Source organism: Loxodonta africana, chromosome 18 (assembly GCF_030014295.1).
Source record: "Loxodonta africana isolate mLoxAfr1 chromosome 18, mLoxAfr1.hap2, whole genome shotgun sequence".
In the NCBI taxonomy this organism is placed as follows: domain Eukaryota; kingdom Metazoa; phylum Chordata; class Mammalia; order Proboscidea; family Elephantidae; genus Loxodonta; species Loxodonta africana.
Genome location: NC_087359.1, coordinates 73,571,639 through 73,715,817, shown reverse-complemented (window position 1 = coordinate 73,715,817; position 144,179 = coordinate 73,571,639). Strand labels below are relative to the sequence as shown.

The following is a 144,179-nucleotide window of genomic DNA, read 5'->3' as shown; positions in this document are numbered from 1 at the left end:
ATGATAAATGGAGAAAAGATTAAAGTTGACAAGGATTTTATTTTACTTGTATCCACAATCAATACTCACGGAAGCAGCAGTCAAGAATCAAATGACGCATTGTATTGGGTAAATCTGCTGGAAGCAAGATGTCACTTGGAAGACTAACGTGCACCTGAAAGGGCCAAGTTATTCCTCTATTTCAGCCTAAGTCTCTGGATAAATACCCTTAGTTGTTGAATAATGTACAGTATAGTGAAGATGGCTTCGATGGTACATGGTGAAGAATTAGATGGTATCTGGCTGATGAAGACAAAAAAAAAAAGTCAAAGCCATGAGTTTAAATAAATATGCTGCCATCTAGGAAACAGAGTCCGTGCTGAAGATGACTTAAGTCAATATAGAAGAATGATGTTAAAACGATCCAAGGATGTTCCACTGAAATTCTTGGTCAATGGAGGGAATGATATGGAGACCCTAAAACTGTATGAGGTGCTTGGCCGGAGTAAGGAAGGCTAAGATGGGGTCAAGGTCTGAAACCCATTTTGTGTAGAAAACCTGTGGAATCAGAAAACTGAGCTGGTTAATAATTATAGAGTGTAAGGGCAGTTCTGCCTGTTATCTGGTATCTAAGGAAACATTTTTTTTTGTAACGAAGCCAAGAACAAATGTTGACAGGATGTTTCCAAAGAGCCTTCATGTAACCTCTACATTTCCAGAATGAACGTCTGACAAATGTCCTGTAAACCTTCTATAGTCACTCAGCGGGAACTAATCAACAAAGCACGTACTACTAAGTGGTAACTAGTCAACGAAACTCTTTAACCCCATCGTTGTAAAGATCCCACTTTTGTTATCCCACCCTTGACAATGAGGTCTCGATGAATAACCAATCAAAATATTGAAGCTCCCTTTTTTTGTTTGTCTGTTTCAGCCCTATAGAAACGTTCTTGTAATTACTGTGCCTTGGACTTCACGGTTCAGTTTTCGTGGGCTACGAAATTCCCCCGTTCGAATTGTCTTGAACTTTAATAAACCTCTTTATTTTAATTTGATTTAGACTATGAATTTTTTCATTCTACAAACAACCAATACCTGTGTGTTAGTCATGTTTTTGTTGCTGACTTCAGACCTTGGCTCCAGTAACAGGCTCAGAAACTCAGGGACATTAAGTCTCAACATACAGCAAGTGACAGGGCTGAGATTTGAACCCAGGTTTTCATTACTCCAAATCAACAGGTTATGACCCTTTAACTGATAGTGATCTTGAGTTCCAGGTAAGAATTAATAGGCGGAGGGTACCTGAAGAGGGTCTTATTCCTCCTTGACTAGGGAGCACAGACGCCTCAAGATAAGAAAAACAATAGTGTGCGATATAAATACACTGAAGCTCTTTCTTTGTACAACGTCGACCAAGGTGTCTATATATTCTTTATAGCACTGTCTGTGTCACTATATCTGTGGTGTACAGTAAATTTTCAGAGGAATTCTAGAGGGATCATAAGAGCATTTAAAGCAAGATGCCTGCCATGGATTGAATTACCTCTCCCAAAGCTATGTGTCAACTTGGCTAGGCCACGATTCCCACTATTGTGTAATTATCCTCAATTTTATGTGTTGTAAAACCTAACATCTGCTTGTGGTTATAATCTCATTTGTGAATGGGTTATGTTTGTTATATTAACGAGGCAGGATTAGGTTATGTTAATGAGGATTAGGTTGTTTGTTGTGTTAATGAGGCAGGATTCAGTGTCACCCTCTTTTAAGCAAGCAAGTAGAGATGGGAGAAGAGAGATGCCAAGCCATATGAAGACTGCCCAGGAGCAGAAGCTCAGAAGAGGCAAGGAGTTTCCTCCAGAGCCAACAGAGAGAAAAAGCCTTCCCCTAGAGCCAGCACTCTGAATTCGGACTTCTAGCCTCCTAAACTGTGAGAGAATAAATTTATGTTTGTGAAAGCCACCCACTTTTGGTATTTCTGTTAAAGCAGCACTAGATAACTAAGACATATACTAAGACGCTGTCTTTAATAAATGAAGCTCTGGTTTGCAATGGCGAAAGCATAAAAAGCAAGAGGGGCTTGCAAACTTCCCTGTTATCTAACACCAGGTTTCTTAACTTCAGCACAATTAACATTTCAGGTTGGATAATACTTTGTTGTAAAAGACTGCTCTGTGCTTTATAGAATACTTAGCAGCATCCTTGACCTCCATCCACTAGATGCCAGAAATAAAAAAAAAAAATTAAAACATTGCTGTCAAGTTGATTCTGACTCATAGCAACACAATAGGACAGAGTAGAACTGCCCTATAGGGTTTCCAAGGCTATAATCTTTATGAAAGCAGACTGGCACATCTTCCTTCCATGGAGCAGCTGGTGGGTTCTAACCACTGACTTTTTGGTTAGCAGCTGAGGGTGTAACCACTGTACCACCAGGGCTCCTTGCTGCCAGTAATACCTCCCCCCAACTGTGACAGCCCAAAATGTCTCTAGACATTACTTGATGCCCCGTGGAGGGCAAAATCACCCCCAGTTGAGAACCACTGAGTTAAATTTTATGTAAATCCTAGCCATTGCAATCAGACAAAAAAATGAACTAAACTTGCTTCACTTTCTGATACAATTTACCAAATTAAATTCCATATTGATTAAACAATTTAAGATTCTGAAATGATCAAAGTGTTAGAAGATATAGATGAATGTTCATCTGACTCTATGGCCTAAAAATGAAGACTTCTGTAAATCTGTAAAAAAAAAAATTAATTAATAAAAATCCTGACAGTCTTTTAACAACAATAGAAAAAACAATCCTCAACTTTATATGGAATAGGAAGAATCCCCAAATAGCTAAAACAATGTTGAAAGAGAATAACAAAGTAGGCAGACTCATAATTCCTGATCTTAAAACATACTACACAGCTACGGTAATCAGAACTGCCTGGTACTGGCAAAACAATAGACACATAGACCAATGGAATAAAATTGAGCGTCCAGAAATAAACCCACACATCTATGGTCAACTGATTTTTGACAAAAGTACTAAGTTCGTTTAATGGGGAAAAGAAGAGTCTCTTCAATAAATGGTGCTGGAAAAATTGGATTTCCACATGCAGAAAAATGAAACAGGATCCATGCCTCATATCATACACAAAAACCAATTCAAAATGGATTAAGGACCTAAATGTGCCACCTAAAACCATAATATACTTAGAAGTACAAGCAGGGGCAACGCTGTCAGGCATAGCTTTAAAACAATGGATTATCTAACATAATAACAAAAGCACAAACAGCAAAAGACAAAATAAATAAATGGGACCTCATAAAAATTAAAAATTTTTGTTCATCAAAAGACTTTACGATAAATTGAAAAGACAAGCTCTTGACTGGGAGAATATCTTTAGAAACCATATATCTGACAAGACTCTAATAACAAAAATACATAAAACTTCAACAATTTAATAACAAAATGACAAATAACCCAATCATAAAATGGGCAAAGGATTTGATTAGACATTTTACCAAAAAGAGCATTCAAATGGTCACCAAACACATGAAAAGATGCCCAGCATCATCGGCCATCAGAGAGATGCAAATCAAAATTACAACAAGATACTATTTCACTCTCACTGTTATGGTTAAGGAAACCCTGGTGGTGTAGTGGTTAAGAGCTACCGCTGCTGACCAAAAGGCTGGCAGTTCGATTCCACCAGGTGCTCCTTGGAAACTATATGGGCAGTGCTACTAAGTCCTATAGGGTTGCTATGAGTCAGAATTGACTCAATGGCAGTGAGTTTTATGATGGCTAAGGCAAAAAAAAAAAAAAATAACTAAAGGGGGTGAGGATGTGGGGAAATGGGAATTGTTAAAGTCATTGTGGAAAACAGTGTGGCAGTTCCTCAAAAAAAAAAAAAAATACCCTAATACATGGCATGAACAGAATATAAAACATAACTAAAAATATACAAATAACAGAAGAGAAACTAGGTAACTGGGAGCTCCTAAAAATCAAACACACTCATCAAAAGAGTAAAAAGATAGCCTACAGATGGCGAAAAAAAATTTTGGCTATGCATATCCAGTAAGGGCCTAATCTCTAAATCTACAAGATATTGCAACACCTCAACAACAAAAAGACCAATAACCCAATTAAAAAATGGGCAAAGGATATGAACACTTCACCAAAGAAAACATCCAGGCGGCTAACAAATAAGTGAGGAAATGCTCACAACCATTAGCCATTAGAGAAATGCAAATCAAAACTACAATAAGATACAATCTCACCCCAACAAGGCTAGCATTAACGCAAAAAAAACACAAAATAATAAATGTTGGAGAGGTTGTGGAGAGACTGGAACACTTATACACCACTGGTAGAAAAGTAAATTGGTACAACCACTTTGAAAATCAATTTGGTGCTTCCTTAAAAAGCTAAAAGTAGAAGTACCATACAATCCAGCAATCCCACTCCTTGGAATAATACATCTTAGAGAAATATGAGCCATCATGAAATGATAAAGAACAATGATGAATTCGAGAAACATCTCATAACATGGATGAATCTGGAAGGCATTATGCTAAGTGAAATTAGTTGCAAAAGGACAAATATTGTATAAGACCAGTGTTATAAGAACTCAAGAAAAGGTTTAAACACGGAAGAAAACATTCTTTGATGGTTACGAGGGTAGGGAGGGAGGGAGAGGGGAATTCACTAACTAGATAGTAGACAGGAATAATCTTAGGTGAAGGGAAGGACAACACACAATGCAGGGGAAGTCACCACAACTGGAGTAAACCAAAAGCTATGGAGTTTCCTAAACACAACCAAACACTTTGAGGGACAGAGTAGCTGGGGCTGGAGCCTGGGGACCATGGTTTCAGGGAACATCTAGGTCAATCAGTATAACCAAAAAAAGCAAACCCACTGCCATCGAGTCGATTCTGACTCATAGCAACCTTATAGGACAGAGTAGAACTGTCCTGTAGAGTTTCCAAGGAGCACCTGGTGGATTCGAACTGCCGACCTTTTGGTTCGCAGCCATAGCACTTAACCACTACACCACCAGATTTCCAGGTCAATCAGAATAGCAAAATTTATTAAGAAAATATTCTGCCTACCACTTTGGTGAGTGGCATCTGGGGCCTTAAAAGCTTGAAAGTGGCCATCTAAAATGCATCAGTTAGTTCCAACCCATCTGGAGCAAAGGAGAACGAAGGACACCAAAGACACAAGGAAGATATTAGCCCAAGTGACAAAAGGGTCACATAAAGCTGAGACTCCATCAGCCTGAGACCAGAAGAACTAGATGGTGCCCAGCTACCATCAATGACTGACCTGACAGGGAACACAACAGACAGTCCCTGATGGAGAGGGAGAAAAGTGCAGAGCAGAACTCAAATTCACGTTAAAAAAACAGACTTAATGGTCTGATGGAGAATGGAGGGACTCCCGAAGCCATGGCCCCCGGATGCTCTGTTAACCCAGAACTAAAACCATTCCCAAAGTCCACATTTCAGATAAAGATTAGACTGGACTATAAAACATAAACCAATACTCATGAAGAGTGTGCTTCTTAGTTGAATCAGATACACAAGACCAAATGGGTGGCTCCTGTCTGAGGCAGGATAAGAAGGCAGGAAGGGACAGGAACTGGTTGAGTAGACACGAGAAACCTGGGGTGGAAAGGGGGAGTGTGCTGTCACATTATAGGGATTGCAACTACTGTCACATAACAATATATGTATAAGTTTTTGTATGATAAATTAACTTGAGTTGTAAACTTCCACCTAAAGTACAATAAAAATAATAATAATGAAACTAAAAATAGAACTACCATATGACCCAGCAATTTCACTCCTAGGTTTATATACAAAAGACTTGAAATCAGAGATTCAAAAACAGACTTGTATATCAGTGTTTATGGCAGCCCTATTTACAGTAGCCAAAAGGTGGAAACAACCTAAATGTCCATCAACAGATGAATGGATAAACGAAATGTGGTACACAGATCCAACTGAATACTACTCAGCAGGAGAAATGAAGTCTTAATATATGCTACAGTATGAATGGAGCTTGAAAACAGTATGCTGAGTGAAATAAGCCAATCACCAAAGGACAAGATTTTATGACCTCACTTATATAAAAAGAAAAGAAAAGGCAAACGTACAGAGACTGAAGTTTATTAGTGGTTACCAGTGGCAGACAGGAGGGGCAAACAGGGGGTTACAGTAATGGAAAAGTCACATTAATGGTAGGTTTGCACAGCCAGTTACTGTAATTGCTGTCAATAAGATGTATGCCTGTAAAAAGTAGAACTGGCAAAAGTTGTGTGGTAGATATATTTACAACAATGATAAAAAATAGTAGCTGCTGAGACTGCTGGGTACAACCAAATACCTCATGGGATTTGGTTCCTTGGTTTGGAGGTTTAGGGTCACGGTTTCATGGGACATCCCACTTAATTGGCCTATTAATGTGTTTAGTGCTTCTGTTCCACCTCTTATTTCATTAAGTAGCACCTGGGGACTTAAAAGAAACCCTGGTGGTGTAGTGGTTAAGTGCTACGACTGCTAACCAAAAGGTCAGCAGTTCAAATCCACTAGGTGCTCCTTGGAAACTCTATGGGGCAGTTCTACTCTGTCCTATAGGGTCTGTATGAGTCAGAATTGACTCGACAGCAATGGGTTTGGTTTCTTTCTTTTTTTTTTTTTTGACTTGGGGTCTTAAAAGCTTGCAGAAACCTGTCCAAAGCATAACAATTAGTCTCTATTCACCTGGAGCAACAGAGGAAGAAGGAGAGTCAGGAATAGGAGGAGGATATGGAGTGTGTGGCTAATTGCCTCCATGAACAACTGCCTCTTTTGCCATGAGACCAGAAGAATGAGATGGTACCTGGCTATCATTACTGAACATTTTGATCAAAGATTCCATAGAAGAATCCTGATTAAAAGGGGAAATGTAGAATAGGATTTCAAATTCTCATACACTCTAGACTTTCTGGAGCCATGGAAGGTAGTTGAACTCCTGAAACTACTGACCTGAGAAAATCTTTAAACCTTAAACCAAAAATATACCCTGAAGTCATCTTAAAATCAGACAATAGGAGGCAGAAAGGGACAGGAACTGGTTGAGTGGACACGAGAAACCTGGGGTGGAAAGGGGGAGACGACAATAGGACAATAGGAGGCAGAACCAACATGGCGCTATAGACAGAAGAAACACCATGCTGTCCCTCTGGAGCAAAGACCAAAAAAACTAAGTAAAATGGGTACAAACATCAATCCTGGAACCCTAAGCTTCAAATGAAGAGATAAAGAACTTGATCAAGCACTGAATGGAATAAGAAACTGACAGAGAAAAGAGAACAAGGAGAGCTACGGAGTAGAGGTCTCCTACCAGCTTGTGTGGAATGGATTTGCCATCTTGGACTATAGCCACCGTGAACCCCAAACAGGGATAACAGGAAGGCAACTTCACAAAGCTCCCAACAGGAGACAGAGCACCTGGTAACCAGAAATATATGCTTTCCCACTCCCAACCCTTCCTCCCTCTATATGGCCTCCACCGCTTTCCAATGGGCCTTGGTCACTTGGCCGAAGAGACACCAGCTCACTGCTGCTCAGGTCTACTCCACCCCAAATGACCAGTACCCCAGGACCATATATATATATATATATTTTTTTTTTTACTTTGTTTCGTCTCTCTCTCCCTTCCTTTCTTTCCTTTCTCCTGTCCAGCTGGCTATGTGGCGTGTTCTATATATGCCTTGAGAATTATGATTTTTAACAACTATCTATAAGGAATCAAATTGACAATAGCAACTCAAAAGATTAGATAGGAACCTTAGGGGGCAGAGAGTTAATGTTAATGAGGGAGGAACAACTCAGAAAAGGAGGCTGAGAATGGTAGCACAACTCAAAGAATGTAATCAGTGTCACTAAATTTTACATGTAGAAAGTGTTGAATTGGTGTATGTTTTGCTGTGTATATTCTCAAAAACAATAACAAAATTAATAAAATTTAGAGAAAAAACAAACTGAGGAAAAAATATGACCAAATTAGACTACAAAATGAAGTAATTTATATAAACATTGAAAAAGAAGTTGCTGATATGAATATATATTTAGAAAAACATTCTGATTTAATAAAAAAATGACTGCTTATCACAGCAGGAGGCAGATTGTTATATTAACTATGTTATATAAAGGAAACCCTGGTGGTGTAGTAGTTAAGAGTTCAGCTGCTAACCAAAAGGTCGGCAGTTTGATACCACCAGCCACTCCTTGGAAACCCTACGCGGCAGTTCTACTCTGTCCTATAGAGTCACTATGAGTCAGAATCAACTCAACTACAATGGGTTTGGTTTGGGTTTTTATATACATAAAAGTGAATAACGTTGCAATCCTTTAAAAAGATATTTAGAACAGTGATTTTCAAACTGACCTTTTTTGAGTCCAAGGGGTTCCTTGGAGATGCTTCAGCAGTTGCATCTGGGGGCAGCTTGGAGATGGGAGGTTAGGAGCAGGTCAGACTTGAGGTTTCACACTCCCATTTCTATCAATCCAGCTCTACTTCCATTCATTTTACATATTAGGATTTGGAAAAAACTCACATAAAGAATGCATTTCATGCCCATCAACAGATAAAGGGATAAACAGATTATGCTACATACATGCAATGGAATACTACAAAATGATAAAGAACGATAATGAATCTGTAAAACATCTTACAACATGGACAAATCTGGAATGGTGAGTGAAATAAGTCAATCACAAAAGGGCAAATATTATATGAGCACACTATTATAAAAACCCAAGAAAAGATTTATACACAGAACAAAACAATCTTTGATGGTTACTTGGAAGGAGGGGGATGAGGAGGGAAAATCACTAACTAGATAATAGACAAGCGTCAACTTTGGTGAACGGGAAGACAGCACACAATACAGGGGAAGTCAATACAACTTGATCAAGTCAAAGCCATAAATCTTCCTAGACACATCCAAACACCTTGAGGGACCAAGTGGCTGGGGCTGCAAACTGGGAACCACAGTCTTGGGAGACATCTAGGTCAATTGGTATAACATAGTTCATAAAGAAAATGGTCTAGATCCTACTTTGGTGAGTAGTGTCTGGGGTCTTAAAACTTTGTAAGCAGCCATCTAACATGTATCTATTGGTCCCATTGTGTCCAGAGCAAAAGAGAATGAAGAAAACCAAAGACACAAGGAAAATTATAGCCCAAAGGACTAATGGATCACCTGAACCACAGCCTCCACCAGCCTGAGCCCAGAAGAACTAGACAGTGCCCGGCTACCATCACCAACCACTCTAACAAGGATCACAATAGAGGGTCCTGGACAGAGCAGGAGAAAAATGTAGAACAAAAATCAAATTCACAAAAAAAAAGACCAGAATTGCTGGTCTGACAGAATCTGGAGGGACCCTCGAGACTATGGCCACTGGACACCCTTCTAACTCAGAACTGAAAACAAAACAAAAAAAAAAACCCAGTGCCGTTAAGTCGATTCCGACTCATAGCAACCCTATAGGACAGGGTAGAACTTCCCTATAGAGTTTCCAAGGAGCACCTGGCGGATTTGAACTGCCGACCCTTTGGTTCGCAGCCATAGCATTAATCACTGTGCCACCAGGGTTTGAAGCCACCCCTAAAGTCCACTTTTCAGAAAAGCCAAAGATTAGACAGGCCAGAAAAACAAATGGTAACACACATGAAGAACGTGCTTCTTAGTTCAATCAAGTATACAAGACCAAATGGGCAACTCCTGCCCAAAAGCAAGACAAGAAGGCAGGGAGGGACAGGAAAACTAGATGAGTGAACATGGGGAAACCTGGGTGGGAAGAGGGAGAGTGCTGACACATTGTGTGGATTGCAACCAATGTCACAAAATAATTTTTGTATAAATTTTTGAATGACAAGCTAATTTGAGCCGTAAAATCTCACCTAAAGCACAAAGAAGCTTTAAAAAAAAAAAAAAAAAGAATGTATTTCAGAGCTAAAAGCATTTGCAAAACACTGTTATAGCATAGCATCATGACAGAAAGGGCATAGGTTTTGGGGTCAAACAGACCTGGTTTTAGTCCTGACTGTACCACTAAACTAGATGTGTGACTTTGGGCAAGATGCTTTGTCCCTCTGTGCCTTGGTCTCCTCATTTGTAAAATAGGGATAATAATGGTTCCTATGAAAACCCTATGAAGTACAGTTTTATGGGGTCACCACTAATAGGAGTCGGCTCAACACCAACTGGTTCTGGTTTGGCATTACCGTGGGAGTTGAGATAATGCCTGTGAAGTGCACAGAGCTTGGCATGTAATAAGCAGACAATGGGTGTTAGCTATTATTATTGTTTAATGAGATACAAAAATGTTCACAGATAAACACCGAACAAAGAAGATTATAACCTAATCGTAAGCATGATCATAATCCTAAGGATGTCAACGTATACATGGATCTCGTGTGAATGAGAATTTATAAGTTAGCACTAATTTTTTTCTGGGAGGTGGCATTACAGGTTGTTTAGAGTTTTAACTCTCTGCTTCCTCTGCTGGAAAGTGCAGTTATAGACCACTAAGACCATAGTCGTCTACCTGTAGGGAGCATGATCTGATATTGACTCACAGTCCTTTTGTAGCATTCCTGCAGTTTAGACAGAGCCAGACTTCACCTTTAGCCTATTTGATGGGTAGGATTTATGTCATGTTCAGCACTCATCTCGTCTACTGATGCTGGACATTTAGGAGATGATTTATATTGGTATTGAGAATCAGAGATCATTTAAATCCAACAGAGAATTTTCTCATGGGAGCTGACAGAAGGACGCTGTATATCACAAGATGCCAGCGTCTCATAAGCCCCGAGGACAATTATCTTTAAAATGGGACACGGATTAGAGTGCAAGCCACTTCTCCTGTCTCTTTTGATGGAAATGCTTCTGCTTATATTGTGAAATGCTTCCTTGATACTGTGATAGGCAAGGGTGGAACAGAAAAATATTTTAGAGAGTGAGAAAGGGCATGGCCTATATAACACTATCTCAGATTTATATCTTTAGAGCTAGACTTTAGACCACATTATCTGGCAGGCAACAAGAGGGTAAGGAAATGTCCTAAAACTCTCCAGATAAAACAGGCCCCAAGACATCACAGCTATTGATAGGAGTGTGTGTGTGTGTGTGTGTGTGTGTGTGTGTGTGTGTGTGTTACGGAAGATTTAAGGAGCTCTGGTTTCATAGGGGTTGAGCACCTTGCTGTTAATCAAAAGTTCAGTGATTCGAACCCACCAGCCACTTGGAAGGAGAAAGATGTGTCAGCCTGCTTCTGTAAAAATGTACAGCCTTGGAAACTCTATGGGGCAGTTCTCCTCTGTCCTATAGGGTTGCTAGGAGTTGCAATGCACTCGATGGGAATGGGTTTGGTTTTTTGGTTTTTTAAGGGCCAGGTTGGGTGTCCTGTGGGTGGTACAAATGGTTAACGCACTTGGCTGCTAACCAAAAGATTGGAGGTTCAGATCCACCTGGAGGTGTTTCAGAAGAAAGGCCTGGCAATCTAGTTCCAAAAAATCATCCATTGAAACCCTATGGAGCGCAGTTCTACTCTGACACACACAGTGTCACCGGGAGTCGAAGTCGACTGAGGACTGTCTTGTTGTTGCTAGGTTCCATCGGGTCAGTTCTGACTAGCGGCAACCCTACGTGCAACAGAACTGGATGGTAACTTTTACGGGCCAGGTCAGAGTATCCAGGTGTAGCACAGACCTGTCAGGTAGAACTCTGCAAGGATAGGTATGCTTTATATTTGCACTGTCCAAAACCACAGCCACTAGCCACACATGGCTATGAGCATTTCAAATGTGACTTAAGTGGATTTTAAGTTTTATTTAATTATAATTACTTTACATTTAAATAGTCATGTGTGGCTAGTGTCTGCCTTATGGGCTGACTCAGCAATAGTGGTTAAGAACACAGACGGGATCCAGATTGCCTGGGTTTCAGTTGCAGTTGCTCTTATACTTACTTTAGATGAGTTATTTAATCTCTCGGTGCCTTATTTTCCTTGGGCATAACAATAGCACTAAGCTTCTTCCAAGAAGTAAATGAGTTGATACATGCATTGTGCCCATAACAGCCCATAGGAAGTGCCACCTAAGCTCCTGTCTGGGTTTTCTTCTCCTGCCCACTCTTCTCTGTCTGCTCAGAGCTCTTGTAGGTCGGCCTTTATGAACTACATCAGTGGCTCCCTCTTCCTCTGGCTTCCGGTGGGTTTAGCCAATGAGAAACACTGTCAGGCAGCCGGAGGGCAAGAAGAAGAAGTCCAGGTATTCATTTCCTGGCTCCCTCTCTGATAGGCTGTCTATTGTGTCCTTCCACTGAAGAACACAGCTCCTGCCAGGTAGCCTCTCTTACAAGTTCCCTCTCCATTTTCTGGCAACAGCTTTATCTCTCTGCCCCTCCTGCCTAGTAGTGCAAAGCGTTGGTTCCTGCTATTGTTAGCCCTAGATGCTTCACCAACTCTCCTAACTTGATTCTCTTAATCCTACCCAGGCTTGGTGAACAGTCTCCTTAACAAATACTCTCAGTTACTCAATTACCCCTTTTGATCACTTATTCTCAATTACTCTCCTCAGTTACTCCCTCTGAGGTGCCTTCCCTTCTCTGCAGGATGCTGACAGACACAGCTATTATCATTGCCATCATTTCACCAACCCCCATCATTGCCATCACAATAAACAGTTTGCAAGTGCCCTATAGTCATTCACACAGGATGATTGGCTTTTTCTTTGTGATGGACGCTTAAGTCTTATTCACTGAAGTCTGCTGGTTGGCTTAGGACATTAGAAGTAGAAAGATGATATCAGTGAAAAGAAAATGTGTTTTCTCCACAAGAATCCCTTAGCCAGCCAAAGCCAGAGAACCTTCTAATTGTTGCTTTTCCACGTTTTGCATGAAGTATTGAAAGCCTAAATCCACTTTCCCTGTTCCGGTGGGAATAGTGCTCCCTCGCCCCACCAACCTCTTCTTGTTACACCCTTAACCACAGCCATCACTGTGGACTGATGGGGATTAAATATGTCTCCCTAAGGAAGAAAGCCAGGTCTCATCTCTACCAACATCAGGCGTCATCGCCTGAAAGGAGCGCCAAGGTCAAGAGTTACTAGGTGCTCGGGTGGGGGCAAGGCTGGAAGCACTTAACAGAGACTAAGAAGAAAGTTGGATGGCAGCTCTGAGTCTTGGAGTGACTAATCCACCATACCAACAAACATTCACTATTTGCAAGACCCTGACATGTATCAGTAAGCATCCCTACTTGCAAATGTCAAAAGAAGTGAACTCTGGCACATTTTAAGGGGAAAAGTCCTAGAATGGCCACAAACACTGGAAAGCCAGGCTCCAAAACTGGGCATCTAAAAGGCTAAGCTCCATAAACATGGCCTAATCATACCAAAGAGCCAGTCATGTGGCTCCTGCCACATGAATATAGGGTTCCCCAGCTCACTCCACTGCACTGTTGCCTCTGGTTGCCGGATCTTGCAGAAGCCACCACCAAAATGCACTCTCTCCCACTGTTGCTTCTCTGGGTCACTAACTCCTGATTCAAAGTAAGAAACCATTTTAATTCTCCTGGAATTCAGATTTCTGGGCTCATTGAGTTGGGGTGACAAGACCCAGGCCATTTGCCCTTGGGTGTCTTTTTGAACTTTGAGCCTTTAAAGAGATGGTTTTCCTGGATTCACCTTCAGGTCTGTCATAGAATAATCATCCATACTCTGATTAATGTAAAACTGAGAGATTTATTGAATGGAAAGAGACAGCTCCAGCTGGGAATAGAGTGAACTCCATGCTATGGAATCCAGTAATTCAAAATGGCAACTCACCAGGGCCGTTTTACAGAAGGGGAACAGTGGATATGAAACACAGTATTTGATTGGTATTTACCAACTTAGATCATTGAAAGACATTACTTGATTGGTAATTACTGGGTTATATCATCAAAAGACGTTACTCAATTGGTAGTAGATCATTTTAAAGCAGGGCTTCCAGTGGCGGGAACTTGTGAACATGGTTTCCTGTAGTGAAACCTGTAAGGAGGACTTCCCGTGCCAAGCTCAGTACGGCGATTGGCTAAACCAAAGGGTACACGTCTCTTTCTTAGGTTGGTTACAGTGTGGCAATTACACAGGAAAGTGACAGGGAGAGGTCGCAGTGTAGTTACGCCGTCTTTACCAGATATTCCTGTCTCAGTACAGAAGACGGCTGCATCTAGGCAGAAAATGGAACCAGCAAACAGCGAATCGCATCCAATCCCCAAACTTCATTTCAGATCATATCAAGTAGCTCAGTTTTTCTTTAATTATCTTACACAGGGTCAAACAATAGCCTAGTAAGCAGCTTAGCAAAGACCGTTTTGCCTTAGGCATTGGGCTCTTTGGGGGAATTATCTATGTGCAGTCAGTTTTGACAAGCAGGAACTCAGGGTCTGGCTGGCAGCTGTGTTTTAGAATATATGGCATGTCATTAACGACTCGTTTTACAACGGACTGACCCTGAAGCCCTACACGTGCTCTGACTATCTCCTGAGAAACTAACATGAAAGGAATTCACAATGGCCCTCAGGAAACTACCCTGCCCGACCTCTGCCTATATACCTGTTTTCACTACCCCCTTTTCAGAGTGCCTTTCTGATACTTTTGGTTTGATGCTGCTCAATTTGAATCATATCTACTCCCAACAAATATATTCTGTTACACTAATTTCTGGTGTTTCTCTGTGCATTTCGGTTTTTAACAAAAGTCTACTTGGCTGAGACTAGGTCATGTGCTCATGTCTCCTAAGCCAGGGGCCTGGGAAAGCAGCTTCTGTGGGTAGTGGGTTTTGTCTGCCATCAAGACAAAATGGCGGGGAAGTCCCCAAACATAGGAAAGGGTGAGATGCTGAGCAGCCGTTTCAAAAGGATATACATAGATGCCACCACCCTTCTGTAAGTTTGTTGTACTCTGGTGGCTTGGGTGTTGCTATGATGCTAGAAGCTATACCACCAGTATTCCAAATACCAGCAGGGTCAGCCATGGTGGACAGGTTTCAGCAGAGCTTCCAAAATAAGACAGACTAGGAGGAAAGGCCTGGCAACCTACTTCCAAAAATTAGACAACCAAAACCCTATGGATCACAATAGAGCATTGTCCAATATAATGCTGGCAGATGAGCTCCCTAGGTTGGAAGGCACTCAAAACCACCCGTGGCTGTAACAACCAACTCAAGCATACCAATGACCATGAAGATGGCTCAGGACTGGACAACGTTTCATTCCACAGTGCATGGGCTCGCCGTGTATAAGACCCGACTCAGTGGCAACTAACAGCAACAGTAAAATACGTAGTTGATTAGCACAACCTGAATTTTGGAGGAACTGACAGTCTCTAGACCAGCAGATTTCAGACATTAATGTGCATAAGAATCAACTGGGGTAGCTCAGCAAAACTGTAGGTTCTCCACACCGCCTCCAAGGGCTCTGACTCGATGGGCCTGTGCTGGGGTCTGGGGCTGTGAATGACCCTGAGGCTGTAGACACCTAAGCAGGGATCAGCACGGCACACAAGGGGCTCTGACCTAACCGAGGGCTTTGGGGAGAGCCAACCCAAGAGACAATGCCTGAGCTGAGTCTTGAAGAAAGAGGCGGGAAGGGGAGGTGAGGAAGGGGAGGAAGAAGATTCAGAGAGAGGGAATGGGCTGAGCAAAGGCACCACAGCGAGACCCAGCACGGGAACATAAAGGAACTAAAGGAGACAGAAACTTACAAGAACCTAAAGCGGTGGGACAAGTGGCAGGAGGTAAGACGTGGGGAGGTGACAGGAACTAGGTGAGGAGGAACCTTCTATGTCATCCCAAGGGAGTCAGACTGTATCCTTTAAGCAAGTGTTTTTCAGCCAGATCGTGACCCACTAAACCAGTTGTCATAGGAACCACTCACTGAGAACCCACTAAGCCCCGTACGTGTCAGAGCAGAACTGCGATCTGTAGGGTTTTCAATGGTAGATTTTTCAGTAATATATCACCAGGCCTTTCTTCTGAGGTACGTCTGGGTGGGCTCAAGCCTCCAAACTTTTGGGGAGCAGCTGAGCATATTAACCATGTGCATCACCCAGGGACTCCAAGCGGGTCATGAAATCAGTTTAACGGGTCCTGGCCAGCAGATTCGAAAAGTAATAGAAAATAGAAACTTGGATAAGTATTGATTATTAGAAATTTTGCTTCAGTTACCTAATAAAATGTGAAATCGGTTGCAGTGTAAAATAAATTTCTTACCAAGGTCACAAAAGTGTGAAAGTTATGGGCAAGGGCAGCAAGGCCCTGTTGGAAGCTTTTAAAGAGGGGAATGGTGTAGTCAGATCTGCAATATACAAAGACCCCTTGACTGCTGGTTGGATGGACATAGTGGACAGGACTGAAGTGAGGAGACCATTCAGGAGAAGGTTGCAATCTAGAGGAAAAATGACCAGGGCCTGAAAGTCAACAATGCTCACAGGAATGGAAGAAGAATTATAAGTCTCAAAGGTAAAATCAGCAGAAATCAGGGAGTGGTTGGCTGGAGACTGGGAAGAGGAGATGAGAAGGACAGACTCCTCCATTTCCAGCTGGGCGACTGGGCACACAGTGGGGCCATCACCTGAGCTCTGGATGACCCTTCCGTTTCCCACTAAATCTGTAAGCTCCCCTATGTCCTCCCTATCCTTGCCCTGTTTGATTAAATAGCCAAAGCCATTTTCTGTTGCTTACCACCGAAGAACCCTGACTGATATGTGACAGCTACTCTGTCTACATCACAGCCTGTGTGTGGATGAATGCGGTAAGGAGTCCAAGTGCTCTGAAAACTCTTAAGAGCTGCACAGACTTAACAAATGAGAGCTGGATAACAACTCAGTCCTCCTCGGGCACCTGGTGTCCATCAGTGTTAGATGTCACCCATCCATTCACTTATTTGTTCATTCATTCACTTATGAAACACTTGCTAAGAACCTCAGGTGCTAGGTTCAGCCCTAAAGAATACAAAAAGGAATGCAGCAAGGTCTTGGGATCACCCAAAATCAACCACCAACCACGATCATCCTTCATGAACGAGGGAGCATTTGTGATGGGCCGGAAAAGAGCCAGGTGGGATTTGGGTGGAGGTGGGCCAGGAGAAATGAGGAGGGTGACCCAGCAGAGGGCTGCGACTCTGTTGGCATATGCAGTCACTGCAAGCAGCCAGCACTCCTTGTGGTTCGTGCAAGAGAAGCAGGAGAGGTGCTGGGCCATCTCTGTGGGACCAGAGGACTCAGCTCAAGGGGAGAGAAAATAGCTGTGAACTGATGACTAGCCAGAGGCCATAAGTACGTGTCTGGTGGGGAGGTTAAAACTGCCCAGTGAGAAGGAGGACAGAGTAGATTCATGGCTCACCAGTAGGTATCAGTGTCTCTTCCTCACGGTCCATCGCCCCCTAGGCTTCCCCAGGGTAACCCTCCCTTCCTTAGTTGTCTCCCCCACGACGCGTTGGATCCATCAGGGCAAGAACATTTTGTTCACCGTGCCCTTAGTAGAGTGCCTAGCACTCAGCAGGTGCCCCACGAGCGCCAATTGAATACATGAATGAGTGGAGGGGGTCCTTCCTCCTCCATCTGGCCTCAAGGCCCTGCTCCCATTGAGGTATCCCACCTGAACGCTTTACCTGCTTCACCTTGGCTGTGGACCCTGGAATCTGTGGCCCTGGCTCCCTCCCCAGGGGCCATGTGCAGAGCTCTTGATGACCGCAGTGGATAAGCAGAACCCAGGTCTGGCCAAGGTCAGGTAAGCACAGCTCAGGCATGAACCAGGCAGCTGTGGAAAATCCCCAGCCTGGCCCCGGGCCTCACAGGCCTTCACGAAACTCCTGAGGGTGGGGGCCCCCTCCTCCCGTATTCAGCTCTAGCATGGAGGGCTTGCCAGGCATTCTCTGCCCCGAAGCCCAGTTTTGCCTCCCACCCTTTCCCTTTGCTATGCTGCAGCAGGGGTGGACACCCCTGTAAGCTCTAAACAGTGGTCTGCAAACATGCTCTGTAGAGGGCCAGATAGGAAATATTTGCGGCTTTGCAGACCACACAGCCTCTGTTGCAACTACTCAACTCTGCCCTGGTAGCAAGAGAGCAACCACACAGAGCGCATCAAAGAATGGGTGTGGCCATGTTCCACTAAGCCATTCTGTATAAAAACAGGTGGCAGGCTGGCTGGAATGTTGAAACTAGAGGAAGTGTACCCATGAGCCCCAGCAGAGCCTACCCCACCCCCCACCCCAGAACAAAGAGCTCTAAAGTACTTGACTACTAATCAAATGGTTGGCAGTTTGACCCCACCCAGCAGTGCTGTGAAAGAAAGGCCTGGTGATCTTCCGTAAGATTACAGCAAGAACACCTGATGGAGCTCAGTTCTACTCTGCAACACATGGTCTCACCATGAGTTAGAATCAACTCGACAGCAGCGGGTTTAGAGACTTTTTTGATTGTCACGACTGGCATAGGGTTACTATCGGCATCTACTGAGTAGAGGCCGGGGATGCTCTCAACATCTTACCATGCGCAGGACGGCACCCACGCGACAAAGAATGATCCAGCCCCAAATGTCAATTGTGCAAGGTTGAGAAACCCTGCTCCAAAGCAGTGGTTCTCAAAGTGGGGTCATCACCTCCAGGGGACTGGTGAGAAATGCGCATTTTCCGGCCCCACCCAGGCCTACTAAATGAGAAATTCTGGAGATGAGACCCAGCGATCTGTATTTTAACAGGCCCCCCAAGTGCTTCTGATGCACACTGAAGAGTGAGAGCCACTGCTAAGGAGAGATCAAGGAGGAGCTGGAGAAAAGGGTGGTTAGAACTGACTAGGCGGGAACTGACTGGAGTGCTGCCATATTCCAGGCTCTGAGCGAGAGGATGTCAGTGCCATAAAACAGAGATCATTATGATTCACAGAGATGAGGATTCCCAGGGGCAAGTGAGGGGTGAGGGGGGGTTGAGAGTGCCAATCCCAGAACAGAGTTCAGGGAAGGCTCCTGGGAAGACGTGGGGCTTAGCAGAGACCAGAAGGAGGAGTAAGAGTAAGCCAGACCGAGAAGTGTGCAGGTAGAGACAACAGGTGTACCAAGGCCAAGAGACACAAGACAGCATGGATCCTTTTGGAAACTGCAAGATTTTAGCTCATCCCAAAGGGGTGCGGGGAGTTGGGTGGGGGATTGAAGCTGGACGGGATGACAATGCCTAGCCAGGAAGGGCACTGTTGTTGGTTCTCAGTCTTGGCTCTACACTAGGATCATCTGGGGAGCTTGTAAAGCACCAACATGGTTGTTAGCTGCCAGTGAGGTGGCCCTCACCTCGTGGTGACCCCATACACAACAGAACAAAGTGCTGCCCGGCTTTGTGCCATCCTCCTGATCAGTTGGGGGTAGGACCATTGTGACTCATAGCGTTCTCACTGGCTGATTTCAGAAGTGGATCACCAGGCCTTTCTTCCTCGTCCATCTGAGTCTGGAAGCTCTGCTGAAACCTGCTCAGCATCAGAGCAACATGCAAGTCTCCACTGATGGGACAGCAGCTCTCAAGGTGCATTGGCCAGGAATCAAACCCAGGTCTTCCTCATGGAAGGCGAGAATTCCACCAGTGACTCACCACGGTCTCCTCCATCTTATTCAAGACCAGCTGAGCTCAAATGGGGTGGGAAGGCCCACAGAACATCACTGTGCTTTCATAGCTTCCAGGTGATTCTATGGACAGCCAGGGTTGAGAACATCTGTATTAGACTTGTAGCTGGAAGGACATGGGAAGATATTAAAGGAAGCTGTTCACACCCATCATTTCATTTGATTCCTCCTCTGACCCCTACGAGATAAATATTATTTTCCCTACCTTATGCATAGGAAAATCAAGGCTCAGAGAAACTGGGCAACTTGGGTAAAGTCACAGGGCTATAGGGCGATGAGACCCAGGTCTCAGAGGCTCACCAGACAAAGGCCCTGGGTGCTGGCAGAAAGAGGCTACCAGAGCTTCCGTATTCAGCTGCCAAGGGCATCTGATGAAATTTTAGCCTTGAACTGATAATGGAGGAAGGAGCAAGAGAATCTCAGCTTATATCCAATCCAGCAGTGAAGAGCCTGGGCTTGGGGCAGACTGGACTCGGGTGTTGTTGCTAGCTGCAGTCCAGTCGGCTCCGACTCGTGATGACCTTAGGTAGAACAGAACAAAGCATTGCCCAGACATCTTGTGTCATCTTCACAACCGTTGGTATGTTCAAGTTCCATTTTTGAGGCTATAGTGTCAATCCATCTCATGGAATAGCTCCCTCATTTTCACTGACCCTGTACCAAACATGATGTCCTCTACTTTACCAAACACGACATCCTTTTCCAGCAACTGGTCCTTCCTGGCTTCCAAAGCAAGCAAGCAAGCAAGCAAGCAGAAGTCTCACCATCCTCACTTTTAAGTAGCATTCCAGTTGTATTTCTTTTAAAACTGATTTGTTCTTTCTTCTGACAGTCCACAGTATACTCAATATTCTTTGCCAACACCATAATTTGAAGGCATCAATTTCTTCTTTGGTCTTCCCTTTTCATTGTCAGCTTTTGCATGCATATAAGGCAATTGAAAAGACCGTAGCTTGAGTGAGGCACATTTTAGTCATCAAAGTGACATCTTTGCTTTTTAGACCTTTTGCAGCAGTTCTGTGGACTCGGTTGAATGGCCAGAATCCTTGGCCATTCCAGACTCCTCTCCCAAACCGCACAAAAGTGGATGCCACGTCCCCTCCTCCCCACGCTTTGGCCTCTCTGTGCAGCCTGGACCTGGGCAAGCCCCGCTCCTTTGGTGAGGCTGGTTCTGTTTTGCTATGACAAATGCTGCCCTGGGTGATGACCCCTAAAGGGCATTGGGAACTCTTCACAGTTTGCAAAGCAATTTCACGCATACTCATTTCACTGGGTGTTAAGTGGACCTCCAACACCTCTGGCTTAAACAGATGTTCACCTTTCCAGTGTGAGAAATGGGATTGTAAGGAGATAACAAGGGCACTTTGAACCAAGGGTAGACTGGTTCATAACCAAAAGGCACAACAGATCGGAAAGCGAAGCAACCAGGTGTGTACCCCGCCTTCCAGAAAGCTGCTGGAAGGAGGAGCAACTTGAAAAAGGAAGAACAGAATTCCCAGACAGAAGAAGAGGAGAAAGAGGAAGAAGGGCAGTCTTGCTTACGACAGTTCTGAGAGGTAGGGTTGACTATCATCTCCATTTTATGGATGTAGAAACTGAGGCACAGAGAGGTTAGGTAACTTATCCAAGGTCACACAGCAAGGACATGGCCAAGCTGAGTCTCAGAGTCCTCAGGAGGGAGCCCATGCTCTTGGCTAGGGGCGTGGAAGTGACTAGAAAACAGCAGAGATTGTAGAGCCTGATTCTCACCACAGGGGCCTGCAAAAGAAAAGCTAACAGCCCTCAGTTTCTGGCAGCAATCAGCATATCTCCAGCCTCCCTCTTCATTTCCCTCCCACCCTTCCCTGTTCCTTAATTCCTTTAATTTCTCCGTTAGAGGAAGATCAGCCAGCTGAGACAAACAATTACTAGAAGTTTCAAATAAACATAACCCTGGGAGGCGAGAATTCTTTTCTTTGCAAGGGACTTAGCAGGGGGTCTGTGATAACCACTCCTGCTCCTCTCCCCTGCCCCTACTTGCCCCTGCTGATAATCTAAACTGCAAAACACTTCTATTCAGATATTCTCCCTGTGCAAATTTTCCTCCCTGGCATACTCTGCCAGATTTCAAAAGTGAACCAGAGATTTTTATCTTTGCAATTTAATTAAAACGTGTTTGCTCCCCAGTTGACAAAGTCCACCTTCGCCACTGTTTGCACCTCTTCAAATGCTCCTTTCCAGCCTTTTGAAGGAACCCCTGGCTGCATCAGCTGCCCAGCCCTAGGGGGTGGGGAGTCTGCATTGCCGGAAGAGCAGCTTCCAGGGCACCCCACTGCCTGAAAATGTCAGCCCAGCATTTCCCCATTTTCCTTGTTGGGGCTCAAATTAATAGGAAACGGGAATGAACTGAGTACAGGAGAAGAGAAAAAGACGGGTGCAAATGTCATTGGCTCTCTGGGTGGAAGGAAACTGCCTGAGAGGTGCATGGTTACCTAAGCAGGTGGCTTTGAGCTCCTGGGAGAAATAAGTGGAAAGAGTGAGCACCAAGTGACTTGCAGGCAGCCCTTGCTGGCTAGCTGCATGACAGAAGAACACAGACCCTTGGAAACAGTGAAGGAGAGACATTTGTGGCTACTTGGAACAAAGAGCACCAGAAAGGAGGTTGCCAGTTGGTGTCCAAAAAAATCAAACAGATCCTTCCTGGATTATTTTCTTTACCCAAGGTGGCTCTCACCCTCACCCAGCAGCACCCAGACACACCCAGCAAAGTCGTTTATGTGGTTCCTGGAGCTTAGGGTGTTGTGGAGATACTAACCAACCAACCAGGGCTCATGGTGACCCCACGCACAACACAATGAAATGCCGCCTGATCCTACACCACCCCCATGATCACCTGGGGATTGAACCGTTGGGGTCCACAGGGTTTTCACTGGCTGATTTTCTGAAGTAGATCGTCGGGCCTTTCCTCCTAGTCTATCTTAGTCTGAAAGTTCTGTTGAAACCTGGTGAGCATCATAGCAACATGGAAGCCTTCGTTGACAGATGGGTGATGGCTACCCATGGGGTGCACTGGCCGGGAATCACAGCTGGGTCTCCCCGCATGGAAGATGAGAATTCTACCACTGAGCCACCATTGCCTCACTGTGGAGATACATTAAGTGGCCTGAACAGTCAGGTCAATCCCAAGTTCAAGTACAGTACTCCCTTCAGACTTGCACTTAGAAGAGCAAGTTTTCTAGAAAAGTGGAGGTGAGGGTTCGAGGAGGTGCTAAGGGAAGTCCATGGATTTCAGAGGCCTCGGTCAGCAAACTGGGCTGTGATCAAAAAGGGGGGAAATTCTTAAACTTGACAAAGCCCTCTTTGCCTTTTGTAGTAGAAATATACATGGGCATGTTCTTCACTTCTCTGACCTCCAGTTTCTACTTCCACAAACGGGACCCTTACAGTTACTTCCTGGGGCTGTATGAGTGCTAAAGTTTCCCACACATGCCAGCTGCTGTCAAGCCGCCTGTGACTCATGGCAGCCCCTCGTGTGTCAGAGGAGAACTGTGCTCCACAGGGTTTTCAGTGGCAGATTTTTCAGAAGTAGATCCCCAGGCCTTTCTTCCCAGGCACCTCTGAATGGACTCCGACCTCCAACCTTTTGGTTAGCAGCTGAGTGCATTAACTATTTGCACTACCTAGGGACTCCTCCCACATATGAGCACTCAACAAATATTGGCCCCACAGTCCACCCGCCACCCCATCGCAGGCCGTGTGGTACTTTTTCTTATGTGCTTATTCTTTATGGGGTGTTTATATTGTTCTTCAGCTTTTCTGTGAATATATGGTTTTCCCACCCAGATCAAAAACACCAGGAGGCCAAGGTCCGTGTTTTAAACTCCCCAGTGTTGAATAGCCTATGGACCTGTGTCTCAACCAACTCGGTATTTCTAGAGACATACACGTATTAGTGGCTCCATAAATACACATAGTAAACAATCAAACAGTTGCCAAGTTGCCCTAGAGTCAATTCCAACTCGTGGTGTCCCCATGCGTGTCAGAATACAGCTGGCCTCCACAGAGTTTTCAATGGCTGATTTTTCTGAAGTAGATCTCCAGGACTTCTTCCAAGTCACCTCTGGGTGGGTTCAAACCACCAAGGTTTCAGTTAGTAGTTGAGTGTTTAGCAGTCTACACCACCCAGGGACTCCTATACAAACAGTTGTTGTTGTTAGGTGCTGCCGAGTGAATTTCAACTCATAGCCCCGCCACAGGACAGAGCAGAGCTGTCGCATAGGGTATTCAAGGCTGTAATCTTTAACGGAGCAGACTGCCAGGTGTTTCTCCCATGGAGCCGCTGGGTGGGTTCAAATTGCCAACCTTTTGGTTAGCAACCAAGCATTTAACCTTTGTGTCACCAGGGCCCCTTATACACAGAGCAGGGGGCACAAAACATATCTGTTAAATCAATGAGTGAATAAATGAATGAGTGAACACATGTAGCTCTTCCTGAGAGGTCTGTGAGGGCAGACCCCGGACCCCACCTCCTCAGGTCCTGTCTCGGGGCTCCGCTGAGTGGGCAGAGGCCGGGCTGTCATCCCCACCCCCCAGGGAGGAGGACCCGCAGTGGGGCCCAAGAACTCAGTGACAGCAAACACTTCCACAATGCCCCACGATGACACAGCAAGACCCTTTGTTTCTGCTGCTTTTTGTCCACACCCTGCGCACCCCCAGGGCTGCTGCAGGTCTGTGCCGTTGCTAGGCAACCAGCTCACTGAGCATCCAGGGAAAGGAGGACCCGTGGTCACCAGGGGGCTGGAGGCCGTGCCTGCTCCCAGCTGCTGAGAGCACATGAACATGAACCTGCAGAGATTTGTGGTGGGACCTGGACTGTCACCTCTACCAAGGAGTTTCTCCTGGGCATGGCCACTTTTACAGAGCCGGGAAAGTTAGGCACGTTGCTTCTCCTAGAAAGAAGCGCTTACTGCTGGTCACTCTTCTCTGGGGAGAGGGGACAGAGGGTCTTCTGTCTTGTCCGACAATGAAGGCGAGATGGTAGTGGTGACGGTGATGGTGATAGTGAGGCCACACTGCAGAGAAGCCAGGAGGTGTTGGGTGGTGCTTGTTCCTTAATGTGAGGAAGAGAAGTGGAAAAATACTTTCCCCTCTCTCTTTTCAGAACCCCTGAAATCCACTCAGTGGTCTCAACCAGGGGTAATTTTGTCCCCCACACCCCGGGGAAATTTAGCAATGTCTGGAGACATCTTCTGTTGCCACAATGAGGAGTGTTAGAGGGTAGAGACCGAGGGTGCTGCTAAATTTTCTACAATGTACATGGCAGTGCCCTACCCCCCAAGAATTAACTGTCCCAAAATGTCAATAGTGCTGAGATTGAGCAACTCTGAACTGAGTGAATGAATGAATGGGTGCATACAGCTAACATCCGAGTGTCTGTAAATGTGTGGGTGTCCGTATCTGCGTATCTACGTTTTATACTATTTTGTATCTCTATATCTACCTCTATAGACATACATGTTGTGGATTGAATTATGTCCCCCCAAAATACTAGTTGTAAATCCTAACCTCTACGCCTGTGGTAATAATCCCATTTGAGAATGAGTTGTCTTTGTTATGTTAATGAGGCAGGATTAGTGTAGGGTGTATTTTGAGTCAATCTCTTTTGAGATATAAAAAGAGATTAAATAAACGAGCAGAGGGAGAGAAGAGGTAGGACAGATGCCAAGGCACATGGCGATCTCCAAACAACCGGAAAGCAGAACCTGAAGAGACAAGGACCTTCCTCCAGAGCTGACAGACAGAAAGCCTTCTCCTCCAGGTGGCATTCTGAATTCGGACTTCTAGCCTCCTGAACTGTGAGAAGATAAATTTCTGTTTGTTAAAGCCATTCACTTGTAGTATTTCTGTTATAGCAGCACTGGACAACTCAGACAATACATATACATACACCTATCCCCACAACGGATATAGGGCTGGGATGGGGATGAGGTAGAGAGGGAAAGAGGACATCTATTAGCACCTGCTATGTGCCAGGAACTATGCTAGGGTGTCGTTGTTAGTTTCCAGCCAGTCAGCTCTGACTCGTGGTGACTCCGTGCACAACAGAACGTAACACTGCCCAGTCCTGTGCCATCTTCATAATTGTTGGTATGGTTGAATCCATTGTTGTGGTTATTGTGCCAGGTCATCTCATTGAGGGCTTCTCTTGTTTTTGCTGACCCCCTACTAGAAAAGACCAGTCCCTGGAGAAGAACATCATGTTTGGTAAAACAAAGGGTCAGCAAAAAAGAGGGAGAACCTCAGTGAGATGGATTGACACAGTGGCTGCAACATTAGGCTCAAACACAGCAACGATTGTGAGGACGGCGCAGGACCAGGCAGTGTTTGGCTCTGTTGTACATACGGTTGCTATGAGTCGGAGTCAACTTGATGGCACCTAACAACAACAACAACAACAACACCACCTACTTTACCAAACATGTCCTTTTCTAGCAATTGGTCTTCCCTGATGCCCTCAAAGTAAGCAAGCCAAAGTCTTGCCATTCTAACTCCCAAGGAGCATTTGGGTTGTATTTCTTCTGCAACTGATTTGTTCATTCTTCTGGCAATCTATGGTAGATTCAATATTCTTCACCAACATCACAATTCAAATGCATCAATTCTCCTTTGATCTCCATTTTTAATCTTCCAGCTTTCCCACGCACAGGAGGTGACTGAAAGGACCACAGCTTGAGTTAGGCCCACCTTAGTCATCAAAGTGACATCTTTGCTTCTTAAAACTTTAAAGAGGTCTTTTGCAATAGATTTTTCCCAATGTAGTATGTCATTTGATTTGTTGACTGCTGCTTCCATGGACGTTGATTGTTGATCCCAACCCCTTCTTCTTTTCTGTCCACATGGCACCTGAGCTTACTATCAAGAATATTAAAATTGTTGTTAAATAAATCACTGGGCTCTTGTTTTGTTACCACAGCTGAATAAGGTTTTTGCCCCTCACTGCTCAAGAATGAACAGGTAAGGCATGCAGAATTTTCCATATGAGCAAAGCTTTATTGAAGAGGCTTGCAAGTGGAGATGTGGAGGGCCTAAGCAACACATGCCCCCATCTCACGGAACAAAGGACTTGCCTGGGTTTTTGAAAGTTCTTGGGCTGGAAAAGATTCATGTTTATTCATAGACACAGGCGGGGATATGTTAACTACCGTGAGCGGCCCAGCAGCTTTCTGAGATGGCTCCTGTCCCAGAGGCCTCTGGGAATCGTAGCAGGACTTATTATGGGGTGTTATGCCTGCACAGTCTCTTGCTCCCCAAGTTCGATTCCCGGCTGCTGCTGCAGCCCCTCACTGCCCCTGGTGGAAGGTCACACAGTGGTCACAGGTAGATGTTCTGCGCATGTCTCTGTGGCTGGTTTTATCCAGCTGCTTCTGAAAGGCAAATTTAAAGACGTTTGTTGACTATTTTCTGATACCCTGCCCCATTGTTCTGAGGAATGGCTTTGCTTCTACACCCTGGCCCATTTCCTGTTACTTTGTTTGCAGATTTGGGGGGCCCTCTGTCCCCTGTCTTAGTTTGATGTTCATCTCCCATATTAGCATATGGGCTCCATGACAGTGGGGATCAGAGATGCCTTTTCACCGGTGTATCCCCAATAAAACCCAAACCCATTGCTGTCAAGTCTATTCTGAATCACAGCAACCCTATGGGACAGATAGAACTGCCCCACAAAGTTTCTGAAAGGAGACTGCCATATCTTTCTCTTACAGACCAACTGGGGGGTTTGAGCCACTGACGTTTTGATTAGCAGCCGAGCACTTAACCGCTGCACCACCAGGGCTCCTCATATCCCCAATACCCAGAATTAATAAATCAATAAAGAATACATCTGTATCGCACTGTTCTCCAATGCATTCATTTCTAGCACAGCTCTCCTAGCTTCTTAGACAAACGCCAAAGGCGCTCAATGAGACTTAGTAATTTGCTTGTATCCATCCCCCCGCCCCTCTCCTCCCCAGCACCTTGTCCAACATCAAGCACAGTGGACAATTCACAGCAGCTGGCTGACTGATGCCGGTTTACCGCCAGGGCCTCCAGAACGCCCCTGCCAGGAGAAGGAACGAGGCATTCTTGTGCTTCTGCAGAGACTGAAGGTCAGGGGGCAGAGGGAGCCCTGGATGGGGCCCCCAGGCAGCAGGGAGGGAATTAGCTCAAATCACATTAATGTGGCTCTCAGGAAACACTGCCGAATTAGAGGTTACAGCCACAGCAGCGGCCTCGTTTTAATAGGACATTACTGCTCATTCTGAGCAATTACTGTATTTGCAATGATTTCTTAATGTTCAGCTTCTGGAGCTCTGAGAGGAAAAGGCCTGGGTTTCCAGTAATCAGCTCTCCACTGGGAGGCAGAGGAATGAGCTGGGTGAAGATGCCCTTCTGCGGTCTCCAAAGGAAGCTGGGTCAGGAACCCAGCGTCTCATACAGCTGCGGAAGGGACTGGGGCTGGCGGCTCCTGTGCCTGGCTTCCCCAAGGGGCCCACACTCGCAGGGCCTTGCCACCACGTAGACCTGTACAGGCGAGGGCAGGAAGGTCTCTATGCACAGAGAACCTCACGGGGCCTCCTGCATTGCTCCCTGCACAATTACAGAGGTGTCGAAAGCAGGTCCCAGCTCAGTGCTCCTAACAGCATCCAGTCCCTCTCCCAGCATAGCGCTTACGAAGCTCAGCCCCTCTGATTATTACAGTAATTATGGTTTACTGGAAAAATTAAGCGAAGTACAGAAGAAGGAAACAGATCGCCACGCGCCCAGAGACCACAGCTCTCTGACTTTTCTGTCTATGTGTAGGCACACACAAGTACCCTTTGTTAACACTGTAGCTGATTAGACTTTCCATGCTGGTTTGTAACAACGAGAGGTCCACACTTGACTGCGTGCTTATGTAATTGTACTTCTTTCCCAGCCGGTAGCCTTGGTGTAGGCAGCACCCAGCCCCACCAGGGTCACTTGTTCACAGAGCACCTGGCACGTGCCAGTTACTCCGTAAATGTGAGTTGGCTGGATGGTATGTCAGCGGGCTTCTCTGGGTTGCAAGTGACCGGAGTCAGATTACCAATAATCAAGGTACACACGGGCTTACGTGTGCATACTTACTGTTTTTCACATGTGAAATTGTGCACTGCAGATTAGTAGATGAACATGATTAAGCCCATGTGTACCTTGCTTACTGGTTAATCTGCCCCTGCAAGTGACCCAATTAAAACCCAATTAAACTATCTAATTGAGTGCCCAATTAAAACCGGCTAAAGCAGAAAGGAACGTATTAGGTAAAAAATCTTTGATGTTCAGAACTGGTTTTAGCTTCAACTGAGACGTGATCTAATAATTGAAATCATGTCACTGAGAACCAAATCCATCTCTGTCTCTGTCACTCCTGTCTTGTGTTGAGACCAACCAGTTGCCACTGAGTTGACTCTGACTCATGGTGACCCCGTATGTGTCAGAGTAGAACTGCGCTCCATAGGGATTTCAACGCTGTGAACTTTTGAAAGCAGATTGCCAAGGCCTTTCTTCCGAGGCATCTCTGGGTGGGTTTGAACTGCCAACCTTTCAGTTAGTAGTTGAGTGCCTAACTAATTGTGCCACCCAGGGACTTCTGTGTTGAGACTGTTGTTGTTGTTATTGTTGTTGTAGGCCAGTGATTCATAGTGACCCTATATAACAGAGTAAAACTGTCCCACAGGGTTTCCTAGGCTGTAATCTTCACACGAGCAGATTGCCAGGTGTTTTCTCCCTTGCGCAGCTGTGAGTTGGGACTGCTGACCTTTTGGTTAGCAGCTGAGCTCTTAACCATTGTGCCACCAGGGTTCCTGGTGTTGTGACTAGGGAGTGGGTGAATACCTCCCAATCTTATCCAGCCTCTCTCTCCCTCTTTCTGTCCATCCTCCCCTCTTCTCAATCCAGCCGGTACGGCCGGGAGTTCTGACGTCACACCAGTGAGTCTAACCATGAGGAGAGAAGAGGGCTGCTCTTCTGGCTTTAGAGCTTGGGAAATATGGAATTTTTTGTTGGTTTTCAGCGGGAGTGAAAAATAAATTGGACCTCATGTCCAAGAGTCGATGAAGCGGAACACCTTATTCCAACAGCCTCTGACCTGCCTCCCTGCCCCCGCCCTTGACTCACAGTCTATTCTCCACACAGCAGCCCAACTGACTGACTCCTAAAGTGGAAGTCAGCTCATGTCAGTCCTTTGCCTAAGACCCTCCAGTGGCTTCTGTCTCACTCAGCGTCAAGCCAACCTCTTTGTGATGAAGCCTGGGCCCTCCCAATGGGGACCCACGTGGTACCCCTGACATCACCTCCCTCCACCCTCTCCCTTCCTCGCTGCTCTCCAGCCCCTCACCTTCCTTCTGTTCTAGAACACCAGGTGGGGCTCTGGCCACTGGGTTTTTCCCTAGAATGCTTTTCCCCTGGATACCTCATGGCTAGTTCCCTCCCATTCTTCAGGTCTTTACTCAAAATATTACCCATCAAAGAGATCTCAAAGACCCCTGGGTGGCACAGCGGTTAAGCACGTGGCTGCTAACTGAAAGGTCGGAGGTTCAAACCCACCAGCTGGTCCGCAGGAGAAAGATGCAGCAGTCTGTAAAGATTTACAGCCTTGTGATTGCAATCAGTGTCACAGAACAATATGTGTCCAAATTTTTTAATGAGAAATTAGCTTGGGCTGTAAACTTTCACCTAAAGCACACACACACACACACACACACACACACACAAATTTACGGCCTTGGAAACTCTGTAGAGCAGTCCTACTCTATCCTATTGGGGTGGCTCTGAGTCGGAATCGACTGGATGGCAATGGGATGGAATGGGAAGGAGGTCTCACTTCCCGTGTAAAATTGTATCCCCTCCTCACAATCACTCCCTCTGCCCCCTTACCTACTTATCTCATAGCATGCACCACCAACATACCATCTACTTTTCTTAATCATTTGGTTTATTGTCTGACGTCCCTATTAAACGTGGTCTTTTTCTCTGTCTTGCTCACTAGTCTCCCTCCAGTGCCTACAACAGTGCCTGACACATAGTGGATGTTCAAAACCATTTGTTGCTGTTTGTTGAATGCACCGGCTCCTGTCCTACCCTTCCTTTGGTGTGAGGGGCAGCTAGGGCACTCTGAAGGGCCCTGCAGCCTGAGGCTGGGGTTTCTAAGGAGGGAGCAGTAGGAGGCACAGAGACAGCAAGGAGCAAAGGCAAGAGAGGACTACAGAAGTTTAGCCATCAGCTCATTATTTTGTAGCCTGGTTATATGGAATCAGTTTCTGCAATTTTGTTTCCTTGGGGATCAGATAAACCTTAGAGCTCTAGGTCACTTGTTCCTGCCCTCTCTCTTTGGCCACACCATGCTAACTGAGGCATTCAGGGGTAAATGCTAAAACGATTGCCAGTGCCCTTGGGAACCATTTCCTAGGAGGCCTGCCTGGCATAACTGCTGTCCTTGTACAGCAGAGAAGAGGCTAGGGGCTCTGCCTCACTGTGCCATTCGGCATTTGGGTTGGCAAAGTTCATATTCAGGGCTGTTTGTTTTCTCCAGAGCACTTGGCTTGAAATGAAGTGGTGAAGCTGCCAGATAAGTGGAGTGCCTTGCTTTCGGCCAGAGATTCAAACAGGAATGATGATGAACCTGGTCCAGAAGAAGACTGGCATCCCTGCCCCCTTCATTATCCTTAAGGGCAACGGTGTGGGAGGGTCACGTGGAGCCAATCCTTTGGCCATGGAGCTACCCTTCAGCAGGAAGGGCCGTGGGTGAGGCGCTCGCCCTCAGACAAAGCCACAAGCAAGGCAGGTGTGGAGACTGGCCATCCCCCATCACCACACACACACATACAAAAGTACTCCAACTCTGCCAGAGCCGACTGGACAAGGGGGGTCAGAGGGCTCAGGAGCAGCTAATGCTAGGCTGGTCAGCTGCCTGTGATGTGGTCTGATACGGCAAGAGGAGCTGGATCAATCCAATTTTCTCTCAGGAGTTTGCTCTGGGTGATAATACCATTAGCTATGGGAGCAAGTGGAAACGGCAGAGAGAGAGGTTGCGGAGCCCTGTGAGAGCCAGAGTGATGTGTAAGAGAAGAAACTCAGCGCGGGTGAGGAAGCCCATCAGAGGCACGAGCGTGAGTAGACACTGAGGCACGAGCGTGAGTAGACACTGAAGCAGCGGAGTGATGAAAACAAAGTAGCTTCACAGCAAAAATCCACCAGTTCCTGCTTCTGTGACCCGGAAGCAGATGGAGACCCCTGACCCACATCCCACCCCAGGCTCTATGCATGACACCAGCCTGTGTCCTGAGTTCAGGAACCCACCCTGGTCCTACTCTGGGATTTTTGTCTTCTCTTTCGACCCTGTTGTATTCTTGCAATACCCGCCCTCCCACCCCCGTGTTACTTCTTTCTTGAGCTATTTCCTTTTTTTTTTTTTTAAGGTAAAATCCAGATTCGTTTTTTTTTCCCACTTTTTTTAAAATAGTACTTTAAGATGAAAGTTTACAGAACTAATCATTTTCTCATCAAACAGTACACATATTGTTTTACCATACTGGTTAACAACCCCACAACATGTCAACAATATCCCCTCTCAACCTTGGGTTCCCTATAACCAGCTTTCCTCTTCCCTCCTGCCCTCTAGTCCCTGCCGCAGGGTCGTTGTGCCCTTTAGTCTCTTTTTGTTTTATGGGCCTGTCCAATCTTCAGCTGAAGGGTGAACTTCAGGAATGACTTCATTACGGAGCTGAAAGGGTGTCCGGGGGCCATACTCTCAGGGTTTCTCCAGTCTGTTTCAGGCCTTCAGCTATTTCTTGAGAATGTTTTTTCCTTCCTTCCAACTGAAGAGATTAACTAACTAAAAAGTCTGTATTAATTTGACCAAGCACCAATATTAAAGAATGAAGTTGTTGGCTCTATAGAGCTAGTTATTAAAGGAAATTTTGACTTCTCACTTTGTAGGCAATTAGCAATGGCTGCTTAATCTAACCTAGGTTCCGCACCTCTGAGCTAATAGTAAAAAAAAAAAAAAAATAGTAGCTACCATTTATTAACAAATCCCAGGGTGGTGAAAATTGTTAACGTGCTCAGGTGCTAAGGAAGAGGTTAGAAGTTCAAATCCACCCAGAGGTGCCACAGAAGAAAGGCCTGGCAATCTACTACCCAAAATATCAGCCACTGAAAACTCTGTGGAGCACTGCTCTACCCGGACACACGTGCAGTCGCCACGAGTCAGAGCGAGCTCTGCAACAGCTGGTTGGGTTAGCATTTAGTTGGAGCCTACCGTAGAGTGTGAACTTCCTAAATGCCCAGCATACGCTTACTCATCTATACCCTCGACTTTATGAGGCAGGTAGTACTGCATTCACATATCCATTTTACAGATAAAGAAACGAAAAGGGAACGAAGTACAGCTGCGACTGGACCCAGGTAGTCCAGCTGCGGAATCTGTGCTCTGAGCGACTGTGTTTTTTGGTCTCTCAGTATACAATAACCTTTCTAATATACCCTGAATGTATAGTAGTTTCAAACCTTTTTCTTCAATTGATATAGCACATGGATCCCCAAGACAGAAAACAAACCTGAGGGGAACCACTCTAAGATGGGGTGGGGTCCCTGGAGTCCAAGCCCCCGTTCCCTCCTGTGCCCCTCCCCAGCCCTGAGGAACTGCAAGTACCTCCCTCCCCCACAGGAAGTGTGGTTTGAAAATAGCTTGTGTGTGTGTGTGTCTGCGTGCACCTGTGTGTTTGTGTGTGTGCATCGCTGTGTGTTTGTGTGTCTGTGTATATCTGTGCATATATTTGTGTGTGTACGCATCTGTGTGTATCTGTGGATATGTCTGTATGTGCCTGTGTGTGTTTGTGTATATCTGTGTGCATCTGTGGTATACATATCTGTGTCTGTTTCTATCTGTGCATATGTCTGTGTGTGTGTATCTGTGTGTGTACTCATGTGTCCGTGTATATCTGTACATATGTCTGTGTGTGTGTGTACATGTGTACATGTGTGGGTATGTCTGTGTGTGTTTGTATATATCTGTGTGCATCTGTATGTGTACATGTGTGATATGTGTCTGTTTCTATCTGTGCATATATCTGTGTGTGTGTGTGTGCATGTGTACATCTGTGGGTATGTCTATGTATGTCTGTGTGTGTGCATCTGTGCGCGTTTGTGTATATCTGTGTGCATCTGTGTGTGTACATGTGTGTCTATTTCTGTCTATCCGTGCATATGTCTGTGTATCCATGTCTGTGTTTTTGTGTCCATGTATATGTGTGCATATGTCTGTGTGCCAGTGTATGCATCTGCGTGCCTGTATATATCGTGCATATGTCTGTGTACCTGTGTGTCAGTGACTATCTGTGCATGTCTGTGTTTGCATGTGTGCACATGAGTGCATACACAGGCACGCACATGTTTCAATCTCCCTCTCTCCCTGTTCTTTTCTATCAGGTATTTGGGTTTTGATTAAATACAGTCATTGTGTTATCCACCAAGTAGGCACTCAATATTTGTTCTATAATTGTATAATTTGCAATATCTCTTTTCTGATAAAGGAATCCTGCTTCTCTCCATTGACTATGATGTTTGAAAAACACATTTAAACAGGACGTAATTCACTTTTTAAAAGAGCTATAAAGCAGGTTTCCCCACAGAGATCAAAGGCTCCCTTCCTGTAGGTGGGACATGGGGCTGTATCTATTTGTCTACAGAGATAAGAAGGGCCAGTATCTGAGCTGAGCTAATTTCAGAGCACACCCAGTGGACTTCTGATATATGACTTTTAACCAACTCTGTTGAAACGTCTAATAGCACTGTCTTGCAGCCACTGGAAAGCCGTATGACCTGGGGTACAATCATTGGGTGGTGGTGTGTTTAGGATCATTTCAAGGAAGCGCTCCCCAGGCAGAAACAGGGATTGGGAACCAGGTGAAAAGGGTGCTTGTACAGGAGAACAAGTTATTTACAGGAAGTGGCAGCAATCATTTCCGGGTCATGTGACACCCTTGCTTCCAGGTCAGAAATGCAACCTCTGACTCGTACCCCTAATGAAGTTGCCTAAGGGATTCAGTTGTTTTCCATTCAGGTTCCAAGTTTGGTTCCTCTCATCAAATTCTGTCCCTTTTTCTCCATAAAGAAGCATTATTGCAATGTCGATCATTTTATGAATACTTTTTCTAAGCCCGGTGCAGAGCTGGGTATTCTTCATGCATTCATTCGTTCTCCAAATATTGATAAGCTACTGTGTGCCAGGCTCCATATTAGGTGTCAGGAATATAGCAATGAGCAAAATATAGACAGAAAATGAAAAATGAGCAAATAAATACATAATCTCAAGTGATGAGAGTGCTGAGAAGAAAAATAAAGGTAAGAGGAGACACCATCACCAATCTGTAAGTGTGTTCTACTGCAGTGGCTTGTGCGTTGCTATGACCCTATAAGCTATGTCACTGGTATTTAAAATGCCTGCAGAGTCCTCCATGTTGAAGGGGTTTCAGTGGAGTTTCCAGACTAAGACAGAGTAGGAAGAAAGGCCTAACATTCTACTTGCAAAAACCAGCCAATGAAAACCCAGGTCACAATACAATACTGCCTGACATAGCGCTAGAAGATAAGCCCTCTAGATTGGAAAGCACTATAATAGCCACAACAATGGACTCAAACGCATCAAGGATCGTGAAGAAGGTGTGAGGCTGGCAACATTTTATTCTGTTGTACATAGGGTCGCCATGAGTAGGCACTGACTCAACGGCAACGAACAACACCAACCATGGGGAGAAAGAGTGAGGGGGGTTCTGTTTTAGGTAGAATAGTCAGGGCCACCTCTCTCCTAAGGTGCATTGAGCAGAAACCTGCAAGAAGTGAGAGATTAAACCATGTAGATGTGGAGAGAAGAAGAGCCCCAGCAGAGGAATGGCATCGGGATGACCCTGAGGGGGCGTGCTTGGCACGTGGGAGAAGCAGCTGGCAAATCCGTGTGGTGGAGCAGAATGAACAAAGCAGAGATGCAGGAGATGAGATCGGGCACCGTGGGCATGACAAGGACAAGGAACTTTATTCTACAGCCAGTGGAGAGCTAAGAGGAAAGGGGAGTCATGATTTTTTTTTTAAGAATCTCTCTGGCTGCTGTGGGGAAAATAGAGTTTAGGGAGTGTCATGCGTTGAATTGTGTCCCCCCGAAAATATGTGTCAACTTGATTAGGCCACGATTCCCAGTATTGTGTGGTTATCCTCCATTTTGTGATTGTAATTTTATGTTGAGAGGATTAGGGGGGGATTGTAACACCACCATTACTCAGGTCACTTCCCTGATCCAAGGTAAATGGAGCTTCCATGGGGTGTGGCCTGCACCACCTTGTATGTCTCAAGAGATAAAAGGAAAGGAAAGCAAGCAAAGAGTTGGGCAGCTCATACCACCAAGAAAGCAGCACCAGGAACAGAGTGCGTCCTTTGGATATGGGGTCCTTAATGCCTGAGAAACTCCTCCACCTGGGGAAGATTGAGTTCAAGGACCTTCCTCCAGAGCCAATAGAGAGAGAAAGCCTTTCCCCTGGAGCCGATGCCCTGAATTTGGGCTTGAAACCTACTAGACTGTGAGAAAATAAATTTCACTTTGTTAAAGCTATCTACTTGTGGTGTTTCTGTTAGGGCAGCACTAGATGACTATGACAGGGGACAAGGAAGGAAGCCAAGAGACCAGTTACATGGCAAATGCAATAGTCCAGGAAAGATGTTAGTGGTTTAGATAGGGTGCTAACCATGAGGTGGGGAGGAGAGCTCACACTGCAGATATATTTCAAAAGTGGAAGCAACAGGATTTGTTGCTGGATTAAAAAGCAGAGTGGAAGAGAAAGAGAAGTCAAAGATGTTTCCAAGGATTGTGGGTGGCCTGAGCAACTGGGAGAATGGTGGTTATATTTACAAGCCTAGAAGCTCAGGGAGGAGTGGTTTGGGGAGGGATCAAGAATTTGTCTTTGGACAGTTGAAAATGAAATCACACAGGGGCTGGGTGCAGGCAGAGCTGAGAAGGGGCTGCAGGCTGAGCCTCTGAGGCACCCCAAGGTGTGACTGGAAAGAGGAGGGGGACCCAGCAAAGGAGTCAGAGAGAGTTGCCAGTGAGGTTGGGAGAGATGTGAGGTGTCCCGGTGGCCAATGGAAACAAGTATTTCAAGGAGGAAGGTGTAACTAGCTGTGTCAAATATGACGGTAAATGGGATAACAGAAGACTACCGCCCAGCCTTGGAGCTGACAAGGTGGAGGTGAGGATTAACCTTGATAAGGTCACAATCTGTTAACCTTATACCAACCCTGCAACTCATCTGACAGCTATAGAAACCGAGGCCAGGAGAGGTTCGGAGACATGCTCAGTAAGGGATGGAGTCAGGACCCCTGCGCCATTCTACCATGAAAGCCATCACCCCACAGCCCTCCACTCACCCCTCAGCCCCGTCACTCACATGGCCTTTAAGAGTGCAGGCTTGATTCCACTGCCAAGAGATAACATCTGCAGGCAGTCATTCTATAAAGTTGCCTGATCCAGTTCAAAACATAAGCTTGGCATTTCATTTCCATTGTTTTTACTCCTGAAACTTGCTAAGTGTTCTCTCAGTTTACCTCTTAAGAAATATTGCATGGTTTCTAACTGTACCATAGGGGAAATAAGTTTTGAGAGCCAGCTCCACTGCCCTAGAGCAGCTCAGTTCTTTCTTCTGTAACCTCTGTAGTGTGAAGAACATTCCACCAGCTCTCTCCTCTTCTAGATCCAGCCAAGATTTAGTCCCACCTGGTCGCCACTTTCTGGGCCCCTTCTCTGCTCCCTCCCTGCCTATTTAAACAGACGTGAAAACTACAATGAGTAATTTTCTATTCATGCATCTTCAGATTGTTTCATTGATCACAATGAACATGAGCTACTTTTGAAATCCATTTTTTTCAGTTTACAGTATTTTCTAATTTTTTCCATAATTATAAAAATTTCCATACATAGCACAAAGTTGAAGTATTATACAGTGAACATCATCTACCTACCACCTAGAGTCTATATTCAGGCTCCTGGGTGGTGCCAACGGTTAAGCACTCCACTACTAGCCAAAAGGTTGGTAGTTCGAACCCACCCCAAGGTGCCTCTAAAGACAGGCCTAACGATCTGCTCCTGAAAGCTCACATCTTTTGAAAACCCCATGGAGCAGTTCTACTCCACACACGTGGAGTCACCACGAGATGGACTCAATAAGACAGCAGCTAACAACAACAGAGCCTACGTTTAACATTTTGCTCTAGTTCTGCTATCACATATTTATCTATCTGCTCATTCCTCTGTCCTTTATCAATTCACCTTATTTTTTGATGCATTCCGAAGTTCACTGCAGACATCTGTACACTTCACTTCTAAACACGCCAGCATCGTGCATCATTAACCAGAGTTCAATATTTGTTTATGGGGTTTTTTTCAGATAAAATTTGCAAACAGTGAACTTGACAAATCTTAAGTGTACATATGCTCAGTCAGGACAAATACGGATACACACCTGGGTAACTGAAGCCTTCTTCAAGACATAGAAGATTGTCATCACCCCAGTAAGTTTCTTCATGCCCCTTCCAGCTCACTTCCCACCATCACACCAGAGCCAGCCATGGATGTTTCTCACCATGGACGATGTTGCCTGCTCTAGAGCTTCATATATGAAATCTCACACAGTTTGCACTTTTTGTGTTTTTGCAGTTCATCAATGTAATTGCGTGCTATCAGTAATATATTCCCTTTTTTGCTGAGTAGCATTCCATTATATTAATGTATCAGAGCTTGTTTACCCATTCTTCTATTGACTGCAATGATTATTTTAATAAAGAAATTATTCTTTAATGAATTTCTAGTTTAGATGCTTCCGACTTTCTGTTGGGTGGAGTTACAGGTGTTAAGAATCTAGCTTTGAAGTCAGAAAGTTCTGGATTGCTATTTCCGGTGCAGCTCTTACTGATGGGGAACTCAGGCCAGCTTCCTACTACGTACTCCTCATCTGTAAACTAGGAGTAAAATAGCTGAAGAATATAAGGTGCTTACTAGAAGTAACGTTTGTACTAGTGTCCTAGGGCTGCCATAACAAAATACCTCAAACCAGCTGGCTTACAGGAACAGAAATTTACTGTCTCACAATTCTGGAGGATGGAAGCCCAAATCAATGTGTCCGCCAGACCTCTGAAGTGAGGAAGGTCCTTTCCTGTCTCTTCCAGCCTCTGATAACCCTGGGGGCATCCTGGCTTGTAGATGCATCTTCACATGGGCCATCCTTTCCCTGTCTGTCTCTCTGCATCTCTTCTCTTTTATAAGGAGTCACTCAGATTGGATTAAGACCCAGCCTATCCCCGTATGACCTCATGTTACCTTACCTAATTACATCTACCAAGACTCTAACATCTACAAAGACTCTATTTCCAAACAAGGTCATGTTCACAGGTACAGGGATTAGGACTTCAACATATCTTTTTGAGGGACACAAGTCAATCCGTAACAGTTGTCCATTCATTCCTTTGCTCATTAATGTAACAATTACTAATGAGTCCCTGTCCTGTTCTAACTGTGTTAAGTGCTTGGAAAGCAACAGGAAGCAAAAACAGGCATAGACATTGTTTTCATGGGGCTTTCATTCTAGTAGGCTACGTAGACATTCAACAGCTAATTAATGGCTTAACTTTTTTTTTACTCAGTGCTGCAAGGAAGTGTGACAGCTTCTGAGAGCACGTAAGAGGGCTGCTCAAGGAGGCTAGGAGTAAAAGATGAGTAAGAGTTAAGTAAGCAAAGGGGGAGTCTTCCAGGCAGAAGTGACAGTGCTGCTCATTGCAGCATGGTTCACAACAGCAAAAAGATGGAAACAACCTAACTGCCCATCAACAGATAAATGGATAACAAACTATGGTACGTACACACAATGGAACACTGTGCTACGATAAAGATGAATCTGGGAAACATCTCACAACATGGATCAGTCTGGAGGGCATTATGCTGAGTGAAATGTTAATCACAAAAGGACAAATACTGTATGAGACCACTATTATAAAAAGCCAAGAAAAGGTTTACACACAGAAAAAAAGCAATCTTTGATGATTACGAGGGAGGGAAAGGGTAGGGAGGAAAAACTCTAACTAGATAGTAGATGAAGGAAGGACTGCTCCATAGGCTTTCCAAGGAGTGGCTGGTGGATTCAAACTGCTGACCTTTCGGTTAGCAGCTGAGCTCTTAATCACTGAGCTACCAGGCCTCCTACATAGTAAATAGGTGGTAACTTTGGTGAAGGGTAAGACGGCAAGCACACAGAAACCCTGGTGGTATAGTGGTTAAGAGCTACAGCTGCTAACCAAAAGGTCAGCAGTTCGAATGCACCAGGCACCCCCTGGAAACTCTATGGGGCAGTTCTGCTATGTTCTATAGGGTCATTATGAGTTGGAATGGACTCAATGGCAACGGGTTTGGTTAACAGGTTTTTAAGACAGTACGCAATACTGGGGAAGTCAGTACAACCTGACCAAGGCAAAGTAATAGAAGCTTCACAGACACATCCTAACTCCCTGAGGGACTGAGCCACCAGGCTGAGGGCTGGGGACCATGGTCTCAGGGAACCTCTAGCTCAATTGGCAGAACACATTTTATAAGGAAAATGTTCTATATCCGACCGTGGTGAGTAGTGTCTGGTATCTGAAAAGCCTGCAAGTGGCCATCTAAGCTACATCTACTGGTCCCATCCTGTCTGGAGCAAAGAAGAATGAAGAAAACCAAAGACACAAGGGAAAGATTAGTCCAAAGGACTAATGGGCCACAACTACCACAACTTCTGTCAGACTGAGCCCAGAACAACTAGATGGTGCCTAGCTACCACCACTGACTGCTGTGACAGGGATCACAATAGAGGGTCCCAGACAGAGCAGAAGAAAAATGTACAACAAAAATGCAAATTCACACACACAACACACACAAAAGACCAGACTTGCAGGTCTGACAAAGACTGGAGAAACCCCAAGAGTATGACCCCGTACACCCTTTTAACTCAGCACTGAAGTCACTCCTGAGGTTTCACCCTTCAGCCAAAGATCAGGCAGGTCTATAGGGCAAACAATAGCACACATGAGGGATCTGCTTTATAGTTCAATCGTGTATTGGAGACTAATGGGCACACCAGCACAAAAGCAAAGAGAAAAAGGCAGGAAGGGACAGGAAAACTGGATGAATGGAAACAGCAAACCCAGCCGGGGTAGAGAAGGGGAGAGTGTTGACATCGTGAGGTTGGCAACCAAGGTCGCAAAATGATCCGTGTATTAATTGTTTAATGAGAAACTAATTTGCTTTGTAAACTTTCATCTAAAGCACACACACACACACACAAAAAAAACCCTACAATAAGATGAATTAAAAAAAAAAGGCTCTCTGGAGGAAAGGAATGCTGCACAACAGAAGGACAGACAAATGCTGTGTAACTGAAGGGAGAAGGTATATAAGTGTTTGGGAAGTGGTAGAGAACAGTGGTGAGAAGGGAATCAGTGCAGGCTGACTAGGGCAGGCAGCAGGCCCCATGCAAGGCTTTGCAGGCCACATTGAAAATGTTGGTCTCTAACCCTCAGAGTCAAAGGCAGCCAAGGAGAGCTGCCTGTAAGCTTCACACTAGAAGGTCAGGCAGGAATTGTCTGCTTTGTTCACTGCTATATCCCTAGTGCTCCAAACAGTATCTGGCACCATTTGTGGAAGGGAAAAACGGAGAAAGGGAAGGAGGAAGGGTGGAGAGAAGGAAGGACTGATCTTAAGCAGAGAGTTGAGATTTGTATCTTAAAAAGGTCTTGCCTGTGGATGCCGGGTGGGAGGCAGCTCAATGTGCACACGGGGAAACGAGTTAGGAGGTTACTCCCCTCTAGGCGACAACTCATGATGGTTTGGGCTAGGTGTTGTCGGTGAAGATTGGGGGGCATTTAGCAGAAAAGTCTGTCAGAATCAGTGGTGGACTAGATGAGGAGGGAGTGAGACAGGGTTAACCGTGCTGGCGGAACAAAAGAGCTGTTAAGAGATTACCATCTAGAAGCTGAGTAAACAGGAACCACACCCTGTCAACAAGAAATAAGGTTAAAACAACTGGTGAATTACTTAGTGTTTTTCTAGTCTCTTCTGCCTTTACAGGCTCCACATGCGCAGAAGGACAAAGTGTAACCACTGTTTGGCCTTCCTTAGCCCATTGAAGAGGGCTGTGTAGTAAAGACCTTTGCACCTGTGCTATATTCTACAGTAAGTGATGCCAAGGGCTGCCGAGAGGACTCCATTTTGAATATCAGCAGATTCCATCTCGGATTCCAGGTGCACACGCAACCTAATTAACATGCACCGCCATTCTGAGAAGTACCCGCCCCTTGAAAAAAACCCACTAAATATTCATTACTGTATTGTCTCCACAGAACCCATATAAGCCCTAGCCTTGCTTCCCTTTTTGCATCAGTCTCTTGGAGAGGCATGAACGCCCACTGACTCCTTTTACTTGTCACAAGTAAAATAAACCTGTTATAGCTGAACCCAAAATTGTCTCCTGTGTGTCCTTTTACAAGAGAAAGACAAAGACCTATTGAGTGTGGAGGGCCTCCATGCCCTCGGTGATAACGGGAGGAGGAAGAAGTGTCAAGAAGAACTCCTAGGTTTCTAGAATGAGTACCATGTCCTAAATCCTGGAAACTGTCAATGTGACCTTATTTGGAAAAAAGGTCTTTGCAGATGGAATCAGGTTAAGGAATTCAAGATGAGATGACCCTGGATTATCTGGGTGGGCTCTAAATCCGATGACATGTGTCCTTATAAAAGACAGTAGGGAAGAAGACACAGGCCCACGAGAAGGCCTTGTGAAGAGGGAGGCAGAGGTGGGGTGATACAGCTGCAAGCCAAGGATCACCTGGAGCCACCAGGAGCTGGAAGAGGCAAGGAAAGATTCCCCTCTAGAGACTTCAGAGGGAGCGGAATGAACAAAGGGGAGAGAAACCTGCTGACATCTTGATTCTGACCTTCCACAACTGTGAGAGAATAAAGTTCTGTCAGCCACCAAGTTTGTGGCTTGTAATGCCAGCCTGAGGAAATGACTATGGTGACTCGCTGAATAGGTAACAGTGCCATTCCTGGAGGGATGCAATTCGTTCTCTTAAGCATATCTGATTTTCCCTGAATCCTGGGAAAGCAAACAGCTTTTAGTCACCAAAGCTTGACTCTTTCACTCACCGGACACAAATATTTCCTGGTACAAAGTTCCATTTGTACTTCTTTACCTCAGACTGATGCCAACTTCACACCCGCCCAGAAAGTCTACATACATCACGACCTTCCAGGAAGAGCCAAGGGAAGACCCCAGTTAAAACCAGTTGCCCTCAGAGTAAAACTGTGCTCCGTAGGGTTCTCAGTGGCTGATTTTTTGGAAGTAGATCACCAGACTTTTCTTCTGAGGTGCCTTTGGGCGGTCTTGGACCTCCAACCTTTTTGGGTTAGCAGCTGAGCACTTTAACTGTTTGCACCACCCAGAGAAGAAGGCACAAGCCCCCCTCTTCACACCTTCCTCTCTTCCTGTTACTTGGCGCCTCTGACTCCATTTGTAGCAGAAGTCCGCCACCTTGTGGACTCAATTTGAACAGCCCAGTTCTAAATGAGACCTTCAGAAGTAGAGAGAAAGAAGGTGGCTTCAAAGTTGCTTAACTTGTCTTCCTACTTCCAAACGCACCTTCATCTAACAGGCCCTAAGTTAAGGACCCAGGTAGAGGATCTTTCTGGTCTTTAAAGTAGCTATCCACTGCTGTCGAGTTGATTCAGACTCACTGCAACCCTACAGGACAGAGTAGAACTGCCCCCATAGGTTTTCCAAGGCTGTAAACCTTTATGGAAGCAGGCTGCCACATCTTTCCGATGGAGCAGCTGGTGGGTTCCAACCACTGACCTTTTGGTTGGCACCTGAGCACTTTAACCACTGCACCACCAGGGCTCCTTTAAAATAGCTAAGAGGTAGCCAAAAAAAGGGCAGGACCTGAAGGATTGCCCCTTCAGCTTTTGCAGATTATATACACTGGTCCACCGAAGACCCCTTATACCCTCTCCAGTTTATGGGAGGGGACCAGCCGTCGGTGAAATGCTTCAGTCTCATGGGATAGAGGGCTCTGGGCCCCTCCAGCTACTATTTCCCTAAACCTATGAAAGGGCTCTCCATGGGCTCAGAGAAGTCCAGTTTCTGACTCATGAGTCAGAGAGCTGGGCTCCTTGCTTATTTCTCATCAGTGTACTTAAAAACTACTTTATGTCTCTGTTTTTCCTTCCATAAAATGGGGATAGTAGTGTTTTTGTTGTGTGCCATCGATTCGATTCTGATTCATAGAGACCTTATATGACAGAATAGAACTGCCCCATAGGGTTTCCTAGGCTACAATCTTTACAGGAGCAGATCACCAGGTCTTTTCTCCTGCAGAGCAGCTGGTAGGTTTGAACTGCTGACCTTTCAATTAGCAGCCAAGTGCTTAACCGTGGTGCCACCAGGACTCCTTGGGGGTAATAATAGCACTGACCTAAGAGATCAGTTCTGGGCATGAAATGAGTTAATATATGCAAACTACTTGGAATATTGCCTAACTCAGTGGCTCAATAAATGTGGACTATTGCATTCTTCCCACCATTAAACCCAAGTTTGACAGCATTCCTACAACAGTTAAATGTATGCTCACTCACTGTTTGCCTTTGGTATCCAGGTATGCCAGGTACTTAGGGAGGGAAATAAAAATATAGTTCTTACTTTCTCCAACTTGTAAGATAGTCCAGGGGTGTGATGAAAAGCAACAAAAGCAACGCGTATGGAGAACGAGAAGAGAACTCTCACACCCACCTAAGGAGATTACAGAGTCCAGCTGAACCCAGGTAAATTATTAACAAGGCACTGCCATTCTGAGGCTACTGTGTGGAGCAAAGGCTATGTTGGGGAAGTCCCCAGATGTTGGCAGGTGCATTTCCTTGATGTGTCCACCCACCTCCAACATCTGGCCCTTGCCCACTTGGGCTTAAAAACTTTTGTCCACAGATAGAGAATGGATTCTTTTTTATTCCCCTTATCTAGTTATCTAGTGCTGCTATAACAGAAATACCGCAAGTGGATGGTTTCAACTGACAGGAAGTTTATTCTCTCACAGTTTAGTAGGCTAGAAGTCCAAATTCAGGGTGTCAGCAATAAGGGAAGGCTTTCCCTTCCTGTTGGATCTGGAGGAAGGTCCTTGTCATCAGTCTTCTGGCCTAGGAGCTTCTCTGCGCAGGACCCCCGGGTCTAAAGGACAGGCTCTGCTCCTGGTGCTGCTTTCTTTGTGGTAGGAGGTTCCCATGCCTCTCTTTTCTATATCTCAAAAGAGTGATTTAAGACACAACCTAATCTTATAGATTGAGCCCTGCCCTATTAACATAACTGCCTCTAATCCTGCTTCATTAACATCATAGAGGTAGAATTTATAATACACAGGAAAATCACATCAGGTGACAAAATGGTGGATGATCACACAATAGTGGGAATCATGGACCAGCCAAGTTGGCAGATACTTGGGGGGACACAACTCAATCCGTGACACCCTCATACAGCCCTGCTGATTTTATTCCCTAAATAATGTCGTTCATTCACACTTATGTCCCTCCATCACCACCACCACTCTCCTTGTCCCAGCCACCATCATCTCCTACCTGGTCTACAGCAAACACCTCATAACCAAGCCCCTGCTTCTCCTCTCGGCTCTCCCTGTCCATTCCCCATGCTGCAGCCCAAGAAAACAGCTGGCCTACCTCTCCCCTGCTCGGCATGCTCCAGGGACGTCTCCTGCACTCTGGGTAAAATCAAACTCCCTGCTGTATATCTTTCTCCACTCACACCCTTCACTCTCTGCCCCTAGACCTGGTGGCCTTCAGGATCCAGGGCCTTCTCCCATGCCCTTTTCTCTGCCTTAAGCTCTGGCCTACGTACCTTTCACCTGTCAATCATCTTCCAAGGCTCACCTGAAAAGTCACCTCCTCAGAGAAGTTTCAGAGAACCCTTGGAGAAGGTCAGGTTCCCTCTGTTCCACCCATGTCCACAGCAGCCCTCATACCCTGACAACACTAATCACAATTACCTGCTGTAATCACCTGCTTAATCCTATAATTACTATTCAGACTGTAAGCTCCACCAGGGCAAGGACAGTGTCTCTTCTGTCCATGTCACCACCTCCATTATTAGCATAGTGCCTGGCTCATACCAAGTCCTGATATTTACTGAATGAATGAAACGAATGATTCCATGAGTGTTTCATACAGATGTGATGGATGTAAGTACACGTGCAGGGTGCACTGAACCATAGTCTCCTGGTGGTGTAAAGGGACAGCAAGGGCTTCGAGGAAAGTATTTAAGCCAGGATCTTTCATTGTTGATCAATGTGAGTAAGCTTTCAAGCCTTCATAATATGGTCTAAGGTTTGCTAAGAGTAGAAGCCTGAGTCCTTCATAGACAACAGATGGATTTTGCAGGAGGAAATCAATTCTCGCCAGGGGTGGGTTAACCAGTAAGCAAGGTACGCACAGGCTTATTTTTGTGTATCCACTAATCTGTAGTGAACAATTTCACACGGGTTTCACCACATCTACGAGCTCTGCCAGCACCTGCCTCCCTGACTTGACTCCTGCTGGGCTCCCACCGACCACCAACCTCCCCTTTTCAGGTGTTCTTCTTTAGATACGCTAATACGTTCAATGGCTTTTTCTTATCCCTGTGGGCCCAGGAGGCAATCTGTGTCTTTATATGAAGTACCCTACATCTGCTCCAGGGGCAGTGGAGGTTCAGGGGTAGAATTCTAGCCTTCCAGTGTGGGAGACTGGGGTTTGGTTCCCGGCCAATGCATCTCATGTGCAGCCGCCATCTATCAGTGGAGGCTTGTGTGTTGCTACGACGCTGAAAAGGTTTCAGTGGAGCTTCCATACTAAGATGGACTAGGAAGAAAGGCCTGGTGATCTGTTTTCAAAAATCAGCCAGTGACAACCGTATGGATCACAACAGTACAATCTGCAATTCATGACCACTCTATGACAGCTAACAACAACTATGTAAAGAAGAAAGTTTGTTGGCTGGCTCACAAACTGACGGGTCTCGAGGTAGTTCAATTTCAGACATGGCTAGACCCAAAGCCTCAAGTGATGTCTCAGATTCCTGTCTTTCTCTACTGCTCAACTCTGTCTTCCTCTACACTGATTTCACCCTAAGGAAGGCCTTCTCCATGCACTGGCCCCAGCAGCTCCAGGCTTATATTCTACCAGCTCAACACACTCAGCAAAAAGAAAGCTTCTCTTTAAATAGTCCAGTTACAGTTTCCAGATTTAGCAAATACCTGGGACATATTTAAACTAAAAAATTACTTGTTTTTGATCTGGCATTATTTTATCTGGCAAACCCAAGTCCAGCACAAGTTGTAGGCCTGAATCTGGGCAGTTTGGATTGTATGCGCACCCAGACCCCACCACTGTGTTTAGGAGAAGGGGATACGCCAAGTACCTACCCCTGAAATGGGTGAGAAAAGCCAGCCCTACCTAGTCCACATGCCCTGACAGTGGGAGATGGGGTCCCCTATCCCTAGAAGAGGGAATGTATCCTGCGCAGGCAAAAACAATAGGCGGTCACTACAGTGACCTTCAGGGTCCCAAACAATGGTGAGAATTAAACAACTCCAGGATGGCCATGCAGCCTACACTAACTTACAAAGCATTCCACACCGTGCTTTCCTCTGTCACCCACAACCCTGTATGGTTGGCAGAGCAGGCATCACAATCATGGCCCCCACCACCACCACACACACACCTTTTCTTTCAGGTATGGAACATGACAGTGAGGGTAGCCTGGTTGTGACCAGCCCCCGATCCCAAGGCTGATTTAGTGGTAAGGCTCGGTTAAAGAGCCTTGGCAGACCCCACACCTGCCATACATTTATCTCCTTGTCACACCTGGCCCACTTCTATTCCCCTGTGTGGCCACTGCTTAAATGTGAGCTCCTTTCCTGGAGAGCACACAGCAAAACCCCGCTCAGGGTCTGGCACCGGCTGACGTTTAATGAGCATTTCCTGAACAGAGTGGAGCTGGGGGAAAAAAAACCTCAGAAAGTGTTTTTAAGAGATTCAGCTGAAAGGAAAGGCAGACAGGCACAGAAGCTCACGATTTGAAGTGATAAAGATTCCACAGAGCAGCAAAAGTGATGAGGCCTATGGATGTGTAAATGAGCCCAGGGAGGGACTAATCAGACGGTAAATTACCAAACAGAGGCTGGGAAACCAGCGAGGGGAGAACAGTGAGTATTTCAGGGTCTTTGGTTCATAAGAAATTCATGAGCAATGCTTGTGGAAATTTTGTTGGTTTTGGTGGTGGGAAAGAATTGTAAATATGTATAATATGTAAATACCTTGTATAATAAAAACCCATGAAGATAAATGCGCCTGTCTGTGGAAATGCTGCGAGCTGTATAACATGTTAATATAACGTCTTCGCTTTAGAAATTACCATAATGCTTACAGGGCTTTCAACGTTCCCGAGCCTTGGAAAGAAATGCATAAACACTAACCAGAAAGCATCACACACAAGCTTTCTTTTTCTAAAATATGAAGAAGGCAGCCTTAGTGAAAACAGGCTATGGAGTCGGACCTACAGGGGTTCGAACGACTTCCTCGCACTACTGAGGCCGTGCGACCCTAGGGAGTCACCCAGCCGCTCTGGGGCTCACGTCTAAAAAACCCAAAACCAAACCCGGTGCGGTCGCGTGATTCCGACTCATAGCGACCCTATCGGTCAGAGTAGAGCTGCTCCACAGGTTTTCCCAGGAGCAGCTGGTGGATTCGAACTGCCGAACTTTTGGGCACGTCTGGGGAGGCCTAAATGGGAGACGGCGGCAGGCGCTCCAGCGCGCTTCCCCGGCCCCTCGGAACCGCTGGCGGCTGAGGCCGGGGCGGCCCTCGGGGAAGGCCGGGGTGGCCCTCGGGGAAGGCGTTTCGCTCCGCGACCGAGGGGCCGGCGCCGGGAGGCCGGAATCGCTGCCGGGCGCCCGGGGCCGCCGTCCCCGCCCCGCCTCGGTCCCCGCCCGCCCGTCCGCCTGCGCGCGCTCCGCCCAGGCCGCCCGGCGACGCGATGGCGCCTGCGGCGAGGTCCTGGGCGCCGGCCCTCTGGAGGCTGTGCAACTTGCTCATGGCCGCCTTCTTCGCGCTGGCGGCCTTCGTGCAGGTCAGGCGGGCTGCGGCGGCGCCCCCAGTTCCCCTGGCTCCGGCCGGGCTGCGGGAGAGCGAGCTGCCGGCTCCGAGCGCCGCGCCTGCCCTGCCTGTGGTGTGGTCTGATGAGCCGGCAGGTCGCCGAGGGCTCTGTCTGTGGGAGGGAGTGGGGCTTGTACTTCCTCTCTCACTCACTCACACACACACACACTTACTCACACACACATTCTCTCACACCCATACACTCACACACACGCTCCCACACATACACTCACGACCATACGCTCTCACACACCCTCACGCCCATACACTCTCTCTCACACACTTACACACACTATCACATCCATATGCTCTCTCTCACACACATTCACACACTCTCACTCACACACAGACTCACACACACTCTCTCTCTCTCTCTCTCACACACACACGCACACACACCCCTCACCTGAAATCTTGACAGGCCTCTTTTCCTCACAAGTCCTGCTGTGCGACCAAGCTGGTTCAGCTCCTGTTTCTCTGAAAAGAACCTGAGCAGAAGCAGCCCTGGCACCTTTTTAAATATTCACCCTGTGGATGGAACTGAACAAAATTCAGGGCCTAGGAGGAGGAGGCAGAAACAAAACCCTTTATAGCATATTTACCCTCTCAAGGCTGCTTTGGGGCCTTCTTCATAATCGTTTTCCTCATTTCTTGATACTGGAGGACCAGTAAAATACCCTTATCTAGGTTTGGCACGTTCTCTTCAGAGTTCCCGTGCAGTTCTTTTTTAAAATGTGAAGCTGCGTTAAAGCCATCTGTTGTGTTCAGCCAGTAGCCCCTTCAGCTGCCATGATCTGCTAGACTATGCCTTATTCATGTTTCCCTCGGTGTCTGTTGGAGTTTCTGGCACTTCGCTTAACATGTGTTGGTTGAATAAAAGCGCACACTAAATGTAGGAATGGAACATGGTATGTATGCCTGCTAATACCTTAATGGTTTGGAATTTCAGGTGAATGATCCAGATGCAGAGTTGTGGATGGTGAGTAGGAGCTGCTGTGGGAACTCTCCTCCGCTGCGAAATGGCAGGAAGCACACGACTGGATCTGTTTGCTCCCTCCTCCCTGCTTTATTTACAAGCTTAGAAAGCAAGCCCTTTGTAGACTCTTTTCTCTAAAATCTTGGGGGGAGGGGTGTGTAAATTTGGAACTTTGTGGAGACATAGAAGCTTTTCATCAGTATTCCTTTTTCTCATGAGGACAAAGAGCAGACCTCTTGAGGTAAGCTGAACCATTCCTCGTGAGTTTCTGGCCAGAAACTCCAGCAAACATTCAACCAGGAAATGGCAGTCTCAGGGTCTGTAATTCTGCTAATTCAGTGAGTTATATTTATAGAAGGTAATTAAAGCCTATGAAACCATTAAAGACTAGAATTTGTTTAACTAATGCTGTAATTTGAGCCTTTTGGAGGAGGGGGAGATTGTCCCTTCCCTTTCTGAAATATCTGGATTTTGTCCAATGTCTTTTAAAACCGATACAGAGACTATAATATTAGCAACAAGAGGTTTCTTAGGTTTTAGGATAATGTTGACAATGTATAGATTAGCCATGAGTGAACATATTTGGAATTAGAATGTGAAATTCTGGTTTTTAGTACAGTAGAACCACATTCTGATATTGGGTAGGACCCTGAGCCATTTTGAAGAGCCAGTGTGATGATCCAGATTCAGTGTCCCTGGAGTTAAATCAAATTGCCTCTTCTTGAGCACTCTGGTCCATATTTTTGGTTCCAAGTATTATTTCTCTGCAGACAAGTCTCACATTTCCAGCTTAATATTGAATTTCCAACCAACTGCTGGACATATTCACCTGTATATCACACTGGCTCTTCAGAATTGCCCCAAATTGCCCCTTCAAAAAACCCACTCCTCCTCCTAACTTAGCCATTTCTCTTATCAGAAGATTCATTCTCCGAGTCATCCTGGCTTGAAACCTCAGTCATCTTTAACATCTCTGTCTTCTTTGCCACTGCCTTTGAGATCTATCCTCCAAAAACAAAACAATGAAACAAAAAATAATCTAGGTTTAATGGCTTATCTGCCCGTTAGCTGTATATTTTACCTCTCTCATAATGCTTCAAAAAAAAAAAAAAAACCCGTTGTGATCAGGTTGATTCTGACTCATAGTGACCCTATAAGACAGAGTAGAACTGCCCCATGGGGTTTCGAGCAAGCGGGTGGTGGATTTGAACTGTCAGCGTTTTGGTTAGCAGCCAGCCTCTTAACTGCCGTACTACCAGGGGTCCTCTTTATGCTTAGGTGACATAATATGAATATTAAACCTCATGCCCCCACATCCTCCCCCATCCCCAGTTCAGCCCTTCATTATTACCTCCCACATGTACCCTTGCAATAACTTCCTAACTCTAATGCCTGCCTCTAATCTCTTCTGCTGCTAGAATACTTACTGTACATCACTTCCTGCTTCAAAAACTTATGTCATTTCCCAAGATCTATAAGTTGAAGCTTCTCAACTTGATACTCAAAGCCCACCACAATATGGGCTCAACACACTAGCTTCCCAGCTTGGCCTTTGAAGCCCAGCCTACCTATAATAGTTACTGTGCCTTTCCCGTAGAATTCTTGTATGTCGTATTCTACCCAAGCTTCCAGGCCTGTCGCAAATGCTGTTTCATCTAAAAAAATCTGTCTTTTTCTGGTGAATTCTGACTGTTGTTCTTTTGAACATTTATTGTAGCATTAACACATTCTTCATGCATTAGAGTTGGCTCTGTACATGCCAGCAGGAATAGCACTTGGGAAGGCAGGGGCCAGCTCTTCCTTCATCATGGTCTTCAGGCAGCATAACATGGAGCCTTCCGTATGGCAGACCTTCCTGTGTTGACCCTTCAGTGAATGAAAGGATAAATGGATGCATGGATGAATGAATACGAGGTTACTGGGCCTTGAGGGCTGGTACCGTTCCCTGCTTTACCTTGCTCATGGAGGATACTTGTATCAGGATGCATATAGCAGCAAATAATGGAAAATCAAACTAGCAGCAGGTTATAAAAGTACAAAGAGTACCTCACTTAACAACAAGTCCGTAGGTGCTTAATGGCCAAGTGTCATGAAGGACCTGGGCTTGCTTTCTCTTCTGCCTCCCGCAGTGTTTTATCTCCTTTCATGCTTTATAGGATGGCTGCTGCAGCTCCAGGCATCTCATCCTTAGACAAGACAGGAGCAAAAACAAGCAAAACTGTGCTTTCCTTCCTTTTATCAGGGAGGAAAATGTTTCCAGTTTGTACATACCAAAACCCACTGCCATCAAGTGGATTCCAACTCATAGTGACCCTGTTGTCTGGGATCCATTCTGGTTGGTCAGCATCCATTCTTATTGGTTGTTAAATACTTTGAGTACCAGGCTTGTCTCTAGAAGACTTCCCTGTTTTTCTTGGAACATGACCACTCCTAGCTACAAGAGAGGCTGGGAGAATTAATTGGTACTTTCAGCTTTTATAATAGCAAGTGGACAAAGGAGAGAGGAATTAAGAGTAGCTGCCATGGTACTCAATGACCACCGCTGAACTCAACGGAGTACAGTAAATGAATACTATGATACCCTTAGTTAAAAAAATCCACAAACAAAAGATAAAAGACCATTTTAAGTGGGTTCTGCTGAATTCGCTGCGTGTTTATACTCTGCATTGTTTTAACTTGTGTACTAGAAAACAACTACTTTCAGTCTGTCTGCTCTCAAATTTTTTATTTCATTCAAGATAGAGAAAAGCATTTAAATAAGGATTATCATATCACAATTGCCATGGGAAACCATTACGTAGTTTAAAAAGTCATTTGTTCATGTTTACAATACACTGAAATAAGGTTTTAGACCCCTAATCTATTAATGATAGACATCTAATAGATGGAGCACACATTTGTTAAAAATCCCTGCCCAACATTTCTCATAGAGAGCACATTTATATATTGTCTGACGTGTATGACTTCTCTCCGTCCCTATAGATGTGTGTGTGCTTTATATAGACACACGTGTATGATTTATATGTACACGTATGTGTAGGATTTATCCACTAAGACTTCATTTTGTAAAATGAAGTCTTAGTGGATGAATCACGTGTAGTTTTTCTCTGGGGCAGTCTACCCCTCACTAAGTGTGGTTCTCCAGGCAACAGCAGCATCGCCTGGGAGCTTGTTCGGATGCAGAGTCTTAGTCCTTACCCGAGACCTGAATCAGTCTGCATTTTAACAAGGTGCCCAGATGATTCGTATGCACCTAAAAATTTGGGAATGTCTGATCTTCAGTACCATGACCATCCACCTTTGAGAGATCATGACTTGGAAATGTCGATATTGGCCAATATTCTAGTAATTATGAGGGATGGAGTAGGAAAGATGAACACAGAGTTTGTAATCCAAATATTCTTTCTCCCCAGAGTCAACACAGACATGGTTTTATTGTGAATCACTTAAATGTACAGTTCTGACAACTTTAAAGTAAACTATAGATTTCTGACGTAAGCATCACAATCGATGTGGTTAAGCAGCTACATTTCTTGAAAAGTCTCCAGCTACTTATAAACCTACCCTTGCCTACTTGCCCTCTTCTTGCTATGAGTGAGGCTCGGGAATAGGGCCTCTTTAGGGCCAGTCTGTTTCCAAAATAAAGAGCTTGATCTTATTGAGCATATCTGACTCATGCATATGCATTGTTATTAAACCTTCTGTGGTCTCCTTTGCTGAGATGGAATGTTGGGCTTGATGGTTTATTGGGTCAGACCCAGCAGGGCTGTACAGCTAATTATGGCCCTTCCTGCTAATTATGGCCCTTCCTTCAAAGAGAATTTTCTTTTATGCAACTGGGGAAAGGGAATTTTGGCATGGAAGTTGCTTGCGAGAGACTGGAAGATCAATGTGTCCTAAGACCCAAACTCTGTGCTCAGTGCTAGAGCTCAGAGATGAATGAGCCCTTTCTGGAATAGCCTACAGTCTAAGAGGAAGGCAGATATAACTGCAACTGTCAAGTGCCATCGAAGCATAGGTCACTTCCACTTCCTCAGTTGTTACTGAAACCTAGAGGTAAATCATGGAACATGAGGTCACTGATGTTGTTTTTCTTTGCTTCCTAGAGACCTCTGAACATTTTATATATTGGAAATCTTAACCCACATAATTTTCCCTCTTTTTGCTAACAGCTGGTGTACACAATACCTGCGGGATTGACCCTGCTTGTTGGACTTAACCCTCTTGTCACAGGTACGAGCCTTGGTTTCGGAATGGCGGTAGAGCAAACCAGGTTTCCTTACCTTCACTATAATAATGAGGGAGTCTGTTAATCCACATCCCAGGAGAAAAGGGGGCTCCCAAGGCTGCTCTTTTGATTTCCCAGAAGGTTGTTGTTGTTAGTTGCCCTTGAGCCGATTCCAGTTCTTGGTGACACCACGTATGCAGAGTAGAACTGCTCCACAGGGTTTTCATGCCTGTGGCCTTTTGGAAGCAGATCACCAGGCCTGTCTTCTGAGGCTCCTCTGGCTGTGTTCAAACTGCCAACCTTTCAGCTAGTAGTCAAGCATTTAGCTGTTTGTGACAGTCCGTCGGGCCAAATCCCAGGAGAAAACGGGGGCGCCCAAGGCCTTTCTTTTGATTTCTTCTAATCCAAACCCAAAAAACAGTGCCATGGGGCAGTTCTACTCTGTCCTTCCTCTAATAAGAAAGGCTAATTCTAATCTAGGTCATCCTCACCCATCTTCAGAAGAACTTTGCAAGGACTTGGCAGGTTAAGCCATTCTTTATCAATTTGGAACTCAGGACCCTTTACACAGCTTAAACCAGGAGAGAGAAGGGTTTGGGCCGCTGCATTGATTTCTCATAAGCCACCAAACCAAAAAAAACCCGTTGCCGTCGAGTTGATTCCGACTCATAGTGACCCTATAGGACAGAGTAGAACTGCCTCCATAGAGTTTCCAAGGAGCGCCTGGTGGATTTGAACTGCCGACCTTTAGTTTAGCAGCCGTAGCACTTAACCACGACGCCACCAGGGTTTCCATAAGCTGCCAAGCTAATGTAAAGTCAGCAGCAATCTAAGTGCCGACCTTTGTCCCCATACTCACTAACAGTCAATGTCTATTATAATATTTACTCTTTAAAACCCAGTGCAACTCACTTGCTTTACAAATCCTTCTTAGACCAATACCATTCCCGTTAATCCTTTCCTTATTGTAAGTTTATTCAACACCAACGTACAGAAACTGTTTATAATGTCTCTAACAAATATCTAGATTTTTCGTTAATATATGTTGCTCTCCCTAATCAGGCTGCCAGATTGCCTACAGCAAGTTATTGCATGATTTTACATATCTTTGCTCCCCTACTAGGCTGTAAGCCTCTTAAAAACAGGACCATCCATGCCTGCCTCTTCTTTGCACAAGCCCAGTCTACATATGGACAGGCATGTGGTAGGAACTTACTGCTTGTTGACAGAATGAATGACTGTAAAACAGAGACTTTAGGATACATTTATTTTGTAACCTGCTCCTTGGATTCCTTGTGTAACATGTAAAAAATTCACTTAGAATAACTGGTTTGTATTGCCCTCAGACTGCCTGCTCAATGTTGGGGAAAATGTAGCTGTTTTACCTCTTATGCCCTGAGAAATTCTCAACAAGCCTTAAGTTAGACATTTTTATATGTCTTCTAACAGAAAAAATAAATACACGTGACATTGTTTACGTCATTCTTATTAATGGGGACTATTATTCCCGACGGGTCATTCTTCACTTTCTTTTTTACCAGTGGGCTTGAAAGTGTTGAGGGGCCTTGGAATAAACTAATGATTTGGCGGGGGTAGGGAAAACTCTAGTTCCTTTGACATATGGGCTCCTGGTTTTGGCCCTTAGAACTCCGTCTACATCATTAAAGTGCATCGGTTAGGGCTCTGTTAGTTACAAGCAGCAGAAAACTTAGTTCAAACTGGGTGTAAGCTAAAAAGGAAACGTTTTGGTATACTTTACTGAAAAGATGCTGCCGGCTTCAGGCACTGGAGGACGCAGGGTGTAAACTTCATTCCACCCCTCAGTTCCACAGTGTGCTGCTGACTTTACAAACGCACATGGTATAAACCCACATGGTAGCCCCCTGCAACTCCAGGTTCACACCACAACAGTGAGTGCAACAGAATCTAGAGTCTCCTTCCCTGAGAGCTCCTCAGAACTCTGAGGAGTTGTTGGCCCTGATCGGGCATCTGGTCACCCTGAGCCAAGTCACTGTAGCTAAAATGCGATGATTGGCCTAGTTAAGGCGTAGTTCACGGGGACACGGACTGCAGTGTGGGAGCGGTGGATCCCCAAGGAAAATCAGGGCCGTTGTCATAGGAAGGGGAGATACTGGGCAATTAAAACAATGAATGTCCACTTAAGTTTATAATTAGTGCTTTAACCTCTAAGTTGTCCCTAAAAAAAAAAAAAGATATTTTCCTGTCTGAATACCTTTCCTGAAAGTAGCCTGTCCAATGCAGGTCCACAGAGAGTCCCAAGCTCATTTTTCATTGGGATGCGACTCCGTGATTCACAGTATCGGGATATCTGTTTTCAGGTAACTTTTTCTGGAAGAGCATCTCTGCAATACACGTATTATTTTGTATCGTGTGGGCTCTTGGCTTGGGATACTACCTCTTGCTTCACACACAGCAGAACATCTTACACGAGGAAGAAGGCAGGTGAGCAGCGACTCTTGCTCTTTTGGAGGGATGCAGACCTGAGAGCTTTCTATTCCTTTACAACACCGTCTTATCCCTGCACATTGATGATTAAACTCCCAGCAACACCATGAGGACAGGGCATGTATTTTCTCCTTTATAAGCTGAAGAAGCTGAGGAAATGATAGAGTCAGGACTCGAACCCGGAAGTGCCCATCATACTCCATTACTACTACTACAGGTAGTAACTTGTTGTTGCATATTGCATTATTTTACTATCATGTAGTTGGACTTTGGCCACCTTGTGACTAGCAAGGATGAGATAAAGTAATACCCAGTCCAATCTAATAAGATGATAACGCTGTCAGCATTCTGATTCAGTTCTTGGTCAAGCCAAAATCGTATCAGTGCGATCAGCCACTGCAGAGGTCAGTATTTCAAGTCAACCTCTGTCAGCCTTGCCCTGGAACATCTCATGTCATCTCCCTTTGTCATGAGCATTTGTTCCTATTTTATCACCTCTTCCCCCTACTGCCTCTTCCTTTGCATCCTCTCTGGCCTCACTAAGTCCCTTTTCTTTCCCTTCCTTTCTGTCCTATTGCTAACACCTGCCAATACCTAAGGTTCAGAGATCTAAAAGTTAAGCATCACTGAAGAGGTCCAAATCCTTATAAAACTGGAGAGCACATCAGGATGGTTGTGTAGATGGGAATGTAAGCCAGGTGGGTTGAATCACCTCAGGCCTGGAGCCCATGATTGTGGTGAACTCAGCGTGGGGCTTCCAGTGGTACTGTGGCTGAGTATGATTGTTTTTAACTGTATGTAAAAAAAAAAAAGATATGTACTTATGACACACATATATAAGAAATGTATACTCACCCCAAAACCACTAATCTCACTCATACTACAAATCATTTCTTCCCACTAAGAAGTGACCTAATCTCCTGCAGTAGGTGCCCAAATTATTTATTGATCTGACCTTATCCTAACACTGAACCATCTAAAAAATGGCAAAAATAATGACTGATCAAATTTAGAATTCTTTTCTTGGTTATACTATTTCTCCCAGTGACCTGAAGTGATTCATCTGTGTTTTTTCTTTTTCCTCACTTCTAAGCTGGGAAACAGTCATGTATCTCATATCTGTCTCATAAGATGAAATTTGTATTCATATAAGACTTGAAACTGTCTGACTAAAGTAATTTATGAATCATGGCCAGACTTGAAAATATTCTGTAGGTGATTTACATCTTAGAGGAAATCATCCAGACAATGGAATTAAATGGGCATGCGTAGGCTATGATGATGTGTGTCTCACTTGCAGCCACTTAAAAATATAAAATGTATGATATTTTTACAGGGAGCTGTTTGGTCTGGTGATTATAGCAGTATGGATGAGCCTATGCCATAGTTCGTCAAAGTAAGTTTTCAACTTATTAAAATTAAATGTCTTCAAGATTGGCAAAATCAGATTGCTAAGTGAAAATATTGACACACAAATGAAAACAAGAATCTTCTTAAATGAATCTTTTCTCCATCTATGGAAAGCTAAATAATAGTTGACTCTAATTTTCATAATCACTCATACTTTCATAAATGCCATAGTGTCCTTTGTGGCCCAATAGGGTCATAGGGAGTTGCCATTCAAGGAATGTTCTTCAGGGAGAAGGAAAATTACCTCAGAAGGAAGCTTAGCAATTCAGAAGAAAATGAAGATCAAAGAATGTATAAAACTGTGGGTAAATGTAAATGGATATTAGCTTATACTACAATAATAATGATGTGTCTTGAGGTTTAAACCTATATAGAATTAAAATACATGACAACGGTAGCATGTAAGTTAGAAGGGGATAAATGGACTTAAAGTGTTTCAAGGTCCTTGAATCATCTGGGGAAAGATAAAAGTACCAACTTGTATTAGACTTTGGTAAATCGAGGATTCATAATGTAATCCCTAGGGTAACTACTAAAACAATAGAAAATGAGTACAGAAGGCAGGAAGAGAAAGAAGAAAAGACATGGAACAGAAAGTAAATGTTACCATAGACATTTAAACACAAATATGTCAGTAATTAAGGAGACCTGGTAGTGTAGTAGTTAAATGTTCAGCTGCTAACCAAAAGTTTGGTGGGTTGGAACCAGCAGCTGCTCCCTGGCAGAAAGATGTGGCAGTCTGCTTCTGTAAAGATTAAAAAACAGGCTTGAAAACCTTGTGGGGTAGTTCTACTCTGTCATTATGAGTTAAAATTGACACAACAACAACAAATCAGTAATTACATTAAATGTAAATGGACCAAATATTCCAATTAAGAGATAAAGATTTTTTTAAAGTTGATGAAAATACTAAAAGCTCAACTGTATAAAAGACAACCCTTAAATATACATACACAAAAAGACTGAAAGTCAAAAGATAGAAAGACCATGGTATATAAGCACTAACCAAATGAAAGCCAGTATAGCTATTTTAATAACAAAATAGACTTTAAGGCAAGAATTAGAGAAAAAAGAAGATGTCGGGGCTGATCATTTTTAATTTTTTGTTTTGAAAACTTTCAAACATATACAAAAGAGACTAGTATAATGAGTCAGATGTGCCCACCACCTAGTTTCCACAATTATCAATGTACATCTAACCTTGTTTGACCTATACCACCATCCACTCCACATTCCCAGATTATTTTGAAATAAATCCCAGATATTATATAGTTTCATCTGTAAATATTTCAATATGTATCTCTAAAAGATAAGCACTTAAAAAATAACCACTCTACCATCATCACAAATAACTAAGAGAACAATAATTTTTCAGTATCACCAGCTTCCCAGTGAACATATTTCCCCAGTTGTCTCATAACACTTGTTCCTCTGTGCCCTGTGTTTCCTGTAAGTTGGTGGTTAGAGCTAGAAGCTTACTAAGGTCCTGGTATTGTTACTATCAAAAGAAAAAAAAAAAACAAAAACCCAAACCCATTGCCATCAAGTCAATTCTGACTCATAGTGACCCTATAGGACAGAGTAGAGCTGCCCCAGAGGGTTTCCAAGGAGCTCCTGGTAGATTTGAACTGCTGATATATTGGTTAACAGCTGAACTCTTAACCACTACACCACCAGGGTTTCCATTTAAAAAAAAAAAAAAAATTTTTTTTTTTTTTTGTTTCCATTTAGGCAAGACTAATTCATAGGTAGTGTCATATACTTCCATCAGAATGCATGTAACATCCTTTCTTTGTGATGTTGGCAGTCTTTGATGATCATTGCCTAAGTCCATTCATTCATTTCGGTTACAAAATGATATTTTAATTCCATCATTATTTCTTTATTAGCTGGAAAACTTCTATAAAGAGAAACTTCCCCTTAGCATTTTTTGGCTACTCAGATCATAAAAGGAAAACCCAAAACCCACTGCCGCCAAGTCAGTTTCTACTCATAGCAACCCTGTAGGCTAGCTGTCGAGTGCTTTAACCACTGCGCCACCAGGGCTTCTTGATCCAAGGAAACCAAAAACCAAACCCAGTGCCGTCGAGTTGATTCCAACTCATAGCGACCCTTATAGGACAGAGTAGAACTGCCCCATAGAGTTTCCAAGGAGCGCCTGGTGGATTTGAACCGCTGACCTCTATGGTTAGCAGCTATAGCACTTAACCACTATGCCACCAGGGTTTAAATTCTTGGTTATTTCCCTTTTTTTCAAAATAAGTAAGTTGTTTCTTGCCTCAGCATCCTCCAAAAGTGACTCAGGTTTGTCTGTTTTAGCACTTCCATCATCAAGTCATTGGTTTCGGTATAGCTGATGTGCTTCAGTCCATGGTAGTTATTGTCTTTCCTCATGTTCAGACTCTCCCACCTTTGAGCACTTATTTAGGTTGACTCCTGAGTTCTTTTGACATGACCCTAGAAACCTTTGATACCTTCCATGCTTTCTGGTATGATAAGATGTTCCAATTACACTATGTACATTTTATGCCCCAGATATTGAATCAACCATTTCTCAAAAAAGCCCAGGTTCCTTTTGGTAGGTAATGGTATTTAGAGGTCACAATCTGGGCATTAGAGGTGCTCACTGCTGCTGGGTTTGTTGTTGGTTCTAGGTCTTTTTAGCAGGCGGAGCTAGGAAATTCACACACATGCATATATGTGTGTGTGTGTCATAAATATATATATATGCATATATCAATATATCCCCCATATATATGTATGTATGTGTGTCTATGTGTGTGTGTGTATATATATATACACACACACACATATATTTAAAGATAAAATATCTCATTAGTTCATACAGATCCTAAAAATTCAAATTCAGGAATACTGGTTTTCATTTAACCTTATCAGAGATCTTACACTGATACCTTTTAATCATGCCAAAAATCTCAAGTCTCAGTGACTTCAGCATAACTCATTTTCCCACAATACAAACACAATACAATAGGATAACGACACAATCACCAAAAACAGGTTTTTTGTTGTTTGTTTTTGTGCTTAGTATATATCTCACTTGAGGTATATCTCAAATCACTTACAATAGTTACACTGTGTGCTTACACCACGAAGTGAATGCTTAGTTAAGTTCATTTATTTTACGTTCAATTTCTAGGGATAACTGGATTTTTTAAATGTTTATTTTTTTATAATTATATAAAATATCGACATGGTTCCAAAATCAAATATACGAAACGAGTTACATTTAAATAAATCTAGCTTTTCTGTCCTCCTCACTCTCCATCTTCTCTCTCTCTACAGGTTAAACTTTTTTTTCAGTTTTATGATTTATTCCTCTGTGGCTTTTTAACAGAAGTAAATATGTGCATTTATTTGTATTCGTCCTTATCTTAGATAAAGGGTAGCATATTATACACAACTGCATGCCCCTTTTGTTTTTGCTTACTACAAAAAAAAAAAAAAAAAAAAAAACTGTTGTAATCAAGTCAGTTCTGACTCATAGAAACAACCTTATAGGACAGAGTAGAACTGCCCCGTAGGGTTTCCAAGGAGCAGCTGGTAGATTTGAACTGCCGACCTTTTGATTTGCAGCCGAGCTCTTAACCACTGCACCACTGGGGCTCCTTTTGCTTACTGTATCCTGGAAATCATCCTGTAGTATATAAAGACGGCCCTTATTTCTCTGATAGCTCCGTAGTTTATTCAACCAGCCCTCTACTGTTTAGACTGTACCCAGTCTTTTGCTATTAAAAATCGTGCTGTAATTAATAGTCTTATACATCTATCTAACATATTTTTGCCAGTGTGTATTTGGGATAGATTCCTAGAAGTAGGATTGCTAGGTCAAAATGTAATTACATAGTTTTGCTATATACTCTCAAATTTCCCTCCATATACTTTTTGATGACAAAAGGTTCAGTTCATCAGGAAAATATAATTCTAAATTTTCATGTACCAAGTAACGTAGCCTCAAAAAGATAAAACAAAAATTGACAGAACTAAAAAGAAAAATTGAAAAATCCACAATCAGCTTAGGAGACTTTAACACAATTCTCTCAGTCACAAACAGAATAGACAGGCCAAAAAAAAAAAAAAATCAATAAAGATACAGACATTTCAAACTATACAATAAGAAAATTGACCTAATGGACACGTATAGAACACCTGAACCGAGAATGATAGACTCGACATTCTTTTCAAGTACACAGTGAATATTTACAAAAATACTGTATGTCAGGCTAGAAAATAAGTCACAACAAATTCCAGAGGACTCAGATCGTATACAGTATGTTCACTGACCACAGTGCAATTCAGTTAGAAATCATTAAGCAGGTAATTAGAAAATCACTGTATGTTTAGAAATCAAGAAATACACTTCCAAATAACATTTGGGTCAAAGAAGAAATTACAGTGGAAATTGGAAAATCCTTCGAACTGAATGATAAGAACATAACATATCCAAATGCGTGGGATGCAACTAAAAATCATGTATGGTTGGTTAGGTGCCATCGAGTCATTGTGACTCATAGCGACACTCAGTACAACAGAATGAAACACTGCCCAGTCCTCTGCCATCCTCACAATCATTGCTATTTTTGAGCCCATTGTTGCAGCCATGGTGTAGCTTTAAATACATATATTAAAAAAAAAAACAAGAAAGACTGGAAATCAATGAGCTAAGCTTCTGTCTCAAAAAGTTAGGAAAAGAACAGCATATTAAGCCCAAAGAAACAAGAAGGAAGAAAATAAACATAAAAGCAGAAACTAATGAAATGAAAAATCAACATAAAAGTAGAGAATTAACAAGGTCAAATTTTGATTCTCTAAAATGATTCATAATATTGATAAATCCTAAAAATACTAAAAAGAGGAAAAAAAAAAGTGAAAGCAAGCAAAAAGAGGCAGAGAATATCAGGAATGAAAAAGAGAACATAACTACGTATTTAACAAATATTACAAAAATCATGAGGATATTATGAACAACTTCATGTCAATAAATTTGAAACTGTAGATGAAATGGACACATTTCTAGAAAAATACCACCTACCGAAACTGACACAAGAAGAAATACATACTAAGAGGAGTCCTCTAATTATTAACCTCCACTCATCTGCTGGTTTGTCGTACTGTGGTGGCTTAGGTGTTACTGTGATGCTGGAAGCTATGCCGCAAGTATTTCAAGTATCAGCAAGGTCACCCGTGTTGGGCAGGTTTCAGCAGAGCTTCCAGACTCAGACAGACTAGGAAGAAAGGCCTGGCAATCTATTTCTAAAAATAATAATAATAAAAAAAGACCAGTGAAAACCTTATGAATAGCAGTGGCACATTGTCTGATACAGTGCCAGAAGGTGAGCCCCACAGGCTGGGAGGTATTCAAAATACAACTGGAGAAGAGCTGCCTCCTCAGAGTAAGGTTGACCTTAATGACTAGATGAAGTTTTCGGGACCTTCATTTGCGGACTTAGCACGACTCAAAATGAGAAGAAACAGCTACAGAGTATGAATCTAGGAAAATGGGAAGTTATCAAAAATGAAATGGAACGTATAAAGATGGATATCCTAAGCATTAATGAGCTGAAATAGACCGGTATTGGACAATCATATGGTCTACTATGCCTCGAATGACAAATTGAAGAGGAATGGCATCACGTTCATTGTCAAAAAGACCATTTCAAGATCTATCTTGAAGTGCAACGCTACCAGCAATAGTATAATGTTCATATGCCTAAAAGGAAGACCAGTTAATATGACTGTTATTCAAATTTACATAACAACCACTAAGGCCAAAGATGATGAAATTGAAGATTTTTACCAACTTCTGCGATCTGAAATTGATCAAACACGCAATCAAGATGCATTGATAATTACTAGTGATTGGAATGTGAAAGTTGGAAACAAAGAAGGATCGGCAGTTGAAAAATATGGCCTTGGTAATAGAAACTGGAGATCACGTGATAGAATTTTGCAAGACCAGCGACTTATTCATTGCAGATACCTTTTTTCACCAACATAAATGGCGACTATGCATGTGGACCTCACCAGATGGAACACATAGAAATCAAGTTAACCACATCTATGGAAAGAGATGATGGAGAAGCTCAGTATCATTAGTTAGAACAAGGCCAAGGGCCAACTGTGGAACAGATCATCAATTGCTCATATGCAAGCCAAAGCTGAACAAAATTAGAACAAGTCCATGAGAGCCAAAGTATGATCTTGAGTACATCCTGCCTGAATTTAGACACCATCTCAAGAATAGATTTGACACATTGAACACTAATGACTGAAGACCAGACGAGTTGCAGGATGACATCAAAGACATCCTTCCTGAAGTAATCAAAAGGTCATTAAAAAGATAGGAAAAAAAGAAAAGACCAAAATGGATGTCAGAAGAGAGTCCAAAACTTGCTCCTGAATGTAGAGTACCTAAAGTGAATGGACGAAATGATGTAAAAGAGCTGAACAGAAGATTTCAAAGGGTGGCTGGAGAAGACGCAGTAAAGTATTACAATGAAATGTGCAAAGACCTGGAGTTAGAAAACCAAAAGGGAAGAACATGCTCAGCATTTCTCAAACTGAAAGAACTGAAGAAAAAACTCAAGCCTTAAGTTGCAATGATTCCATGGGCAAAATATTGAACAACACAGGAAGCATCAAAAGAAGATGGAAGGAATACACAGAGTTACTATACCAAAACGAATTGGTCGATGTTCAACCATTTCAGGAGATAGTATATGATCAAGAGCCGATGGTATTGAAGGAAGAAGTCCAAGCTGCACTGAAGGCATTAGTGAAAAATAAAGCTCCAGGAATTGATGGAATACCAACTGAGATGTTTCAACAGGCGGATGCAGTGCTGGAAGCAGTCACTCATCTATGCCAAGAAATTTGGAAGAGAGCTACCTGGCCAACTGACTGGAAGAGATCCATGTTTGTGCCCATTCCAAAGAAAGGTGATTCAAGAGAATGCAGAAATTATCGAACAATATTGTTAAGAAAAATAGAAATACCATATGATCCAGCAATCCCACTCCTAGCAATATATCCTAGAGAAATAAGAGCTGTTACACGAATAGACATATGCACACCCATGATCATTGCAGTCAAATGATGTATTGTACTGGACAGATCAGCTGCAGAAGATCTCTTTAAAGTTAAAAAGCAAAGTTGTCACTTTGAGGACTAAGGTGAGCCTGACCTAAGCCATGGTATTTTCGGCTGCCTCATATGCATGCAAAAGCTGGACAATGAATAAGGAAGATCAAAGGAGAATTGATGCCTTTGAATTACGGTGTTGGCGAAGAATATTCAATATACCATGGACTGCCAAAAGAATGTACAAATCTGTCTCGGAGGAAGTACAGCCAGAATGCGCCTTAGAAATGAGGATATTGAGACTTTGCCTCCATGTTATCAGGAAGGCACAGTCCCTAGGTAAGGACATCATGCTTGGTAAGGTAGAGGGTCAGCGAAAAAGAGGAAGACCATTAATGAGATGGATTGACACAGTGGCTGCAACAATGGGTTCAAACATAGCAACGATTGTGAGGATGGTGCAGGACCAGGAATGTTTCATTCTGTTGTTCATAGGGTTGCCATGAGTTGGAACCAGCTCAACAGCACCTAACAACAACAACTAACTATTAAAGAAATTCCATCCGAAGTTCGAGTTTTCCCCAAGGGAGAACGCCAGACCTAGATGGCGTAACTGGAGAATTCTATCAAACATTTAAGAAAGAAATAACCCAACTGTCAACAAACAGAGTGTAGGAAAACAACAAACATTTTACAACTCATTTTAGGCAGTCAGAATAACCTAGATGCCAAAATTTGACAAGAACATTAAAAAAGAGAGAAAATTACAGAGCAGCCTCATTCGTGAGCACAGATGGAAAACTACTAAACAAAGCATTGGCAGATGTTCTGCTATAAAATATAATCCGACAACCAAGGTGAGTTTCCTCTAAGAACGCTAAATTAGTTTAACATTCAAAAACCAATCAATGTTTTTCCCCACATTAACAGAATAAAAGAGAATAAACTATATTGTCAATTGATTCAGAAAGATCATCTGATAAAATTAACATCCATTCATGATAAAAGCCCTTAAAAACTGGAAGTAGAAGGGAACTTAACCTGGTAAAGGGCATCTACCAGTGACCTACAGCAAACATGATACTTAATGGTGAATAGCTGAAAACTTTCCCTTTGAATTAGGAATCACATGAGGTTAGCCATTATTGCCACTTCTGTTCAGTAATGCCCTAGCTATTGTTCTAAAATCAAACCAAACCTGCTACTGCTGAGTTGATTCTAACTCATAGTGACCCTATAGGGCAGAGTGTAACTGCTCCATAGGGTTTCTAAGGCTGTAATCGTTAGGGAAGCAGACTGCCACATCTTGCTCTCATGGAAACCACTGGTGGTTTCGAACTGCCAACCTTTCAGTTAGCAGCCAAATGCTTTAATCACTATGCCACCAGGGCTCCTCAGCTATTGTCCTAGCCAGTATAATGAGGCAAGAAAAAGAAATAAAAGGCACAAAAATTAAAAAGGAACAAATAAAATTTATTAATGACATGATTACATATATAGAAAATCTAAAAGTAAATTATCAGAATTAGTGAGTTTAGCATGATTGCTGGATACTAGGTCATTATACAAATATCAGCTACATTCTGTCAGCAAGTAACAGTTACAATATGATAACAACAAAAAATACCATTTATAATAGCATCAAAAAACAACTTCCTAGAAATAAGTCTCTAGGTAAAATCTCTGCGCATAAAACTATAAAACATAGTGAGAGAACTTAGGATAAGCCTGTACTAGTAAAACGATAGACAAATTAATGGATCTGAGGAGTCTAGAAATAGATATATACATACGTAGACCCTTGACTTATGACAAAGCTGGCACTTCAGCGTAGCAAAGAAAGGCAGCCTTGCCAATAAATGGTGGTAGGCTAACTGAATATCCATACAGAAAGAGTGAAACAACTCTTACCCTCATGACTTTCATAAAAATCAGTTATAGGTGAATTACAGATCTGATGTGAAAGGCAAAATGATAAAACTTCTAGAGGGTAACTTAAATGAGTATCTTCAAGGCCTTAGAGGGAAAGTTTTCTTAAATGGGACACAGAAAACATTAGGAAAAGATCAGTTTCAACACTGTCTTATTTACCAATGACTTCTGTTCCTCAGACGACATCACTGAGTGGGAAAAGACATCATTAACTGAGTGGGAAAAGGTATTTGCAGCACATATAAACAACAAAGGATTTGTATTAAGAATATGTAAAGAATTCCTACAAATCAATAAGAGAAATAAGGATAATCCAATAGCAAAATGGGAAAGAGACTTGAATAGGCACTTGACAAAAGAAGCAATTCAGACAGCCAAGAAATATATGAAAAAGTGCTCAACAGTAGTCATCAGGGAACTGAACGTTAAAATCAGAATGATGTCTCTATATACCTCAACCAGAAAGGCTAAAATTAAAAACAACAACAAACAACAATACTGTATCAAGCAATGGGAAGGATATGGAACAATGCGAACTTTCATGTGCTGGTAGGAATGTAAACTGGGAAAGCCACTGTGTAAAATTGCCATTCTGTACTAAACTTGAACATACACACGTCCTCTATCCTAGTATTTCCATTCCTAAGTAAATACCAATAGAAATGTGCATATATATGTACCAAAGGACATGTAAAAGATGTTCATAGCACCATTATGGAAATAACCCAAATGTCCATCAATATACAGTAAATAAACTGTGGTATAATCATACAATGGTATACTATATATAAAAAAAATCAACAAAAAACGGTGCCACTGAGTCTATTCTGACTCATAGAGACCCTGTAGGACAGCGCAGGACTGCCTTATAGGGTTTCCAAGGAGCGACTGGTGGATTGAAACCACTGATCTCTTCTTGGTTAGCAGCCGAGCTCTCAAATTACTGTCAGCTACAACAGGGATGAACCTCATAAACATAATTTTAGGCAAAAGAATAGATACTATATTATTCCATTTATACAAAGTTCAGAACAGACAAAACTAAGCTGTAGTGTTAGACGTCAGAATAATGGTTATCTTCGGGGAGGAGAAAAGGGATAGATTGGGCAGACATACAAGGAGGACTCTTGGGGTGCCGACGATGTTTTCTTTCTTGACCTGCAGGTGATTACATGAGCGTTTGTTTTGTGATAAGTCACTGCAGTTGTATGTTTGTTTTATTAACTTTTTGAGTTGTATTTCAATGAAAAATTTAAGGAAAAAAGAGCATACTAAAATATAATTTATGTGTTTTACCCATTTCATCTTTATACTTGTTTCCAAAGCAGTCCCTAATTTTTATTGGTAGTTCTTAACTATAACAATTTTTTGTGTGTCTTTTTAGGAATCCAGTTGGTGGAAGAATTCATTTGGCTATTGCCGTTATAATCTCTCTTTTCCCATTCATCTCATGGGTCTACATATATATAAACAAAGAGATGCGGTCCTCTTGGCCAACTCACTGCAAGACAGTCATTTAATTCAATAGTCTGTTCTTAAATTGATGATTTTCAAATTAAAATCTTTTTTAAATATCCATTTATTATAAATATATTGGGGTAACAAGCCAGTTTCCTAGGAGTTTATTTCAGGTAATTTAAGCTAATACTTGAGATTATTTAAAGAAAAAATCCTAGTGACTTTTTAAGGCTGCCTATAACATGACATGATGCAGGATTTAATGGGACTGGCAACAGATGGGCTCTGACATTCTCTGGAAGTCTTTCCTGAAGGATAATGTGCCAAACTGTAGTGGAAAAGGCACTAGAATAGAAGTCAAGAAGTGATTTCTAGTTCGGTTTCATCACTGTGTGGCCTGGACAAATATATAAAGCTCCTGATGGATAGTTCTTATCTAGATTGACTAGATTTCCTATTGACTTCATACAGTTGGCGCAGTGGTTAGGAGCTCTGCTGCTGACAAATAGTCGGCAGTTCAAATCCACCAGCCACTCCTTGGAAACCCTATGGGGCAGTTCTACTCTGCCCTGTAGGGTCACTATGAGTTGGAATTGAGTCGATGGCAATGGGTTAGTATGAAAAAACATAAAAATACTCACAAAGTTACAAAGCGGTGCACGTGACTAAAGTAGAGGGAAGCAGGGTTTGAACAATGTAATAGAAATAAGAAGTTCAAGAGAGGGCTAAACCCCTGAATTAGTCTTGCTGTACTGAACTGGGAACTGCCACGAGCTAAATGAGGACCCCAGGTGACTCCAACAAGCAGGAATGTCTTGGGGAGAAAAAAAGGGAAGTTGGATAGAATAAAGGAATTTGGGACCAAATCAAGAAGGAAATATGGAATGTTAATTACATTCAAAATGAGAAATAAGACCAAAATCTATACGCGAGTTTGGTTTTTTTTTAAAAAATGTGAACAGCAACTCTGAGGGGAAGAACGTTTTAGACACCGTCCAGTACAGCAGCCACCAGCCTCACGTGGCCACTGAGCTCTTGAGATGTGGTCAGAGTGACTGAGGAAGTGAAGTTTCTGTTCTTTTCATTGTCATTTAAAAACTAATACTCAGTTCAGTTATTGTTTGGAATGTGGCTATGTGAATGTTTTGGACTACAAATTGTATGAAATCTAGGCACAGATCAAATACTGCCAATGAAAATTTAGTGTCCAGATAGAAGTGAACTGGATTTTGAAGACATAATACAAAAAAAGGAATGTAATTATTTTTTATATTGATCACATGTTGAAATGATATTTTAGATCTATTGGGTTAAGTAAAATACATTATAAAAATTAATTTTATGTTTCTGTTTTTTAAAATGTGACTACTAGAATATATAAAATATATGGCTCTTTTAGAGCTTCTTTATGGCAACTTTTTGCATATACTATTGTTAAATTCTGTAGTTAAGATACTGTTTCATGAGATTTTACATGTCAGTAGAGTAAAAATGGAAACCCTGGTGGCATAGTGGCTAAGAGTTATGGCTACTAACAAAAAGGTCAGGAGTTCAAATCCACCAGGTGCTCCTTGGAAACCCTACGGGGCAGTTCTACTTTGTCCTATAGGGTCGCTATGAGTCTGAATCGACTTAACGGCAATGGGTTTGGGTTTGAGAGTAAAAATGACTTTGGTAATTTATCTCCATTTTTATAGCTTTTAATAGTGAATATTCCACAAATATTTGTTAAAGGAGGTATGAAACGGCCTTTTTAGTCAAATTCTCTATTATGATTTGGATGAGGGAAAAGCAAAAAGCCTAGTTGATATTAAGGCAATTAATCTTAAGTGAAGTTTATCTTAAGGCTCAATAAAATACATGTAAAGGTTTTGAGTATTCCAGTGCACATTCAGCTTACATGATATGTATGGCTCTGTCTCAGTCATCTCGCGCTGCTATAACAGATACACCACAAGTGGGTCGCTTTAACAAACAAATTTATCCTCTCAGAGCCGAAGAGACTAGAAGCCCAAATTCAGGGTGCCAACTCCAGAGGAAGTCTTTCTCTGTCAGCCCTGGGGGAAGGCCCTTTATCAATATTCTCCTGGTCTAGAAGCCTCTCAGTGCAGAGATCCCAGGTCCAAAGGACATACTCCCCTCCTGGTTCTTCATTCTTGGTGACATGAGGTCCTCCTCCTCTCTGCTCTAAACCAAAAAAACCCAAACCCGTTGCTGTCGAGTTGATTCTGACTCATTAGCAACCCTATAAGACAGAGTAGAACTGCCCCATAGAGTTTCCAAGGAGCACCTGGTGGATTCAAACTGCCACCCTCTTGGTTAGCAGCTGTAGCACTTAACCACTATGCCACCAGGGCTTCCCTCTCTGTTCTGTTCTCTTTTAGATCTCAAAAGAGATTGACTCAAAATAGAACCTAATGATTGAGTTCTGCCTCATTACTTAACTGCCTCAAATCCTGTCTCATTAACATCATAGAGGTACAATTTACAACACAGGAAATCACATCGGATGGCAAAGGGGTGGACAACCACACAATACTGGGAATCTTGGCCTAGCCAAGTTGACACACATTTTTGCGGGGACACAATTCAATCCAAAAAGGCTCTTACACCTTTTTGAGTCTAACTATTAAAGTTACATGAAGGAACTGACTCGGCACTTCCATAAAGGACCTACCCATCTTCTAAATACTATTTGACTGTGTTGTGTTCAGTACTTTCACTGTATCTGCACCTCCCGTATCAGACTGTGAATTCTGTGACTATGTGCGGTCAGTCCCTTTTGTATCTCCAGAGCCAAGCACATAGAAGGCGAAGTATCATTTTTTGAAAAATCTTTATTGTTTTTAATTCTTTTTCAATTGAATTTAAGTATTATTAGCCAGTAAGTTTAATATTTCTAATATCAAAATCTCATCTCCCCGCCCCCATAATCTTTTTTCTTCCTGTTGTCGTCCTATGCAGCCTCATGATCTACTGTCTAGGCTGAAACACAAATCTAATCAGCTCAGATACCTTTGCCAACTCACCATCTGACAAGTTAAATTCTAACTCTTGGCTTACCATTCAAGGCTCTTCACAGCATAGCCCTGCCAATCCTTTTCCAGCTTTATTTCTTGCCATGTTCCCACGCACCCTTTGGAGAGTCCGCATAGCATTACTTGCCACTCCTAAACTCATCATATCCTTCAGTTCCTTTGCTTACGCCATTCTGCTTAGAAAGCCCTTCCCCACTTAAACTTTTTTTCTCCAAGTCATTCCTAATCCCTTCAAACAAAATTAATTTCTCCCTCTTGTGTTCCCATAGTCCTGTCTTTGTATCACAGTAGCCCCCCTTATCTGCGGGGGAAATGTTCTAAGACCTCCCGTGGATACCTGAAACCGCAGATGGTAACGAACCCTATATATACTATGTATTGTCCTATATATACACACCCATGATAAAGTTTAATTTATAAATTAGGCACAAACCAAAAAACTCGTGGAGTCAATTCCAACTCATAGCAACCCTATAGGACAGAGTAGAACTGCCCCAGAGTTTTCAGGGAGCAGCTGGTGGATTCAAACTGCTGACATTTTGGTTAGCGGCCGAGCTCTTAACCACTACACCACCAGGGCTCCAAATCAGGCCCAGTAAGAAATTAACGATAATAAAACAACTGTAACAAACTGTAATAAGTTATGTGGATGATGGATGTCTGTCCCTCGCTAACTGTGTGATCTGTGATTGCAGAAAGCACATCACATTACCTCTGTGGGAGGCTGAGTAATGGCCCCCAAAGACGTCCAGGTCCCAACCCCTGGAACCGGAATGTACTTTATATGGCAAAATGGACCTTGCAGATGTGATTAAGGATCTTGAGATGGGGAGATGATCCTGGATTATCCAGTGGGCCCTAAACGTAATCACAAGTGTTCGTATGAGGAGGCGGCAGTGGGAGATTTGACTACAGGGAAAGCAGAGGAGAAGGGGATATGACGATAAAGCAGAGAAAGATTAACAGATGCTATGCTGCTGGCTCTGAAGATGGAGGAAAGGCCCACGAGCCAAGGAATGCAGCTATAGACGCTGGAAAAGGCAAGCATCTTGGTCATCTAGTGCTGTCATAACAAATACCACAAGTGGATGGCTTTAACAAACACAAGTTTATTCTCTCACAGTCTAGTAGGCTACAAGTCCAAATTCAGGGAGTCAGCTCCAGGGGAAGGCTTTCTCTGTCAGCTCTGGAGGAAGGTCCTTGTCATCAGTCTTCCCCTGGACTAGGAGCTTCTCCACGCAGGAACCCCGGGTCCAAAGGACGCGCTCTGCTCCTGGTGCTGCTTTCTTGGTGGTATGAGGTTCCCTTTCATTTCTTGTAAGATAAAAGGTGGTGCAGGTCACATCCCAGGAAAACTCCCTTTACATTGAGTCAGGGATGTGACCTTGGTAAGGGCATTACGACTTCACCCTTATCCTCTTTAACATAAAATTACAATCAGAAAATGGAGGACAACCACACAATACTGGGAATCATGGCCTAACGAAGTTGACACACATTTTTGGGGGACACAATCCAACCTTTGACAGTAGGGAAGCAGATTCCCCTCTAGATCCTCCCCAGGGAGCACAGCCCTGCTGACACCTTTTTTTTCTCCGAGTGAAAGTGATTTTGGGCTTCTAATCTCCAAAACTGTAAGACAGCAAATGTATGTTGTTTCTAAGCCACTGGGTCTGTGGTAATTTGTTACAGCAGTCGTAGGAAACCAGGGCAGCCTCTGTATCTTCATAGTGTATCCGACAACACTGTACCATACGGTGCTGGAAGATAAGCACCCTAGGTTGGCAGGTTCTATACAACAGCCCTAGCAGTGGACTCAAGCGTACCAATGATCATGAAGATGGTGCAGGACCAGGCAACACTTCCAACATTCTGTCATCCATAAGACAGCCATGAGTCAGCGCTGACTTGATGGCAACAACAATAATGTTCATAGTGCCCAGGTGCTCACCATACACACTTGGGTTGACTGTTATTTCTTTTATTGTTTTTAAGGCCTGAATCAAACTTTCTTTACACTTGAACAGTTCCAATTTGCTACCTAGTAGGTGTTTTGTAAATAAGTCTTAGCATATATGGCAACTGAGCTGCTTAAACATGTCCGGCTTCTCCTAAAGGGAGTCAAGGGAAAGTTCATTAACCCCCTATGGTGGCCCACAGGCCAGTCCACAGGCGCCCTGCTGCCCTGGCTCTTGGGTCCTGCTTTGGTTGGAGTCACAAGAGGATCACATGGCCTCTCTGGAGGCCATGAGAGCTCTGCACACGCACCTGTGAACACGTGCTGACGATTCTTCTACTTAAAAAATAAGACGAGCCTATAAAACTCCAAGTATGACAGGTACTGGGGACAAAAAACGTCCAAGGCTTATTCACACAGCAGGGTGAACAGAAAAGTTTGCCTGAGCTTATTTTAGGTATTGTTCATGAATTTTTAAGTTAAATAGGTAAAACATGAATGCATTCCCCTTATAAGAAGTAAAAAAATTGAGGTAAGGCTAAATAGTCCTTTTTAAGAACAATACCCACCACCACCTCAGCCTCCTCCTCGGTTTGTTCTGTTTCTTTCAGCAATGGATGTATTATCCACTGATAACGTTTTAGAATACTTTATGAACTAATGCACACTGAGGCCAGAAATCCATTTTATTATGCAGGCACAACACTGAACGATGGGACTGAGGATTCACGTTTCTGTGGGGACCTTTGAGGGGAGGGGCAAACACACAAGCGAAGTCATTCTCTTTCTACGAAGGTCGACAAATCAGACTATAGATGGAAAGCTTCTTCTTACTTGTAATTCATAATTCTGTTGGGAACTCTGCCTCTCCCTTTCAACATCATTTTATCAGGATAGACATGGACTGTGCCAAAAGCCTGGCTATCTGGCGCTGTTTCAATGACCCCTTCTAGACTGACATGGTGCACACCAAAAGGATCCTCCGAGTACCCACCATCGTGGGTGTGACCAGCGAAGAAGCAAACCACACATTCATGAGACCAAATGACTGCAAGGGCGTCTCTGTAATTCCAGGCTAGGCTCACACTGTCAGAGGATCCCGGATAAATGGGAAGATGGCCTGTTAGTAAAAGAAAAAATAAAGAGTTATGAACCACTTAAGAAATAGTGCTTTCATCAAATAAATGGCTAAAAACCAGAAAAAAATGTATATTTCTACCTCATTATCCAAATGGATTGAGAGCAGAAAGGATCCAGATACATGAAGAACTATGTACTCCACAGTTTCTGGAGCACAGAAAGAAGGGTTAGACAGTTCGCATATAAGGCGGAAGAAGTCTGTAGAGGCAGAAGCCCTGAGATCTCTGTGCCCTACACAGTCTCATGATGTGTGAGCACCGAGGGAGATCAAGGGCTTCCTGTGTAGGCCAGTCTGCAAAGCTGGCCAGAAATCAGGCCGATGCTGCCCTGGAACCCAATCTCATTCATTTCCTTAAAAATGAATGTCTTATACATAGAAAGAAATAATCCTAAAGAAAGGAGCAGTTTAGGTAGGAAGCCATGGAGTACGTCACTTATACACGCAGTGCCTTAGTAGTAGTTCATGCCACCTTAAAGTTGTTTTTCTTCACAACCCCTCCACGAAGCAGAGGTAGCCACACCCACTCACAAGATGCGATAAGAAAACTGCATTGAAGCAGGGAATATTTACTCTAGGTCCCACAGTAAAGTGTGAAGTACAGTCGGGAAACTTTCAAATTCCTAACGCCCAAACATATATTAGGCCCAGTCTTCATTCTGAAGTACAAGTTCAGTAGCTCACTGGGCTTTGCTTCTTCCCATTAAATCCCTTTTCTTTTTTCTGTTATTGTTCATTTTTATTCCAAAATTTAAACACGCTTCTGCTCAATACCTATTAGTCTGTAATGTAAGCTTTAAAAATATTGTTAGTTAAACAGGCCACTAAAGCAAGAAAAGGAGTCAAAGAAACTTACTACGCACACACGTACCCACAACCACCCTCCACGCTGTAGTAAGGAAGGGAGGACTGAGTCCAAAGGGGCATGTGACTTCCTTCCCAGGGCCTAGAAGCCATACTGGACTCACCTAGCAAGACTCTGCAGCACTGGACACGAACAGTCGCTCCCTCCTCCTTGAAACACTTGGCTTCTAGGACACCACACTCTCCTAGTTTTCCTCCAACTTCAGTGGCCACTAATTCTCAATCTCCTTTGCTGGTTTCTCCTCATTTTCCTAGTGTCTTACCAGATGTGCCCAAACGCTTAGTCCTTGGACTTGTCCTCTCTCTCTACACCTAATGCGTTGGTGATCTCTAAGTGACTTACATGGCTTTAAAGATCATCTGTGTTCTTCAGTGTAGTGGTTAAGTGCTACGGTTGCTAACCAAAAGGTCAGTAGTTCAAATCCACCAGGCGCTCCTTGGAAGCTCTATGGGGCAGTTCTACTCTGTCCTATACGGTCATTATGAGTCGGAATTGACTCAATGGCAACAAGTTTTTTTTTTTTTTTGGCGGGGAGGATGTCCTTTCAGCTTCTACATTTATATATCTAGCCTAAACCTCGATACTCAATTTCAGATTCATATGACCAAACTGTCCACTCAACATTTCCACTAATATCTAACAGGCTTCTGATATCTAAGAGCCATCTGACACTTAATATATCCAAACGTGAACTCAGGAACCCTCCCTCCAAGCCTTCCTCCCCTGTAACATTCCCCATCTTAGCTCATGGCAATTCTATCCTTCCAAATGCAGAGCAAAAACTCAACAACTAGGCAAAATGACCTCTGAATAGCCAGAAGGAAAGCTAAAAAAGCAAACAAAAACAAACTAAAATTTCTATTAAACATTTTAAACTTTACTACAAGAAAATCTCGGACACTCAGTTGTTAAAGATTTGCTTATCTAGTTTCCTAGCTTACAGCAAAGTGGAAGAAGAATATAAAAGACACTAAACTAGAAGGGTCCACTGCCAGCAGTAAAAAAGAAACGGGAAGAATGAGGGCTAGAGTGGGAAGGGGGCTGGGATGTAAAACATGGACTCCCGTCTCAGTTCTGTCAGTAGCTATAGGATTTTAGCTATGTGATTCAACCTCTTTGGGCCTCCGTTTCCATACCTTTAAAACAAAGGGGTCTGGCTATATAATGTCTAAGTGTTTTTAGCTCTAGTATTCTCTAAAGTAACACTTACAGCCTGCCAGAAGAAAAGTAAAAAGCAGACATAAATCAAAAAGTACCCCAGTTTTTGAGATCCTTTAGTATAGAGCCAAAGATCGTCACATACAGCCAATAGTCTTGGAGGGCTCCAGTGGCACAGTGGTTAAGAGCTCAGGCTGCTAACAAAAAGGTCAGCAGTTTGAATCTACCAGCCGTTCCCTGGAAACGATATGGGGCAATTCTACTCTGTCCTGTAGGGTTGCTTGAGTCAGAACTGACTCAGCAGCAATGGGTTTATATTCTCCGAGCCTTGAATGAATATTCACTATCCCACAGCAGCAGAAACACTCCTATTCCATCCACATGGTTTCCATATCACTGAAAGATTACTAAGTAAAAATCACACTTACACACAGAAACGCATTCTCCAAGTGTTTTCATATTTATCATTTTATTTGATGCAATACTGAGAAAACCGCAGTACGTAGGTTAGATATTTGTCCAGGGTCCCACAGTTCATGTAAATAAGGGCCAGGACGGCTTCTAGTCCTTCTAAGTCTCAGTCCAATCTTCTCATCCATTTTGCCACATCAATTCTAGAACAAGGGCTGTGATCTCAGTCCCCAAACCATACATACCAGCCATACTGCAAATCCAAATCCAGCTTTTCCTATGTGTGTGTGTACATACGTGTGTGCATAAGTGTGTGTCTCAAGCAACTCCAGATTCCTATCATCTCCGACAGCAGTATGTCTGTCAAAAACCTATTCTAAGTAAAAATAACACAAATCCAAATTCCTCGTAACCCTGTGGCAGACAGTTATAGTACTGAAATGACTCACTACCAGCTAAGCCTGTAATACTTCTCTCCCGTGATGTCAGCTTTCCTTTCATTTAGGCAGCAGTTGCCTATTTGGTGGCCACTTACTTCACTGACAGGTAGGTCTCCTAAGGCTGAGATTGTGTGTAGGGCCTGAACCGAATTTCTCATTTAAAAATTACTAGATAAATTGATCCCACTTGGGGAAACTATACTTTGAATCCTAAAAGGCCAACTTATAAAATTTCTAACTTAGCTACAGGAGTCTTAGAATTTATTTAAATGGTTGATAATGTAACATTGTGTTCCTATATATAAATGTAATTTTTATTTATCAGTCTTCTACTGGACATGCTAGCAGGAGAGACCAGTCTTGGAGAAGGACATCATGCTTGGTAGAGACCCTCCGCAAGGTGGACTGACACAGTGGCTGCAACAATGGGCTCAGGCATAACAACGATCATAAGGATGGCGCAGGACAGGGCAGTGTTTTCGTTCTGTTGTACACAGACAGGGTCGCTATGAGTTGGAACTGACTCAATGACACCTAACAACAACAACAATCTTCTACTGATGTGGGAGAAAGTATGTAGATGGAATAGGGGCTTTCTAATATATATCAAGATGTTTTTTGTTATTTTACAATTCTTTCCTGACTCAACTTTAAATGATTCAGGTTGTTTCTCAATAAAAAATTTTAAACTAAGCATCCATTTTACAGGGAAGAAAAAACAAATCCATTGCCATCAAGTCAGCTCTAACTCACAGCGACCCTATAGGACAGAGCAGAACTGCCCCATAGGGTTTGTAAGGAGCAGCTGATGGATTTGAACTGCTGATCTTAGGCTATCACAATATGAATATTGCTAGTATTATTAAAACCTAACTTTTCCCATTCCCTAAAATGCTAATATAATCAGATAAACACTTAAAATACTTACTAACAATCACCACCTTTTCTTGGTTTGTGTCACAGAACGTAAGAACTTCATTTAACCAGTTCAGCTGTTCTTGGCTGAATCCTCCATTAAACTGGACAAACTGGGGCTCAGAAAGTCCTGAAATGAATTCAGAAAGTCACATCCACCAAATGTCATTTTTTACCCCCTCATTTGGGCATTCAAACTTAGTTAATACAGGGAGACTTGTACTTTTCTTTAGAAATATTTGACTGGCAGCCATCTTAAAGAGTAAATAACTTAAAATGAGAAATCACCAGAATTTAGAACAATGTATGAATCAGTCTATCTTAATCCTAGTTGGGACACTCTTTTGCTTATCTCACTGGCTTTCCATTACATTTTAAATGAAATACAAGCTCCTTCCTATACCAACAAGGCACTACATAGTCTAGCTACTGTTTACTTTCCACAATCACCTCATACCCTCTCCACCCCACCCCCACGCCACCACATTGGCCCTTTTCTGTGGTCTTCAAAAATGCCGAAGTCTTATTCTGCTTTGGGCCTTTACACTTGTTTTTCCCTGTTTGGAATACTCTGCCCCAATAAATCCAAAGCTTTTGAGTTGATTCTGACTCACAGCAACCCTACAGGACAGAATTGCCCCACAGGGTTTCCGAGATGTTTATCTTTAGAGAAGCAGACTGCCACATCTTTCTCCCACAGAGCAGCAGGTAGGTTTGAACTGCCAACCTTTTGGTTAGTAGCTGAGTGCTTAACCACTGCATCACCAGGGCTCCTTACTCTTCCCAAAGATGACTCCTTCTTGTCATTCAGGTTTCCATGTAAATGTTTATTTCCTGAGAAAGGCTTTCTCTGACCACCTATTCTGAATCAGTAATCTTCGTCCCTTCCTACACCATCATCCTGCTTTCTTTTCCTGATAGCACTTATCACTGTGACAAACAGCCTTGGTTTTATTCCATTTATTATCTGTCCTGCCCACCTACCTCTCTTGTTCCCCCCACTCCCTCCACAAAAGAGGGATATTGTATTTGTTATAGCTCTGAATAGCTCGCCCTAGAAAAACTGCCTGGCACAGAGGAAGCATTCAAGTATCTGCTAAATAGAGGAATGTTGAATCAACTGCCATCAATCCGTGTGACATCAGCTTGTGAGAAAATCCTGACCCTGAACAACAGCAACAATATACTTTTACCTTAATCGTGCATCTTCCTGCTGAATAAAAGGTAGCTGAAGAATTTAAAGACAAGGTATTAGATTCTCAGCTCAAAGGAATAATTCACCTTGAGGATTATTCAATTCCGCATTTGGATTATGCTCCTTCAGTATCTTCATACATTGCTGGTATTTTGGAGAAGACTGATCCACACCCAAGACACTCAAGTCATACGCGTCAAGTAAAATGAACCGGAATTTAGGGTATGGTACAAAATGATAAGCATAGTAGTTTTCTGAAGGTATGGTCTCAGGATGATGTACAATCTGGTCTTCCAGAAACTTGGTGTTAAGTTTGGAGTTTGTTAAATAGTCTCTACTGAAGTTATAAAATTCATGATTTCCCCATGTATGATGAACTGGGACTTTAAGCGTTTCAAATGTGTTCATAACAAGTTCTAGAGACTTTTCTGATGCTTGATACTGTGCATTGTATCCATCAATGATATCTCCAAGCTGAAGTACACAACAGGGTATATTGCCTTCGTTATTCCAGTCTTCGATAGCACCCTGTAGATGAAGAAGACTATGTCTGTAGTATCTCCTCCTGTTTCCTTGGAAATTATAGCCGTCTTCTAAGTCAGCATACTGAATATCTGCTATAACTCCAAAGGAGAAGAGAAGTTCTGAACTCTCCCTTAAGGTTCCCGGCTGATCATCCATAATCTCCAAACAGCCCTCCTGTAAACTACATAAAGTAAAAAAGACAACCAAGTTGTAAACACCATAATTTTCTAATTGGACTGCAGAAAACGCTAAAATGAATATTAAACTTAACAGTTTAATTCACTAAGCACCTTGGTACAGAGAAAAGTGCGTTTGAGTCTTGGATGGTCATAGGTCCAAGTTACCGTGTCTTTAAAATGCTTCAGTTTTCTCATCTGGAAAACAGATGATAACCTCTATCCCTCGGGAGAGTAACAGTTTACAAAATGGTGTTGTCATCCAATTAATGAATAGGCGTTCTAATATAAGTAGAGCCAAATTCAAATCTGGAATAATTTCTAAATTTTTAAGAAATACGAACTAGTGTTAAACACACATACATACACACACACACACACACACACACACACGCACCCCTTTCCCACAAACACCAAAATGGTTCTTTCAAAACGTCAAGGTTTTATTTGAAAGTTGTATATTACATGAATTCATTCTACCTTATGCATCAGATTCCCATTACGGGTTATTTTCCGTCAGGCTAGCTCTTTTCTCTTTGCTGGTGGGTAGGTGACCTGAAATAAGTTTCTCATATTTTATATCTGGAATAACAGGGGGAGGCAGTGAAGACGTGAAAAGAGAGGAAAAATATTTATCTTTTTACTTAAATAAGTATATGCATTTTGAGAGAAACCGCTTTAATCAAAAAAGAAAAAAACCTTGTATAAAAATTAACTTTGACATTGATGTGACTGTAATTTCTGTGAACAGTGGTTCTTGGTTCTTTAAATAGTTGGATTCTAATTCTGACTTTTTTTTTTTACCCTGAATATTAATCCCCTATTCCCACAACCAAACCAAACCATGAAATAGTGAATCTTTCCTTCTTACAAATTATTTCTGCACTGAATTGTGGCCAAGAAGAGCAAGGGTTTTAACACCCACTCCCCGGCCCAAAAAAAGTCTATTATTTTATTAGATGGCTTACAATCTAAATTTATAATCATTTCTGAAAAGAGCCAAGAACACTAAGGATTAAAACAAAACCGAAGGCCAAGTTCCTAAATTATCAACTATTTTTATTATGAAGACTGTAAGTAATAAACTGCTGCCCACCTACCTCTGGGTCTGAATGCATTATTAAAACTTAATTGCTTCTAAAAATTCATTTGGAACTTCTACAATTACTTTCAGATTCCTGGTTTCCAGTCATTTGCCCAATATACCTCCAGAGCCGCTATTTAATCCTCTATAACCAAAAACCCAAACCCACTGCCGTCGAGTCGATTCCGACTCACAGCGACCCTACAGCAACCCGACATATAGACACGTGAAATCCTAATTGTCAGCCCTCTTAACTGAGGTGGAGGCAACAACCCCACAGCCAGCGATAAAATCAGACTTCAGTTTACTGATTTGAGAATGAGGGGGCTCTCTTCATTCTAAAACTGTTGTCACTAGCGATACACTTTCTATCTGGTCCATCAATTACAAGCTTCAGCTACTTTCCTTTCTTCCTTAATGTGGTTGGATATAACTGGATATGTAAAATAGGCTAGCCCTAAAATAGCACCAGAAATAGAAATCCTGAAAAGTGGTTTGGGGTTCTCATGTTATTTTGTGTATCTGCTCCTTCTTCCTTCAGCCCTCGTCTGAAAGCCCCACTAGATACCCAGTCGGTAACTCTGTATGAGGAGTGTAGAAATGGGAATCTGATCTGAAAGGTAAAGAACTCAGATACAAGAAATGCAAAACTCACTGATCAGCTGAAAATCTCTAGTTCTTTATTAGGTTTTAAATTTTTGTGATTCCAAGTACAGACCAGAGGATCAAACCAAAAAATAATTTAGCAAGCACATGGAACGTTACCAGCAAAGCTTAAGGGAAAACTGTTTCTGGGAACACTTTTATCCGCTGCCAAATGAGCTGTTTTGTTTTTACCTTCAAACAAGGTTTAAAGGCTTTATTGCCATGGGACTACTCAGAGCCTTTGAGGAGATAATATGTACTATGGATCTTCTAGAGGGAATTTAGTTCCAATTAATTTGATCTTCTCTCCAGTAGACAGCTGTTATTTTCGCCTGCCCAGCATTCATTTTTCCTTCTTTTGGTAACAGCATCCTGATTTCCCTTTAGGCATCTACCCAATTCCTCACTCTCAGCCTTTGTAGTCTGACCTCCACATCCCGAATGGGTGAGGAGCAGAAACCTGGCCCAGGCCTGGCCTCTTATAAAAGCCCAGTTCCCCTCTGGCCAGTAGGTATAAAACCCAACTTGGGTCAATAAGCATCAGGCCTGGGAATTTTGCTAGAACTACTGACAAAACTACTATAGCTATCTCTGCTAAGCTGCTGGCTGTAACTGGGGCTGCTAGGGAGAAGTTACCTGAGAATAAACCCAACACAGAAGGAACCAAATCTGAGTGATGACAAGAAGGAGAGTCTGGGAAACAGTACCTGGATCTACCTGTCCCTACTAGAGCTACCCTTGGTCACTAACATCAGCCAATAAATCCCCCTTTTAGACTTAAAGCCAAATTGACTTGCTTTTCTGTCAGACACAATTTCCACTGGAATACAGTTCAGTTTATGGACACTCAAAGCTACACTAAGAGTTAGCAGCTTTTTTAAAAAAAAGCTAAACAATGTGAAGAGAACCATGAAGGCCCACACACTTCAAAACAGCAATGTGTTCTGAGGTAGAAAAGAGATCCAAAATGTTGAATACAAACAGCTTTTTTTAAAAAAAAGGGGGGGGAGGGGGATAGAGAACATACAATTTTACTAATTATTTTGAAAAACAGACATTTAAATTTACCCCGTGATCTGTTAAGATCAGAGACAAGAGGAGAGGACAGGGGCACACAGAGTGAAAGACAACCAGAGTCAGAAGTAAGTTGGAGCAAAAAGAACCAAGCGGGCAGGGAACTGACTCTCCCAACGAGTTTAATGGTTCAGGGAGATACCAGAGAGCTCAGAAAGACTGATCTCGGAGGACAAAAATCAAAGAATCAAAACCATCTCCAGTAGGGAAGCTTAGAATTAATAAGCATTCTAATGCTGTGGAACGTTTTCAAAATAGCCCCTGCCCCAAATACACACACAAAAGTGGGGAACTAGAGGGAAGATAGTAACTGTTAAGAGGTTTATTCTCCCTACTTCCAGGTGGGTCTTTAAGTGTCCATAATATGTAAACTTTTTTTTTTAATCTAAAAATCAGAGAACAGAAAGTACAGAAGAATCAGAGTTAAAAGTATGCTTTAGAAAAGAAAGGAAAATAGCAAGTTTTTGGTGAACTTCGTTCTGAAAGATTTGTCTGCACCATTTATTATGCTGTTTTCCAGGTTTTAGTTATGAGGTATTAGGATGAAAGTTTTGAAATTGAAGACCTGCAAATGAATTACAGTCTCAGTTTTTCCTCGTGCAAATAAGGAAAATCACCTTGTTGGGTTGTTGTAAGAGTCAACTGAGTTATAATGCTCAGCAAACTACTGTGTAAACCAGAAAGCACTACATGCATATGAAGAAAAACGATTTTTAAATCAGAGCTCTGAAAATACATCTGTCTGGTGAGCCTCAAGATAAATGAAACACCTCCAACTTTCTCTCGAACAGAAAAATGAAGATTTTACAAAATTTTCTCTCGAAACTCCTACAAAAAGTCATGGGGCAGGATAAATGGCCAGCATTTTGTGAAAACAACATTAGGCATAAGTCATTTTTATAAATAGGAAGAAATATCTAGGGATGCTTAATTGCTGGGAACTTGCTGTGAGATGATGCTAATAATAAAATTCTGTAATACTTAAGATTGGTAGATGGCTCAAGTTCCCTGTGGAAAATCCTCAAGTATCTGTGATGAACTTTTGAACAAGGACAGCCCTACACCAGGGCTTGTAATCAGTTCATTCCAACGCAAACCTCTGCTGCGAACTAAGTTCCCAGGCAACGCTAATGCTGCTGGTTAGGGGCCACGGCTGAGATCCACTAGTAGAGCAGCGGCTCTCAATATTTGTTGTACGTTTACATAAGAATCACCAGGAGATTTTGTTAAAATGTAGATTATGATTCAATATATTGGGGATGGAAATCAAATTCTCAGCAGGGGTTCAAACCAGAAAGAAAGGGTTGGAAGCCCTGGCCCACACTGAAAAGTATGCTTCCTTCACACTATATACTACCAAAGGAAAAAACTGCAAGTGTGGACATTAGTAAAGAGAGACTTTATTAAGGGGGACTATTGCAATGGGAGATGGAGTCCTGGTGGCACAGTGGTTAAGTGCTCAGCTGCTAACTGAAAGGTCGGCAGTCCGAACCCACCAGCCACTCTGAGAGAGAAAGATGTGAAACTGTCTGCTTCCATAAAGAATACAGCCTTGGAAACCCTATGGGACAGACCTACTGTGTCCTAAAGGGTCGCTGAGTCAGAATCGACTGGGTGGCAATGGGTATTGCAATGGAGGGAAGGGGAGTGGTGGCTCAGAAGAGGAATCTTGCCTTCCGTACAGGAGATCCAGGTTCGATTTCCAGCCATCTGGCTGTCAGTGGAGGCTTTCATGTTCCTATGATGCTGAAAAGGTTTCAGCAGTCCGTGAAATCTGGCTCAGAGGTGTTACTAGTAATTCATTCATCCAAAATATATTAGTTATTAACACCTACTTTGAGCAAGAAACTGTTTTGAAAGTTGGTATTTTATGTATCATACATTTAATATGAACAAGTTATACAAAATGCTTTGGTAAACAATACATTTAAATGAAAACTATTTAAAAAAATCACTTTGGCAAGTGAAATTTAACATACCAGCTGAAACAACAGATTTCAATTTTAATTTATATAACCCGCATTTGATCAGTTAACCTACAATTGAGCAATTAAAGAATTGAACAATAATTTTATATGTTCACTGCCTGAATAAGCAACATACTTTTGCCTTTTTGACAATTAGAGAAAAAACTTTTCCCTAGGCAAAAATACACACAGAAATAAAAGGGCAAAAGTCTTGCCCACACCCAGCTTCAGTATTAAAAAAACAAAAAAACTAGTTTTCATTAAAAATGATCTAAGTGCTAAGCAAACATTCAAGAAAATTTCTAACTTCGGGCAGAAATTCCAGCCCAACTTTGGGATCAAGATACACAGGTTAATAGTAGACTATAAGTTGACCAGTTAGGCCAAACCAAAAAACCAGCAACCGGTCATCATCCCGTAGATTCCAAATCATGGCGACCCCATGTGTTGCAGAGAACTGCACTCTATAGGGTTTTCATGGCGTGACTTTTCAGAAGTAGGTTGTTAGGCCTTTCTTCACACTGGGTGGGTTCAAACTGCCAACCTCTCCTTGGAGGGCTTAACTCTTTGAGCCACCAACTCACAGAAATCATGCCTCAGTCCCACAATCACTAGGGCAGGCATTTTTCTGCCTCAGTGGCAGCTTCCTGAAAAAAAAGCCACAAAGGAGTGAGATCTGTAGTTCAGGAAGAGAATGAGAGGGCAATTTTTCCCCCCCTTTTCCTGTGTTTTGCAAATCAACCACGGGTGTACCGTAAAACTGCAGCTATTGTGACAGAAACAAAAACAGGCGGAATGAATGCAAGTTAAAATGACTCTCCAAGGAGCGAAAAATAAACCTACACATTATCTTAACCTCATCAGTTAGGAGCTGAGAGCAAGATAAGCTGTCCCAGATCAGGGACCCATCAACAAATTTAAAATCAGGAAAATGAAGGGGACGGGAGTATCCGCGAAGGCATTTTACTGCAGAAACTAAGAGACCCAGGTAAGAGCGGGATACGTCGCAGAACCCATTTCTTTATGCAGCGCTGCGCTTCAGGACTGAGTAACGTAACGGGGGAACAACTGGGGGCACTTCGGCCATACTGACCAGTCCTTGCAGCCCTAACCGAATTATCATTATAAACAGACAAAAGTAAATAAAGGATTATCTCAAGCATAACGGGGTCGATTTCCACTTCGGGGACGCCCAGGCGTCAATAAGCCTGCGCTGCCACTCGGCCACCTGGGCACAGCGAGGGTCGCAGGTGGGGCGCAGTGGGGCGCCGCTAGCCCCCGGGCAGCGTTGTCTCCTCGCCGAGGCCGGGCGCGCCCGGCGGGGCGAGGAGCTGGCTGTGGTCCCCGAAGCCCCGAGCGTGCAGTCCAGGGGCCGCCCCCGCGCTCCTGGTCCACCGGCCCCGGCCGTGGCGCAGCCCCTGCCGGGAGCTCGGCGCCCCGCTCCAGCCCGTCCCCGGCCCGCCCAGGCCCGACCCGCCTCCAGCCGCAAGGAACCACCTACCGCCTCCCGGCCCTTCCGCGAACGGCTCCCGGAGCTCCAGCCACTCTCCGCCCAACCATCGAGCGGCGCGGGCGGAGAGAGCGGCTGTGTCCGACTTCCGGAGGAAGCGGAACCGGTGCCGGAAGCCGCGGGGCGGGGCAAAGGAGGCGTGGTCTCCCAAGTCATGGCGGGTGTCCTGCTAGGACCTGGCTGGATCATGCGGCCCCTCGGTGGTCCATGTTGGCGTTTCTTGCCTCGCGGACTCGGGCTTTGGAGCTCGCCTGCGGGGACCTTGAGAGTCGTGCTGAGGCCATTCTGCGTGCGGCGAGAGGGGGCGTGGCGGGCTTCAGGGCTCGGAGGTTGCTACCTGGGAAGCCGGCCCCTGAGCACTGCGATGCCGCCACCGCCTGGGTCGAAGGACCACAGAGACACAACGCGCCCCTCGAAGCCCGGGGTGAGTGCAGACCTGGAGCCCGTCCGTGGCTCGGCGCGACCGTCCTATCCCTCTTGGCCATAACCTCCGAAACCTCTCGGCCTGGGCTAAAATTGTCAACTCAGCAGCCTTAACGATATCTCATCCCCCGTTTTCCCGGGTTCACCCGTAGCCCTGTTCGCGGACCAGGTGGGTCCCTGCCGATGAGCTGTAAGGCCAAGAGACAAGACACACCGAGTTTTAAGGAAAGAAGAACCGGTTTATTGCAGAGCAGCAATGCTAGGAGCCAGGGAGCTAGCCATCATCTGACTCCCTGAGCAGGGGTTAGGTTACCGTCTTTATTGGGATTCTGATTTAGGAAGTAACACACATTAATTTTCTGGGAAATCTCATACATAGATAATTCGAGTACGGCTCGGCTGGACCTCGCGGGCTACGTCTGGTTCAAGCTTGTTCTTGTCTACCACTCTGGCTTTAGTCTCTTGAAACACCTGATATTTTTCTGCAAAATAAGCTGACAAAGCGGTTAAGCAAGGAGCATAGAGGAGGTCGAATGAGAAGCAGAAATACACCGGGGTGATTGCATAAGAAACAGAGACACTGGGGTGATTGAGGCGCGGGTCTCGCTTCAATTCAAGGTTAGATTGGAAAAAAAAAAAAAAAACAGAAATACACTGGGGCGATTGAGGCGCAGGCCTGGGCTGCAGCCCCAGCCCTAGAGAGAACTTGAGAACACACACCCTTTCCATGTGGTTAGATATTCAGGCTTGGATTTCCATCAGCCCTTGAGTCAAAATAATAAGTTTCAGGTTTCTCAGGGGTATCAACCGTAGGTTTACCAGGTCTGAGGAGTCAGAGCCCTTTTATAATTTCTGTCACCTGAATCCCCCTTTGTAAGGTCAGTGAATACCTTGAAATTGAAGCAAAATAGGTTTCGTTGAGTGCTGGTGTCTATTTCTTGGTAAAGGGTCCTTACCTTTTATTCAGTTCCAGTTATGACCCGGAAACCCTGGTGGTATAGTGGTTAAGAGGTGGGGCTGCTAACCAAAAGGTCGGCAGTTGGAATCCACCAGGCACTCCTTGGAAACTCTGTGGGGCAGTTTTACTCTGTCCTATAAGGTTGCTATGAGTCAGAATCGACTCAACGGCAATTGGTGATGGTTAGTTATGACCCAAAAAGAATTAAAAAGCCACTACCTTCTGGTGGTAGGGGAGAGAAGTGGGTTTTAGGAGCTGGCTGGAGGTTAATACTGTAGGTAGCCAACATCTTATTTTGGGATTTGAGAAGGAGTACTTAGCTCCATTTTCAGATGTCTTCCCCTTTGACTTTGTTACTTTGAAGGCCCAGTTGCTTTCAGGCTGACTCCGACTCATGGCAACCCCAAGTGTGTCTGTGTCAGAGAACTGAGCTCCACAGAGTTTTCAGTGGCTGAATTTTCAGAAGTAGATTGCCAGACCTTTCTATCTGAGGCGCCTCTGGGTGAACTTGAACCTTCAACCTTTCAGTTAATGGTGGAGCGCTTAACACTTTGCACCACCCTGGGACTTCTTTCTGAATTTTATTTGACTTATATTCTCAATGTTAGCACAAGTGTTTATTTAACTGGGTTTTAAACCAATGTTTGGGGCCAGTGGCATAGACAAGTAGCTTGGTATTCGGGCTTCTTTGGATTGTTTTTCACATGAAAAGAAATTGATTTAGGGAATTTACCCCTGTAGTTGAATGCCTTTGTAATCATCTGTTATGAGCCCAAATGTAATTGAATTCACAGACATGGGTCAGCATTTTCTCATCCAAAAGTAACTTGGAACATTCTGCACGGTTAACAAGATCAGGGCGTGTGTGTGTGTGTGTGTAGATTAAAAACTAATGAACTCAGTATGGTTAAGTTTTGCGTCTTGCCAGTGTTCTTATTTTGGAAATCTCTGCCCCAGTAGCCTGTTTCCTGGAAGTCTTTAGCATTCACATTCGCTCTTGGAGGAGCTTTATTGGCTGGAATGAAGTACTTCAAGAAAGAAAAGATGGAAAGTAAGTAGATAACATCTGACTACTTCTAAATAAAATCCTTCCTGGCTATAAACTAACATCTTTTTTTTTCCTTTAATTTTTTATTTTAAAATAATTTTAGATTTACAGGAAAGTTGCAAAGGTAGTATAGAAAGTTCATGTGTACCCTTCACCTAGTTTGCCCTAATGTTAACATATAACCGTGGCACATTTATCAAAACTAAGAAATTAAAATTGGCATCGCCTGTTTCTCCATTAATGTCCTCTATCTGTTCCAGGATCCAGTCCAGGCTACCACTGTCTTAATAATTTTAAGAGACTTAGTGTGAACAATTGGAATGTAGGCAATATGAAAGCCCGAGGGTACAAACACGACCAAGGTGCAGTCCAGCCGTTGTGGTGCACATGATGAGGAAAAAGATACAGAAGTGGGAAATTACACTGGATAAGGCTCTGCCACGACAGAGGGATGCTCAGGTGCTCTGAGGGCCAAAGGAAGGCAGACAGGTAACCCTGGGATTTGGGATGGCTTCCTGGGAGAGTCAGGCATGGGAACAGGTGGTAGATACTGCAAACCCTGGGTATCAGCAGAGGAAAAGGCCAGATGCTGCCCACAGGATGAGTGGGCGAGATAGGGAGAGCCTAGTTGAGGAATGCCAGAAACTGCTCTGGGTTTGCATCTTGGAGTGTTTATAAATTGTTTGCAAGAACTTTATATTTTAGTGAATGTTCTAGTACTTTTAAGATTTGGCTTAGGAGCTTCCAGTAAACCTTTATGTATCTTAAGGTATCATTAGAGTATCTCTTGATGCCATTATACAAAGGCATTGATGTTTCAGTCTGGGAGTGAAAATTAGTAGGTTTTAGGACCATAGCAATATAAGAGCCATACATTGATATACGTACATTTTTTTGCATAACAAGTAGTATTTTAGTGATACAATTTCATATTCTAAGAAGCAGTGGATTCCCTTGTTTTCACAAAAAAACAAAACTTAGAAGTTAGGAAGGTAAAAGAGACAATTCCAGAATATGCAAGCGTCTTCTGACTTCAGAATTTCCCCTGCAGTAGTAACACATTTTTTTATCAAAAAATTTATGTACGAAAGGTCATATGTAATTCCATTTATATGAAATATCCAGAATAAATAAGTCCATTGAGGCGATGCAGACTGGTGATTGCTGGGGGTGGGGTGGGGATGGGTGGATGGGGGAAACTAATGAGCAAGGTATTTTACTTTGGAATGATGGCAATGTTGGGAATCTAGATTGAGGTTGTAGTTGTACAACGTTAAGAATATACTAAATGTCACTGAATTTGTTCACTTCAGAATGGTTAATTTTATGTTATGTGAATTTCACCTCAATTTTTTTTAGAAGAAGGCCAAGCTGAAATTAAAAAAAATTAAAAACAATCTTAAAGAAAAGTTTTCCTAAGTCGTCTGAGTTTTTGCTGACATGATGCCTCATCATTTCTGAATACGTTAGTGTGTATTCCTTCAAGCAGGGACACTGTCCAGCGTGACCAGCAGTGGCACATTACTACCACTCAATCTTCAGACCTCATTCACAGTTGCCACTTGTCCTTTATAACAAAAGGATCCTGTTCAGAACCACACCTTGTACTTAGTTGTCGTGTGTTTTTAGTCTCCTTCAGCCTGTAACAGCTCCTAAGTCTTTACCTGACTTTCATGACCTTGACACCTTGGAAAGGCACAGGCCAGTTATTTTGTAGACTAGCCCTTTTTTAGCCCTTAGTCTGGGTTTGGGTGATGTTTCCTCTTGATTAGGTTCAGGTCATACACCTTGGCAGGAACATCAAAAAGTGTTGCTGTGTTCGCCTTGCATCCAGCCAGGTGCCACGTGATTTCAGTTTGTCCCGTGACTCATGGTGTGCGTTTTGATCACTTGATTAAGGTGGTGTCTTTCTGGCTTCTCTACTGAGAAGTTAGTCTTGAGTATTTAATGTGTATTCTGTGGTACTTGGTATCTACATATGTAAATATTCTGTATTTATATATTTATTTGATTGCCCATCAAACTTTCAATTTATTTATTTATTGTTAGTTGTATGGACTCATGATTTTCTATTTAGTCAGTGAATTATAACCCTTTATTCTGTTAATTTTGATCCTCAGACTGTCCCAGTTGGCCAGTGGGAGCCCCTTCAGGCAGGCTGCTGTTTCCTTTGAGTTCTTCCTTCCTTCTTGGGACAGCACATTAGTGGTTCATCTCGTACTCCCCTTGCTCCAGTCCTGGTATCACCCATTTCTCCAAAGAGCCCTGGTTTCTTTTAGTGAAAAATGGTATTTAGAACCCAAATCTGGGGTGTCTGTGCTCCCAAATCTTCACAGTGGACAGAGCTAGGAAATTATGTATTTACATCTATAGGAGCCCTGGTGGCACAGTGGTTAAAGTGCTTGGCTGCTAATCAAAAGGTTGGTGGTTCAAACCCACCAGTTGCTGTACGGAAGAAAGATGTGGCAGTCTGCTTCTGTAAAGATTTACAGCCTTGGAAACCTCTTTTTGGGGCAGTTCTAGTCAATCCTCCAGGGTCTCTATGAGTTGGAATCGACTTGACAGCACTGGGTTTGGTTTGGGATTTTCTTTGTTTTGTTTTGTTAGTTTATTCACATGTGTATTTATTTTTTTATATTTATTTCTGTGTCTGTGTATATTGAAACCCTGGTGGCGTAGTGGTTAAGTGCTACGGCTGCGAACCAAAGGGTTGGCGGTTTGAATCCGCCAGACGCTCCTTGGAAACTCTATGGGGCAGTTCTACTCTGTCCTACAGGGTCACTATGAGTCAGAATTGACTCGACGCCACTGGGTTTTTACTGGGTGGGCATATATTGAAACCCCAAGTTCACACTAGTACCTCTGATTCCATTGTAATACTACAGGGTTCATTCCAGTTTTCTCTCTCCATCTTTCTAACTCCCTTTCTGTTTGTAACTCTCTTCATCTCAGTGTGTTTACATACTTGATCAGTCCGCCTGTATGCAGCAGAGGTCCCATCGTGGTGCTGCCTCCCGTGCAGATGCCGTCCTCATCGCACTCAGGCTCGGACTTGCCGTGCCAGGCTGCCCAGCTCACCCCGCTCGGACTCAGGCCCTCAGCTCTGGGCCCCTGTGCCACCGTATGGCCACGCCTAATGGCTTAGGACCGAAGTGTTCCCACGGCGGGAGATGTACCTTAACCGCTTTCCCTGTAGCCCTTACTAAGCACCATAGCACTGACTTTGATTCTGCTTTCTTGGTTCATGCTTATTTTTCTTAAGAGATCTTTCAAGCTGCTTGAAAACTGAGACTATTTTTTCCACATTTTCTGCCCCCACAATCATTAGTATATTACTCACCATGTTTCAGGCACTTGAGCACCTGTGGTTACGTTAACGTGTGTGTGTGTGTGTCTTTTTAAGAGCTGGAGAAGGAACGGCAGCGATCCATAGGAAAACCTTTACTTGGGGGACCATTTTCTCTCACAACTCATACTGGAGAGCCGAAAACTGACAAGGACTACCTGGGCCAGTGGGTACTGATTTATTTTGGTTTCACTCATTGCCCTGATATCTGTCCAGAAGAACTAGAAAAGATGATTCAAGTTGTGGATGAAATAGGTAAGAAAACCATCCCTGTAAAGAGTGTTTTTCCTCACTATCCTTAGTGAGCTACGGTTTTCACGTTTTTGTGTGGTTGTTGTGTGGAGCATTATAACTGCTTGGTTTGTGGGAACCTAAGATCTCAGCGTTAGGCCAGTTTGCTGCTTTGATTCCCATGCCTTATTCTTCACCAAAGGAAGCTCATTTTAGTGGTAATGTCCGTGCAATTTGGGTTTCCCTTAACTTCAGCCTTGTGTTTCTTCCTTTACTGGAGCCCTGCCGTTGCCTTTTCCTGGGCGGCTGTCTGATGTCCCAGGAAATCTGTATTTTTGGGATAGGTAGTCAGTGGTGTCTGGTAGTGCTAATCATGTCCCAGAAGTCGCTGTACTAGAAGGGTGGGCGCAGCCTTTCTGAAGTGAGTTGTTCTGAGATACTAAGTTCTTATTAATAGTTTACCTTCCCCTTGAAATTTGGCATGAGGAGAGGGTTGGATGGAATATTACGAGCATTGGATTAGGATTAGATTAAGAGACAAGATACCCACATGATGTAATCAGGGGTAATAAAGTCTGTGCACTGGTGTAGGTGTTTGATAGGATATTTGTCTGCTTCCACCACAGATATATGGATCTGTTCCTCCTGGAGGCCATCCCTCTCCGTCCCCTGCCTGTTAGACATCCCTCTGTGTTTCCTTAACACCTTGTTGTAATGTTTATGTCTGCTTCCGTGGTAGAACGTGAGTACTGGCTAATGAGAACTTCTGTTTCAGATAGTATTCCAACACTGCCAAATTTAACCCCACTTTTCATCACCATTGACCCAGAAAGGGACACCAAAGAAGCCATTGCAGATTATGTGAAAGGTATGTTTTGTTAATAATATTTTACATCTCCTCAGCTCTTACAGTTTTTGAAAGACCAATTCAGTTGACCCTTAAGATGCCTGGTGAAGTAGGCAGGACAAATGGTATTAATATTCCCACCTAGTTTTACAGGTGAATAAACAGATGAGGCTCAGAGTCATGACTGTGGCTAGTAAGTAAATAAATAAGAAACTGGCTTCTAAAAAATAAATTAATTAAACAAACAAACAGGTTTCTTAACTCCTGATGCAGTGGTCTTTTTCCTTTGTCACAGAGGAAGGATTTGAACTTGGCCTCCATCTATCAGCAAAGTTAATAGACTCTTGAATTGGGAATAAGGATACTTTGCTTCCAGTTCCAGCTCTGTATTTCATTCTTCCCTTTCCAAACTTAGCACAAACCTGCATTCTAGGAGTATGTAGATTGGGAGAGTAAAGATGAATTATTGAACAAGAACATTTTTATCTCATAGTACTTGTGTTTTATAAATGCAAAATACTTCCTGGGATGGGAAGACATTAGTTACTTTCAATGGAAGAATTTAAATTTAGACGTCTGAACTCACAGGTAAAACCTATCAGAAAGAAGGGACTTGTAAAGGCTATAAACTATAGGAGAATTGAGGGTGGATGCCCAGGTTCTAAACCAGCTGTGCACTTGGGCAAGTTGCTCAAGGTTTATAAATTCAGGTTTTTTTCAGCTGAGAAATGTCAATGATCCGAGTAAAAAGCTGATCAAACAGATATTTTTGTTGTTATAATAGTGTCTGGAACGAGGATGCTTAAAGTCAGAAACTTGAAAAGTTGAAATTTAATTATGGTGAAATTGATGTAAGCTACAGGTTAGAAGCACTAACGCGTATATTTTTATTTATGCTTATTATATGACACCTTCTAACGTATATCCTCTAAAACTTTGAAATTACATTAAATTTTTTGTGTGAAGAGTTTGCTATGTATTTTATTTTTAGCAGCACTATTGAGGTATAATTGGCATACAATAAAGTACACGTATTGAAGGGTCCCTGGGGTGGCACAAACAGTTAAGCGCCCAATAGTGGCTGAAAGATTGGTGGTTCAAACCCACTCAGAGCCACCTCGGAAGACATGCCTGGCGATGTGCGTCTGAAAGGTCACAGCCTTGAAAACCCTATGGGGCAGATCTGTTCTGCGTACGTGGTGTTGCCAGGAGTCAGAACCAACGTAGTGGCAACTAACAACGGAAACAAACGTATTGAAAGGGCGCAATATGATAACTTTTGATATACATATATACCTGGCGAAACCATCACCATAGTCAAGAAAAGGAGTATATCTGTCACCCCCAAAAGTTTCCTCCTGTCCCTTGTTAATATCTCCCTCCTCTCACCTTTGTCTCCAGGCGATCACTGATCTGCTTTTTGTCAATATAAGTTAATTTGCATTTTCTACAAGTTCTTATAAATGGAGTTATACCATATTTATTTTTTAATGGCTCTTTGTATTCAGCATGATTATCTGGAGATTCATTCAGTTGTAGCATGTATGGATACAGTTCATTCTTTTCTCCTGATGAATCATGCTCCGGTGATGGACATAGGAGTTATTTTCATTTTTTGGCTGTTAGAAATCTGCCAGGCACATTCATGCACAAGTCCGTGTGTAGACACACGCTTTCCTTTCTCTTGAGTAAATACCTAGAATGTGATGACTGGGCCCTGGTGGCCCAGTGGTTGAGAGCTTGGCTGCTAACCAAGAGGCTGGCATTTTGAACCCACCAGCCGCTCCTTGGAAACCCCGTGGGGCAGTTCTGTTCTGTCCTCCGGGGTCGCTGTGAGTGGGAATCCACTTGGCGGCGGCAGGTTTGGTTTTGGGTAGTGACCGTACTGTATGGTAGGTGTATGGTTAACTTTTTAAGAAACTGACAAACTGTTTTCCAAAGTGGTGGTTCTTTTTGCTTTCCCACCAGCAGTATATGAAAGTTCCGTTTCTTCCACATCCCCACCAGCACTTGATTTGGGCAGTCTTTTTCTTTTTAGCCACTCCGGTAGGTGGGTAGTGATATCTCCTTGTGGTTTCCCTAATGACTGTTAATGTTAAGTATCTTTTCATGTTTTTATTTGCCATCTATATGTCTTTGTTTATGAAGTGTCCACGTCTTTTGTCCATTTTTTATGGGCTTCTTTGCTTTCTTTTTAATGAATTTTGAGAGTTTTATATATATTCTGCATACAAGTCCTTTATCGGGTATATGATTTGCAAATATTTTCTCCTAGTCTATGTCTTGTCTTTTTAGTTTCTTAACAGTGTCTTTTGGAGAGCAGTTTTTAATTTTTATGAAGTCCAATTTATCACTTTGTTCCTTTGTAGATAGCGTTTTAGTTTCCTATCTAAGAAATCTTTGTCTAAGCCAGGGTTGCAAAGGCATATGTTTTCTTCCTGAAGTCTTAGAGTTTTTATTATACCTACTTAAGCAGAATTTATGTCCACAATTGACAGGTTTGTCAAATACTAGGTTGATAAAATCCAAAAAAAAAGCCATTGTTGTTGAGTCAGTCCTGACTCATAGAGACCCTATAGGACAGAGTAGAACTGCCTCAAAGAGTTTCAAAGGAGTGGCTGATGGATTTGAACTCCTGACCTTTTGGTTAGCAGTGGAGCTCTTAACCACTGTGCCACCAGGGCTCCGCTTGGACAATAGCATAGTTATTTCAGAGTGCAATAAAAAGCAGGTTTCTCTGAACTCGCTGGGTGATAAACAATCTCCAGTTTGCACGTGTATGTTGGCAGCTATTTTTATCCTATGTTAAGCAAACCATAAATATCTCCAGATGAGTAGAAATCTTGAGTTGTATTCCAAAACCAAACCAAACCCAGTGCCGTCGAGTTGATTCTGACTCATAGCGACCCTATAGGACAGAGTAGAACTGCCCCATAGAGTTTCCAGGGAGCATCTGGTGGATTCGAACTGCCGACCCTTTGGGTAGCAGCCGTAGCACTTAACGACTACACCAGGGTTTCCTGAATTGCATTACTTAACTACTAAAATCTTTACCTTAGAGTAATTTTTTTAACAACACGTACATACCTAACGTTAATGACATAACCATTAGTATTTGCATTTGGGGGAGTTAAAAAATGTCTAAGTTGGTATTTAGAAAAATATTATAATTCCAGAAATTTAATAAAAAGCAAATATTTGGATGTACAGCTAACTCAGATTTTGTCTTTCTCTTCCTTTTTATTCATAGTATAGAAAAGAAAGATAAGCCATCCTGCTTTTTTAGTACCTGAACGATTTCTCAGTTTAGAGTGAATTAGTCCAAGGCACTTTCTATAGGCTTCTAAACCTTTGGAAGAAGGTACTGCTGTTAAACGTTGGGCTGTCGCTTTAGGAGTCTGATGAATCCAGCTGTTTTAAGTGATTTCCATCAGCTCACTTAAATTCCAGCAAGTTAACAGCAAATAAATGTTATGTGTGCACCCTTACCCCTGAGCTTTATTTTAATTGCTGTTTGAGAATGATGAGTATTAGTTATCCAGGTCCTTACCAGAAGTTAAGAGTAGAACCTGATACCTGCATTGCGATTACCTCCTAGAAAACGAGATACAGGTGTTTTGACCTAGCGTGAGCTATTGTGGCGCAGACTGTTTTCTCATATGAGACAGTGGAACACTGTGGTACTTAACTCATGATAGTATTTTTAAACTTCAGCGTATCTCGGGGAGACAACATGTATTTAAAAACAAATTAATAAAAACTGTTATTTAAATAATTGGAATGTGTTCCCTCCAGATCTTTAGCAGTCTTCTTTGAATTTGGCTTATATATTGCAAAGAAGAGTTTTCCTTTGCTCTTTGTGAATTTCTTGTTCTTTCCTTTGAATCCTGAGAAAACAGTTGGGCACTTAACAGGAAGTGGCGAAAGGGCTGCTCTATAACTGATAACTGTTTTGGGAAATAAGAATGATTATTTTGCTTGACTCTGATTTTTTATTGTCTGTCTCATTTTTTATTTAGAATTTTCTCCCAAACTGGTTGGCTTGACTGGCACAAAAGAAGAGATTGATAAAGTGGCCAGAGCTTACAGAGTGTATTACAGTCCTGGCCCCAAGGATGAAGATCAGGATTACATAGTAAGTCAGTGTTCAGGTTTTAGCTCCTGGGCCAGCTCCCAGATTCCAGATACTCCTGTGGTTTTTAAATGACTGACTAGCTTCAGAGATAAAAGAAAATCTGAGATTATTGCCAATTCCTTGGGAATTTGTAATATTTGAAAGGGTAGTAGAAACATTTTTTTTTTTTTTTTAAGGATACTCATTTAACTTACTATGTTCACTGTTATCGAATTAATTGCTGGTGTTCTTTTCTTCTGAAGTGGCGCGTGAAATTTTGGGGCAATCTAAAACCAGTGGTGTCTTAAACTCAATAAAATGCATTTGGATGCCAAGCTGGGAATAAAGAGAAGCCGTCATTTTGGGGCAAACCTTATTTTAGTTTAAAAACACTGTATTGGTCCTCCCTGTGTTTCCCCATGAAGAGGTGTAAACTGCATGTTCCTCTTGAGAAGCTGACTTAGGCCATCTGCATTCTGGGGCTGAATGAGAATTCTGAGATGCGGGAGGAGATCAAAGCTATGGGAAGGTGGGTTTCCTGAGAGGTCATGTGTGTAACAGCAATATAGGTGTTTAATAGATGCTTTTTAGTGAGGAAGAGCAAGTTCTGTCAGAGTGTGCTAACGTAGCCCTTCGGTGAGGGAGCTTTCCTTGCTGCCAGCAGCGCTGCCCAGGAGTCCTAGGCCAATGCCTGTCATTTAGGTTCCTGTTCTTATCAGCAGTTGGTCAGTGAGGCACCAGGGAAGTGCACAAGCACCTCCACCGCCCCCCCACCCACGATTTTCTTCTTAATATGGACGTTTTTTCCTATCACGTAGAGTTGACATTATATTTTCGTATTATTTGTTTTTCAGTTGTGTCAGTTACTTTGGTTTCTCTATAATACTGGTTAAACTAAGTGATGAATCCCTAAGAGCCTTTCCTTCTGCAAAGCTGGTTTTGTAGAAAGCAAGGCGCGAGGGCACTAACCCCTTGATGTGCCAGCCGTCTCCTTGCTGGTTCCCAAGAGAGCTGTGCTGCGTCCCTCCAGCCCCGTGCCGCGTCCCTCCAGCCCCGTGCCGCGTCCCTCCAGCCCCGTCCCGCGTCCCTCCAGCCCTGTGCCATGTCCCTTCAGCGGGGGTGGTCTCTCCATCACCTTTGAGCCCAAAGCACATTGTTTGACCGCATAGCCTAAATTAATCATGTCTTCCAGTTGATACCATTCTGGTGCCTCGTAGAAATAGGGAAATACAGATACATGGGAGAAAAAGACAAGAGAAGAATGAGCATTTTTCCATTAGCCCCGAGTCTGAGGGAAGTGGAGGACCTTGCTGTGGTTCCCTCTTGCCACACCAGGACGAGAGGGAGCAGAGGGAAGCAGTGGCCAAGGGGAAGCCGTGCAAAGGGAAGGACTTTTCAGAATTCTCTACTCTTTGTAGAGAGAGTAACCAGTTTTGCATTTTACCTCATGATGATAGTGGGAGCAGATTACCTATAAAACTCAAATTTAAAACATTCATTTAGATGTGACAAAAGATAGTTTGTTGAAACCAAAGCACTGCTTCCACAGGGATGTGGCTCGGGTTGGACTGCTGTGGTGCACATTTTGAGTTCAGATGCTCACTGCACCTCCACGCTTTTCATTTTAAAATAAAAACCAAAAAACCAAACCCATTGCCGTCGAGTCAGTTCCGACTCATGGTGACCCTATGGGACAGAGTAGAACTCCCCATACCGTTTCCAAGGAGCACCTGGTGGATTTGAACTGGCAACCTTTTGGTTAGCACCTGCAGCACTTAACTGCTACGCCACCAGCATTTCCCATTTTAAAATAAAAAAATACGTGCTGTGAAATCTCTGAAGGTACGGTCTGCCTCGACAGGTTGGTCTTGATTCAGCAAGAATGCATCACTTTCATGTTGAGTCTGCCTGTGACCAGATGTGTACAGCTAGGTGCCAATGAGATCATAAACATAAACCTGACCCAGGTTTGGAAACCCTGGTAGCATAGTGGTTAAGTGCTACGGCTGCTAACCGGGAGGTCGGCAGTTCGAATCCACCAGGCGCTCCTTGGAAACTCTGTCCTATAGGGTTGCTATGAGTCGGGATCGAATTGACAGCAACGGTTTACAGTTTAACCCAGGTTTGGGCGGAAGTTTTGTACTGGGTTACAAGGTATCCTACAGTTAAACTACAATTTAGATGTTGATTTTTTTAACCATGGAAATTAAAATACAAAACATAAAGTCTTATGGAGCTTTCTTTTTTTTTTTTAATATCAACTTTACTGAGAAATAATTTGTGCACAGTAAAATGCATTCATTTAAGGTATACAATTTGATGAACTTTGCCAGTTGTGTATACCCATGAAACCATTTCCACCATCAAGATACAAAACAATGGAATCATTCCAGAAGATTCCTAGTGCTCCCTGCCGTCCATCCCTTCCTCATATCTGGGGAAGCTTTTTGTGACTATCAATTAGTTTGCATCTTATCTAAATGGATTAATGCAATACGTACTATTTTGTTGCTAGTTGCCCTCACTCAGCATACTCTGGAAATCACCATGTTGGTGAATGTATACTTTATTCCTTTGTCTTGCTGAATAGTATTTCAATGTATAGATATGCTGTGTTTTGTTTGTCCATATACCTACTGATGGACATTTGGGTTGTTCCCAGTTTGGGGCTATGATGAAAAAAAGTCACTCTAAATGTTCACATAGAAATCTTTGTGCAGACATATATTTTTATTTCTCTTGGGTACGTACCTAAAGGAGCTCTGGTGGCACGGAGGTTAAAACATTCAGCTGCTAAGCTAAGGGTCAGCAATTTGAACCCACCGTCCACTCCCCGTGAGAAAGATGTGGCAGTCTGCGTCTGTAAGGATTTACAGCCTTGGACTCGCAGTGGGGCAGCTCTACTCTGTCCTACAGGGTTGCTAGGAGTCAGAATCGACTCAAGGACAGTGGGTGGGTTAGATACCTAGAAGTGGAAGGCCTGAGTTATATGCTTACCCCTTACCCATTGCTGTCCTAGGTGTATGTTTAACATCTTAAGGCGCTGCCAAATGACTTTCTAAAGTGGTTCCCTACAGCATTGTTTGAGAGTTCTAGTTATTCTACATCCTCCCCGACGATACTGTCAGTCTTTTGAATTTTAATCATTTTAGATGGCATATAACGGTATCTCATTGTAGTTTTAGTTTGCATTTCCCTAATAACTTACTGATGTTGACCATCTTTTCATGTGCTTGTTGGCCATTCTATACAGAATGTCTGTTTACTTTTTGCCAATTTTTTCCATAGAAGAAGAATAAGATATTTTTTGTTAATAAGTTTCCTAATAATATCTACGTATATATATTTTAATTTTGATAAAATATATATAACATAAAAATTTGCCATTTTAACTGGTTTTTAAACAATATTTTATTGTGTTTTGGGTGGAAGTTTACACAACAAATTAGGTTCCCATTTAACAATTTCTACACAAATTCTTCAGTGACAAATTTTTGCACTTTTTTTTTTTTAATTTTTGTGCTTTAAGTGAAAGTTTACAAATCAGGTCAGTTTCTCATACAAAGATTTACATACACCTTGCTATACACTCCTAATTGCTCTCCCTCTAATGAGATAGCACAGTTCTTCCATCCACTCTCTCTTTATGGAGGCTTCTTGAACCCTCTAGGATATGTCCTACACCCCATTTTTAAGAAATAACTGGTCTCCCACAATAAGCATGTGACCTTTTGATCAGATTCAATGAGTTCATTGCTGTGCATTTGGTAAGCCAACCAATAGAGGGAGACACTGTCCAGCTTCTTAGGTTTTTCATTAGTATAACTTCTGTCCCTTGAGGGTACAGATTTTCATCCACAAAGTGGTTTGCGAAACTTCTGTGAAGATTAAGAGCCTGCAGCGAGTGAGGGAGTGCCTTAAAGGTTAATTCTGAGACAGAATGAATTGAGGTTTTCTTGCTCTTAAATAATAGCAGCAAAAGGTAAACTTCCAGCTTTGAGAACCAATGGAATTTTCAGACTGACAGTACGTGTAAACTGGACGTGACAAACATTTGGGATTCCATGCAAAGCTAAATCTGCACAAAAGTTAGAAAATGCTTTTGAAGAAAACGCAAATGGCTTTCAAAGCTAAGATGTTCCGTTTCAATGTGAATTGTATAACGAGGTGCTGTTTTCACGTGTTACTTCAGCAACACTGAGAAAATTTGATGAAATATCTTGTCAGTCGTATTTAGAGAATCAGGAAATACACTGTTAGAGGGAATTTGGAGGAGCAGGCGGCCTTATGCGCTGTGGGTAGAAATTGAATTGATACATGCTCTCCAGAGGGCAGTTTGACGGTCTTGTCAGCATTTATACAGTGGAGTACTGTTTAGGTTAGAAATTCTGCTTCTTGGACTTGGTCTTATACCCAGAAGCATGTTTATAAAGAGAAAAGACTGAAAACCAAGCAACCATTTTTTTAAAAAGCTACTATTTGTGTACTACAGGACAGTGTCCATGATATTACTGACTACAAAAGCAGGTGTAGTGTATTGATACTTGTGTTTACAAAGAAAAATGTGGTAATGGCTGTATACAACGCTGATAAGTGCAGAGGATTATTCTGGAAAAATACAGAAGGAACTGGTGGCAGTGGCTCTCTCTGAGGAGAACTGAGGGCTCTGGGAGTCAGGGATGGGAGGAAGACTTTCTTTTCATTGTATAAGTTCATTGTATATCCTTTTCTTATTTTTTTTATGTGCATGTGCTTTTCAAAAAAATTAAAATTTATATTTAAAAAAAAAGTAAACTTCAGAAAAACTGAGTTCTGCTCTCCAGTAGAATTCCAGGAGAAATAGTGGCAACATGGTAATATGAAAAGATTGTAGACTTGGAAGTCAGACAAACCTAGGTTCTAAGCTGGCTTAGGTCTGGCATTTACTAATTCCATAACTTCCCTCTCTAGCCTGTTTTCTCATCTGTAAAAGAGGATGCTGCCATCTCACAGGTTAAGTTAACAAGGAGAAGAACTTGTCAGTAAATGTTCATTTCCTTTGTCCACACTGGGAACTGTTAGAACTTTGAAGTGCTGTATGTTAGAAAGCGATGTCGATTTGCTCTGCCCTCAGCCCAAATGATAGAGAAGTGACCATTGACAAGTCTGAAAGATGCGGGTAGAAAAAACATTTTTATTATGTGTTAGAAGGTAATTTATATTATGAACACTCATGAAATGAATCCAATCGACTATAATTCTGTTTTTTTAAGAGAGAAGAAGGAATAGAGGAAGGAAAGGATAAAAGGAAGAAATCGGGGGAAAGAGGGGTGTAAGCTCCAGAGTCAGGCTTGAGAGGAGCTGGGCCTTGGTTCTGCCTTCTCTGTCAGATGTGTGGAGAAGCACAGGCCCTTCTCCTGTTCCTGCCCTGAGTTATTCCAAGACACATGAGTGCAGCAGCTGCTGCGGCTCTCGCTGTGCATTCTTTCCTTATGTGGGTAGGCAGCTGGCTCTTTCCATTCGCTATGTCTTCATGAATGTGTGTGTGTATAAAAAAAAAACTCACAGGCATATAATGTGTGTTGGAGTATATTTGGGGGGTGTCTCCTGTTTGGTATGTGTAACCACATTCCTGTCCTTTTGTCTTGCCAAATAGCATTCAGGCCCGCAATGAATACCAAGGTCTCCACATGCCAGATCTTCTTGTTTTAACTTGGGTTTTGTGGAACCATACAGCTAAAAAAAAAAAATGAGGACTAATTGAAACATAGGAACGTTTTAAGAACTTTGCCAGGAAAATGGATAATGGATTTAAGATGATGCTTTGGGGTATAGCACGTATTCCTAATGTCAGGATTAAGTATATGTTAGAATTTGAGGATTGGATGATTAAACCCGTGCTTAGTCTTCTGGTTTCCTCTCATAAAACATGGTGGGCAAAAATATAGGTAAAAATTAATGAACCCTAAAACATAAAGGAGTACACTGAAGAATTTACTAAGGAAAAGCGATTTTTCACCAGCACTTTTAATTCCATGGACTTCTCTTCATAAAGTGGCTGAGGACCGTTAAAGGTGAGCCGCTCGGCGGGCGCGCGCTGTTTTGAGGAGGCCGCGGCAGCCATTGCTTAGAAGGTGGAGTCTTTCCTCAGAGGGTGTTTGGGAGAGTATGTGACGGATTGAACCAGAAGAACCTGACGGATTGAACCAGAAGAACCCTACATTCTAGCTGATTTTTCAAGCAATAGCCAATACGTATGGAACACAAAAGATTTTAGATACTTTGTCCCTGTGAATCTGCTGTTTTAATAGGTTTAGGCCCATTCCATAAATTAGTAGATGCTTTAAAGGCTATTTAAGGATTAGCGTAAAGTTCTCTTATTCTGCAGCACGTATTCGCTGCTTATTCCGCTAATGTGTTTGTTTTTCACGCACCTCTTTTCTCCGCAGGTAGATCATACGATAATAATGTACTTGATTGGACCAGATGGTGAGTTTCTAGATTATTTCGGCCAGAACAAGAGGAATGCAGAAATTGCTGGTTCAATTGCTGCACACATGAGGGAACAGAGGAAGAAGAGTTAGCCAGAGCTGTGTTGTCGGGCGCAATACTCTCTCACTAAAGAGGAAGGAAGCCTTGTCTCCCATGGGAGCCAATATATATATGCAGCTTATGGAACGGCCTTTATGCAGCAAGAACATCACTCTTGGGCTCACCTGAGATAGCCTCTTGGAACTGAAAAGCTCACTGTGAGACTGCGACATGAAGCCATGGAGAGCGGAAGGACGCAGCAGGAAGAGGCACGGTTGGTGTGTTTACCTGTGTCAACAGTGCCCTGTTCAGCTTGGCTGCCTTTCCAATGTCTTGGATGCTTTCTTCACAGGTTGTGGGATGTAATTTCCAGGAAAAGAATGTAATTTCTACAGTGCTCTTGCTTTCCTTTATGATGAGTTCTTGGTAGCTGATTTGGAGAAAAACAGTCAAATTAGACCCTCTACCATTCAAAGTTAATCTTTATGCTTGAAAGCTTAAGTGTCTTCTTCCTTGTTAATGAATGTCAGTGTCAGGTTTACATTTCATTCCACTGCCAACAAGTGCTGATTTGACTCATGAAAAGGAAATGCCTGTTTGGGGAAAACCATTGGGTTGTTGTTCAGGGTCTTTATTGTGACGTGTAGCTAAATGATGTGCCAGGTTTCCAAGGACATGCTAAATGGTTAGAAGAGAATGTTGATCATGGATGTGGTGTAGAGTACCTTTCTGCACGTATTGGACTTCACCGTATGTACAATAAACATTTATTTGATTTTGCAAATCGGGTAAGCGTGACCCCCCTGTCACAGCTGAAGAGTACGTGTGTGTGTATGGCAGCACATAGCCCTCAGGCAGGGACTCGCAGATGGCAGAATAGGGTAGGCAGGTGCTTGGCAAGAAGCAGGTTCACTGGCTCAAAACTGGATTCACTGAATCTGGGGCAGGACGTGAAGACCCACACTCCTAACAGACTTCCCAGGTAACTTGGATGCTGGTCTGGAGACCGTGCTTTGAAAGACAGTGTTTTGTGGGGAAATAAGGTTTTGATCTGGAGGAGTGAAGACTTGACCCACCTTTGGGTGTGTCAGTGAACAAAGTGCTGGGTACACACTTAGCTGTTCGGGAAAGTGTTTGTGGGCGATGAAATGAACCTTGGCTTTTGTTTCTCCTTTTAACTTCCCTGGGTACCTGGGCTGGACATCTGCCGTCTTCCACCTATAGCTGCTGCCTAAAGCAGAGACTTTTCAAAGTTTTTCAGTAAATCCTAAGGTATAAAAGACATAATACCTACTCATCCACCAGGTTGTCACTGCACACCAGTTTTGTTTTACGTGCACATTGTACAAGCTATCTTCCAGTTTTTAAATTTGCTTCTCTATACTTACGTTAAACCTGGGTGAGGAAAACGGTTAAGGGCTCAAACTACTAACTGAAAGATTGGTGGTTCAAACTGACCCAAAGGCACCTCAGAAGAAAGGCCTGGTGATCTGCTTTCAAAAGGCCATGGCCTTGAAAACCTCGTGGAACAGCCCTACTCTGAAACACATGGCATTGTCGTGAGTGGAAATCAGCTAAGTCGCAACTGGTTTAATCAAAGTAAAAATGTGGAAAAAAAGCACAAACAGCAGCGATTTTCCTTCCTTTCTGTAGGTTTCTGAATAAAGGGTCGGCAGTTCGAATCTGCCAGGCGCTCCTTGGAAATGCTATGGGGGCAGTTCTACTCTGTCCTACAGGTTCGCTATGAGTCAGAGTCGGCTCGAGGGCACTGGGTTTACTGGGCAATATTTAGTTTATATAAGCTACAGATCAGAAGTAGTTGGTTGGAATGATTTTCCTCAGGAAGGTGAAGAACTTACTAAAAGAATAGTCTCATGTAACAGGAGAGAGATTAGTATCTGAAATGCCAGGCGTTAAAAAAGATGGTCTGTTTTAAGCCACGAAACATTTGTGTGGATCACTTTGCATCAAGCTTGCTCTTAAATAAAATTTAGTCTTCATTCTCAGCTGTTGCAGGTTAGAGCTTGTGTAATGGTCCAGAAAGGGAACAGAAGGTTTTGAAGAAACCTTTTATTTGCTTTTCATTCCAGTATCAAGTTTAAAGGCGTGGAGTCAGGATGTCAGAAGCAGGCAAAAGGGTCTCAGAGATGACCTAGCCCAAATCCCCTCATGGATGAGGGGAAAATCCAGGAGCAGTAAGGTTTTGTCACTTACTCCTCCTGACCCTAGACTAAAACTCCGGTCTTAGTTGCTAGTCAAGCCCCTGCTCGTCCCACTGGTACAGCTGGCTTCTGGTGACCATATGTATCCCACAACCAAAGATGGGGGGAAGAGGGAGGGTGCCTTGTGCTGGGGCAACTTGTCAGATTGGGAATTGTGGGAAATCAAAATTCTTTTCAGTGAAGTATCACTTAGAGATCTTTATGTGGATGTGTTACTGTGTTGTCAGCAGGCTCTTTAATGGAATTAATATTTTAAGAAATACTGTTGGCTTCTTTGAAAATTAGAAGAATCCTGCCAATGCAGGCATGCAAGTAGGCATGCAAGTGCTTAATGCATCAGGCTGTTCATGAGGCAGCTGCTACCATAGGTGCAAGAACTGAGATTTACTGGTACCAGGCTGATGTGTGTCAAACACCCATGTGAGTTGGGAGGGTAATGTGAGCCCGCTAAAATTATTTAAAATCGTAAATGCATCAGCATATTTTAAAAATATCTCTTATTGCTTTTAAATATAAGGTTAAAAGAAGTTAAAATTTCAAATCATCCATAATCCCCAAACAACTGTTTCGAACTGTGTGTGTGCGCGCACGAGAACTGCTTTTAGAAGAGCAGTCACCTGGGCAAGGATTTGCCATCCGTTAGCTGATGCTTTTTATTTGTGGCTGTGAGTTACCTTTTCTGTAACAGTGGGTATTGCTGTGTATTAAGGAGGTGCAATCAATAACCTCCTTGGCCATGTGTTCCTTGCTATACCTTTAGAACATAGGAGGTAATTTATTTTCTAGTCATTTTTGAAGTTTGTTGGTTCTTTCACAGTAAGTGTATCACATCCTCAATATAGAAAATTTGGACTATACAGAGAAGTTACAGGACGACATTCTAACATCACCATTGTTCCACTACCAAGAATCGTCAACATTTTTAAATTTATCTTTTACCAGAAAGCCACAGTATTCCTTTAAAATTTCAGATATGATAGATAAAGTTCAAGTCTCTATTGACCACTGCCATGGATTGAATTGTGTCCCCCCCAAAATATGTGTCAGCTTGGCTAGGCCATGAATTCCAGTATTGTGTGATTGTCCACCATGTTGTCATCTGGTTTTTGTGTGTGTTGTAAATTATAGTTCTATAATGTTGAAGAGGCAGGGTTAGAGGCAGTTACATTAATGAGGGAGGACTCAATCTGTAAGATTAGGTTGTGTCTTAAGCCAGTCTCTTTTGAGATACAAAAGAGAGAAGTGAACAGAGAGGCATGGGGCCCTCATACCACCAAGGAAGCAGTGCTGGGAGCAGAGGGAGTCCTTTGTACCCGAGGTCCCTGTGTGGAGAAGCTCCTAGTCCAGGGGAAGATTGATGACAAGGATCTTCTCCAAAGCCGACAGAGAAAGCCTTCGCCTGGAGCTGGTGCCCTGCATTTAGACTTCTAGCCTCCTAAACTGTGAGAGAATAAACTTCTCTTTGTTAAAGCCATCCACTTCTGGAGTTTCTGTTATAGCAGCACTAGCTAACTAAGTATAACCTCTCCCCCAATCCTAGACCCTTCCTTAAAGGTAACTACTATTTAGCATTTGGAGTGTATCTCTCCAGAGCATTTAAGATCCACTTAGGCTGTTTCCAGACCTAGAAAGTTTTGAATTCTAAGATTTAGTGAGAAGTCTTAACTACCAGGGTTAGCATAGATGTCGCTAGGATTTTTCTAGTTATTGAATTTGATAAAACTTTGAAGGCTGCCCAAAATAACTCCCTCTTCTCCCTTGCCAAAGTTAGGTAGTGGATTAACTAGAGAAAAAATTAGTTTGCAGGCTAAATACAGATGGGCTTCAGTTCTCTCACCCCCAGTACACACACACACACCAGTTATTGAATAATGACACCACTTTGGGGTGATGTTGGATAAACTTCAACCATTAACTGAGAATGGTGATGCAGGGCTGGGAAGCACATAGTCGTTAATCACTCAATGGCTCTCTGTGGGTGACTGCTGCTTTCCTTAACAATTTACTGGCTTCCCCGCAGCAGGTGTGGGTAGGTGGCAGCATGTATGCAGAGCCTGTGCTCTTAACATCATAACACTGCTTCTTGGAATTTCTTGCACTCAAACCCACCTCGCTTAAATCCTGACAACCTTGGCTGAGATACCCTCTCTGTGCCTCAGTGTTCCCATCCGTAATCTAGGAATACTAAGAGTCCCGTCTTCATAGGGCTGATATGAGGATTAAATGAAGTCACGTAGAAGAAGGCCAGCACATTGTTTGAAAGTGATAGCTTGCTTTATTTTTGGCCCTAATACCGGTGGTGATTTGGAGCTTACTTGACAGAGTGTCAGTAAGTGGGGTTTAGTTTCTGATTGTTGGTTACAGCGTTTTCTAAACTTCTATCACCATTCCACTTCAACCTGCCTTGGGGTATGCTCACTTCTGATACTCTCTCCCATCCTTTGTATTCCCTCTCCCCCAGGTTCACTCATATCTTAAGCCTGGAGCGTTTGGAACTGTTTTCTTAAATGGCATTAGAATTTAGAGAAGAATTTGTTGAGAAGAGGCTCAAACCAGAAATGTTGGGGTTTTGGGTCTTAACAGAAGAACACTGGGGCATGATTATGTAGTGAGTTGGCAGCTTGGCAGTTCTTCCTCAGAAGCCTGCGTAGGCACAGGGGCCTCATGAAGCTTGTTGGTTTCCAAGCAACTCTTAAGTCTATCAAGGAGGAGGGTAGTCTTCAAAGGTCTTAAATGTAATACTTCGGACAGTAGATTGTTGAAAGGGCCTCCGGCTTCAGCAAGGGCTTGAAACAGGCACAGCTACTCCATCAGATTATGTTCTTTTCTGTCAAGGATTCCAGTTTTAAAAGTGAAGTGTCACTCCCACTTTGAGATGTAAGGGAAAGGTGGCTGTCTCTTGCTGCCCCACTTTTCCTGGGGACCAGTTTCTGCTGCTCTGGGCATGTTGGCTTAATTCTGTACCCAGCTCTGATTATACTTGTTGCCTCACAAGGGGGCAAACAGAAGGTGTCGTGAGAAGAGTTTTTCCTTCTTTGGGCCCTGGACAACCAGCCTGGAGATTAGCTTTGCTCGGCAGCCGGCTTGTTTGACCAACAAATACTGGGCACCTACTATGTAGCAGGCCCTGTTCTGTGTGCTGGAGATAGAGAAGTGAGCAAAACAAAGTCCCCGCACTCATGAAGCTTGTTTTTAGTGAGACAGACCATTAAGAAATATATTGCACCACCCTGGGCCTCAATATGGTGTCAGATACTGATAAATGCCATTGTTAAAAAATAATCAAAACTCATTGAAATATGAACACAAGTTTTATTCTGAGCAGTTATTCTATATTCATATGTCTGTTGCTGTTGAGTTGATTCCAACTCATAGTGACCCTATAGGGCAGAGTAGAGCTGCCCCATAGGGTTTCCAAGGCTGTAAGCTTTATGGAAGCAGACCGCCACATCTTTCTCCTGCAGGATGGTTGGTGTTTTTGAACCACCGACCTTTTGGTTAGCAGCTGAGTGCTTTAGCCACTGTGCCACCAGGGCTCTTCATATAGGGAGACCATTTTGATTCCAGAAAAAGTGGCTTAAAGAAACTAAGTACAGTGGGGCTTATAAAGAGAAGATGAAGGAGAAATATAGAAGACCAACCATTGGGTAACCTTAACATGATTGATGGAACTCTGCCTTTCCCCTTACAATGAGATCAGTGGATATCAGTTCTCAAGATGGTCTCTGCCCCTCCACCCAGCCTACATCTTTTGAGATTCAAATTTAGTGAGCCTGGCTTCTGACAGAAGAGATTTGCAATTTTGGGGTGAAAGAAGTGTGTGAGGGCTGCAAAACTGAGGCATTTGACTTTAGTAAAATGGGTGGCCCAGGTCTGGGTCCAGACTCCATCTTAACTCTTGCTTACTTACCTAGCAGCTATTAACCTTTGACATAGATTTAAGCCTCTAGTTGAGGAAATGTGTTTCTCTGTGGTTGAGCTGAGACGGGGTGTAGACAAAACTTTTCCCAGAGGATTTTGATGCTGATGACTTATCAGCAATTGCTTGCACCTACTACCCCTAGGAAATAAGTTGCTGAGAAAAGCTATTTTAACAGAATGTTTTTAAGGAAGAATGTCCTATGATTGTTATACGAACACCCTGTAACCCCCCTTTAGTTATGTACTGTTGAAATTATAACATTATAACCAATCTAAAAAGCCCACCTATATGCTTTGCACCAATCCCTGTAAAGTCCCCACTTCCAGTAATCCCACCTTGTGCTGATCTAAGTTTATAACTTTCACAGTAGTATACCTTAAGTTCTTTGTTCTAACCCTATAAATATGTTTCTGTAACTCCACCATGGGGCATTTGGTTTCACATTGTGAACCTCACGTTTCCTGGCCTGAATAGTTTTTAAACCTTCAATAAATCTCTTTGTTTTTACTTCAACAGACATTTTCTGGTGTAAGAGATGTGGGATTAAAAGGTGAATTGTCTCTGGTGACTTCCCAGGCCTTCATGAAAATCAGAGTTCTGATTCCAAACGCAGGCCCCTTGAAGCCCTTCTGTCTCCCTGGGCTCCTGGGAGCCACCACCGGTAAACAGGCTCTTGAATTGAATTCCAAATCCTTGCATTGAGTTCTTTGAGATTTATTCATTGATTTTTTTGTCTCTGTTTCTCTGTATTTTCATTTTTGAATTTGCTCCCTGAACACGATGAGGTCATTGCCAGATTAGGTTTGGCAAGGCTGACATCTAGTGGCAAATCCCTACCAGGACTTCGGTGTGATGTTGGGAAAGCCAAGGTTTCAGCCCATAAAGGTTTGAACTCACTGTTTTTCAATTAAAGGGCATTTTTAGTTCTTTGGGGCTGTCTAGTGGCCAAAACTTAGATTTGAGCATGCACTTAGTTTTTTTGGTGCACATTTAGGTTTTAATCACACATATGTGTTCCATATTTTTGCAAAACGGGAAACTTCAGCTCTAAGAACTTGGCAGGACCATCTCCAGGCACTCCAGCCACTTACATGAACACCTGCCTGTTCCTGGAGTGCTGGCATGACTTCACTAAAGAAAATTTAAAAAATCAGTGTCTGATTTGGGGCTCCTTTGAGCTAGATAAGTTGATTTTTCTGTGCAGTACATTAGAAAAGAAAGGCTCCCCGCATTTAGCAAGGAAAATGGAATTTTTTAAAAAATTGGTGTATGGATGCTTCCAAAAGGCAGCAAGAAAGCAGATTGGTTTCTAAGCAAGACACTGTTTTTAAATTATTTAAGAGACAAAAGAAATTAGAATGTCAGGCACCTGCCCCTTTTCCTTCTGCTCCCCTGCTGGCCTTTTCAGAACTCCCTTTCTTTCCTAAAGAATCACCGTAAAAGAGAAACTGGTTCCTGAAATAGCCTTTGAAATCCTCCTTGCACCCTCAAATGTAGGCACTACGGGAAACCCCGAAGAACCTAGTGTGTCCTTTGTCCCCTGGACTCACAGTGAATTAAATAGTATTGTTAAAAGAGTTTCCCAATATGTGGAAGGATCCCTATAAATTTGCTAAGGATTCCAAAATCCTAATTGAAGCTTACCAGTCTGACTTTCCTGATTTCTGTCAACTGGTTCACATGCTAGTAAATCCTGGGGATGCTCAGTTATGGCTAGAACATGCTGAGTGGAGAGACCCCCAAGGCCATTCTTACTTTAGATACTAATAAAACAGGTGACAATTTGCTCCAGGAAGCCCAGAAAGGACAGAAATTACTTGATGTCGTAGACAAAGCTTTTCCTCCAATAGTTGATGAGGCACAGATTCATCCTTGTATACAAAATAAAGATGAAAGCATTTATCAAAATAGATTATATCAAAAATTTGTTGCACAATGACCCCGAGAGCTTCAGGAGCTTTTAACACAGCATTTATACCTGGCCTTAATCTAAAACTGTCAGCATTAGTAAAAAGGCTTCGGCTTGATTGGAAAATAGCTCCTATTGCCAAACCGACTAGCACGTGAACTAGCTCAATCTATGAAGACCAAACAAACTGCCAAAGCAAATAAATTGATGGCTTTGCAATTAAAACAGCTTCAGTCTCCTAATTATAATATGAATTCAAAACTTATGCAGGCATCAAACCAGGGGGCACCAAAATTGGAGTTTATCATTATTGCAAGAAACCTGGACATTTCAAGATGGACTGTATAAAATTGAGAAATGGGCACTTTGTCACCAGATACTGCCTACATAAAAACAGATTGAAGGGGCTCCAAGGACAGAATGGGGGCTTTTCCAGTGGTGGCCTTTGATTTCCAAGGGAAATCAATAATTCAAGTTAACTGAGAACCTTGTAAATTTTTAATTGACACAGGTGTCACCTTTTCTGCCATTAACTCCACATGTTTACAAAGGCTGCTGCCCCTCCAGTACCAGAACCTCTAAAGCTGGGGTTGCTAATCAAGTACAAATTTTAACTCATTAAAAACCTCTCCCAATATCTTTTGTCTTCATAGCAGACTTACATCCCTTTTTACTTAGCAAAGATGCCCCACTTAATAGGGAGAGATTTACTTTCTAGGTGGAGTAGTGATATACAATTTAATGAAAAAGGGAAAATGCTATTAGGGATCCCTGACAGCTACAGTGAAACTGAGGAAACCTCACTAGAGGAAGCTTCTTGCTATTTACAGGCACTTAGCTTGCCTCTGCAAGAAGACAGTCTCCTTGCCTCTTCCGCTCTTTTGGATGATCTTTCCTCCATTACTGAGACCTTGTGGGCAACTACTTCCACAGACATGAGTCCAGTACTGTCAGTAAACCCAATTAAATACAAATTGACACCTGCAAGCCTTTACCTGAAATTTCTCACAGTACTCACTGAAAAAGGAAGCAAAAGAAGGACTTGCTCATATAATCAAGATTTCCCTGTTAAGTGTTTAATTATTCCTTACACTAGCCCTTGCAATACTCCTGTTTGTCCTTTTAAGAAACCCAATAATGGAGGCTGGAGATTTGTGCAGGATTTGCATGCCACTAATCACATTGTAATTCCATGGTCCCCAACCCACATTTACTCCTTTCCAATGTTCCCCCAAAGCCACACATTTTACAGTGGTTGGCCTTTGTAGTGCATTCTTCAGAATACCTTTGCACCCTGACAGTCAATATTTGTTTGCCTTTACCTAGGGAAACTGGCAATTTACTTGGACTGTGATGCCTCAGGGTTTCACTGAGTCTCCCACCTGTTTTTCTCAGATTTTGCTCACAGACTTAGAACCTATACAGTTTACCAATGGATCCACCTTGTAACAATATGTGAATGATCTCTTGGTCTGCTCTAAGTCTCATCAAGTTTGCCTTAAGGACAACATCATTTTATTAACACATTTGGCTAATGGTGGATGTAATGCTACCAAAGAAAAGTTACAACTGGCTGAACAATCAGTTAAATATTTAGGACATAAAATTTCTGCAAAGGGGATTACTATAGACCCCAAAAGAAAAGAAACTATCTTAGCCTATCCTGTCCCTACCATTAAGAAACAGTTGAGAGGATTTCTTGGACTTTGTGGTTATTGCAGAACTTTTTTATTATTAATTTTTCTTTATTAACTCAACCCTTATACCAGTATTTAAAGACTTGAGAGCCTGATACTTTTCAATAATTAGAAGGCGGCAAGGAAACCATCACAAAATTAAAAGAATCATTAATAAATATACCAGAATTAATATTTCCCAATTACAATTTAGATTTTTCTATTTTTGTACATGAAGTATCTGGAAATGCCTTAGGAATCTTCATACAAAAGCACACAGGGAAGCAGAGACCAGTTGGTTATTATAGTTTGCAACTGGATTTGGTTGCTAGAGTTTACTCTCCTTACCTCAGGGCAGTAGCTGCCATTGCAAGGTTAGTGGAAACCACAGTAAACATAGTTTTAGGAAATTTCTTGATTTTTATGTGCTGCATGCAGTGTCTGCTATATTAAAGTCAGCTTTGACCCAACATCTTCCAGCTAGTAGATTAGCTTCTTATGAAGTTCTCGTATTTTAGCAGCTTCTAATAAGTGCTATGGCTGCTAACCAAAAGGTTGGCAGTTCAAATCCACCAGGTGCTCTTTGGAAACTATGGGCAGCTCTACTCTGTTCTATAGGATCGGTATGAGTTGGAATCGACTCGACGGGAGTGGGTTTGGTTTGTTTTTTTGGAATAATCAATTACACACTGGCTTGTTTGAATCTAGATACATTTTTAACTCTATGTAATGATGGGGATTACCCTCTTCATAATTGTTTAGACTTGACAGGCCAACTTTAACCACTTGACAAGATTTACAGGAAACTCCTCCTCTTAATCCAGAACTAGTTTTATTTGTAGATGGATCGTATTTAAAGCCTGGCCCCACCAGCTCAAATTACCAGAGTAGGTACACCATCCCCACTTCTACTGAAGTTCTTGAAAGCAGTGCCTTTGCTAAAGTTGCTTCAGGTCAACAAGCTGAATTGATCGGGCTCACAAGGGCCTGCAAATGGGCTTCTAGAAAGTTGGTAAATGTTTATATGGATGTGAGGTATGGATTTAGAATTTTTCATGATTTTGGCATATTACAGAAATGGGGCTCCTAACTTCTTTTGGAACCCAGATTAAAAATGGCCCCTTAGGACATCTAACAATTAGCATAATAAAATCTATTAAAACATTCTGCATCCCACTTTGGAGGGTGATATCTGGGGTCTTAAACGCTAGCAAGCGGCCGTCTAAGATGCATCAATTGGCTTCAACCCACCGGGAGCAAGGGAGAATGAAGAACAGCAAAGATATGAGGTCATTATGAGCCCAAGAGACAGAAAGAGCCACATAAACCAGAGACTACATCAGCCTGTGACAAGGATTAGGTGGTACCCAGCTACAACAGATGACTGCCCTGACAGGGAACACAACAGAGAACCCCTGAGGGAGCAGGAGAGCAGTGGGATGCAGACCTCAAATTCTCATAAAAAGACCAGACTTAATGGTCTGACAGAGACTAGAAGGACCCCGGAGGTCATGGCCCCCAGACCTTCTGTTATCCCAAGACAGGAACCATTCCCAAAGCCAACTCTTCAGACAGGGATTGGACTGGACTATGGGATAGAAAATGATACTAGTGAGGAGTGAGATACTTTGACCAAGTAGACACGTAAGAGTATGTGGGCAGCTCCTGTCTGGATGGGAGATGAGAGGGTGGAGGGGGTCAGAGGTTGGCCAAATGGACATGAAAATGGACAGTGGAAAGGGGGAGTGTGCTGTCTCATTAGGGATGGAGTAACTAGGAGTGTATAGCAAGGTGTATATAAATTTTTGTATGAGAGACTAGCTTGGTTTGTAAACTTTCACTTAAAGCACAATAAAAATTTTAAAAAAGAGATTTAAAAAAATGGCTCCTTAGTGGCAGAACTCATAAAAACCTTTTTGTGTCCCTCTGAGATTCCTGTAATGAAAATACAAGCTCATCAACCCAAAGAGTTTCCACAAATGAAGGAGATTAAAGGACTAACCTAGCAGAGAATGTGTTTAAACTGGCTGCTTCCCAGCTGCCCTCTATCAGTGCTTTCATTCGTGATCACAATGGTCATGATGATGAAAAGGAGGGAAATACTTTGAATAATAAAATAGCTATGACCTTTGTTATGTCCCCTGTGTTAGAAACCTCTCCAAATTTTGGCTTACATGCAATTTTAGAGTTGCATTTCAAGTACCAACAGCTGACTTCAGAGGATGAAATTGAAGACTGGAAAAATGCTGTTATCAAGATCTGACAACCAAATTATGGACAGGGCCTGATAAAAAGATTGTTTTACCAGAATGCTTACATATCCCTGTAGTCTGAAACTACTTACATGAACATTTAGATTTAGAGGGAGATGAGATAATACAAATCTTAGAAAAATATTGGTGGGGAGGTTTTTCAGCAGCTGTGGATTATGTGCTTTCCTATTGTCCTATCTGTTCCCTTCATATTGTCCTGGCCCCAGTAAAGTGGGGCATTTTAGCCATGGTCATGATGACAAGAGTCCTTCCTATTATCCAGCTGAATTACTAAAAGAAGACTGCCCTCCTGATAAGGTTACTTTTGAACATCTTTATGCAAGTCAACTATTGGCTCCAGCAGAAAAAATTGACATGAGAAAAAATATTATTGTTCTTAGGAATCTACTTTGGGAATATGGATGGGTTCTAATGACTTGCCAGTTCTTCCCAAGTCCCCCCAAATTCCCATGGTGAAAGCATTACATGTGACCTCCCACTCAAGAAGACTTAAGATGGTGGAGATATTGAACAAATACTGATGGGGGCATTTTTGAGAAGCTGCTGATCATGTCACCAAACATTATTCTGTTTGTTCTAAATTTAATTTGGGAAAACCTTACAAAGCCCCATCTGGAAGATACCCCTTGCCTTCAGGACCCATGCTTCAATGGCAATTTGACTTTATCCAGCTTCCACCCTCCAATGGCTATAAATAAGTTTTGGTAATGATCTGTGGATTTTCACTGGGTGGAAGATTTCCATGACATCAAGCCACAGCAACTTTTGTAATGAAGAAATTCCTTGAAAACATCATTCCCACTTGGGGAGCCCCCAGAACTCTTTGCAGTGACCAAAGAACTCTACTGGACAAGTAATAAAGGAAATGTGTAAGATTTTTCCAATTTTTCAGAGGCTCCACTGCCCCTACCACCAACAATCATCAGGCCTTGTGGAAAGAACTAATTGCATTATAAAAACCCAGTTGGCCAAGCTTTCCATCTCTCTACATTTGTCTTGGGTCCAGGTACTCCCTCTTGTTTTGTTAAATTTAAGGTCCTCCCCATTTGGACCACAGAAACTGACTCCTCATGAGATTTTTACTGGACAACCTATGGTCCTTATCAATCAGCTTAGACTGACTCTAACCTGGTACAAAACGGTTTATCAAAATCCTGCTAATTTTTAATCCAGTACTACAGAGAGTACTCTTTTCATGTAAGAGCAGCTTTTGATGATCAGAAACCAGCTGTATCTCAGTTGCCATCTATTAAACCTAGAGATTATGTATATTAGAAAAAACATCAATTAAAGGATTCTCTTGAGCCTCATTGAAAAAGGCTAAACTTGGTCCTTCTCACTAAGCTTTGTGCTGCAAAATTACAGGGAGTTAAGACTTGGATCCACTTGTCTTGGCTGAATAAGGCCAACCATGCTTCTACTTGGACAGTTGAACATACAAAAGGACTTAAGCTGAAATTCAAACGCCCAAGTGGCCAGAAGCAGACAGCTCTTCCCAAGATCACACAACAAGACCTCATGCAAGTTCTTGAAATTGTTAGACTCTGTCCGATTCTGACTGTTTTTGAAATTGCCGTCGTCATGGTTTGAATGAAGTCCTCCCAAAAATGTGTGTATCAAGTTCGTTAGGCCATGATTCCCAGTATTCTGTGGTTGTCATCCATTCTGTGATGGCAATTTTGTGTTAAAGAGGATTAGGTTGGGATTGTAACACCTTTACCAGGTCACATCCCTGACCCAATGTAAAGGGAGTTTCCCTGGGGTGTGGCCTGCACCACCTTTTATCTCAAGATGCAAAAGGAAAGGGAAGCAAGCAGGGAGTTTGGGACCTCATACCACCAAGAAAGCAGCACCGGGAGCAGAGTGTGTCCTTTGGACCTGGGGCCCCTGCACCTGAGAAGCTCCTCAACCAGGGGGAGGTTGAGGACAAGGAATCTTCTTCCAGAGCTGACAGAGAAGGCCATCCCCTGGAGCTGACACCCTGAATTTGGATTTGTAACCTACTAGACCGTGAGAGAATAAATTTCTCTTTGTTAAAGCCACCCACTGCGGTACTTCTGTTATAACAGCACTAGATGACTAAGACAGCCTGATTTCACAAGCTTGGGTAAATTGACCAGTAAGAATTTTTCATGCAGACTCTTGACGTTGTGTTTTGCTTCACAATTGTGACTATCCTGTTACTTACCACTCTCCTTATACTTTGTTTTCATTATCCTTTAAAACAATCCTTATGCACACTATTGACATATTTGCTATTTATTTCATATTCATTGCTATTCTTATGCCAGTTGCTATAATGCACACTGTTGGTGTTAGTCCCTATTTTAACTTCCCTTTGTTTCAATGCAAATAACTGAAGGAGGAATTTGTTTCTTTCTAGCTATTATTTTTATCATATTTGCCTTACTACATTATTTTTGGTTAGTATTCTTACATCATAAGAATGTAAGAATACATTTTAAATTTTTCTTTAGGTGAAAGCTTACGGAACAAATTAGTTTCTGATTAAACAGTGAGTACACAAATTGTTTTGTAACATTGGTTGCCAACCCCACTATTTGTCAACACTCTCCCAATCTTGTCCTCAGCTTCCTGTCCCTTCTTGCCTTCTCATCTTTGTTTTTGGGCTGGTGTGCCCATTTAGTCTCGTATACATGGTTGAACAACTACGTGTGTTATTGTTTGCTTTATAGGCCTGTATAATCTTTGGCTGAAGGGTAAATGTCAAGAGTGACTTCAGGACTGAGTTAAAAGGGTGTCTGCGGGCCATACTCTTGGGGTTATAAAGCTTTTCTTAAGTATTCTCTTAATCTGTATCGTGACTCTCACCAGAGCCTGGCATGAGAATTCTTTTGTCAGGTTATCCCAAGCAGTAGCCAATACAGGCAACTTAACTAATTGTTGGATCCATCACCCCTCTCCACTATCTGGGCATCAAAATTCATATCCATTAGCATACCATGTGTGTAGTTATAGTCTTATACGTATTGCTATTATTAACTTCAACATCACCTTTAAGCAAGCCGTACATGTTAGACCATGGCATTGTCCTAGATTGTTAGCTCAACCTCAGGTATCGTGCTTTAATTTAACCCAGCCCATAGCACCTGACCAGGTCATGGAATGCTTGAGAGCCCGCTTTGCAAAATGCAGAGGTGTTCATATTTGCGAAATTAGCTATTCACTCCAACACAGAGAATACCCTAGATACTTCAGGATTTTATCAAGAAAGGCAAAGGAATTACCTGACTGCATAAAAAATGACTCATCCCCCATTTGCACTAGGCTCTCTGACCCTTTTAAAGATGGGATGATTATCTATTTGCAACAATTCCTTAATAGAGCATTGACTTGAACAAGCTAAATAAAATATTCCTTTTCCACACAATTATACTGGAAATAGCATAATCTGTGCTCCATATGGGTATGTATTTTTATGTGGAGGATTGGATTATCCCACTAAAAAAAGACCACACCCAAGTAATGAGCTCTACACTTGGGCATTACCCTGTCTAGATGGATAATACCTGATGGCCTGATGCACCCTTGGGCAGCTTGGTTTACCTTTAGACCTTCATTTTTGAAATGAAAGCTTATGCTGGACTAGTTGCCTAAAATTGCTTACCAGAATTAAGAAAGAAACAGAAACCTATGGGTGCTACAATTCTATTCAACTAAATCCTGGAATGGGATATAGATTTTTTAAGATCCTTTTTTTCCCTTCTGTAAGCTGAACTAGAAAATTCGCTCCAAAATGTTTCTGCCACCACGAAGAATATAGCCAATAACATTGCAGATGGACTGACCAACCTAAAACAATCTTTAGATTCTCTAGTTAAGGTAGTTTTAGACCATAGAATAATTCTAGATTTCATCCTCCTGCAACAAGGTGGGGTTTGCAAAATCACTAACACCTCTTGTGTATGAATTAACACCTCAGGCCAAGTAGAACAAGATATTGAAGCAGCATGTGAAAGGCTACTTGGTTTCACATAGACAATTCTGGGTCCCAGTCTGATTGGTTTGGTATCTTCAGCTGGTCACCAAAAGACATTGGCTTGTGGATCAGATTGATGCTGTTAACTGATTTTCATGATACTTATTGTAATTATTATTGGAACAACCAAATGTCTAAAAGTTACATCCAATGTTTTGACTCAAAGAACTAATCTGATGTCTATGAAGAGAGAGATGTATATAGATGAAAATCGTTTCTGTAACAAAGTGGATGAACTTCACACCCTAGACTACCTGGTAGACCATCTGACTCACTTAGGGACTAACTATAGCCACTAGCATGCCATACCAGGAGGGCAGGGCCGTCTGCAGGATTTTTGCTTTCATTCCTACAGTAAAGAGTTCATCGTCTGGTCCCCAGATGTGATTGGCATAAATGGTGTGGTGCATAACTAGCTCCTGTATTAGCTGCTGTAACTCCTCTACAGAAGCACACTTCCCAATTATACCAGAAAGATCCCTCTCATTTGACCACGGCTTTCTACAACACAAGATGATCCAATTCATGAGGGCATGTATGCCCTCTGTGTTCCAAGCTGCATGTAAATGTTTCCAGGGGGTGAGGTGAGGGGTTATACTACTCATTTTTTTTTGCCCTGGCTCCATTTAAAGAGACACTGTCTCCACCAATATCACAGATGTAGTTACAGAGATGCAATGGTTTCCTTTCTGGTAGAATTTCCCACAAAATTCAGTCAGCTCAGTGGGAGTGTCATGGAACTGGTGGGCGGGATTTCTTGTCTGTAGTCATCAGGCATGCATGTAGCTTTCATCTTATGGGTAATGAGTGGCTATGCCCAGAGGGACCACTCTGCAAAGCCAGATTCCTCCTCAACTATCACATCCATGTCTGATTCACTACTATATTCACTTTTCCAAGGATGCCATGTTTTCACCTCCCAGTCACCGTTCATCAACACCGCCCTGATCTTCACCTTTGATACTTTCCTTCCACTCATTTTTACAAACCTGCAGGTGAGCGGTTCTAGCTGCTCATCCTGTTCACAGACACAGATGCTCAATATGTCAGTCACAGCTGCACACAACTGCTGCACATCCTGTTACATCTGCAACTTTTCCTGCAAAGCTCTTATGTGTACTTCAGCAGCTAGCTGGCCTTCAGTGGCCAGCCACACAGCCCAGAGCAGTGGCCATCCTACAGCTGCTACTGCTTTCCTAGCTTCCTTTCCACGCTTATGAGGGTGTGCATCTTCTCACAACTGTGCTACACCGTTTGGCATTTTCAGGGTGTCCCTGTACTCATGTGGTGGTCCACATGGATCAAGCACATGAACAAGACCTCTCCACTTGGAGGTTGCTGGTGAACCCAGGATTTCCCTCGCAGAGGCCTCACTCCCATTCACCATTTCCTTGGTCTCCTGGCTGGCTTACCAATTGTCCTGGCATGGACTTATAATGTGAAACTCGTCTCCAAAAATGGAGGATGGCAAGAGATTGAAGAAAGATGCTGGCAACTCCAGGGTGGCAGCAAAGGAGTGTATTAGAGAGACTTACATATGAAGAAAGTCCTGGGTGGCCAAGGAACCAAGCAGATCTCCATGCCCTGCAGTGGGAAGCCAGAGGTTTTATACTGGTGGCAGACAATAGTGACTACATGCCAAGATTTGCATAAGGATGACTTAGCAAACTGTAGTGAACTAGTGGGATGCATGAGGGTGTTCATGTTTAGCCTTTCAAAGCCTCTTTCACCTTCATCATGGTATTTTAAATCTCTTCATATGCATGCTCAAGCTGGACAATGAATAAGGTGGACTGAAGAAGAATTGATGCCTTTGAATCATGGTGTCGAGTAAGAATATTTAATATACCATGAACTGCCAGAAGAAAGAACAAATGTGCCTTGGAAGAAGTACAGGCAGAATGTTCCTTAGAAGCAAGGATGGTGAGACTTCATCTCACATATGTTAGACCTGTTATCAGGAGGGACCAGTCCCTGGAGGGGGTCTTCATGCTTGGTAAAGTAGAGGGTCATTGAAAAAGAGGAAGACCCTCAACAAGATGGACTGCCACAGTGGTGATACAATGGGCTCAAGCATAACAATGATTGTGAGGATGTGCAGGACCAGGCAGTGTTTCATTCTGTTGTACATAAGGTCACTATAAGTTGGATCTGACTTAATGACATGTAACAACAACAACAATTTGGCTTTATTTATAATATCCAGAATGGAAGAAACACAAATGCCTATCTACCAGGAGAATGGATAAATCAATTATGGTATATTCACACAACGTTATACTACACAATCATAAAAAGGACAAACTACTGATATACCAATAACATGGATGAATCACAAGATCATCATGAGTGAAGAAAGCTGGGGAAAAAAAACTTATTGTGTGTAGATAAAGTTCAAGAACAGGGAAAATGAATCTTTGGTGATAGAAGTCAAAATAGTACTTACCTGTTTGGCAGAGGTTGAGGTAGTTATTGATTGAGAAGGGCACAACTTGAGATGGGGTAGATTATCAAATAAGCAAGGCACAAAGAGGTTTGTGTTTGCTTACTAATCTGTAGTGCACAATTGGTGTAATCCACATGTGAAATTGTGCATTACAGATTGGTGAGTAAACACAAGCCCATGTGTACCTTGCTTACTGATTAACCTGCCCTTGGGCACAAGGAACCTTCTGGAGTGATGGAAATCTATAGCTTAACCTTGGGTGGTGATTTACATATTTTAAAATGTATTAAGCCATAAGCTTAAGATTCGTGAACTTTACTGTATGTAAACTATTACTCTTCCCAAATGAGGGGAAGAGTTCCTGTGAAAGGTAGGATTGAAAGAAAAGAGACCTGTGATGTGGAGAAGGCATCAGGACGACCCTCGCACCTGCTGTAGCTTGAGCACAGTGATACAAGCTAATCGCTAACACCAGGTTGTCCAAGTCAGAGATGCTTTGGAAAGAGACTTCACAAAAGGTGAAACTCAGCAAGCATTTTCAAAACCAGAGGAATGATGGTAGTCAGAAAAGGAGGGTTGGGTCTGATGTGGGCAGTCACAGCAAGGGTAGGTACACTTCTGTTCAGTATACGATGTTCTTCTCATTCCCACTTGAAGGTACAGGAATAAATCGCTCTGGTGACCCCCTGTACCCCCAAGCTGGAGGACAGGGACTAATATTGGCACAGCTTGGAGGGGCAGAGAAGCTTATTCGGAGGCTTTTGGAAGCTTTCTGGGACCCAGGACACTGAGGGGGGAACAGACTGAAAGAGTTGGTCATCGTCACTCCCTCTTTATGGAGCAAGCCAAGGAGACTGCTCTCACACTTGGGCCATCTATGTATTCTTGGGTGTGTCCACGGTTGGCAGGCCATTATCCATTTTCCATTCAAGTATGATACAAGGGTAGGAGACCAAGGCTGAGCTTTGAAGATGCGTGTGAGAGAGCCTTCCAGTCTTGAGAGGTCATGCTGAAAGCCTTGGGCGCTGCATCGGCTGGGCATCAAAGTTTCTGTGATGGCTTTGAGATTGTTCTACAATCATAGTACCAAACACGTAGAGACAGAGATCATCAAGTATGTCTTCATTTTGCAGGGCAGGCATTATGTAGGAAAGGCCCAAATAGAGACTTGCCTGCAAGTCTGTGGCATAGCTAACACCAGAACTTCCTCTCCAGTCTTGCTACTCAAGTGTGGTCCCTGGACCAACAATGTTGCATCACCTGGAGCTTACTAGAAAAGCAGTCTCAGGGCCACTCCAGACCTACTGAATTGGAATATGTATTTTAACAAGATCCCAGAGTCATTTTATGAACATTAAAGTTTGAGAATCACTGCTCCATAGCACGTTGATTTTTTTTCTTTCTATACCACAGAGGAGCCTGGTGGCACAGCGGTTAACAGCTCAACTGCTAACCAAAAGGTTGGCAGTTCTACTCCAGCAGCTGCTCCTTGGAAACCCTATGAGGCAGCTCTTCTCTGTCCTGTAAGGTTGCTATGAGTTGGAATAGTCTTGACAGCAATGGGTTATACCACAGAGCCTACTAATGTTTCCCCAATAAGAGAAGTGAAAAAAGTAAAGAATAAAAAAGTAATTACTCTTCCCCAAACAGGAATCCTTTTAATTAATTTCACTTCCATGAAATGAATAGTTTTAAAGAGCATATTTACAAAACAAATTTGATTTTCTGCTAATTATTTTATTTTCTCATTTTTTATTTTAACCAAAGGTGTACATCACTCCCTGTCAGAACTTCTGTTCAGCACAGCATACCAAGGGTTTCCCCACTAAGTTGATAGAATTCCAGCAAAAAGACTTGCTTTTCGGTTAGCCTGCAGGGCCTTATCAGAGATACAATTCCATTTAGGCATTTTAAAATACTGAATTGAAACCAGACTGCAGACCATTTGATCTCCATTATTCTTAGAGGAATCAGTCTGATGAAAGCTGCTGATTTAATTAAGTGAAACTGGGAGAGGCTTAATCTGCCTGTCTCCTGGTAAGCCTGGGGCTGTGGTAAAGCTCTTAGTCGCAGAAGAAAGTGGGGCCATGAAACCCTTCAAGGATCAACTTTCACTTGGAAGAGGGACAGGCAGGCATTCAGTATCTCAAGTAGGGCAGGTCTACGAATGATCACTTTTTCCTTCCGTCTGCTGGCCTCAAGGGCACCTCTCCAGCTTCTGGGCCCCTGCCTGTGAAAATACAGGCAGCACCAATGCCTATGCTTTCAGAAAGCTCTGTATGGAATGTGAGGGACCACAGTACTAGGACATTCATTCACAGATCCATTAATTAATTCAACATTTTTGGAACACCTATGTTAGGCTAACAGGCCTTGGGTGGGGCAAATGATTAAGTGCTCTGCTACTAACCAAAAAGTTGGCAGTTTGAGTCCACCCAAAGGTGCCTTGCAACAAAGTCCTGGCTATCTACTTCTGAAAGATCACAGCCATTGAAAGCCCTATGGAGCACCATGTGTCAGAATTGACTTGATGGCAACTGGTAATGTTAGGCTAAATGCTACAGAGATATAGATCATCTCAACCATTGGGGACTGCTTCTGGAATGCGAATCACAAAGAATAGGATGGTTTTTAGGTCATTCTGCCCTCAGCTTGCCAAACACCATTGTAAATGTTTTCTGTATCTAGTCAGTGTTTAGTTATGAATATGCAAAAATCAATACATTTACTGTGTACTACCCACGGCACTGGGCACTGGGCTAATACCCATGGAGTCCTGGTGGAGCAGTAGTTAAGAGCTACAGCTGCTAACCAAAAAAGTTGGCAGTTCACATCCACCAGGTGCTCCTTGGAACTCTATGGATCAATTCTACTCTGTCCTATAGGGTCCTATGAGTCAGAACTGACTCGACAGCAACTTTTTTTTTTTTTAATGAAAGATTATAATAACCATAGAGAATATATATTATTTTGTTTCTTTGGCAAACCCTAGTACAAGCTCTAACACTCCATAACATTTGTGCAAATTAAACATACCTGAAAAAAAAAAAATTTTTTTTTTTTTTTTTAATGATAGCTAAGGAGCCCTGGTGGCACAATGGTTAAGAGCTTGGCTGCTAAAACAAAAGGATGGTGGTTCAAAATCACCAGCTGCTCCCTGGAAACCCTATGGGGCAGTTCTACTCTGCCCTATAGGATCGCTATGAGTCAGAATCAACTCGATGGCACACAACAACAACAAGACTAAAGTTAATAATTACATAGGATCCATATGAAAAAATTATAAAACTTTGGAAAAACAATAAGTGAATAAAGAGACACAATGTGTTCCTTGATGAGAAGACTCAGTATATAAATATATCAATTTTCTCCAACTTAAATCTTTTAAGTTTCAATAATAGTGCAAAGGCACTAGGGAACTTCTGGGGTAATGGAAATAATCTGTGTTTATATTTTGAGTGTAGTGGTGGCCGCCCAACTGAACACCTTTGTGAAAACTCATTGTAGTGTATACTTTAAAAGGGTGAATTTTTATGTATGTAAATGATACTTCAATAAACCTGAATTTTAAAAATTATAATGACATCTTTTGGGAATTCAGCAAAATGATCCTAAAATTCATTTGGAAAAAGTGAAAAATCTTTTCAGGAATGATAGAGGAAGTAAGAGCAAGGGGGAAGGGCTTGCCTTACTAATGTTAAAATACTAAGCCATAATAAAATTTAAAAAGTGTAGTACTTATGCAGCATTTAATAGATTAAATCAGAAATAAGAAGTATGGAAATAGACCCATGTCTATACAAAACCTCAGGGTCATGGATTGAATTGTGTCCCCCCAAAATATGTGCTAACTTAGCTAGGCCATGATTCCCAGTATTCTGTGGTCATCCTCCATTTTGTAATCTGATGTAATTGTCCTATGTGTTGTAAATCCTAATTTCTCCCTGTGGTTAAGGAGGCAAGATTAAGTTATGTCAAAGAGGATTAGGATGGTATGCGACACCCTTACTCAGGTCACAGGCCTGATCTGATATAAGGGGAGTTTCCCTAGCATGTGACCTGCATCGTCTTTTATCTTACAAGAGATAAAAGGAGAGAGAAGCAAACAGAGAGAGAGGGACTTCTTACCACCAAGAAAGAAAAGCCGGTAGCAGAGCACATCCTTTGGACCTGGGGTCCCTGTGCTGAGAAGCTCCTAGACCAGAGGAAGATTGATGACCAGGACTTTCCCCCAGAGCTGATAGAGAGACAAAGACTTCCCTTGGAGCTGGTGCCCTTAATTCAGACTTCTAGCCTCCTAAACTGTGAGAGAATAAACTTCTATTTGTTAAAGCCATCCACTCGTGGTATTTCTGTTACAGTAGTACTAGATGATTAAGACACACAGTACATAACAAAGGTAGTATATCAAATTGGTGAGGATTATTAAAAATTGCTACTGGAACAATAATTAATTAAATGGAAAAAATTTAGATTCTTCATTTATGTCCTCTATTAAAATGAACTCCAGGTGGATTAAAAATTTAAGTGTAAAAAAAATAATAAAAAAGTGCTAAACCTGAACCTAAACCCATAGAGTTTCCAAGGAGCACCTGGTGGATTCGAACTGCTGACCTTTTGGTTAGCAGCCGTAGCACTTAACCACTATGCCACCAGGGTTTCCAAAAAAGCAAGGAATATATGTGAACAGTTATATTATTTGGGAATAGGTTTGCCCACAACGTCATGGTACATGCCCTGCCCACGATCCTTTCTAAGGGAAGCAGCCCACTCACACCTGTTGGAGGGGTGGCCATGTATTATACCCCATGGTCACACCCTCCTCAGGTCACAGCTGGTAGGCCTAGGCCGAGGTGGACACCTGGCCCCAGAGCTGGCAATCATAGGCTGAACCAATCAAAACCTATTTCTGGAATATAAACAGAAGTCTGCTGATAAGCAATGGGAGCTGAAGCAAGAAGGTCATGATGAAGAGCCAGACAGAGCAGAGGTAGCCATGAAGAAGTGTTGTGCGCAAACCAGTAAGCAAAGGCAGAGCAACTGTCAGAGCAAAGAGGAAGAAGCAGGTAGAAGGAAATAAGCAGAAACCCTACAAACGAGTTCCTTGAGCAGTGGTCTCCAAACTTCCTGACTACAATAATCAATAAAGAAAACCAAGAAATAAAAAAAGTGACTACGCATCCTCATATATATATATATATATATATATATGTTTATTTATTTATAAATCATATACTAAGGCACAAATACACTTGGCAGATGCCAGGGTGGCAATGCAAGAAAATTTTCGAAAGGATAAGATAATAAATAAGTGTATTTCTTAAGTGAGGTGGTGGGTATATGTGTGTTCATTTTATTACTATTGTATACACTGAACATATATATTTTGTATATGCTTATGTATGTTTGTTTTATTTTCCTATAAAAATTTAAAATGCATATGCATATGTCATGGATTGAATTATGTCCCCCCCAAAATATGTGTCAGTTTGGTTAGGCCATGATTCCCAGTATTCTGTGGTTGTCCTCCATTTTGTGATTGTAATTTTATGCTAAAGAGGATTAGGGTGAGATTGTAACACCACCCTTACTCAGGTCACCTCCCTGATCCAGTGTAAAGGGAACTTCCCTGGGGTGTGGCCTGCACCACCTTTTATCTCTCAAGAGGTAAAAGAAAAGGGAAGCAAGCAGAGAATGGGGGACCTGGTAACACCAAGAATGCAGCACCAGCAGCAAAGCTCGTCCTTTGGACACTGGGTCCCTGTGCCTGAGAAGCTCCTCGACCAGGGGAAGATTGATGACAAGGAATTTTCCTCCAGAGCTGACAGAGAGAGAAAGTCTTCCCCTGGAGATGACACTCTGAATTTGGACTTGTAACCTACTAGACCGTAAAAGAATAAATTTCTCTTTGTTAAAGCCATCCACTTGCAGTATTTCTGTTATAGCAGTACTAGATAACTAACACCGCATATAAAGAGAAGAAAACAAATAAAATGTTTTCTTCCCACTCTCCAACGGATCATTCCTTGTTGAGTGTTCATGACTTTGGAGACTACTGCCTTAGAGTACCTGGGCTTTCCAGTTTCAGATCTAGCCTACATCCAGTCTTACAATAAACCCACTCCCTTTCCCTGGAGGTTCTAAATAAGGCTCTGTTTCTTAAAACCAACCAATGAGCCAACCAACCAACCAAACAATCAAAACAATGACAAAAACAAGACTAAAACTGTAGAGAAGGGTTTTGTAAACATAATCCCAAAGGCAGAAATCATAAAGCATAAAGTAAAACATTGCTAGCAAACATATATGACAAAGAATTACTATCACTAATATATATAAGGAATGTTTGCAAATTCTTAAGGAAATAAAAGATGAACACCCAAGAAAAATCTGAGCAGATGATATGAACAGGTAATTCACAAAAGAATATCAAACAGTTAATAGCTGCATAAAGTAAATAAATAAACTTGCTGGTGATCAAATGCAAATTAAAACTAGAATTTTTGTCTCTCAGGTTGACAAAATGCCAAATGATGTAGCCCATTGAGGACAAGGATATGGAGAAATGGACACTCACTTAAGACGGGTGGCAGTATAAATTGTGACAGTCTTTCTGGATGAAATTTGTCAATATTTAGCAAGCCAGTTATTCCACCTTTATGAATTTATCCACAGAAAGAACCATGTTGTTGTTATTTGCCATCAGGTCAGCTCCAACTCATGGAGACTTTATGTATAACAGATGGAAACGTTGCTTGATCCTGTGCCATCCCCATAATCGTTGGTATGTTTGAGTCCATTGTTTCAGCTCTTGTGTCAATCCATCTTACTGAGGTTTCCCTCATTTTCATTGGCACTCTACTTTAACAAACGTGATGTCCTTTTCTAGCAATTAGTCTTTCTAGTGATGTGCCCAAAGTAAGCAAATCAAAGTCTCACCATTCTTGCTTCTATGGAACATTCTCGTTGCATTTCTTCTAAGACTGATTTGTTCATTCTATTGGCAGACCCCAGTATATTCAATGTTCTTTGCCATCATCACAGTTCTAATGCATCAATTCTTTTTTATCATTCAACTTTCACATACATATGAAGCAATTGGAAAGACCATAGCTTGGATCAGAAGCACCTTAGTCATCAAAGTAACATCTTTATTTTTAAAGAAAAAACTGCATGTATGCACAAAGATTTATCTTGAGAGTTGTTCACAGCAATATTTTTGTAACAGTAGGTAATGTGAAACAACCTAAATGTCCAACTATAATGGATGGTTAAATAAATCACGGTACATTAATAAATGCAGTACCGTGGAATCAGTAGAGCTTTTGATGAATATTTAATGATATGGAAATATATTCATTATATACTCTAGTGAATAAATAACCTGCAAGTTTATTCCATTTTTAAAAGTTCATATAAACACAAAAAAGCACACACCAAAATGCTAACAGTTATCAGCAATGATGGTATGTTTATGAACTATTTTTTTCTTATTTTTGAGGGTCTATTTTCTAAACCTGCCTAAAGGAACATGAGTAATTTTGTAATTAGAAGCATTCATTACTAGGAAAAGCAGTCTAGTGCTGGGAAGACAAATAGTTTATCTCCCCTGTCAATTTCAGTCAAATCGTAGTTGCATCATGCAATCAGTGCTAAGGGAGGTGATGAAGCTGTGCCTAGGCTCAGATGATGTGTGCTACGATCCATTAATGATGTCTGCAGAGGTCACGGAAAGAAGTAGCAACTCCCTTGATCTAATACTCTCCAGCCCTGAAAGAGAATGCTGAAGTGATTGTTGTTGCCGTATTTGATTGCTTTTGATTGGGGGGAGGCATGACAGGGCCAGGGTCCTCATTCACTGCCTAGGGATGACAAGGAAGGAAATATTTTGTTATGGACATTCACCCTACACTTCAGAATGGAGGAGGGTGAGGCCACTAAGAGTTAAGCAGCTGCTTGCCACTCCCATCCACAACGCAACATTCACATTAACGCTTTGAGCATAAAGACCATCCTTTCATCCACGTGCTCTCTCTTGTGCCTTAAATCACAGAATCAGAAAATAATAGAGCTGAAGAGGACTTGAGAGATCATTTAGTTCAACAACTTTTTACAGAAGAAGAAACCGAAGCCCAGATATTTAAGAAATTTTAATTTGTATAAAACCAAAAACCAAACCCTTTGCCGTTGAGTCGATTCCAACTCAAAGCAACCCTATAGGACGAAGTAGAACTGCCCATAGGATCTCCAAGAAGCGGCTGGTGGATTCGAAGTGCAGACTTTTGGTTAGCAACCGAGCTCTTAACCCACTGCGCCATCAGAGCTCCTTAATTCATATAAAAAAAAATAGGGGGAAATGATTTCTCCTAGAATCCTAAAGGATGTCATCAGGATTCTGAGCAGCAGGACAGCTTGGTGCACCTCACTCAGAGCTGGAAAGCAAGGTCTGCCCACAGCTGAGTTGTTACCTTGGGCAAGCCATTCCTCACTGAGTCATAGTTTCCACACCAATTAAGTGGGGATAATGCCACCTGCTCTGCCTATCCTATTGGATTGTTGTGAAGCTCAAGTGAGATAAGAAACAAATGTCAAAATGGGGAAAACATTTGCAACATACACGGGAGATTACTAAAATCTTTGGTGTATGAATGTTCTTAAAATAAAAAGATTAACGCCTCAAGAGAAAAATGGACAAAGGATATGAAGGCTATTCATAGAAGAACTATAAATGACCAGCATGCATATAAAATGAAGTTCAACTTCATGCATAACCAAAGATATGAAAATTAAAACATCAGTAAATTGTATTTTTCACCTAGAAAATTGGCAAATTTTGAATGATGGTATCAAGGGTTGCAAAGATGTGGGGAAATAAACTCTCACGCAGTGTGTGTGTGTGTGTGTGTGTGCGTGGGGGTGGGGGTTGTAAATGGAGGTGATCTTTTAGGAGAGTAATATGGCTACATGTCCTCTTAGTGATCTAGTGCTTCTATAACAGAAATACCACAAGTGGATGGCTTTAACAAACAGAAATTTATTTTCTCACAGTTTAGGAGGCTAGAAGTCTGAATTCAGGGCGTCAACTCTAGGGGGAGGCTTTCTTTCTCTGTCAGCTCTGGGGGGAAGGTCCTTGTCTCTTCAGCTTCTGTTTCCTGTTTCTGTGGAGATCTCCATGTGTCTTTGTGTCTATCTTCCCCCATCTCTGCTTCTCTGGCTTGCTTGTTTAATCACTTTTTGTATCTCAAAAGAGATTGATTTAAGACACACCCTACACTAATCCTATCTCATTTACATATAAAGACAACCCATTCCTAAATAGGATTATAACCACAGTCATGGAGGTTAGAATTTACAACACTATTTTTTTTAATTATGTATTTTTGAATTGCTTTTTTAAAAAAAAAAATTTTATTGTGCTTTAAGTCAAAGTCTACAAACCAAGTCAGCCTCTCATACAAAAACTTATATACACCTTGCTATATACTCCTAGTTGCTCTCCCTTTAATGAGACAGCGTGCTCCTTCCCTCCACTCTCTATTTTCGTGTCTTTTCTGCCAGCGTTTAACACCCTCTGCCCTCTCATCTCCCCTCCAGACAGGAGCTGCCCACGTAGTCTCATGTGTCTACTTGATCCAAGAAGTTCACTCTTGTCCAGTATCATTTTCTATCCAATAGTCCAGTCATTCTTTAGTCCAGTCAAATCCCTGTCTGAAGAGCTGGCTTTGGGAATGGTTCCTGTCTTGGACTAAGAGAAGGCCTGGGGACCATGACCTCTGGGGTCCTTCTAGTCTCAGTCAGGCCATTAAGTCTGGTCTTTTTACAAGAATTTGGGGTCTGCATCTCACTGCTGTCCTGCTCGCTCAGGGGTTCTCTGTTGTGTTCCCTGTCAGGGCAGTCATCAGTTGTAGCCGGGCACCATCTAGTTCCTCTGGTTTCAGGCTGATGTAGTGTCTGATTTATGTGGCCCTTTCTGTCTCTTGGGCTCATACTTACCTTGTGTCTTTGGTGTTCTTCATTCTGCTTTGCTCCAGGTAGGTTGAGACCAATTGATGCATCTTAGATGGCCGCTTGCTAGCATTTAAGACTCCAGATGTCACTCTCCAAAGTGGGATGCAGAATGTTTTCTTAATAGATTTTATTATGCCCATTGACTTAGATGTCCCCTGAAACCAACACATGTTTTTTGAGGACACAATTCAATCCATAACATCTACTAAAAGCGTACGTTTCAGTAATCCTAATTTTAGGAATTTATCCAAAAGAAATAATTGGACAAATGTCCCAAGATATATATATATATATATATGTAAAGGATGCCGTCCTGATAACATAAGATATAAACATTAGATATGTAAATCTAAAGTTTCTGACCTGGAAAGGTGCTCACAATACATCAAGTGAAAACAAAGTTGCTTACAATTACATTTTTTGGATGATATGATTTTTTTTTATGGTGAACGTGTGTTGTTTTAATTAAAAAAAAAAGTAAATATCTCCCCATTTTCATTTCAAAAGAGTAAATATGAATAGGCATAGAAAAAATATTTGGAAGGGACATATAATATTAATGGCTGTTAGCTCTAGGTGAGGAGATAATGGTTTATTTTCTTTATTTTATGCTTTCTTGTAACTTAAATTTTTATATAAATATTAATTTTTTAAATAATTTTTATTGTGCTTTAAGTGAAACTTTACAAATCAAGTCAGTCTCTCACACAAAAACCCATATACACTTTGCTACACACTCCCAATTACTCTCCCTCTAATGAGACAGCCCGCTCTTTCCCTCCACTCTCTTTTTGTGTCCATTTCGCCAGTTTCTAACCCCCTCCACCCACTCATCTCCCCTCCAGGCAGGAGATGCCAACATAGTCTCAAGTGTCCACCTGATCCAAGAAGCTCACTCCTCACCAGCATCCGTCTCCAACCCATTGTCCAGTCCAATCCATGTCTGAAGAGTTGGCTTGGGGAATGGTTCCTGTCCTGGGGCAACAGAAGGTCTGGGGGCCATGACCACCGGGGTCCTTCCAGTCTCAGTCAGACGATTAAGTCTGATCTTATGAGAATATGGGGTCTGTATCCCACTGCTCTCCTGCTCCCTCAGGGGTTCTCTGTTGTGTTTCCTGTCAGGGCAGTCTTCGGTTGTAGCCTGGCACCATCTAGTTCTTCTGGTCTCAGGATGATGTAGTCTCTGGTTCAAGCGTTCCTTTCTGTTTCCTGGGCTCGTAATCGCCTTGTGTCCTTGGTGTTCTTCATTCTCCTTTGATCCAGGTGGGTTGAGACCCACTGATGCATCTTAGATGGCTGCTTGCTAGCGTTTAAGACCCCAGATGCCACTCTTCAAAGTAGGATGCAGAATGTTTTCTTAATAGATTTTATTATGCCAATTGACTTAGATGTCCCCTGAAATCATGGTCCCCAAACCCCTGTCACTGCTACACTGGCCTTCGAAGCATTCAGTTCATTCAGGAAACTTCTTTGCTTTTGGTTTAGTCCAGTTGTGCTGACCTTCCCTTTATTGTGTGCTGTCTTTCCCTTCACCTAAAGTAGTTCTTATCTACTATGTAATTATTGAATGCCCCTCTCCCAGCCTCCCTCCCTCCCCCCACTCGTAACCACAAAAGAATGTTTTCTTCTCAGTTTAAACTATTTCTCAAGTTCTTATAATAGTGGTCTTATACAATATTTGTCCTTTTGCAACTGACTAATTTCACTCAGCATAATGCCTTCCAGGTTCCTCCATGTTATGAAATGTTTCACAGATTCCAAACTGTTCTTTATCGATGCACAGTATTCCATTGTGTGAATGTACCATAATTTATTTATCCATTCATCCATTGATGGGCACCTTGGTTTCTTCCATAAATATTGATTTTATAATCAGAAAAAAAAAAAAGAAACCTTGGGAAATAGAACATTTTTCAACAAAGTCTGCTTGTTCCAACAAAGATGAGTCCTTATCTTAGCCAGGGCCCTTTCCCAGTCCATTTCAGGGTTGGGAAAACCATGGAGATTTCATGGTTTGGGAAGAGAAAAGAGAAACTCTTGCCACAAGGCAGCATGGCATGCAACAGCCCTCAAAAAACCAGGCTGATGGGAAGCTACTCTACATTCATAGAATTCTTAGCATGGTAGAACTGGTACACCTTGACCACAGAAAACAGGGACTGTTACTATTTTCTGTTAGGGAAGGTGTGAAGTTGGGTATACAGGAATTGGTGAGGCTATGACAAACTGACAATGAAGTGGAACAGTAGGTCATGGCCGGGGAGAGTTGACAACTTACAGGCCCCTAGTGCCATTTGCTGCTGAATGGCAGGGCGTGTCACTTATAGCTTACTCCAAGTATAATGGGAAGGTTGGGGGTCAGGGTGAATGTGCCGTGAAATGGAGAGAATGTTATTTTGTGGCCCTTTGGTGTGAGACTCTGTCTTAGAGTGGAGTTGTCTTTTTAAGGAAATCCGTTACCTGGGGTAGAATCTAGGCCCCCAGGTTAGGTTTGCATCCAGGTTTCAGATGATAAAAAAGCGTAACTAAGAGAAGGGTATTTTCAGCTCCCTGGTTGGGGGGGTTGGGGGGGGTAGTAGTGGAATCGAGAAGGTGAGTGAAATGAAGAAAGGTGGGGTATCCTTTTCTCCTCCCCTCCCACCTTTAATAAGATTCAACAAACCAAAGAATGCCTGTGTGACTGAGTTTCTTGTGGAAAGCAGTGAAGGATATGGTTTTGCATTTAAGCTGACATGTTGGTAAGCAAAAGTAGCACTAAGGGTGCCATTGGTAGGGTGGCCTCTGGCCTCATCTGGGTTACTTTTTGAACTCTCTGCATTTCTCCTTTCTAATAGTTATCACAAAGGTATGTAACTCATCAAGTCATTGCATAATTACTTGTTTAATGCTGTCAAGTTCACCGCCTTGTTCTCATTACTTGGAATAAACTTGGGCACATCAAGGAGGGACATTTTATTTCATGAGGATTCCTCTCCATAGCAGTTGTACAATTTTATACTCCCACCAGAAAAATATGAGTGCATGTTTCATTACAGCTTGCCAACAATCGTTCCCCAGCATTTGATTTTCTCCAATTCAGTAGGTGAGAGATGGTGTCTCGGTGCGGTTTTAATATGCGTTTCTCTTAAAATAAGTAAGGATGAGCATTTTTTCGTATGTTTAAAAGCCATCTTTTTCTGTGAATTGTCTGCTTGTTTGTTTGCCTGCTTCTTTTTTGTCTTTTTCTTTCTAACTTTTAAGAATTATTGATATATTGAGATTGGCCTTACGACTGTGACATAAAGTGCAAATGTTTTCTCCCAGTTTGTCAATTCTCTTTTGACTTTATTTTTCCCATAAAAGTTTTAAAAAATTGTTTTGAAGTTGAATTAATCTACTTTTTATTTTATTGCTTCTGAATTTAGAGTCACAGTGGGCTTTCTCCACTTCCAGATTATAAAAGAATTCACCAATGTTTTTCTCTAGTACTTTCAAGGTTTTATTTCTTTACATTTGGATCTGATACACTTGATATTTGTTCTAGTATATGGTGTGAGGTATGGATCCAAATTTATCTTTTTCCAAATGGGTATCCATCATCAATTATTGAAGAGTCCATCATTTTCTCTTCCTTATGTATTTGGGCCTAGCTCTGGCCTTTCTATTATGTTCCTTTGGTCAGTTTGTCTCTTCATGCACAAGTACAACAATCTTAATTATTTGACTTTACAGTGTTTTAATATCTGGTAGGATGTCCTCGTGTGGCTATTCTTTTTCAGAATTTTTTCCAATATACTTGCATTAACTTAAAAATCAACTCGACTAGTTCTAGAAAAATATGTATTGGTATTTTTTATTGAGATTGCATTGAAGTTAAATAAATATTAACTTGGGGGTAATTGACATCATTATGACATTGAATCACCCTTTCTAACAAGGAAAGCCTACTTTTGTAGACTTCAGTACTGCTTTAAGGCTTTTGCACATCTCTAGTTAAATTTATTCTTAGGTATTTTTGTTTTGTTACAATGGGATCTTTTTCTTCCATCATATCTTCCAATTGGTTATGCAAAGTTTTTTTTTTTTTTTTTTTTTTAAGCAGCTCCCCAGGTGATTCTAAGGTATAGCCAGCTTTGAAAACCACTGCTTTAACTGAAAATTCATTCAATGGGATCCTTCATATTAAAGGTTATGACTTAAATATTAATCACCACACCCCCAAATTGGCTATCTTTCAGATTCTCTATTATCACAGCATCCTTTGTCCTCCAATTCATCCTGTTGGCAACCTCAGGGTGATCATTGATATTTCTCTTCTACCTCCACATACAGCTAGTGGCCTTGTTTATCCGCTTCCTTCTCCGGGCATTGCCAGACTCACCCGTTACTTTTCACGCCTGTTCCCAAGTCTCCTGGCACAGTCCTGCGCCATGCCTGCCTTTTTACAACCTCCTTTCCTTGGGAATCCTCGTCTTCTCCTGTCCCACTTAGAGCATTCTGTATGGTTCAGTCACGCTGTCACATGCTTCCAACCACAGGGGTCCCATCAGTCATCTGAATAAAGAGCAGACTTGGGACAGGAGCTGCCAGCTGCCCCTCCTTAAATAGGGGTCTATCTCCTCTTTGTCAGCCAAGCTGTCTCCCAAACCTGACTCTCGTGCTCATCCTTAGTCTTCTCCTTATGTTTTCAGTGTGTGGAGAATCATGTCCTTACCTGGTCACCTTCCAGCACTAGCTTTCCCTTTCACTCATGGACTGATGTTTGACGTTTTCGGGAAGCTTCTTCTGATTAACTTCACGAACTTTCTGGATCACGTCATAGTTGCCGAGCTAGCCATCCTAAATTCCTCTTATATAGTTAGTGAGGCGGTTTATAACATGGCTGTGGCATCAAACAAAACCTGCATTATAATCCTGGCTCAGTCCCTTTCTAGCTGTATACCCCGAGAGTTTTGTTTCTTCCCTTGAGCCTCAGTTTTCCCTTCTGTGATATGTAGCTGTCTTAGTCACCTGGTGCTGCCATAACAGAAATACCACAAGCAGATGGCTTAACAAAGAGAAATTTATTTTCTCACAGTCTAGTGAGTTACAAGTCCAAATGCAGGGCATCGGCTCCAGGGGAAGGCTTTCTTTCTCTGTTGGCTCTGGAGGAAGGTCCTTGTCCTCAACCTTGCCCTGGTCGAGGAGCTTCTCAGGTGCAGGGACTCCAAGTCCAAACGAAACACTCTGCTCCTGGTGCTGCTTTCTTGGTGGTAAGAGGTCCCTGATTCTCTGCTTGCTTCCCTTTCTTTTTATCTCTTGAGAGATAAAAGGTGGTGCAGTCCACACTCCAGGGAAACTCCTTTTATACTGGATCAGGGAGGTGACCTGAGTAAGGGTGGTGTTATCCCACCCTAATCCTTTTAACATAAAATTACAATCATGAAATGGAGAACAACCACACAATACTGGGAATCATGGCCTAACCAAGTTGACACATATTTTTTGAGGGACACAACTCAGTCCATGACAGTAGCTAATCACAGTGCCTCCCTCACAGACTGAGTGTGCGCATTAGATGAACTAGTGCTCGCAAAACCTTTACAGCAGTGCCCAGCAGAATAAAGTGCCCCATAAATGTTAGCAATTATTAACCATGACATGAACAGTGAGCATGTATATCCCACAACCCGCTTGAAAGCAGACATGATGTTTATTTTTATTTCTGGCTGTTAGGGCAGCATTTTTCATATTATATCATTTTCTATTTCAATTAATTTTTAAAATAGGTAATACATGTGCCAGGAACAAAGTTCAAGAGTTACACAACGGTAAATAGTAAAAAGCAAAAGAAGTCTTCCTTCTCTGTCCTCTCACCGTCCTATTCTCTGCCATAGGAAAGGGAGCTTCTGGGAAATCAATAGAGATCTGCTGCCTAGTGACTTGGCTTTCACTGGACTACAGCCTAACAGAAGTCCCTGTGTTTCCTTAGCGCCCTCCAAGCTTTCCTACTTTTGTGTCTTTGCTCCTGTCGTTCGCCTTACCTGGAACACACCCTTCCTGCAAACTTTTATCTTTCAGGATACTACTCTTTCCATTCTTCAAAGCCCAACTCTAATACCTTGTCACAAAGTGCTCTTTCAGCCCTCACCTCCACCCCGGGAGCCCTTGCCTGTCTTACCCAGCTGCAAGTTATTTCTCCCTCACTTGAATGTCATAGACATATATGCCTTTTCGATCTTGTACTACATGGTTAATTTAAATGAATTTTTTAGTCCCCTTCCCACACCTGGAGACAGAGACTTCTGTGAAGGCAGGGGCCAGGCCATATATATCTCTATCTTCCTGATGATATGCAATGCTATTCTTGGCTCATAAAAGTGCTCAATAATTTTAGTATTAAAAAGAAAAGATACAGAGAATGCTCTAGACTAAAAGAAACTAAAGAAACATAACCACCAAATGTAATACCCAGAGTTAGATTAGATCCTGATTTTGGAAAAAAAGAAAGCTATATATTGTTGGGAAAATCAAATACGGACTGCCTGAGAGATGATATAATAGCGTTACTATTAATTTTAGTAGGTGGAAAATGGGCATTGAGATTGTCCTTGTTCTTTGGTGATACATACGGAAGTATTTAAGGGTGAAGTTTCATACCACTCTCAAAGGTACAGCAAGAACCCCAACAAAAACAAACTATGTGTGTGTGTCTGTGTGTGTATAGAAAGAGAGAGTGAGAGGAAAGGCAAGTTGGCAAAATCCAGTTGCTGCCTTGAGAGGGAGGGTATGTGGCCTGGTGATCTACTTTCAAAAACTAGACAATGAAAATCCCGTGGATCACAATGATCTGATCCTAACCGGCCATGGGATGGCCCAGGACTGGGTAACATTTTGTTTTGTTGTGCATGGGGCACCATGAGCAGGGTGACTCGATGGGAACTAATAATAATAAGGCAACGAATGTTCATTTATTATGCTTTGGACTTAGCTGTAGGTTTGAAATTTTCTGCAATAGAAAGTTGGGAAAAGTAAGTGTGGAATTAAAGGAGAGATGTGGCCTCTCTCTGCTTTAATTTCTTCTTGCGACTCCGGGCATTGGCTCCGGACCCCCACCCTCCATCTCAGTGCCAGGGAGCAGTCTCAGCTCAGAGTCATGAAGTTCCCGGTTCCGCAGTGACACCTAATCCCCTCGCAGTGGGCCGTGGAGAAGGCACTTGATCCAGGAGGCATGAGCTTCCCGAGGTGACTTCATGCCCTGGCAGAGGCTGTCCTGAGAAGGCTGACCCGGGGCGACTCCGCACATCAAACAGGCGGAGCGCAGCGGCTCAGCGGAAGCAGCGGGCATCTCCCTGGGCCGGAGCGTGGCAGCCGCCGCTCTGTTTGTCGCCTCCGGAGCCGGCGTGCATTCTTGAGACACGATACATTTTTCTTCCTGCTCATGCCGGGATAAATGCAGCTCTCTGCCCTGCTGTGGGGATTAGTGCTTGCTGTGTGATGGCTGAAAGAACCGGGGCTCCTCCTGTTCCCAAAAGGCTGGCTAATAATAGACCCTTAAGTCATCCGTCCCCCGGTTCTCAAAGGAGGAATTCCACGAGAGGAGAGTGTGCAGTCAGCTCAAAGGGGCCTCTTTAAGCAGCAAGAGGGTCTCTCCTTTAAGATTCCTGTCTCTTTGGATGGAAATCTTTCCTTTAATTTTAGTAATATTATATGTTTCCCTCTCCTCTTCCCCATCTCAGTAGCTACCAGCGGAGGAGTTGGTTCTGACTCCTGGCCACCCGTGAGCCTCAGAACAGCACTGTGCTCCATCTAAGCAGGGTCATCATTAAGAAAACTCTGCTGTGGAAACTCTCCCAAGGAGAAGAAATCTTAGATTTGTCAAAACCCTACAACGTGCGGAACACAGCACTAGACAGGTGTGTCTAATATTTGAACGTCCCATTGAATCCTCATAGCTCGCCTTGGAGCATCATTGTCCCCATTTTACAGATGAGAGGACTGAGGCCCAGAGAAGTTAGGCACCATGCCCGCCCTCACACAGTCTACAAGGGAGCGAGCTGGGATTCACCCCCAGGTCTGTCTGACTCTGAAGTGTCCTGCTCTTCCTGCTACAGCCTACAGCTGCCGTCACAGGTTACACGGTGTTTTCCCCTCTCCTAAAGATACTTTTCCCAATGGCCTTTCTTTCTCATTCTTCCTATCTAATTTTAAACTGTTTTCTATGTGGTGGTCTTTGCTGTCACTTCCAGCTCCTTTTCCCTAACTTCATCCTCTTTCTACAACCTTGGACAGGCTTCCCACTTCTCTTGCCTTCCATTTCTTCCTCTGTGAAAGGTTGTTTAGAAAGTGATCTCCAACACCTTTCAGCTGAATGCTCTGTGAGTCCCTGGTGTCCTCTCTTACGCTCACTTGTATTTGTTTGCTGAAGATGAGAAGTCTGATGAAGAAAAGGGAAAAAAGATGGTAAGTCTGGGAAAGCTGAGGTGAGAGAGAGCCGCGTTTTAGAGCTTGTGGTGGGTGCAACAATGCAGCCTAGGTGCTCTCTTACTAGGAGCTCAGAGAAATTCTGGACAGAATAGTTCCTTCCAGTCTCCTGGAGGTAAGTGTGGATACAGTTATATAAATAGATGGGCAAACCGCTGACTACAAAAAGGAAAAGCAAAGCTGACACGTTTTATTTACCACAGAGTCCATCTAAACAACAACTTGTTTAAAAAAAACGGCAAGCCCAAATTCCCACCGGTGGCCTGATCATTGCCCCTCCCACTGACCAGCCCTTGGCCCTTTAGGCTTTGCTGACACTTCTTCTTTCTTCCCACCTGTCTGTGGTTTGACTGTCCAGTGGTTTTTCTGACCAGGCCTCCCAAGGAGATGGCCAGCCAATGGCATAAAGATGCATGCTGGAGTGTCACCAGGCAGGCAGGGGAGAGCCTCAAGGAGACCACTCCCTTCCAGGACATGGATGGACATTTTAGGAGTGACGGTGCTCTCTCCTTGGGCAGGGAGAGGTTTCAAGGATGGGCATTGCAGTCCAAATTGGAGGAAGAGGGGTAGTGAGGTGAGGGCAATCCCATAGCTGGCCCATGGGGCCGGCAAGTGGGTTAGCAAGCCCCTCCCAACTTACTCCCTTGGCAGCCACCTCGTTTGTATCCATATGAAGTCATTGAAATCTTCGAAAGGAGCCTGTATAGTCTATAGGACTCATCATTTATAATAGAAACTGCCTCAGGGTAAAGGCTGTGTCTTCCATTTCTTTTGTATCTTCCTGTCATGCTCTTTATAGGGGTCAGCATACCGCAGGTTCCTTCATGGTGGGGACTGGAGCCCTGCTTCCCCTTTCCTATCTCCTCCTCTCTTTGAGCAGCCTTCATACCTGGGCTTGGCACAGGTGTGCTGGGAACGGGATAGGTCTCTATCCTCAGGTGGGAACAAACAGCCATACGTAGAACCCACAGGTATACCCTCCCAAAGATGTGGCCAGAAAAAAAAACAAAGAAACAAAACAGAAATGGAATGGGCAAAAGCTTCATATCACCCTTGTTCCTCTCTTCAGGCTCCCCACCCCCCATCCTGATTTAGAAATTCCTCATTTGTTACTGCCAACCCTCCTTTCTCTGCACACCACCACATTCCCCCTCGCCGCCCCCACCTAGGCCAGCAGCTGGCCTTTCCTAATTGGTGGTATATCTTAATAATAATGGACACTTCAACAGCTGTTGCTGAGTACTGGCTGGCAGAACAGCTCCTGGTCATTCATTTACTTGTTGGTCCTACTGGTACTTAAGAAAGGATTAAGTTAATAATGACACTAATTAGACAGAAAGTCACATTGTTAAAAAAGAAAAATTCCTGGCACACCCCTCATTGTGACAAAAACTTACTGAAAACTCCTAGAGGAATTCAACATTTTCTTCTTTGGTGTTATCTGTTTTCCACATGACGTGATTTCAAGCACGTTGCCCCCTGCAGTGGCCTCTATTCCACACAAGGGTGGGGGGCTCACAGTGATGTAAAGTGTGACCCTGGCCTGCAGAACAGAGTACTGCGGGCTCCCCATGGTGAGGGCCCGCCTTCACCTCAAGGGAAGATGCGCCAGCTCCAAGTTCTGAGTAAGGCATCTCAAACTCCTAGCTTTCTACAACTGGGAAGATGGTTATGGCTCCTGCTCCTCTCTATATAGACCGTCCCCTTGGCAATGACAAAAAATAGTGGGGAAGGAGCTGGTTCTCAGCCTGTGGTGTCGGTCATTCTCTTTCCAAATATAGAGCAAGAATGAGCCTTGGCTGTGAAGAGCAGCCTATAAAAGCCCAGGGTGAGCAGCAGTCCCTTTGTGGCTCGCTGGCTTTCTGTAGGCAGAGGTAAGTCGCGCCTTCCTCCCACAAGGCTGCTTGCAGTACCCCTAGCACAGGCAGTGGACAAGCGCCCTAGGTGGGGTCCTGCCTGGCTCTGTGAGGTAGCATCTCATTCTCTTCTAAGGTGTAGAACTGGAGTCCCTGAGTGCTGAAAACCGGTAACATGCTCGGCTGCTAACTGAGAGGATGGAGGTTTGAGCCCACCCAGTCACCTTGGAAGATAGGCCTGGCTTCTGAAAAATCAGCCATTGAAAACCCATGGAGCACAGTTCTACTCTGACACACATGGGGGCGCCATGAGTCAGAGTCAACTCCATGGCGAGGTGCGAAGATAGGTCTCCCCAGGCCCAGATGCCCACATACCCTCTGCCTCCAGCACCTCACCTGAAGCTAGTGTCTGTCCTTCAGACTCTCTTTTCTCTTGCCTGCTCTCTCCTTGTCCTCTTTGTTGACTGCCCTGTGGGGCAGGGTGCATTTGGACACCCCATTGGGCATCTGCCTGTCTATGGTGGCCTGGTGTTCTCCTGTTTGCCCTTCTGACCTGTGAAGTGGCCAGTGAGACTCCCTCCCCTGCCCTCACCTTCTCTACCTGGGCTTTATGCTTATTGGGTGTGTTGTCCCCTTAAGACCACATTTGCTGTAGCCACCTGGTACAGGTAAATTAGCCAATCTCAGAAATTTCTCCGTGTTTGCAGACAACAAGGAGATCAGATCCTGGCCTGGTGAGAAGTTTTTTTTAACTGGGATTCTGCCCTTGTTGTCTGATCCTAAATGGGAGGCCCTCAGGGCAGGCAGGAACAGAGGAAGCTGCCATGTCAGGCTGATAGGAGACAGATTTCAGGGCAGCTGGGGGCTTTTCCAACCTTAGTAGTTTACCTGTGGGTCATGTCCCATCTGTTCTTCTAACTAGTCTCTTGTAAAATGATTTCAAAATTACTATGGCACAGTGGTTAAGAGCTATGGCTGCTAACCAAAAGGTCGGCAGTTCGAATCCGTCAGCTGTTCCTTGGAAACCCTATGAGGCAGTTCTACTCCGTCCTATACGGTTGCAAGGAGCTGGAATCAACTTGACAGCAATAGGCTTGGTGGTTTTTTTGTTTTTGTTTTTTATCCTTTATCCTTATTAACAGAGGGCAGTGGCAATTCAGTGGTTGAACTCTCATCTTCCATGTGAGAGACCAAGGTTTGATTTCCAGCCAGTGCATCTTATGGACCCATCTGTCAGCGGAGGCTTGTATGTTGCTATGATGCTAAACAAGTTGCAGTGGAGTTTCCAGACTAAG

General features: G+C 42.8%; 3 protein-coding genes across 9 annotated transcripts; 2 read left to right on the top strand and 1 right to left on the bottom strand.

Moving 5' to 3' along the window:
• The first annotated feature begins 48,854 nt into the window (after window positions 1-48,854).
• Window positions 48,855-81,280, top strand: TMEM220 (transmembrane protein 220). Of its 3 annotated transcripts, none has more exons than XM_064271782.1 (6): window positions 48,855-48,958; window positions 49,934-49,963; window positions 54,133-54,193; window positions 56,528-56,651; window positions 57,991-58,050; window positions 77,888-81,280. In XM_064271782.1, the coding sequence occupies exons 1-6, from the start codon at window positions 48,866-48,868 to the stop codon at window positions 77,946-77,948; spliced, it is 429 nt and encodes a 142-aa protein (XP_064127852.1). In that variant the 5' UTR covers window positions 48,855-48,865; the 3' UTR covers window positions 77,949-81,280. The 3 variants fall into 3 exon arrangements, with proteins under 3 accessions (XP_064127852.1, XP_023412234.1, XP_023412233.1); XM_023556466.2 differs by having other exon boundaries at window positions 72,289-81,280; XM_023556465.2 differs by lacking the exon at window positions 77,888-81,280 and adding an exon at window positions 68,482-72,242.
• On the bottom strand, window positions 72,565-86,746 carry ADPRM (ADP-ribose/CDP-alcohol diphosphatase, manganese dependent). 4 transcript variants are annotated; one of them, XM_064271780.1, is made up of 6 exons: window positions 86,645-86,746; window positions 79,759-80,378; window positions 78,491-78,607; window positions 74,770-74,837; window positions 74,545-74,670; window positions 72,801-72,907 (listed from the first exon to the last, which is right to left on the bottom strand). In XM_064271780.1, the coding sequence occupies exons 1-5, from the start codon at window positions 86,701-86,703 to the stop codon at window positions 74,632-74,634; spliced, it is 903 nt and encodes a 300-aa protein (XP_064127850.1). In that variant the 5' UTR covers window positions 86,704-86,746; the 3' UTR covers window positions 72,801-72,907; window positions 74,545-74,631. The 4 variants fall into 4 exon arrangements, with proteins under 4 accessions (XP_064127849.1, XP_064127850.1, XP_010594918.2 ...); XM_064271779.1 differs by lacking the exon at window positions 74,770-74,837 and having other exon boundaries at window positions 72,565-72,907; XM_003416933.4 differs by lacking the exon at window positions 74,770-74,837 and having other exon boundaries at window positions 72,839-74,670.
• LOC100672357 (protein SCO1 homolog, mitochondrial) lies at window positions 85,908-104,914 on the top strand. 2 transcript variants are annotated; one of them, XM_064271781.1, is made up of 7 exons: window positions 85,908-86,131; window positions 86,827-87,077; window positions 88,995-89,085; window positions 92,486-92,683; window positions 93,435-93,527; window positions 97,526-97,641; window positions 104,049-104,914. In XM_064271781.1, exons 2-7 carry the CDS (start codon window positions 86,841-86,843, stop codon window positions 104,181-104,183), a joined length of 870 nt encoding a protein of 289 aa, XP_064127851.1. In that variant the 5' UTR covers window positions 85,908-86,131; window positions 86,827-86,840; the 3' UTR covers window positions 104,184-104,914. The 2 variants fall into 2 exon arrangements, with proteins under 2 accessions (XP_064127851.1, XP_003416980.1); XM_003416932.4 differs by lacking the exon at window positions 85,908-86,131 and having other exon boundaries at window positions 86,711-87,077.
• Window positions 104,915-144,179: the final 39,265 nt, after the last annotated feature.

Bases quoted from the DNA above. Each gene is read 5' to 3' on its own strand.
- ADPRM (XM_003416933.4), bottom strand. From the start codon at position 86,703: ATGGTTGGGCGGAGAGTGGCTGGAGCTCCGGGAGCCGTTCGCGGAAGG. The intron at 80,379-86,644 runs GTAGGTGGTTCC...TACTTTATGTAG, and splicing joins CGCGGAAGGGCCGGGAGGCG to TTTACAGGAGGGCTGTTTGG. The intron at 78,608-79,758 runs GTGAATTATTCC...AATTCATTTCAG, and splicing joins GGAATTGAATAATCCTCAAG to GACTTTCTGAGCCCCAGTTT.
- LOC100672357 (XM_003416932.4), top strand. From the start codon at position 86,808: ATGGCGGGTGTCCTGCTAGGACCTGGCTGGATCATGCGGCCCCTCGGT. The intron at 89,086-92,485 runs GTAAGTAGATAA...TGTCTTTTTAAG, and splicing joins CAAGAAAGAAAAGATGGAAA to AGCTGGAGAAGGAACGGCAG. The intron at 92,684-93,434 runs GTAAGAAAACCA...CTTCTGTTTCAG, and splicing joins TCAAGTTGTGGATGAAATAG to ATAGTATTCCAACACTGCCA.
- TMEM220 (XM_023556465.2), top strand. From the start codon at position 48,866: ATGGCGCCTGCGGCGAGGTCCTGGGCGCCGGCCCTCTGGAGGCTGTGC. The intron at 49,964-54,132 runs GTGAGTAGGAGC...TTTTGCTAACAG, and splicing joins CAGATGCAGAGTTGTGGATG to CTGGTGTACACAATACCTGC. The intron at 56,652-57,990 runs GTGAGCAGCGAC...ATATTTTTACAG, and splicing joins TTACACGAGGAAGAAGGCAG to GGAGCTGTTTGGTCTGGTGA.